General features: G+C 40.1%; 6 protein-coding genes and 1 long non-coding RNA gene across 12 annotated transcripts; 4 read left to right on the top strand and 3 right to left on the bottom strand.

The window, feature by feature from the left end:
• The first annotated feature begins 10,562 nt into the window (after positions 1-10,562).
• On the top strand, positions 10,563-34,796 carry ppp1r9ala (protein phosphatase 1 regulatory subunit 9A-like A). 4 transcript variants are annotated; one of them, XM_049593641.1, is made up of 20 exons: positions 10,563-10,725; positions 11,243-13,348; positions 22,696-22,828; positions 23,153-23,273; positions 23,685-23,789; positions 24,112-24,247; positions 25,730-25,888; positions 26,033-26,086; positions 26,412-26,641; positions 26,802-26,898; positions 26,988-27,114; positions 27,283-27,434; positions 28,005-28,329; positions 28,409-28,466; positions 28,557-28,628; positions 28,960-29,161; positions 29,757-29,801; positions 31,471-31,587; positions 33,177-33,365; positions 33,546-34,796. In XM_049593641.1, the coding sequence occupies exons 2-20, from the start codon at positions 11,411-11,413 to the stop codon at positions 33,702-33,704; spliced, it is 4,419 nt and encodes a 1,472-aa protein (XP_049449598.1). In that variant the 5' UTR covers positions 10,563-10,725; positions 11,243-11,410; the 3' UTR covers positions 33,705-34,796. The 4 variants fall into 4 exon arrangements, with proteins under 4 accessions (XP_049449598.1, XP_049449600.1, XP_049449601.1 ...); XM_049593642.1 differs by having other exon boundaries at positions 10,568-10,718; XM_049593643.1 differs by lacking the exon at positions 29,757-29,801.
• A 1,102-nt stretch (positions 34,797-35,898) lies between these two features.
• Positions 35,899-47,117, bottom strand: pdk1 (pyruvate dehydrogenase kinase, isozyme 1). Of its 2 annotated transcripts, XM_049593646.1 has the most exons (11): positions 46,738-47,117; positions 44,794-44,935; positions 44,630-44,701; positions 44,353-44,537; positions 42,084-42,179; positions 41,898-41,975; positions 40,834-40,898; positions 40,649-40,747; positions 40,424-40,534; positions 38,587-38,700; positions 35,899-38,497 (listed from the first exon to the last, which is right to left on the bottom strand). In XM_049593646.1, the coding sequence occupies exons 1-11, from the start codon at positions 46,844-46,846 to the stop codon at positions 38,357-38,359; spliced, it is 1,212 nt and encodes a 403-aa protein (XP_049449603.1). In that variant the 5' UTR covers positions 46,847-47,117; the 3' UTR covers positions 35,899-38,356. The 2 variants fall into 2 exon arrangements, with proteins under 2 accessions (XP_049449603.1, XP_049449602.1); XM_049593645.1 differs by having other exon boundaries at positions 35,899-38,700.
• A 595-nt stretch (positions 47,118-47,712) lies between these two features.
• On the top strand, positions 47,713-50,140 carry nup62l (nucleoporin 62 like). Its single transcript, XM_049593863.1, has 2 exons — positions 47,713-49,593; positions 49,702-50,140. The coding sequence occupies exons 1-2, from the start codon at positions 48,034-48,036 to the stop codon at positions 49,858-49,860; spliced, it is 1,719 nt and encodes a 572-aa protein (XP_049449820.1). The 5' UTR covers positions 47,713-48,033; the 3' UTR covers positions 49,861-50,140.
• A 1,779-nt stretch (positions 50,141-51,919) lies between these two features.
• Positions 51,920-79,363, bottom strand: itga6a (integrin, alpha 6a). 2 transcript variants are annotated; one of them, XM_049593862.1, is made up of 26 exons: positions 79,101-79,363; positions 68,081-68,205; positions 66,898-66,977; positions 66,532-66,793; positions 66,236-66,367; positions 63,790-64,003; positions 63,363-63,556; positions 63,186-63,280; positions 61,138-61,265; positions 60,970-61,059; positions 60,815-60,876; positions 60,561-60,730; positions 60,269-60,412; positions 60,054-60,169; positions 59,428-59,590; positions 58,131-58,217; positions 57,965-58,044; positions 57,793-57,870; positions 57,601-57,703; positions 57,319-57,495; positions 56,689-56,778; positions 55,793-55,900; positions 55,603-55,701; positions 55,386-55,511; positions 53,506-53,633; positions 52,636-52,772 (listed from the first exon to the last, which is right to left on the bottom strand). In XM_049593862.1, exons 1-25 carry the CDS (start codon positions 79,289-79,291, stop codon positions 53,526-53,528), a joined length of 3,222 nt encoding a protein of 1,073 aa, XP_049449819.1. In that variant the 5' UTR covers positions 79,292-79,363; the 3' UTR covers positions 52,636-52,772; positions 53,506-53,525. The 2 variants fall into 2 exon arrangements, with proteins under 2 accessions (XP_049449818.1, XP_049449819.1); XM_049593861.1 differs by lacking the exon at positions 53,506-53,633 and having other exon boundaries at positions 51,920-52,772.
• On the top strand, positions 58,692-110,479 carry LOC125899485 (uncharacterized). Its single transcript, XR_007450734.1, has 3 exons — positions 58,692-58,912; positions 100,841-100,926; positions 109,925-110,479. It is a non-coding gene; the product is annotated as an uncharacterized LOC125899485 (long non-coding RNA).
• On the top strand, positions 96,137-98,404 carry dlx2a (distal-less homeobox 2a). Its single transcript, XM_049593865.1, has 3 exons — positions 96,137-96,632; positions 97,050-97,234; positions 97,379-98,404. Exons 1-3 carry the CDS (start codon positions 96,314-96,316, stop codon positions 97,703-97,705), a joined length of 831 nt encoding a protein of 276 aa, XP_049449822.1. The 5' UTR covers positions 96,137-96,313; the 3' UTR covers positions 97,706-98,404.
• On the bottom strand, positions 103,670-105,910 carry dlx1a (distal-less homeobox 1a). The gene is made up of 3 exons (XM_049593866.1): positions 105,439-105,910; positions 104,950-105,149; positions 103,670-104,543 (listed from the first exon to the last, which is right to left on the bottom strand). The coding sequence occupies exons 1-3, from the start codon at positions 105,746-105,748 to the stop codon at positions 104,292-104,294; spliced, it is 762 nt and encodes a 253-aa protein (XP_049449823.1). The 5' UTR covers positions 105,749-105,910; the 3' UTR covers positions 103,670-104,291.
• Positions 110,480-117,976: the final 7,497 nt, after the last annotated feature.

The following is a 117,976-nucleotide window of genomic DNA, read 5'->3' as shown; positions in this document are numbered from 1 at the left end:
AGGATTTCCAGTTGTGATGTCACAACTATACCATATAGACCAAATCACAATGTTTATTTACAATAACTTCTGGGTAGAAAATCCTTGGGTCACGTAGGCTATATAAAATCAAATGGCACTGAGCAAACGCTGCCTCAGAATGTTAGTTTTTAGCCACCTAAAAAGACTCACCCAATATCAATATCACCCAATATCATATCATAAATTAATATCAGTTTTAGTGTAGCAATATTTAGAATATTTTCATTGCTTTTCCTTGCCGTCAGACAGCCTTTTCCGACGGGGCATTGATATATCATTAAATCGAAGCCACCAAACTTTAAAACAGTAATTTAAAGTCGGGGTAAAGTAAAATTTGACATTAACGTCTAAACACACTATGCATGTTAGAAAACACTTAGCAAAAACATGAAAAGACTGGGAACTATATGGCGCAAAATTTTGGAGTGAGACCATTAAACTGTGACCATATCTGTGTCCAGGGTTTTTTGGGCGGGGCTAAAAGCCTGCTCAAAGACGTAATGGAAAAACCTTTATGTTGTGTTCACACCAAACACGATGCAAATTTTTGCTTATGATATTCGCGCAAGTTTGAACACTAGAATATTTTGTGTTGAGGTGCTTCATATGCGCAAGTAACTTGTGTCATATGCATGTAAAATCGTGGAAATGAAGAATGAACCTCTGCCGGTACGTCCCGGAACGTATGGCGCGATTAATGCTGATTAATGCTGCTTGGCTATGGCAGATTGGCTATCGCTCTTGCAAATGAGCATATGACGCGAAAAATCACGCTACTCACTTCATTTGCGATGCTTAATTCGCATCATTTGCATTGCGTCCTTCACGCTGTCCAGTGGGAATACACATCTAATTGCATCTTTACATTGACTTTACATGTAATTCACTTGCGCAAATTGTTTTATTCGGCATTGTTTGAAAAAGTAAATAGATGACCGTTCTGTTGCAGATTGAGAAGAACTAGGTTGCATTTGAGGCAGGTCAGTGTCCTCTAGCTCCTAATTTGATTGTAGCTCAAACATGTGTGGCTGTACAAGTCCAACAAACCTGCTCGGTGGCACATCCATTGTAGTGCTACAATAAAAAGAGGCTGCAGCCTTGAACTTCATTACCAGCTGTTCCTGGTATTCTCTGTGCTGCATTTGGGTCCAAACACAACCGTCAGACTCTCAATAGCACCATTACGTTTTCACATTTGCCACCACAGGTCTCCTACAGGCTTGGAACCATAGAGTGTTCCAGGGATGACATTTTTCCACAGGCCAACGCAGAAGTAAGTGATGCCCTGGTTCCCTCATCAAAAAGCCTATGGGGTTTTTCCTTTGGATTACTGCAGAAAGTAAGCTCTGTGGCAAACAACCATTTATGGTGCATGTTTTGTTCAGCAAAATAATCTTCACAAATGAACACCATTTTATGATTTTTGAGCTAATGTTAGGCTAAAGCAAAGCTGTGTATGTTCTGTAGTCTCATTCATGATAAAAAAAAACTCTTGGGTGCTGGATCAAAAATACTGGTAAAATAAAAAGAAAACATATGTAAGATCAGCACACCAAGTAAAACTCTCATCAAAATGCAATTTATTATGGAAGTGACATTTCACTTCAGTGTAGTCTCATTCAACCACTTGTTAGCGATCACCTACCAAGACATAAAAGCATCAAAATTAGTTATTTGATGCTTTAAAAAGGGGGTTGGCATCATGAATGACAGCTTTGTGGGTCAATCGATGATCAGTGGAGCTGCTTGCAATTGGTTGGGCACATATATAGCAGGGAATTCGATACCATGGAGATGGATTCAAATGACGTCACCTGCGCAAGATGACTGTATCCGGGATATTTTGGCTTCATTTTTGTATAGTAGTTTGTCCATCTTCACAGGAGAAGTTTCAGTTCTGCAACCTCACCACAAGGTGGCACTAAATCCGTCACACTGGACCTTTAACACAATTATCTATCTATCTATCTATCTATCTATCTATCTATCTATCTATCTATCTATCTATCTATCTATCTATCTATGTGAGGTGTCTCTAATATTTTTAGCTAAGTACATTTAAGAACAATTTTGTCATATACCTGCTTGTACTTTATTTGAGTATTTCCATTCTATGCTACTTTACACATCTTCTCCTCCACATTTCAGATGGAAATATTGTATTTTTTTCTCCACCAGGCCTACGTTTATCGGACACTGGCAAACTACTTTTTACAGATTGATTTGATGCAGAACTTTATTAATCTACCCAGCAGTATATAAAGCGTCTAAAATTGACTCCACATTGATGAACTACTATCTTAAAATGCTCTTACATGTATTTGTCAGTGATAAAAAACAAAACAAAATATATATAATTCTCTAATAAAATATTATATTTATTAGATTATTACATTTCTGTAATATTACTCAAGTAATATTTCAAATACAGGACTTTTACTTGCAATGGTGTATTTTTAGACAATGGTATGTTTACTTTTACTTAAGGATCTGAGTACTTCCTCCATCACTGCACCCATCTTACCGAAATCAATGAGGCTGGACTAAATATTAAAAACACCTTTTAGTGTAATTCAGTACAATTCAACAACAACCTTCATGAAGTTAGCATTCATTACAGGACTGTTTTGTTAGATTGCATTAGTTTTAGCAAAGTTCACACAGTTGAGTGTGAATCCAATTGTTTCAAGAATATGTTTGAAAAGTGGTGTGATTATTAAATGTTATTTGTGAGTTAGGGCGCTCCATGGTGATGCAGAATCGTCTTGCTTGTTATCTAATACAGCATACGTTGTAAAATAATAATGATATTTTAACAGTTTTTAAAGGTGTGAAACGCAGTACACACTGAGTCGTTGTTCGTACCAGCTAATGTCTTTACTCTGCTCACTCCCACAGCTCACTAACGCGAAAACGTGACTGTGAAGTGATTTTCTCATTGAAGCAGCCTTGTGACTGTGGGAGGAATATCACGTTGCCACGTGCATGACATTGACCATAAAGCAACTGGCAGCTGTCTGCAGGTGAAGGACATGGGTACATGTGCCTTGAATAAAGTGGCGGGTCAGCACAATGAGGGACCTCTTTACTGCAAAGGGGTGACCTTAAGGGTCCTAGGCTGTAGAATAACATACACATTATCATCATGAGCATCCACATGAAAGCTCATCAGGAATATAGAGACACGTCCTCCTCCTTGCATAAATCTGATTATATATCTGACTTCTGCAGCACTTTCTATCAGGACCGACTGCCTTCTATCAAAGAGGGACATGTTCACAATGCCCCTGCGAAAATGATGCTTTGTAATAAGAGGCCACATAATAAAAGGGTCATTGGTCTCTCTCAGTTACCTTGGCAACAAACTGCCACCGAGACAGAAGTAACGAGACTCAGTGGTGCAGCTCCACAATGCCTTCTGTGCTGATGGAAGTGTGAAGAAAACTGTTTGTATGCTTCTTTTATTCTCATCATTTTAAACTGAGGGCTGAGATTAGGGTTACTATTAAGAGTTTTTAACTCATTTTCCATAATTATATATATCACCAAAACATTACAGATCAGAAGAATAAAACAAAACAAAAAATGCTGTACCATAAGCACAATGGATGACCAAAGTAAAAATGAAAAGATTGACTTTATAAAGACCCTATCAGCAGTTCTCTTGTTTTGTTTTGTTTTTTGACCATCTGAAGAACATTTAGATGTTCAAATGACACGTCCAACCCTAAATCACTTCTTTCCTGTGTAAAATGAACATTATTGATATGAACAAATCTTTAACTGCCATCATCTATAGCTGTGTAATGTCAGTACTTAAAGAACCAATACTCAACGTGGGAGTGAAAGCATGTGGTAAGGTAGTGTGCCTTTGTGTTGTACAGTAATCAAGTAAACTACCAATAGACTGATTACCAGTAAAGGTTTAGAGCGGAGATACTCATCTGGCTTTGCCCAGGCGCACTTTTGCAAAATGTCAGGAGGGCAGTAAATAAGCATATAATATATCAGGTAGCATTAATAAAAGAGATAAATCTAGTTGGAGCAGCCCCACACAGATCAGGTGTACGCAGTGGCATTTCTAGAATTTGAGGAGATTTGGGACTTGGCCTGGACCTCTGTTTGGAGGTGTCTGGGGAATCTTCCACTAGCACTTTATTTTTTATTTTGAAAAAAAGCTCTATTTTAATATTTTGTATGCACTCTGGCAGCTTAGTTACATTCAAAGTACAAAAAAGACAGTATGAATCGATTTATTTTCACAGTGGATCAGAAAATGAGTAAGATGAGCATCACTCATTTAGAGGCAGATGTTTTCGAACCATGAAAGAATCAACAAAGACATATAATATGCTTCAGGTTTTGTTTTTTTGTTTGTTTGGGTTTTTTTTGCAAAAACTGTTAAGCATTTTGTGTTTTTTCTATTGTTTGGATAAATCATGCATGACTCTTTTTTTCTGTCTTTTAAGGGTATGGGCATTAGGGTGCAGGTTATCACTGCATTTGATGTTAATCACATATTTTGGCCCAATATTTAAAATTCTGTACCTCTATCTGCCACTGGATGGCAGCATCCTCTCTGTAAAAGGCAAGAAGATGAACATACCAGGACAGAATGTGATTCAACTTCCCACTCAGAGTGAAAAAGAAGGATCACTCAGCCTTGACGTACATTAAAAGATTGTCTGGGAATGTAACCAAGGCCTCAGACTGACACTGAAATATTTGGGGGTCATTAGCATGAGCAAAAATGAGCACAACACTGTGTGGTTTACCACCTTATGCATCTTTTTTGAATAATGTTTCAAGCCACAGTGTTTCTCTAGCCACATTTTATACATATTTATTGTCCACATCAATATTCTGTCCTGTAGCTGAAGAGAAGTTTAATGGTTTTTGACAAAATGCTTTAACAACAGGTCTGTTCACTCACTCTTTATTTTTAGTAAACTGACCTTAATTTGAAATTGTTTTGTCTAATTACTGCTCCAAAAGAACACACCCACATTTTGAACGTGCACATCTTCCTCATCTTCCCTCAGCCAGCATTGGCCCGTCCTTTCACACTGTTAGTCCCTCTCTTGCTGAGATAAATAGTGAGGATGCAAGACTGCGCTCAGGCCGGGGCATGCACAACACAAAACACACATTCCTGTAACGCTGCATACCACCAAGTCACAGCAGCAACAGACCCACACATAACAATGTGTGAAGATGTCAATACACACTGCAGCACTCTGCCACTGCACCTTTGTTATTTAGTCACGTGAGCTATATCAGCTTACAAATCACTGCAACTTACTGTTCTCTCAGAGCCACATATCTGGATGGACTCTTAAAGGGTCAAATGGGTGATGGCTATTTTTATCCAAGTAAATGTGCAAACAATAAAACTTGTGGAAGCTACTTTTCTGTCTGTGATTAGCACGGTGACATATCGTCTATGCATGCAACCTCCTCCAGTTTACGTAGCTTTGATTCAGTATACCATGTATCTCTACATTTTATTTAGTCCCTGACTCATGACTGCATTCTTTATGATTTGGTGGGTTGGACGTCAATGACAACTTGCAGACAACAGCACTGGTATATTTTTATCTATAAAACAATACTGGGCAAACTTCCGGCCTAACTCTGCACCCTTTTGTGTGTCAGCTCTGGTAGTTACCAGCTACGCTCCTTCAGGTGGATCAGATCTGGGGAAAACTGCATTCTCCTACTCTGCACCTTGGACATGGAGCAATCTTCAAAAAGATAAAATATTAGAAACACTTAAATCCATCGATGGATTTAAGGGCATCATAGAGAATGTGGTGATAGAGACATGTGCTTGTTTTTCTCTCTATGTTTGAATAGTTGTTTTATTGTGGATTTTTGTATAATATGTTGTATTTGTTGCATTTTAAATGGGTTTTGATTGGCTCAGTGGGACTTCCTGGTTAAATAACGGTTAAATGAACAATAAAATAAACACATCCTGTATCTCTAAAAGGCTATAAAATCGTTCTTCATACCGAAAAGCACCCCATTGACAGTGGCAATCTTTAAACCTACCACCCTCTTCAGCTTGAGGGAACAATGCCAGGTGTGGAGACATCTTGGTTCTGTTAGCTGTGTTGGGCTGGACTGAGCCTGAGACACTGTCTCAGTGGTTCCACTGGCTCCTCTGACCTGCTCTTCACCTGCTCCTGTTTCCATTTGGTTTGACTTGTTCACTGGATGTTGTTTGAGGGGTTGCTATAGGGACCACTGGCTTGGCTGCAGCGTGCCATGTTACCCCTGGGAGAAAGCCCACTGCCTGTGTATATATGGCTTTTCAGACCCACAGTTGCTAGGAGATGATCCTGCAAGCTGGAAATGGTAAACAAACGGACACATGCAACCCGTATGTGCACACACAGCATAATTTTAGATGCTGATGAGCTTTTGGAAAGATATCTGCTGGTATGCAGAGCTCTTATAAGTAAGTAAGCCTATAAATGTTTAAGGTTTAGCATCAATTATTATTTGTTTCTTCTTGTCAGATGAATTATTTTAATGTAAGATCTGTTTTAGCAAAGAGCAAAGTTCAAATTCCACAGTCAAAAGCAATGTTTAAAACAGTTTGCTCCATAATTAACACTGTTCAGATTTTTCACTCCCCGTCTGAGAGCTCATGTCCAGACACAGAGCCAAATGTCAATGGATTTACATTACACAAATAAATACACAATGCATTAGAAAGCCATAATGTACAGTGTAAACACACAGACACTAACATAAATAATGTATATGTGAGCAGTTATATGGAGCTATATAAAACCTCGTATATCAGATAACCAAGTCTCAAATGGAATGTGAGGGCAGATAAGTCCAGAGGAAATGCCTGAGGACTGGACCTTATCCAGAGACGTCTCTTTGAGTGTTTTAAAACTCTCATTTACAGCTTTGATATGACGGGCTGCAGTGGCCAAAAATGAAGCACTATTATCATAAAATGCTTTCATGAGAATCCAATAATTGAGGGCAAAAGGTGACGCTCTCCGCAAGAGGAAACTCAGTGTTGAGGGTTCAATATTTTATGTTTTGTGGAATTAAAAATGTAAATGGGATTACACTTTAGGCAACTGAAAAAATGGTCATGCCGTCTAAATAGATCACCATCTGTTTAGGCCTCTTGCTGCAGTCTGGTTCATATTTATCAATTATTACACCCTCGTTGCATTTTGTTACGTAATTCTCCTCATATTTAGCTTCATACATGTTAACTAAAAAGTGTAGGTTCAAAATGTATAAAGTTTTGATCAAACATAACAATTAACACTTCTAAGATATGAAAAAAATAAGATGTGTTACCAAAATTGGATTTAAAATTATGCAAATGTATCATCTTCTAAAAAATATTCAAATATTCAGTTTACATCAAAGAACATCTTCTCCCACTTCATCTGGCTTTTATCTCCTAGGTCGGTTTGATTGGATGATATTTTTGCAATGTAGGTTCACAGCCCCCCAAGGAAATTTGACTTCATTTTCATTCAGTATCTTTGTGGCTGATCTCAATGAAAACAGCACCATTTTACTTTGTGAATCAAGCAGGCGCATACATATTGTGGGGAATGTCAGTTCTGCAAAATAAGAGCTAACTTGCAAAGTGTTGCTCTTTGGGGAGGGGACCTGATTTTAAATACGACTGGCAAGTAAAATCTAAATGCATTGTGCTGTGAGAGTTTTCAGCCATCTTTACTCCTGCTCTGTGAAATTGCTTCAATGGATATTTTCAGCATAGTGAATTAAAATAACAGATATATAATTAGAAAATGTCCCAAAACACTTTGCACAGCCAGAGCAAATGTATGCAGGATATAGGCTCTCTGCTGGTGACCTACTTTGATTGAGGCCAATTTTAGAGTTAATAGACAGAAACCAGACCGACTGTATGTAATATGAAGGAATACTGACACACTTGACACATTATCTGAGAGTCCAGAGGTGAGTCTCACATCATTACCTGGATTAATACTAGTAAGCTGTTCATAGTGTGAAAAGAATTCAGCTTGCACAACAGAGCTGGGACAAACAGAGGGTATGATACTATAGATTAAGGTAGACAAAGTCTACCTAAGTCTGCATTTGAACAGGCTTTGAGCACTCATCATTATCTGTCTTGCACTTCCATGTCTTTAATTTCTTCTGTAAATCTTTTTTAATCTTTATTTTGTGTCCCCATTTTACTGATTTTGATATATTATAATAAGCACTTTGACACACTTTTGTGTATGAAATGCACTGATAAGATCTGCCTTGTTCTGTCACATTGAAGTACTCCTACAGATTTCTTCTGACTCTTTCCAAATGTTTGCTTTTTCATGTGAAATATTCTTTATCCCTCCAGTGCCCCTAAACAAAATTCAAATGAGACAATCTAAGAAGGAAAAATCAATCTTTGTTTGAGCTGTACGCGTCCACACTGAGGCCAAAACCTATGAGAGATCACAGGTAGATGTTGTATTTCAGCTCAAAGGGTTCCACTCCTTGAAGTATGGAGCCTCATAATCAGCCTTAGTGTGCCAGATAATGGCTAAATTTACCAGTCAGGGGTCCCGGGGGCTAACATTTGCTGTTGGGCTCCAGTGGACCCCCTACTGCCACCATCTTTGTGCATTTTAAATATACCCTGTTGCCTACAAATTCCCATTGGGTACAGGTCACACAGAAGACATGTGGCAGTTTCATTATGTGCCCAAAGACAAATGCGATTCCTAATTTTATTCAGTAGTATGTAAACATGATACAAACCAACAGCTGAATTTCCCCAATAAGTGATTAATAAAATACTTATTAAAAACAACAGAGTTACAACTAGATTTGACAGGGTGCCTCTGTACAGAAAAAAAGATAATAATAGTAAGATCCTGGTACATTCTTGGTAAGGCTGAGGTCAAGACTGAAGCAGTTAAATGAATGAAATTCAGTCATCACTTATTAAATCATTTCCCCACTATGAGTGTATCATGTTAAAATGACTTCTGTAAAAAAAAAAAAAGCCCATTAATCTGATGACCAAAACCCATTGACCTGGAGCTTTGGGGCCCCTGGGGGTTTGGGACATTGAGGCAGAGGCCTGCTTTGTCCAGCTGGTAATCCAGCTTTGGCCAAGTCAACTTCCCATACACAGTATAGACACATTTACACCATTAGAAAATTATTGTTTTGGCTAAGTATCCTGAAGGTGTATCCCACTCTAATGAAATTGGGGGACTCAAAAAGTATATATTTTGTAAAGAATGGCGAAAAACAAAACAGCAATAGCCCAGATATAATGATACAAGCTACAAAAACAGTGGATTTCATATTTTCCATAGTGCAAAACAATCTTTTATTGTCAGTCCCTCTTGGATTCTGCGAATGTTGTTTGCAATTTTTGAAATGTCTGATTTCACAGCAGCTTTCCTAAATAATTGAATGAATGACTGAATGAATTAATGAATTATTTTGAGCGAAAACATACAAATAAAACATCAACAGACATGCTCAAAAAGGAGAAGAAAGAAGTGTACATATATGTAATCCTACCCCTTGTCAGTATTCATGTGTCATTTAAAAAGGAAATTGTCAACAACTATCCCAAACTTATTAACAACCATTAATATAGATAAATAAACAACAGTCTCAGATATTTAATATACAAACCCCATCTCAACCAAGCCCAGATAAATGAATAAACCAACCCATCATTATCACCCCTTTTTGTCTGCATACCTCCTAAAAAATCCCCACACACTGAAATACACATACTTTTCACGGTTGTACAAACACAATGGGTTGTTTTTTAGATTTAATTTTCCTCTTGAATTATATCCCCCCTCCCTGTCACAAAACATTTGCTGAATATTACCCGGAAGTACATCATTTCTTGCTTTGTACCTTATTTGCACTGTTTAAAATTTAACCAAGTCCCCTATAAATTACAATGCATGCTCTCCTTCTAAACCCCACCTCCAGTTTACAATGTAGATTTTCTGATCAAGTCTGAGCCAAGATAACCATGATGACATCACCAGGACTCCCTCAAGAGCCAAAGAAAACGTTGTACAACTTTTAGAGTTGTACAATGAGAGTAGCCTATTGCTTGTGGCAGGTAAAGTGAACTTCATATTTAAAAATCGGAGGAGTGCCCCTTTAATGCTGATATATTATTGAGGCAATGTGAATGAAAACAGTGCATAGACCAGGGTAAAAGTTTCCCCTTTCCATGTCTACAGTTCACCTTTAACAGCCTTGGTTGTAGAACATGTGCGGTATAAATGAACTTTAGTGAGTTGTTTTTGTAGTCCAGGTGTGGACTGTGGCCCGTGCAGAGGTCTAGGTGAGTTATAAAATATACCCAGCTCTTTCCCACGCCTTTCTCCTACAACTCCTCGTGTCTGCGTGCGGTGGAGAAAGAGGGGAGCGCAGGGTGGAGCGGAGTGGTGGGTTACAGTCCTGGAATGTGCGCGCGCTCCCGATTCCCTCTGTTCTCGTCGGCCGCGGCGCGCGGCACAGACTAGACTCGGGTGCGCGCGCAGCCCCGCGACAGGTCTGGAAGTGCAAGGAAGAGGCAGGGAAACGCTGCTGGAGAGGGGAATGATGGCGGTGAGCAAGAAGAAGGGACAAGTTTGATACTGTAAAACCGGGACGTTGTGGGCCATCTGTCGGCGCCTAACACGATGAAGCAAGTAAGAGGTGAGAGCGTTGTGAAGTTGTGTACCTTTGTGCGGTGTTGTGTGCGGAGCCGGAGTTAACATTTTCAACGGCTCGTACTTGAAATGCCACAATGAATTGTTCAGACTGAGGCAGTAACGTTGGGGCTGAGTTGAACTGTTGGCCCGGTAAGTTAACTTTGTTTTGCCTTTGTAATCTCTAATGTGGCGTTAGTATCAATGCTAACAATGTTTAGCTGTTGGAACGCCGTACAATTAAAGTTTATAGTTGGTTAAAGTTACTTTCAGTTGACCAAAATGTTGGTTCAACGTTAGCTAACGTCTGTAACGTTAGTCAGACAACCACCGAAACGCATACATGCTAACGTTAACTTTCTGACTAACAGTCAACGTTAACCCTCATGTTATAACTTTCACACTGTTTTGGTTTGCTTAGCTCACTGAAAGAGGTAATTATGGAGTAGATAACTTTCGCTAGGCTCAGTGACTTAATGGTATCCGGTGTCTATTAACAGCTTGTACTCTGTTTCTCTCTATAGATGACTTCGCTGTGAGTGTTTAGTTAAGACAACTGTACTCCAAAGAAGCACCGCCGGACCCATGGCACCGCTCGCGTGAAGTTAAAGGATAATAGTTAACCCATCAAACAGCATCAGTGTCTCCAAATCCGGATTTTCCAATTGGGCTGTAATCGCAAACAAACAAAAATGATCAAAGCCGAGAGCAAAGGAGGTGAGAGGACCCTGAGGAGCGCATCCCCTCACAGAAATGCATACAAGTCTGATTTCCACGCCATTAAGTGCTCCTTTGACGGGCCAAAGTCCGAGGGTGACACCAGATCATATGCAAATGGATCCAGTGACACCCGGGAGGACACAAGGGGGAGGCCTTTTGGGAACAGAGTGAACAAGATTAAGAACATATTCCTACAGATGGATGGTCAGCAGCAAGAGTGCCAAGAGGGGAAAGTGACTGTAAAGCCCGATGTGTCCCAGGTGTCCCCACCCAAGGTGCAATTTCCAGGCAACAGTCACAGAGGTAACCTCAACAATGCCACAAGCCCAGAATCACACAATTTAGATAAAACGCCCAAGGGGGAAGATGTTGAGATTGACAAAGTGGCTTTGGCGGAGAAGTTTTCTGTGACCAGAAAACTCTTTGAAAGGGGCATCAAAGAGCAGCCTGCAGCTGAAAAACAGTCTCCAAACAGAGTAGTAAATCGTTTGTCCTTTGGAAGTGCCTCTGAGGAAGGGAAAAGCTCAAGGAGAGTATCGGGATCCTCAGAGACTGCTATAAAATCAGAGAAAACTCCTACATCAACAGTAAAATGTCAACCGGATGAGAAGGCTGATAGTGAGAAAAAACATGTGTCTAGAGTGCCATTGAATGCAGGACCCATGTCCAAAAGGTTAGGGAATTACATGGCACAGAGTGACTCAGAAGACAACAACACAGCTGCTACAAAGGGAGGCATGGCGTCTGCTAAACAACATAGTACCACTGAACACATACTGCCTTCCTCTCCAACAAGGGACAGCTTACACAAATCTACTTCTCCTGTTAAAGAAGCCACTAACTCCACCCCTGTGTCTGATGCCACTAACAAAAACACATCCCAGACGACGTCTGTCAGTAACAAACCAACGTCTCCTGGGTCAAGTGTTAAAACAACATTCCCGGTCACGAATGCAGCTTACAAATCTAACTCCTCAACAACTGATGCCACTCACAGACCCCTCTCACCAGAGCAAACAATCCCAGTTAGCCATGGCTACAAACACTCTTCATCATCCAATGATGGATTTAGTAGGACATCTGTTGGTGGGGATGAAGGCAAGCCACATAGTCCGCCTCCAAGGGATGTGAAGCAGCCTCTACCATCATCTGGTGGGTTTCAGAATACCAACAGGGCCAAATACCCCGAAAAAAACAGGAGTAATGACAGTGTGGTAAATAGTTCTAACAGGGACAAGCCATCCAGCCAGACCTCATCACTGGACTCCAGGGGGGTGGGCATGGTACGGGCAGAACTGGTTGTGGTTCAGAATGAATCCTCAGAGAGTGACGAGAATGAGGATGAGAATGTTGAAGATAATGTGTTTAAGGATGAGAAGGTGCAAAGCCCCAAAGATGACCTACCAACAGATGTGAAAAGAACCTGTACACAGGAAAAAAAGAACTATACACCTGCTCAGCATGTCTTAGTGAGAGATGTCTCAAAAGAGACACAGAGGATAGCAGAGCCTGTGGGTGAAGGTAGAATCTTGGACGACAACGAGCGATTTGGGTTGAAGAAGGAGAGACAGGAACATAGTTCAGTTGTGAATCAAGATGGTGACGATAATTGTGAGGAAGATGATGAGGTAGCAGAGGAGGAGAGTGAGGTGGAGGAGCAGGTGGACCAGAGCATCCTGGATCGAGCCTCACCAGTCGTGTACGGCATTGAGAATGCAGCATTTGTGGATGACAGAGATGTAGACCAGGTCCTCAGGGAAGAAGAAGAAGAAGAGGAGGAGGAGGAGGAGGAAGAGGACGGAGATCAAATGTATAGGGATTATTATGACTGCTACGAGACTGCTGGTTTGTCGGATGAGGAGGAGCCTCCACCAAAGAGGAAAATCAAGTTCTCTACAGACCCCATTCAGGTTAGTACTCCTTGTGTCATGTTGTTTACATTTGAGCTGTTGCTGCTCAACTCAAGCACCTAAGAACATATTGCACAGCACCGTCATTATAAACCAAACCACCATCTCACTGATTCAGCAACGGTCTGACCTAGGTGTTTCCCTGCAGACACAAGACAAATTAGCGGGGGTTGAGAATGAATGCTTTTGTGGGGCATGTTGACGTCACAGCTGCTGTACCGTATCATCATCACAGTTTAAAAAAATGTAAACTATGGTTTATTTAATCTCAGAGACCACGGAGGCAGGTAGTTTGACAGCCTCGTCACATGGTGCATTAACCCTGTAAGAGATCAGGAGAGAGCGGGGGAGAAGTTAGCTGGCTACATTGTTCATGGTATTTTTGGATATATTGTTGACATTGCATAAGAGCTTGTGAAAGCAGGGCCACAGCTGAACGAGGGCAGCAGTGAGTTGGGAGACATGTGAAACTTTAGACTGTACAGTAAAGAATCATGGCCTGAGTCACTGCACTGCATGGATATTTTTGCTCATTTAGAGGGGTTCCCCTCTGGTAGTGAATCATGTGTTACACTCATGAGGGACTTTTCTCTTCTCTCCAACATGGATAGAAAGAATTCAGGGATTTTTATTCATCCATACAATTTCTTTTATGGACCATGGATAAGTTATCTTATTACAGCTGGGGAATTCCTGATTTTTTTGTGGTATCATTTTATAAGGATATTAGCCTTTTTGAAAAGCCGAAAAGGACATTGTGTTTGTATCTTTTCTCAGATTGCCCACATGTCGCAAATGTTTATTGGTGAGAGAAATCCATCATCTCTTCACTGATGATAGAAGTCCTTCAGTTGGGTTTGTAGAGTTTGGCGATTGATAGAATAACTATCATTACAATATTTTTGACTTTGATGGTTTTAGATTACTGTTGGTGCTTCTGTATGCTATCTAATCTCAGCTGGGGATGTACCAAATGCTCCTGTACAATTAGCTTTACCAATATAAATGCTGATATCCCTCCTTGAACAAATACGTTTGAAGAAACAGACTGCATCATGCTGTAATATGGCAATAACAAAATCCTTGTAGTCTTATATCATTATATCTATAGTACATATTTAATATATCCTAATATAACTGATTTTCCAGTCGGTGTAGCCTGATTTGTTTGGGTATTGCCACACATCATGTGTTGCAAACATGACCTGTGTGTGTTTGAGGGGTGTGTTAGAAGTGGAGATTATATCCTCCACCATCGATATTCCACAATCATCATATTTAAACAACATTTTGCTAAAGCAGGGAAAAACAAATCACCCCAGTGCATTCCGCATAGCTTGTGAACAGCTCAGTGTTTATCCAGGCCTTAAAATGCACTGTTATCTCAGGGTGTGGACCCCCCCCCCCTTCATCCCAGTCATCCCGGCAGGGGGTCCTGGGAGAGGGGACCAGAAGCTGACCTGGAGTGGACACAAACAACAGTGTTCCTCCTCCACCCAAAGTAGAGCTATGATTGAGATGAACACCGCTTTGTAGTTCACAACAATATGCTAGACTGTGTCATCTCTGTGTAGCAGGTCAAATACTGCTCGTGACAACTATGAGAGAGAAACTTACATGCAAAACAGAAATAGCTGGCACAAAGTTACAGTCGTTGGTTTGCGAGGGCTGATATGAAAGACACTAGTTGTGTACAAACTTTTCATACCGTGTCCAAATAATATGTGCAGTGCTAGTGTGGCAAGTCAGTATGTGAAAGGCGTGAGTGTGCATACAGCACTGACCACATGTAAAACTGATGCTCCTGAAATGTAGGGCTGCAGCCAACATCACTATTTTCAGAATTTGATTATTATCAGTTTAATAATCCTCAGGGGAAACTGAAGGAGATATGCAACAACAAATGAACAAATGTAAGGTGAAGATTATCTAAGTAGCAAGTTAAAAAAAATGTCCAAGCATGTTTCCAATTAGCTATTTATAAAATTGCATGAAAGAGTGCATGCAGAGGACGGGCTGGAAACAACACAAAGAGATTTGTCCAAACAATGACGTGTGCTTGGATTAAAACCATGGGTTCAGGGTTACGTGGTATGTGTGTTAGCCAATTAAGTCACACAAATGTCCCTCAGCCAACCTTTTTACCTGTGGCCTGGCTAACAAAGGCCTCCCGCTAGCACTGCATCATGCTCCACAGTCTGCTAGTCAGAGCTGGCACTGGGATAGAGCACATTTGAGTCGCAGCTAACTAGGAGAGAGGAAGTGCTTTGTGCGTCTGGCTCACAACGGAATTGGGTCCCTACGTAACCCGAGTCTTCTTGACAGAGGAGGTGTCCTGTGTGGAAGAAAGGTTCTCTTTGTCGAGTAAAAGAGATGTCCAGTTTCAACATGTATCAGCCTTATCAGAGTTGAAAAACAGACTTGGATGAAAAAGGCTTTCTAAAGCAGTCAGGATTAGTGCAGAGTTTCAATCATTCCTAAAAGTGAGAATCTTGAACTAGTGGATGTTTATGGTTGCTGCAAGTATGTAGTATCTTGTAATGAAAATACTTAAAATGTGCAATGTTAGAAAGGAAAAATAGCAGCGATAACTGCATGGTGTTGATGAGAAAGCACTGCAGTAATTTCCTACATTATGTTTTTTCAGAAGATTCTTCTGCATATATGGAAACACAGACACACTTTAGTAGGGCATTGAAATGCTGCAATCCCATTGCTGCTGTGTCAGTATTTAAGTTTGCTATACCCTCTGGCTGTATGAGCAGTATAAATATTGCACCACTGCATATAGGTATGTTATCTTCTGTGTTAGTGAGGAGACTGTTTCCTCTAAAACTGCAAATAAAAATCAGGCCTGTAATATTCGTGTGTCTAGGCATGTCTTTATTCGGAGAAACCTCAGATCGCTTTTTAGCAGTTTACAGGTTTGCATCTACAGGAATTCACTTTCACTCTGAAAGTGAAAGTGAATTCTGTAGTTTAGGGAGAAAGCCAGGAGTTATTAAATGATTAACGCACCCTGCTGCTGGCATGCTGTCTGTTGGGGACAAAGACTGCACAGTCATTTCAGGGTAGTTATGTGGAATTTCTAAAAAGGTTGTCCATGGTTTTGTGCGTCATGTTGCATATGAGTACATTTGGAACCGCAGTCAAAAACCAGTTCACTGTAACGGACAAGAAAATATCTGAAACCAGGATCTGCACCTGCCGCTTAGCCCCGCCCTCGCAGAGTCACAGGACGTACCACCAGCAGTTATTGGTCAAGTGAATATATTGTGTCTGTTTGAACACACAAGGTGTGGTAGAGGATTGTAGAGTTTGTTGTAACAGAAAGAATTCAACATTTTTTTCTTTGTTTGCACTGTAGATAATTACTGTCCACATTGGTCACTGTCCAACAACCTTTTGTCAGTTTGGCTTCCTGTATACCCACAGTAAAACTTTATTTAGTATCTGGAAACATGAAGGGCATTTCACTTGTGTCAGGTAGAGTATAGTTTGTAGACATTGACATGGAGCCAGATAACAAGAGTTTCATGCCCTGTGGTGTCTGCAAAAGTCTTGAACAGGGGGAGGGCGAGCAACGCTCTGCTATGTTGTTATTAACATCATAGGAGAGAGCAACCTCTCTGATGCAATGGTAGCATGGGGGAAAGCCATTGTTGTCTAAAATGCTGTAGAGGGGCAGGCCTTTTGTAGTGAAGCAGGCTGTGGATGGAGTTATTTTCTTCACCCACTCAGAGTTGGCTGAAAGTTTAGTGAAGTCCCTGCAGTGTCAGTTTGTCAGTGCTCCACTAACATTAGCTTGTCTTTGATAGATGAGGTACAAAGTATCCAAAAAATACTTAACTTTCATTGTGCAAAACTAAGTATTAAACTATTAAATCCAGAATACACCCAGAAATTTTTAAAGATTACTTTAAGATTAACTACAGTATAACTTAATCCATGTGTGTTTGCACTGTACATTGTTCAAGCGCTGTACTGTAATCTTGCAGTTGAGTTCTGCTCTTTTTCTGTCAACATAACTTGATCAACAGCATACAAAAATCAATATTTTGCTTGGTGAATTCACATAAGAATTGTTATTCTTATGTGAATTTATCTTTTTCTCCACCCCTATTCTTCATATGTGTTGGGATTTTAAGCCTGAATTACAGCAGGACAGAATCCTTTGCCCTTCTGTCTGTGTTTCCTGTGATTAGTAGAAAGCAGAGGACTCTGGCATCTGCAGCCAACCCATCCCATAGTGTTTTGCTTTCCATTTCCTATCTGAGATGGGTCTTCTGCTGGCCAAAGGAATGTGTCTAACAAGACTCCACCCTCATCCCACCAGCTGACAGGCCCTCCCCTTCTAGGATCTGAGATCCCCCCCTCAGCCACCTGGGCAAGTGGTTGACTATCCGACAAAATGGGGCGGAATACTAATGCAGTCGGCTCAATGCTGTTCATTAAACAACTTGGCATGGGATGAGTCTTGGGCTGATTGTGATTGCCTTAAACGCTTTCATTATGCGATTACAGACAAACACATTAGCAGATGCTGTGTGTTTTCACTGAAAGTTAGCGGTAATTGTGTGTTAAAGTTTTCAGCAAACCCTACAGGACAAAAGTAGCTTTTGTGGGCCATTTATATACAAACCTGTTCAACCTGTTTGCATTTGCTCTCCTTTGGAAATGTGATTCCATTATGACACTCTGCTCCTGTCACACTCCACCTCTTCCTGCCTTAGGTCATACATTGTCACTTAAAATATAAATATTGTTGTTTCAGTCGCAGACAGTCATTGTGAACTTAACAAAGTGTTAATCATTCCAGGGGTGTGCATACAGGAAGCACTAGATATATCACTAGATATATTTTTTTTGTTCATTTTCTGGTGTGTTTACACAGGATCTAAAACCTGGGCCCCATGCCTTCTTCCCTAATTACTCTATGATCAGCGCCAGGCCGCCACCCCTACCCCAGCTCGCTCTCACAGCATGTTTTGATTTGTTGTCTTTTTGTAGGCCCGCTTACATTACCAGCTCCCCAGTCCAGTGGTCAGCCCTCATTTTGCACTGGCAAGAGATTTCTCTGGTTTGCTTTTCCTCGCAGCTGCTGACTCATTTCCCACATTGGTATTCTGTTGTGGGAAGGGGTTTAAGTTTGGGTGTGGGCATGTGTTCATCTGTGCATGTGAGCACATGTAAAGAGGACAGACCACTGCATGTGTTGAAGATGGATGAAAAGCCCACACATACTGCTGGGAGTTTAAAGTGTTGAAAGGAATGGAAATATAAAGTCAGCTGACCCACATCACAACCTCAGTGATCACAGTGATACTTTAGAGGGAGAAATTGGCATCAAAAGAACGTGTTGAATATTTTTTTCTGTTTAAACTTGAAGAGAAATAGTTCTTCTTTGGTCAGTCTGCCTGATCAACAGTTGAGTGTTTTGGTTTTAGCAGATGGTGGACTGAGCATGTGCATAACAATAAAGGAAAATGGCCATTTAGTATGACAACCGGAGACAGTGGTAACAGTGAGCTGTGTGTAAGGCTTGTTTGTGAGGGAGAGGCTAATAAAGAGGTTGATTTCTGTCTTTCTTGCTGAGAAAACAGTGGTTGAGTGATTAAGTTTCAGCAAAGAGCAGAACATTGTTCGAACAAGGCCTGGGAGCCCATGGCAACAGGAAAGTCAGATTTTGGAGTCATGGGGAGGCAGAGGGGACAAGCCAATCTGAACGGCTGCGGCTCAGCTAATGCTGGGGCCAAGGATGCCGTGATTTTCGCTATAATCTATTACCCTACATTTTCAACAATAATTACTAAACTCTCCATTTTTATCTGTCTAAACTAAAAGTTGATAAGCTCAGTGTCATTTATAGAAGAACTTTCAAGTTTTTTTTTCCAGACATGAAATAAGTTTCAAGAAAAGCAGGACAAAAATAATCTTGAGCAGCTTGTTGGTTATTTTAAAAGGTTTTCAGTGCTCTTCAGTACTATGTGCACTGGCCTTGCCTTTGTGTGATAAAGATAACACCTTTCTACCACAATATATGGGTCACAGACTATAGACCTATGGTAACAAGCTTGCTCAAGTATAAAAGTAAGGAGGAGGATTTAGACGGAGGAGGACTCACTTGGGTTGATGGAGGGTCGAGGCCCCATGAATAGCATTCCTTACTGCACCACAGAGCTGCAGTAGTGTGCATAATCCTCAAGTTTCTAATCTTCTTTCATTTGGTTAGGGAGGCTTCATAAGAGAGGTACGTGCAAGTGTACCAAAATCAGGACATGTAGCTACATCTTGTTTCCAAGATAGCACAGTACAATTCCACTTGGATCAATGCGTGTGAAAATGAGCAGGATGTTGTAAAACAGAAATAGCTGTAGTATTTCACTGTAACAAATTGAACAGAGAGATCAGTGAGGTATTCTGGAAATTTACTATCTTGCACTGTTTTAGGCCGATGTCCAAAGGCTACATAGAGAGGAGACAGAAAGACAGAGGGGAAAAGGAGATTGCTTGTGGTTAATTCCTCAAGTCCTGACATGCTGTAGGCCCTCAGACTCTGTTGCCCACAGTGGAAATGTTTACTTGATTACATCATACATCCTCATGGCAAATGTCTCAATCAATCCTGTAATCCTATAGCAAACTGCCACCCCTTGTTGTTAGATTTGTTTTTATTGTGTTAACCACAATCTTGGTTGCACTCTCTATATCATGGGAGCACACCTCAAAGATTTGTCACAGGGAATAGTGTCTCTCAGATATCTAAGGTTGCTCAATAGAATACAACACACCACCTGACAGATCAGTGTTTGTGAGTAAGCCCTTATCTATGTGTTTTGGTGTTTACTGAGACCGTATACAGCTGTACATGTGGCCCTTTGTTGTAGAGTTTATTAGGCTCTAAATAGCATGCATAGTGAATCATTTGATCAGTCAAACTCATCACATATGACATACAAGATGGAATCACAGATTTGTGTGGTTGTTGAGTTAAAATAAAGGGTACAGTTGTATTGAGAATTAATCCAGGCAGATTCTCAGAAAAGAAGTCTTAGAAAGTTCTTAAACCACCGCCTTACTTAATGGTCATATTTCTTTCAAAATATGACTGAAATAGACTCAGTGCCCACAGATGATCTTGTCGACCTTACAGGCTTTCGCATGCCTTAGTTGACTTACTTGATAACTTCATGACCAGGAAATACATTAAAATAAATCAAAGCGGGTGACAGGAACCTAATATTTTGTTCCTAGAAATGATCAAAACAAAAAATATAAGCTGAGAAAAAATAAACTGCTCAGGGAGAGCACACAGACTACTTGAGGCATCAGGGTTCAGGATGCTTCTGTGCCTGTATGGGGTGATTAATGGGAAAACCTTTGCAGTGATGCCACTTGAGGCTTGTGCTTCAAGACCAGTATAAAATGCGAAATTTAATCCCAAATTGAAACACGTGTTTTATGCCTTGTATTTGTTGCCACTGTGAGGTACAAATCTTTTATACAGTATATATATATATTCTTTTATATATTTCTCTCTTATACCATTCATACAAAATATTTAATGGAATGCAATTAAACTCAGCAAAAGTTAAATATGACGACTGCTTGGTGTTTCCCTTTATTCATATTCTACTTGCGTCTTATATCCTTTCCTTTGTTTTTCCACTTTCCTGTTTAATTTACAAAAGGCTACTCTTCAATTTTGCTCCATCCAATTAGTAAACCTGCTATTAAGAAAAACTACAACTCCCCTTTCATACACACAGTGCAGTTAGATCATCCTTGTTTTTAAGTCAGTCCGCGGCACCTGGACAGTGATGCCAGCGTCCTTCTGCCACCATCACCATTAAAATCATGACTCCACCCAGATTAAGACTAATGATGACCAAGCAGGGGGTTTATGTTACAGACCCACTGTTGTGTTCATCCCCATAATCAGGCATTAGCCCCTGATGGAGTCTGCCAAACTCTAATCTAACAATGCTTTATATCTAACTAGTAACTCACTCTGGTGTTTCTCTCATAAGTGAATGAAAATAAACCGTCATGATTTCAGTCATTTTTAGGCAAAAATTCACTGCACTGACTTTTTCAAATGCCTTTTTATCTTGTTAAGTTAAAAAATTTTGGGTTTTGCCACCTTAGCCTCCAGGGAACTGTGCTGGACAACTTTTTCACTATTGTCTGCATTTTTAAGATTAATCGAGAAAAAATGGCCAGATTAATCAGTAATGAGAATAAGAATTTGTTGTATCCCTGGTGCTATTCTTGTCTTAACACTGAATGAACTGTGTACTCTTATTACACGGTAGTTACTGAGTCACAACAGATGTTCATGCACAGTCCATTTTATGCCGTAGTGCTCACTTTAGCTCGACCTCGGGAGTGTTTTTCAGAGTGGATTAGGAATACCATTTCTGCCTGGTAGCATCAGTAGTATAAAAGGTAAATAGCACGTAGTGTTGTTGTATGTAATAACCCTTAAGGCCGGGGTTGAGTGCTGGGCGCTGCCCTTTGACTGGAGCTTAAGGGATTACTTCTTTTCTTTGTATTGCTCATTATTATATATTTTTCACTGTGCCGCTGACAACACTTGTTGCCTCCGAGCATTGATCTTTGCTACATCCACTGCTCAGCTCTCCCCAGCTGTGCCCTACTTTCCACGCTGCTCATGTTCTGCCGTACTGTGTGTATGTGCTTTATAATTCCAACCAGAAAACGGCCTCTGGGACACATCCAGTGCTTTGTGAGGCCTGCCTGCGAAGTTCACAACTTCTTAAAACTCTGATGAAAGTCAACCAGAGTATGTCCTGGGAATGCATCTTCTTCTTCCAGTGCCGTTGATACTTGATTTACATCTTTTTTCAAACATGTGATTGATAAGTCTTTCATTAAAGATGCAAAAGACCACCAATAAAAGTTGCCGATGCAGTCTGTACAGTTAGATAACTAAAGGCCGTTCAGCTTTTAATCTCTGCTAGACACAGTGTTAAGAAAAATGACAACAATGTCAGTGGTTCAAATTATCAAAGGGCTATGCTTTCCTTCAGCAGCTGTTAAAGTGTGCTTCAGTAGTGCGCTGGCACTTTAATTTCCCTACAAGCGGTACATGCTGAACGGTCCAAAGAATGAGTGCAATTCTCCCTCCTTGTGCAATTTCTCTCAAATAAAAAATGTGTCCTTGCTCAGCCTGCCAAGATAAAAAGAAGTGAAAATGATACGCCTGTGTCTGCGTAGATCCCGTAGATTCCCCTCAACATAAATCTGTCTGATGAATAACTACTTGGAAAGGACACAGAAGGTGGTAAACTGAAGCTCTGCCCTTGATATTTTGACCCACACAGGTTTTCACTACCTTCTCCAACGAGGAGTATGATCGGCGCAATGATGATGTGGATCCAGTCGCAGCGTCTGCAGAGTATGAACTGGAGAAGAGAGTGGAGAAAATGGACGTGTTCCCTGTGGAGATCGAGAAAGGTGAGTTTCATGACACTGAGGGCAAATTCCTACATGCCATAAGCAACTGTTGAGAAACATTTCATAAGGGGGGAGAACCTGTTTTCACCCAGCTACACGTAAAGCACAGTTGTATGAAGGCAAATAGTAGTGACTTTGATGTGTGTACTGTAACAATTGCTATTAAACTGTGTAGCCTAAACAGTTACTGATCTTAATCCTTAAACACAACCTTTAACATATCTTTATGTATCAGTGTCAAGAGCATGAACATGGAATTGAGCCTATTTGTATGCAGTTCTTTCCACCGACCCCATAAAATCTTCATAATTTCTCTGCATTCAGGAGACAATGGACTTGGCATCAGTATCATAGGAATGGGAGTGGGAGCTGACCAGGGTCTGGAGAAGCTGGGCATTTTTGTGAAAACCATAACAGAGCGAGGAGCAGCTGAGAACGATGGACGGTAAGTTAAAGCACTAAAGTCTCCTTTTTGTACAACCCCACGTTTTGGTCTCGTTGAAAAACAGTCACTCGTGATGTTTTGTATACAACAGGAAACATGGTACACATTCACTGTACGCTGCTCCTCCACAACAGTTTTTTATGTTACACTCTAGGAATTGCGCATTCCCCCGGTCCCCAGTGACACACAAGACAAAAACAACCAGATTTATTTATAGTTGCATGAGGAAGCTAAAGAAAATAGTTGCTACTTCTATTTCCCAGGCATTTTTAGATTTGAATTATTGCCAGCTGCATTAAGGCTACTGATGTTTTGTTTTAATCTTTACAACTATGCTGAAGACATTGCATAACTCCTCTGTGAAAATGCTTTAAAAACCTCTCCTTATGATTACTGTCTTTGTGTCTCTAGCATACAGGTGAATGACCAGATAGTGGAGGTGGATGGCATCAGTCTGGTGGGTGTCACACAACTGTTTGCTGCGACAGTCCTGAAGAACACCAAAGGCACAGTGAGGTCAGCGCAAACCCATCTCTTCAATCCCCAAAATCAGCCTTACTGAAAAGATCTTGTTGGTCACAATACTGAGCTCCTGAAAGTCCAGAGGCCATGAATGAATAGTGAAAATGCAAAGTGAAATAGGCCACAAAGTGTTGTGGCATGTTCATGATTTCAAATGAAACACCCACACACGACAGAGTCAAGTCTAAACTGCATCTCAGAATTAGCATTTCCCTGTAGAAAGTAAGACAGAACAGACAGAAACTGCACCAAGTTTTTTTCACATGTACAATCTTCCATTTTATGGTGCACTAATGCATTACATTCTAAAACACAGGTTCCTGATTGGTCGGGAGAAGCCAGGGACACAAAGCGAGGTAGCCCGCCTCATAAGCGAGACACTAGAGCAGGAGAAGAACCAGCAGCAACAGCAACAACACCTGGATGACCCCTATGAGCACTCTACAGAGGAGGTGAGTAAGCTGGTCAGGACCTCAGTGGGAAAGCCCAGTCACTGCTTAGCCATATGTCATGCTAATGTCATATGAGATGGGTGACTTTCAAGCACTCAGATCATTAAGACGGTTTTATGATTACAGAGCTAATCATGTGAGGATTAAGATTCTGTGCACTGGCAGTAAAAAACACATCCATTAGGGTTGGCTTTAACGGGGCTTGACAGTAACTGTTGCCAGGTCACCACTGCTAGGCAGGTTGTCCACCAATAGGAAGATCATCAGTTCGATCCCCGGCTCCTCCGGTCGGCATGTTTAAGTGTCCACAAGCAAGTTACTCAACTCCAAATGGCTCCTGGTGGCTGTTCCATTGATGTGTGAGTGCGTATGTGACAACACTGCACGTGCATTGTTGGTTTGCTCGTGTGTGCTGAGGCATCTGTTTTAGAAACAAGGTGACGCAAATAAAGTTATTTGAGTGAGCAAATACAGATAAATTATATAATCACATAAAACACATACAAAGAACTTTGTTCAGTTACTGCAATAATGCTTTAAACATTATTTTATGTCACATTTTCACATTAAGCTGATATAAAACTGCATAGCATCTTAATTACTCAAAATATGAGGTGAGTTAAAATGGCCACCTTAATTTTAGTTTCACCAGGCATCAGCCTGGCTGCAACCCTGCAACTACTTTTAAAGTTAGAGTGGAACCCTTTATAACTGGCTAATGTAAGGTGTCCATATTTGTCTGTTATTTTTGTCTCCCATAGTTTTCAGGTATTTCTGTAGGATTAAGTGCCCAGTTAAAAAGTCAGACTTTCCCAGTTTTAATTGTGACTTGGATGTCAGCGTGAATGCTATTTACAAGTCGGACACTCATAATCAAGATGACTCTGACATGACATGAACAAGGCATTAGCCCCTTTGCCACGCCCAGTCCAATCCCACTCAGCTCAACCAGGAAATGAGCAGCTGGCTGTGTGAGTAAGCAATGTGTCACCATTCTGCTGTGTTGGAAGGTGTTCAGTCAACCGCCTCCTGTCTGCTGCAGTTGTGAAATGTTTACTTTCTGAAGTTCAAGCAGCCACAGGCCCCTGTTTTACGACAGAAAGACTGGGTAGATAATACATGAGGGATTTACTGGGGTAGACAAAGACTTAAAAGGCATGTTGCATAACTTTCAGTGAGGAAGTGGACACCATTTCGAGTGGCTCTGTTTTTATGCAAATTGTATGTAGGTGTGTTGGCAGTCTTGTTGTCCACTTAGAATATTGTTCATGTTAATGTGTTCATGGTAGCCATGAACATGCAGTGCCTCCCTGTGAACCAGCCCACCAGTGTTTGGTTATGATGTTTTGATTAATGTAGCCTCCAGACTGTGGTGACATGTGCCACTGGGAGTGTTGTTGACACACGCCGAGCATATCCCAGGGTATGTAGGGTGTGTCAGTGTTTGCAATATGTGATGCCATGTGTGATGTCATACTTCAGGAGGAGCGCTATGAGGAGGAGGACGGAGTAGACGAGAGGATCCTGTGCTCCAATTTCTCCCCAGGACAGAACGCAGAGCTGTTTGAGCTGCCTGATTCAGAGGCTTTGTTTATGCCGACCAACATGGACAGCTCTCAGATGGTCTTCAAGTTCAAAGAGGTATCACCTGCACCATGACCACGTCTCATGGGATTTAAAATACATATCAAAGATTCAGTATTATGTGAAGAAAACCAAATATTATGAATGACCTACAGTTATGGGTGTAACCAAATCTTTTATTTTCCTATTTTTGTTCCTTAGCTGCAGCTCAAACACAGCATTGCCACAGCTGAAATTAATCAACTGAAGGAAAAGGTATGACGAAAATGAAATCAACATTTTCCTTTTTTTATTGTTTAAGATATTCAAGATATTCATGTAACATACAAGAGAAGTAAATATATGACACAGTAAATACAAATGAAAAATGTTATTATAGTATAGTACACCGTTTTATTATAGTACGCATTTACAGTAGATTGAAGAAACCGGGTCAGACAATAATCAGACAAAATGTGTGACCCAGTTCTTTTAAATTACTATTTAACACCTCAAATAACACAGAGACTGTCCCAGGCTAGCGGCCCACCTGCAAATTCAATTTAGCTCAACAAAATAACATGTCACCATCTCTGTACAGCTAAGGGCATCTGAAGAGGACAGATCGTTGTGGGAAGCCAGAGAGTCTGCACTGGAGCAAAAGATAGACGATAGCAACGACAAAATTCTGAAGTTGGAGAGTTACTGGCTGGAAGCCCAGGAGCTGTGCAAGACTGTGAATGAACAATTAGCTGAGACTCAGGCCCAACATGAGACCCTGGACAAGAAGTACAACAAGGCCAAGAAGCTGCTCAAGGACTACCAGCAGAAGTAAGTTTGTCTTGAGTCGCACAATTCAATGCTGTTACATTCAAATATTGTCGAACTGTGGTGTGTGGAATTAAGTGGTTTAGTGATAATCACACAAAATGGAACGTGTTTACAAGCTAAAGGTCTGATGGGAAAACACATTTCCTCATTTCCTCCCCAGAGAGATAGACTTTGTGAAGAAAGAGGAGGAGCTGAAAAAACTTCTAGATGAAAAAGACAAGTGGTACAAGGAGCAGCTGGAGAGCTTGCAGAGCAGGGTAAGACCCTAGAGTGGGAAAAAAAATGCTTATACTCCACAACAGACTTGCTGAAGACACCGAAATGAGCCTGAGCGTTACGTCCACAGATATCTGTCCTGGAGTCCAGAGGTGCCTCAGGTGTGGAGTGTCAGAGCGGTCAGGACTCAGCAGCAGACGAGAAATTAATCAGCCAAGACCCAGTCACCAACACGCAATCTGTTGACTCACTACTAGGTACAAGGGTTTACTAGAAATACAATTTAACACGGAAAAACACACGTCATACTTTCATTGTGTGGACTGTTAATCATTCACAAGCACACATCATAAACTCCTGTGACCTTGGTAAATAATTTAAACTATGCCAAGTGTCTTATGAGCTTTTTTCTTTCTCCTGTGTAGAGGAGGACTGGAGTGAGCTGGTCCCTGAGACTGAGCGCTTGGACACCAGCGCACACAGGGCAAAAGGCCTGCTGGCTCAGAAGGCCAAACGTCAGCCTCCATCTCGGAGCAAACTGAAGGAGAGCCTCGCAGTGGCCTCATGTCACTCTCAGGTCAGCCAGGAACAGCTCAAAGTGATACATTACTGTGTTGTATGAGCATGTAATTGGATTGAGCAGTCAGCCACCTGAGGCCATATGTAAGGTATGACATGAAACCTGAAACCCCACCAAGGCAGGTCATGCTCAAAATGCCATCTTGGAGGTTAAAATTGATGTTGACAAAACACCCTGTGGAGCCTTCTGTAGAACAGCGCTTATTAACTTGAGTAATATTTAACTTTGTGCATATTTTCTGCAGTGATAGTGGCTGACAGTTTTACTGCCACATATTGTGTGGTTAATATGTCTTGTTGCTAAATTTAGAAAAAACTCCCCCTGTGCTGTTGAGGCATCACTTTTTCTAAACAACGAAAATGCCCTGAGATACTCACATCTGTTCTCCATTACAAAAGGGAACATCCTTGAATGTCTTTTAGCTTTTACACAACAATAATGCACCTTTTATAATGTGTGTGACAGCAAAAAAAGGACTGCGAAGAGCATAGCTTTTTGTTACATAAGCAAGCTTTTATCCCCTCTTCCTTGCGTTGTGCTTGTAAATAATTAGTTTTGTCTCCACAGGAAACTGAAGAAGAGGAGGATCAGGAGGAGCAGGAATCTCCCAGGAGGAGGAGGTCTATCCAGGAGAGCCTCGCCCTTCCAGTGCCTGTCTGCTACCCTGGGAATGCACAGAAGGATGATTCAGGAGAGGCTAAAGATGGATCCAGGAGTAAGGTCGAGCTCTCGAGCAGCCCATCTTTGTCGCCGTCGCAGGGAGACAGTATTGAAAGCAGCGGAAGTCCGTCTTTGTCCCCTCCAAAAGACACCTCGTCACCACATTCCCCCTCTGGGTTGATGCGCAATGCCAAGAAGAGGGAGCCGAAAGGAAAGAGCAAAGAGCTCAAAGGTATGTAAGATCGAACTGTAATGGCTGCAGTCGTGGTGTGTTCTGTTGCTTTGATACTGAGCCTGCTGTGTCATTTCAGAGGAGCTAAATGAGGCCTCATCAGGAGGAAAAACTAAAAGACGATTTCCTGACTTTGGGTAAGTCTCCATGGTGATCACAGTCATTTAAGTCTATCATTTTACCATCATTTTCCCACTAATGAATATAATATTACTGGTCATCAACAGAGGCCTCAGGAAGTCAGGTGGCAAAGGGAAAAAACATGACAAGGAGGCAATGAGAGCGTCTTTGGACAGCAGGTACGCTTTTGCTCAAACTTTATTTGCTCAAGTTTATAACAATTTAAAGGAAGGAAATATTGCAAATATCTGTAGTCTTTGTGGTTCCATTTTTTTGTATCATTTGTTGATGCTATCCATTGCTAATTCTGTTGGATGAAGACCTTGCCTGCAGTTTTACTTGGTGTAAATTTGAGCTACACAAGACCAACTTCCTACTTTCTTGTTGCCAAATCTTAATATGGATAGTTTTACCTCCTATATCTGCTGGTTATTACTTCTTGAGTCTTCATGTATTAAGCTGTCGCATATGTAAGGTGAGTGTTGATAACTGTATTTCTCCAATGCCCAGGGGATCGGCAGAGTTACTGGAGGAGTCTGGAGGGAACCTGTCTCCTGCAGATTCGATGACCTCCATCCCCACCTGTATGCCCTTCTCCTGGTTTGGAGACAAAGACAAGGACAGAGACAGAGAGCCGTCATCGTCCAGCAGCAGTCTGCCTTACGCTGCGACTGAAACCAGCAGTGAGCAAAGCCAAGATCGCAAAAATAAGGTATGAAACTCTATATGAACATAATAAGCATTTGCATTCAGTACAAAGTCAATTAGATATTAGCTATACAGTATTTAATGTGAAATTAATTAGATTAATCTATAACATAAGTGGGGTTACATGATGACTTGGCCAGCTGTAAAACTTCGTCTGTACCCCATCATCATGATAGATTTGTATCTATTGAAAGAGCAAAACCAGTAGAAACATAACAGGAAGCTGTTTCCAGACATATGTATTGTTATTTACTAGTTCCCTAAACAAGCTACACCATGCAAAGGCTACAGCAACTGGATCCAGATGTTAGCCAGAGAGCTAGTAGGGAAGGATTGGGTGGCTTTTCAATGAGTTTGCAAATAGTGACACTTCAAATGCATCCAGCGAAACGCGTGGCAAACTGTCACACAGGCTGCGGTCGGGCTGGCGTTCCCACGATGCTCCTTAATGAGTTCAAGACATGGGCTGAACCAAGCAGAAAATGATTACTGAGGGAGAAAAGTTTTGGTTTTTGTTTCTGTGTGCATCATGGTAGTTTTTTGTCAGTGCTTTGTTGCCTGGAATTTCTGTCTCACTGAATCGTGTTTCCTTTAAACAGACAAATCTCTCCTGGTCCTCTTTATTCAGTCGCTCATTAGATTTGGTACAGTATACGCATCTTTGTTTTACCTTTTGATCTTAGATGCCACGGTAGAGCATTACTAACAAGTAGAGTTCTGCGATTTGTGATTTCTTACCTCAGCACATCCTCTGAATAATTCACAGCTTCTTCTGAACTGGGTATGTGGTAGTGTTAAAGGAAACTATTATTCTCTATCATATTCCTTTTATCCACATTCAGACAGCCGCGTGGCTTGTTGTAGAGGAAACAGATGAAGCCAAATGTAGTTTCTGGGGCTTTTTGCACCAGCTAATGGAAAGTTTGATCAGAGATTTGTGTGTATCATCGACACTAACTGCTACATATTCTGACATTACATTAAAATTAAACTGCATATGAACTTGCACACAGCTGGTGCAATAGCCTGCAGGTCTGAATATTATTTCCCTGATTGCAAATTCAACCCACATTTGTGTCTAAAAAACAAGCCACAGTTTAACTTTTAGACCACGTAAGAAAAATTACTTGATGAATCCATTAGTTTTGAAGCCGAAAACAACCGTGCTTTGTTTGTTTGTTTGTTTTTTATACTGTTATCTCAAGATTACAGGTTAATTATTTTGTTGTCTTTGGATGAACTAAATTGTTTATCAGAGATCAGGAGTTCTATGCCAGCACCTATAGGTGTCTTGACAACTGTAGCAACTGATTTAAACTGAAAATGTCAGATTGAGGAATACCCATTAACACAGCAGACTGTAACACTACACTCATTTTCGATGTCTCAACAGCTCCTGTGATCTTGAGAGTTATTGTCTCAGGATCTCGAGAAATCTGCCTTTTGCTTTGTCAAAAGTAATGACAAAAATTCACGAGAAAATTAACTTTGTTTTCTCAAGACAACCAGATATTTAACTTTGGGTCAAATGTTGTCATGATACTAGAATTTCTAACTTAGTAACTAAATTTTTTTTACCTTGAAAATTTTCGATATTTGATGCCACAGGAAAAAAATTGCCATTGAGGGTATAAAATTTGAATTTTTATTAAAACATGGCTACAACAAGGCTTTAACATGAAAGTGACAACTTTTTTTTTTTCTTGGTTAGTAAAAGAGAACAGCAGATTACTCTAATTAACCTTAATAATAAAAGAGAGCAAGAAAGAGCAGCTTGTGCAGGTGTAATGAAACAGTTTCAAATATTCATGATCCATATGCACCAATACAAGGGTATTTCTGACAACACTATTGTGATCTCGAGATAACGGCATAAAAAAAAATTGCAAGCATGGACGTTCTGGGCTTCTGTTAATGTCATAGCATCTACTCAACTCAATGAAAAAACATTACCCCATACCTGAATGTGTGTGTGTCTTTTTCATTAGAAGTAGTTTAGTTTGTTGTTGTTGTTGTAGTTTAGAAGTTTGTTGGTGTAGTACTGGTGGTGGATTAGTTTTAATCACCTTGAATATTTGTGCTTTATTTTGTGTTGGAGATCACAGTCACTCACTGCTCAAATCAATGACCTGGATTGCTGCCACTGAAATTAGTTTAAATCATTTGTCATATTAATGTCAGTCCTTATGAAAGCAGCACTGCACTCACCCCTCACACCTGTAGTGTTGTTTTTGTTTGCTTGTCCTGGTAAAGAACTGATGTTTGGTGATGTGCTGCTTTAGTAAATGCGTTCCTTGTTTCCACTTGTTCCAGAGTTTTTCAGTCGTAGATGATTCTAACCCTGCCAGCCCCAGTTCAGACATCTCTGGGTTAGTCGCTGAACCCAATCTGTCTGGGCGCTCACACACTTTAATCTTCTCTTCCAGCGAGGTGAGTGCTCTCCTTGTTGCACAGTCACAAAAGCCGTGTGGGACGCCTTGATGCAGCTGAAAGGGGACATTCTCAAGCATGCTCTTTGAGCTTCCCCCCCTTTCATAGCTGAGATTAAATCATGAATGCAGACGGGATAGCAGAGAGCTGCATGTGTGTTAAAGCCATTTTGTTTTGTGTTAAAGCAAGTCTTGTGGCTTAGCTTCTCTTAAGTCAGCTGTGATGTTAATAGTTACTACTTTTGCCTCTGTTAAAGCGTCAACCAGTGCTTCGTGTTCTTTACAAGCTTTGGCAGACCACAGGATGATGTTGAATGCTCTGCTGCCTGCTCAGTGGTGTTTCAGCAGCTGTTTGCTCTGATATTAGAGTTGCCAGTGTCTCAGTCTCTCCGAAAAATATGAAATATGAAGACACACGTAGACCTGCATCTGAGAATGTTGCTGGTATTTTGCTGTCTTTGCACGCCTGTTTTCTGTGCTTTTTCGGTGGGAGCTTGGGAATGTGTACACTGCACACAGTTCTGTTCAACAGAACTTGCACTACATGTTCTTCTTTATGTTTGTTGTATACATGATGTATTATGTTGGCTGTAATTTTTTATTTTGGTCCCTCAGCCTCAACCCTCTCTAAGCTAAACTGCCTTTTTAGCAGTTCCTCCATCTATAGACTGAAGCACTGAGACAAACAACGGCAACTGGCAATTGATTTCAAATGCAGAAATACGGCAAACTTGTTTATTTCTATTGTCATTTTCAGATGTAACTGTAATGTTTAAAGATATATAGTTAAACACAGTTAGCTGACCTGTCTGATGTTTTTGCTGTGTTTATTTTATGTACTGTGTTGCTTTGATAAATCAAAATAACTGACACAGAAGCGAAGCAATGCACTGCTGTGGATGGTGGCCGCAGCAAAGTGTAATTTAGCCTCCTAAAAAAAATCAACATCAGTGTTAGTGTACACTGAATTTGGAATATTTTCACCATTAACCTTACACACTAACTGATCACAGCAGCGCTAGACCAGCAACTCCCATGTTCTGCAACGTAAAATTACTGTTTATGTAAATAGAGCCTAGTGACTTTGAGATAACAACTTCAGTCCCCCGTCAAAAAAGGGCTGTCTGACAGCAAGGTAAAGCAGTGAAAAAGTGGGCCTTGTTTTAAACAGCTTAAAACTATGGCATTTATTCAATTGATACAGTGAAAAAACATGATTACTGCCATCACTAAACTGTACTTAAGGAACATTGATCCAAACTATCCAACATACAGTACAGTCCATGACATAGAACGGCTGTTGCACACTGTTGGCAGGCATCATCTACATACTTTTGGTGTAAGCCCATATAACAATTTTCCATTTACTAGACATGAGTAATCTTTTCCCCTTAGAGTACAGCAACATATGACACATAACAGTCGGACAGTAAAAACTACAAGGACCTCAAGGAACTCACTTAAACTCTCAGAATCCTGCACAGAAGTTTCCCCAAAAAATGTATTTTAACAAAAAGTATGAAACAGTGATGTTCTTACTAAAGCAAGAGTGTTTTTCTGATACGTTTGTATCATCTGTGTCTTGTGCAGACTTTGGATGATGAGCCAGTAGCTCCAGGGAAAGAGTATCAGTGGCAGAACCGGCCTGTCTCTGAGTGGACCAATCAACAGGTCTGTCACTGGTTGATGGGCATGAATATGGACCAATACACACCTGAATTCACGGCGAAGGGAGTGGACGGACAGCAGCTCTTGTACTTGGACAGTGACAAGTTGAAGGTAAAGAAAACAACAGCATGATTAACTTTAAATTACCTATAATGGAATGAATCATACAAAGTCTTTTTCACTGCAAAAGAAGTCATTATTTAGTTGAGCCTTATTTGCCTTGACTGCCACCTGGTGGTCAGAATATGGTAGCATTATTTTGCCCTAAAACTGTGCATCTGTCTTCTTCAGGCACTCGGTGTGTCGAGTCAGAGTGACCGTTCAACCATCAAGAAGAAACTGAAGGACATGCGTAAGGCCCAGGAGAAGCTGGAGAAGCAGAGAGAGAAAAAAGAGAAGGAGGTTCGACGCAGTGGGAAACTGCCGGCCAGTACTGACTCTGTCTGCTGAGGTAGCGGCTCTGTTCTCTGAATCCATGCAGCTCATAAAGTTCATCACTAGCAGAACCCTGAGCAGCTCCTTTTTTATATATATATATTTTTGGTGCCATGATGTTCATGTCACACGGTGTGAACGCCAACAACCACAGACTGACTGTCAGGAGTGTAACCTGTGCCGACTGAGGTGCCAGTAATGATTTATGTTCATGCTGCAGCTCTCGATTGATGTTTTAACAAACGTCAGAACAAACGATTTTAACTGAAACATGGGCAATGTCAAAAAACAAAGTGGGGTATGTGACCAAAAAGGAATCCTAACATTTGTACCACTAAAAGCTAGAAGCTATAATTATGAAAAAAAGGGTCTCTTGTCAGATTAAATGTAGTTGTTGCAGATCATGCACACATTTACCTATGAAAGTCAAATATATATATACAGCTTTTTCAGCATTTTATATTTTTGCTAGTATAACATGCCTGTTGCCACATACAACTCTTCTGCAGGAACAGTTATTGTACAGTTCAGATAAAAGCACTATATTTGTCTTTTAAGCTTCAATGGGCGACAAGGTTTTAAATGTATAAATGAGTTTTATACATGTGCTTATTAACTGCATATCTTTTTCTTTTTTTTTTTTTTTACCTAAATATCATTGTTCATTTTATACTATCTAAATTTTTCTACTAAGTAGAATAGCTAGGCTGTCGTTTTTTGCTGAATGAAAAGCAACAAACAAATCAAATAGGGATGAGGTGAATGCTGCTTCTGCTGTCTCTGACTCTGGCTGTGTGTGGCTGAGATGGTACCACAGTGCTCCATGTAAATACACACAGCACACAGGTCTGCTACACGCACACCTCGCCAGTCCGTTAGACGGTAAGATGTGCCTATGACAAGGACTTGAGTGAGTCGGGAGCACGGCATCATGTATGAATGTGAGGCTGAACGTCGAGTCGTTCACAGCCAAACCCAAGTGCTTCCTTTCTTCTTCTCGCGCATGACTCCATGTTCTGTATACAATACAACATGTTGGACTGCAAGAAAATCATGTTTTCAACATTTCTTGGTACATGCAGCATCAATAAACTAATTTTCACTTTATGTGGTGTGTTTGATTTGTGTTCTAGGCTCTTCCTCCCTGTGTCAGTCGATTTGCATTTCCAGTGAGCGCCAGATAACTATGATTTTATATATTAATGCACAAGAAAAATGCATCAGGGAAATCAAAGTATTCCAGTTATAAATACTACGCTTATCAAACTACTTTTAAATTGTTGACACTTTTATTTTTGAGGCTGTAGCTTGTTGTGGTTTAGACTACATTTGCTTCTCCACACACAGATGTAGAATCCAGAGGCTGATGGTTTCAACAGAAAATGACTGTTTAAGTGAGGTTGTATTGATCGCAGGGCTGATCTTATGTTTTGTTAATATTGTATGATGCATGTTACTGGTCACTGTAATCAAGAATATATGATGTGAGGCCATTTACTTTGTGTGCACTCACTTATCTGCCATCAGATAAGCAGTCAAACTATCATGTTTTACATAAATTCTGTCTCTTAAGGATGACCCACAGTGGAATCTAATGATGCAGCGCCCTGGATACATACTGTAACATCCCTACAGTAACTATGATTTAATCTTAATGTCCTCAGATAAATGGTTTAGCATTATCTTTAACATCGGTTAAAAATATGAGTACACAGCAAAAAAGTGTGTGTATTTAGGGCTGACTAAACAACCCAGCACCAAGCACTATCAAAACCTCTCCAGCCTCTCCAGCCTCCTCTGCTTGCAGCCACTGATCATAATCAGGGACTGAAATATTTGCTGCTGTTTTTAATCACTTCCTTTTTTTTTGTTTTTGCACTTTGAGCACCCTTCTTTTTGTACACGATGTTCTGAATAAAGTGACATTTCTGGTAAACGTTTGATTTAATGCAACGTGTGATTGACCCACTATTGCAGCAGCTACAACCCACACAGTGCAGTGTATTTGACAGAGTTGTTTGTACAGTTATTAAGTAAATATTCTGATATTTCCTGAACTTTCAAAATGTATTTGTGCGAAAATGATTTGAATGGGGAGGAACAATGGCGGCATTTTATGCAACTGAACGCTCCCATGAAACCCAGTGACAGTTTACTTCCATCCACCTTCAATGTCACAGAGATTATTGACACAAATAAGACTCACCTGTCTGTTTGAAATATTTATTTTACACTGAGCATGATCCATACAGTGTAACTGCTTGAGTGTAACATGGAAAATATTGTACATAGCTTATTTAATGGGGTGAGTCTCGATAATACAACCACAGCAACCCAAATGTATTTTACTCTCTTATACTGAAGGTGGTGCAACCCGTGAGAATGCACCTTGTTTGCAGATTAAGTGAGAATTTAAGAAGAAACTTAATATGTTGCCAACCTAATAAAACAAAGTGGCTTACATATTTTTCCTTTAGCAATGTTGTGTTTCAATTATTCAGTTTCCTCATGTTACATAAAGTAAAAAAAGGTGCAAAATGTCCCTTTACAGATGGCAAAACAACACGTTTTTGATCACACTGTATGCTTGTATGTGTCAAACTGAAAAAGAAATGCCCTCAATGAAAACATTTTAACCAGTAAGACTCACCAGCAGAAACTCCCAACAGCAAAAACAAGCAGCGACTAATGACTGTGTAACAAGTTTTCCTTTTCAAGCAAAGTATCCAACTTCACACGGAGTGGAGGAAACTCTGCACACTGACGGACTGTAACACTTAAACTTTCAGCAAAATAAAAGCAGCAAGGCGTTTAAGGAAAAGCTGTAAACCCGTAAAGCAAACCATCAACGCTAACAATACAAACACAGTTCATACTCTAACCATAAAGTGTCTCAGGTTTTGAGATGCTAAGACGTTACATGGAATACTCAACAACAGAAGACATGACATTACACCTGATTTCATCAGCTGGTTTCAGTTTCGGATATATTGTTATTGTTTTTTATATGTTGGTTGATTATAATAAACTGCACAACAGAAATGCCAAAATATATTTGAGGCCATTTAGGAAGTGATTACATACTGTAGTTTGTCCATCAGACGCTCAGGACGTTGTCACAGTTCTTTGATAACCATCCTTAATGACATGATTTAGGTTTTGTTATATGACCTAACATCAATAGTAGTATCAGCTTCAAAAGTGCGACATAGGTTGTGCATTACTTTCAAGAGCAATGTGGCTTTCCAGAGAACTGGTCCTGGTTACTCCCAGCCACTTCCATTAATCGTACCAGTAGGAGTAAGAAGAAAATGTCTTTTTAAAGCAGCTACAAGGAGTTTTTAACTGGTTTTATTACACAGCTTTGTTGAATACTCAACTCTGATTGATTACAGTATTTCACGGACTTATTTCTGAAGAGCAGAGCACGGCTATAGATAACAGACCGTCCTTTTGGAAGCATGTAAATAATAATAATAATAATAATAATAATAACAACAATATAAATAAAAATGCGTTTAAAAAAATGTTTAAAATGAATATTTTTGAACATTATTGATTTTTTTGCTGTGTAAGCAGCATAATTTGTGGGCTCGTCTGGGTCCTTTTCCCAAAAATGACCTGCTCACTGTACATTATCCTGTACATGAAACAGTCTCTAATATGCTTGGGTGGTATCAATGTGTTACATTACAGAAAGTATGTTTTAATAAAGTCAAAAACACAGTTGCTCCTCTTTTTATTAAATTGATACGGAGATGCTGTATTGAGACAATGTAGTGCAAAGTACACACCACCAGAGGTCAGTGTCTACTGGTGGAACAGACAGCTGAGCTGAGAAAGACGGTGACTGCGAGTGGTGGGGATAAGGTTAAAGGAGGAGTAAAAAAATAAATAGAAAGTTTTACAAATATGAAACCTCCATGGATCCAAAACTCGTAACAGAGAGATTCATAAGTGACCTTGTTTGCCACTGGAGGCGTCCTGTCAACAGTTTTATAATGGTGGTCCATGGAGAATATGCGTTTCAGACTGCAGGGGATTGTTTTGCTGCAATACCGAGAGTGGCCACTCGGAAAACTGGACGCAAGGCTGAGTTGCATTCCTGGATGCCTGGTTTACATTTTTACGGGAAAGTTTCATAGTGAGCAGTTTGTTAGCCAGTTAAAAGTAAGCTAGAGGAGACTTTTCTTTACAGAATTTTAGTTTTGATGTTAAATTTTGTGCTTGTGGCTGATACTGCAGCAGCCATTCATCTTAAATAGTCACACACACCTCATTGCAATGCATACTGCAAACAGCTGTGTTTAAAAAAGAAAAACAGTATTCAAGTAAGTTGCGTCTTTCTTTCATTTGCTTCCTAAACAAATGCACGCGTTAGCCCAATCTAGATCTTTCCAAACATTGAAGCTCTACTGCTTTTGCCCACAGGGGGTGCCAAACTCCTTGTAGCTGCTTTAACTGAGGGCCGCTGCACTCCAAAATCTTAACAAGCTACTGACCTATATGAAGCATATGGCACTAAATCTTTGTTCTGTTATTATTTTAACTTTCTGTACAAAGACACCTGGACTGTTTAACTGCCATCACACACACACACACACACACACACTCTTTCACAACCACCTCTCTTGCACACGTTGCTACAGGACGGCATCCATTTGGACCTAGAAACTGCGAAATGTCGTCATGTCCTTTGGCTCTTTGCTGGGGACGCACCAGTCGTCGGCCTCGTGGATTGTCTTGTAGTGTTTCCAGGCGGACTTGTTGTACACAGGAAGCCTCTCAATGGACTCAGTGGAGAGAGCCTGACAGGAAGATTGAGAGAATCAAGTTTAAACACAGTGTAGAAAAAGCAAGCACACACACGCATAATGTTAATGTTAAACTCAGTCACCCGGATGTAGATGACAGCATCAGTTCCATAACCCTCCAGCGAGTACAGCTTCAGGTCCCCTTGAAAGTAGCGGGCGTACAGTCGCGAGATGGGCAGGCCGTACCCGTAACCAGCCTGGGGGAAAATAAAAAACAGTTTTATAGCGAAGAACAAATAATTTGAGAGTCGTGTATGTCAGAGTTTAGACTGTGAAGTTAGTCTGGCACTGAATGAAACTAATAATACATACACACTGATTTTTGGCTGTGTACGTATACCATGAACACGAGGGAAAATTACAGACATGCTTTCATATATTTTTCTCTCTCTTTGAAGCAGTGTTACAATAAGAAGACCATGTGATACAACTGAAAGCTCTGGAAAAAGCCAGCAAGTTTGTCAGTTGTGATTGTTTTTCTGTCACCTGCTCAACATTTAGGTTAAACTTGGAAGTGAAGTCCTTTAAGTGCTGTGGATTAACATCTCAATGACAATGACATGAAGCCTGTCTGATGTGGTCAAAAGCTCTGGAAAAAGCCAGTGTATGGACGCTGAGTTGGGGCTGTTTTACTGTGTAATTGTACATTCAGTTCAGCGAAGCAAGATTTTGACCATAGACTGTATAAAAGAAGGGGAAGCAGCCACCGCAATGTCACCCACTGGTTTGTGGACGACCGCTTTGAAGCCTAGAGTATGGTAGTTTGGCCGACGCCATGTTGTTTTTTTTGGAGCCAAAAGTGACCATATTGGGAGGATACACGCTGCTACACCTCCAATTTGACTGAGAGGCTGCTGTGGTAGTGATTTGTTGTCAATCACAAGGTAGCCAAACCCTAAAGCATATCCTGCTTTATTGTCTATTTTACCCTAAATAGGATCATAATTACAAAATGAACATCATGATGTGCTGAGGAAGACTTGAATCTAATGGTTGAGATCATAAACTCATTAGGAAAATGTTTATTGAGTTAATAAATCAAGTGAGAAGTCGGGTCATTTTCTTTTACCCCTCTATATAATCAAACTTCTTGCAACCAGTGGAGACGCCCCCTGCTGGCCATTAGAAAGAATGCAGTTTAAGGCACCTTCACATAAGTTTCACTTTTAAGACCCAGAGGCTACGTCCACTTCTTTATATAACCTATGATTTTGACTGACTGGAGCTGGGTGAGACGACTGAAATAAACATTACAGTAATGAGAGGCTTGTCTATTATTGACACAGATAGGACGATGTGTCTCCACTTCAGTGAAACTAAAATATACGGCCGCTGCCATCTTGCACTGGTGACCTCATTTGGAGCAAGAGTCAGGCAGTACCAATCTATCCAGTACTGAGTTCCTGCCCATACGCCTGTCCAACCAAGCAGCGCCATTCATAATGAGCAAACTGATTGGCGCGCACAGCTGTCAATCATGACGTCAATCCCCTTTTTATAGCATCAAATAACTACTTAAAACCAAACTCATCAGAATAGCAAACACTTGAACAAACATCAGTGTGACAAGAACAACCTAAAATGACAGACACCATCTCTGGGAAAAAATTATTTGACCTGTATTCTAATTTTTTGGAGGAGAGTGGCAAGGCTTATGACTTTACCTGCAGTCAGCCACCAGGGGGCGAATGCAATGTTTTGGCATCACGTTTGGACTGTCATGTCGTCGCTCTTTATGTTAAGTTTGTGACATATCATTGTGTAGAGGCTGTATGAAAAATTTGAGTGGAGAATTTAAGGGGAAGTTTTCTGATGGTATCATGTACAACCTGGAGAAGTTAAAACCAAACTCAGAAGAGTGAGCTCACGTCCATCCACATGAATTCACACACTAACTTATCACACATCAGAGTCACTGACCAGAGGAGCAGCGCGGGCCCCGTCGAGGCTGGGTCGAGGAGCTGTGGAGTACGTGTAGGTGAACAACCTTTCGATCTTGCGCAGCGGCACGCCTCCTCCACGATCGCAGACCTGGAGAAGAACAAATGGTCTGAACAGTATCCTCATCCAATGACTCAATTTTCAATTTGCACAGGAGTTTACACTGGTGAGAAAAAAAGACTCGTGAATGCAGCACAGATTTACCTTAACTGTCAGATCTTCAGTTCCCAGAGCGATCTGTGCGTGGATAGGAGGATAATCCATTGCATCGCCATATAACTCCATGGTGGCCCGCATGGCGTTCTGCAACAATGACAGCACATATGACAGTTAAATAAAAGAGAAAGGCAACCAGCTGTCCAATTATGAGCTCGAAAAGCAAATCCTACCTTAAAAAGTTCAAACACCATGTGATACAGATGAGACGGGACATAGACCACAGTGATGGGTTTGACTGTCGGGACAAAGAAATGATCAAAGATTTAGAATTGATTTCATCAGATATGTTTGAATCAAGCAATTAAGGCCATTTAAAGTGCTTAAAGGGATAGTTCTGATTTTTTAAAGTGGGGTTGTGTGAGGTATTTATCTGTAGTTAGTATATTAACTACAGTAGATGGTGATTGGCACTCCCCCAGTTTGGAGAAGCAGGCAGAAGTATCACCATGGAAGCTTAGCAATGTACCGCTGTGGATGGGGCAGCAGCAAAATGTATTGTAGCCACCTAAAAAAATCAGTATCAGTTTAAGTGTATGCTATATGTAGAATATTTTCACCACTTTACCCTGCTGTCAGACAGCGATTTACAACAGGAAACTTAGGCCATTATATCGCTCTCTTCAGGGCCAGACTCCATTGACAAAAACAGAAATTTTACTTCACAGAACACAGGAGCTGCTGGTCTACTCCTGCCTCAGTCAGTGAGTTTGTTTGTGTCATTGTGTGAATTTGATGAACCCAAACTAACTGTTTAAAAATACAAATTCTCACAATAACAACAGCAAACTAACCAATCGAGGCAGCAGGAGACCAGCAGCTCTCATGTTCTGCAAAGTAAAATTACCGCTTTTATCAAAGGAGTTTGGTTGCTTTGAAGAGAGAAATATAACGGCTTCAGTTCCCCAGCAGAGAGGGCTGTCTGACTGCAAGTTAAAGTGGTGAAAATGTACTAAATATAGTCTACACTTAAACTGAAATGGATTTTTTTAGGTTGCTAAAATCCATTTTGCTGCTGTCCCCATCCACAGCAGTACATTGCTGAGCTTCCATGGTGGTAGTCCTGTCTGCTTCTCCAAACTGGAGGCATGCTGACTGACATCTTCTGTAGGTAATACACTGACTATGCATAAGTACCCTATACAACCCCACTTCAAAAAATCCAAACTATTTATTAAACATAGTCAAGGCACAAAGTGCGACCTAAAAATAAATGTGTAATGTACAAACTAATTACCGCAGAACTCCTCCAGCACCAGCTCAGGAGAATTCATGTAGTACCGGTCACAAAGGTTTCGTGCATTTTCGTAGGCGTCTACATTCAGAGATTTGTTTTCAGGAAGAACACAAATGACATTTGAGTACTTGAATGACGACATGTCTGAGCACAGCATTTCCCTAGTAAACATGTTTGCAGTCCCACCTCTGATAACGTCACTGACACGACAGTTGGGATCAATACTGCCGATCTGTTTGGGATGAGCTGGGTTCACCTTCACCTTCCCACCAAAGAGAAGAGCTGGAATAACACACACAGGGATGAAACCATGCATTACATTATAAAGTGTTAATTATTTACATGATAATACACTAGAAACAGACATGTGGACGAATATTTTTCTCTTGATTCTTAATTAATTTATCAGTTATTTTAAAAGGTATCCTGATCTCTATGAGGCTTTTTCTGGTTTAATATCTTTTAAATGAAATATATAAAATTATGTTGTACCTGAAATAAATTTTTTTCCAGTGATTTTTTTTTGTTTTGTAGATCGTTTTGATTTTTCTTAACTGGAAACCCAAAATTCTAACACACAACAAACTTTTTTTCTCCGAGACCTGCCACTAGAAAATGAGAAAAATATTGGGAAAAATAAAAATCTTATTTGACTTTGAAGTGATCTTTTATTTATATGTTAATTTTGTCTGGTGATTTTTGTTTTATTCCCCTCAGTATTAGGACATACAGAATGGACAATAGCTTATAGCTGAGTGAAAGATTTCTCCCTCCTTTAAAAGACCCTGGTTTTCCATTATTCAGAGTCAAGGATCATAACGACCCTCGTGATCACAAAGGACAATCACGGACATAAAGGACCCATGATCTGTGATACTACAATGTAACCTTGCTTCTTTTCATTGTCTGTTTTACAAGATGTTAAGAATTCCACCTTAACCTATAATGTCCCTGTCTGTTGTCCCTGGTTTGTCTGCTTTTTCTTTTTGTAAAAGATAATAAAAACAAAGTATTAACCAAGGTATACTATGCAGGATCGTTGATTACTGTTTGTTAACATGCCAAAGAAAGTGAAAGTAAAAACCGACCCCAGAGTCACTCTTGTTTTGCACTTCGTCTCGCTATATTTGCATTTTTACAGCACTGTGTTTGTTGGACGTCTGCTGCTTACGGTCTGGCACCTGATTGCTACCTTTTGATAAAGCCCTGACCTCACCTGAGCGCTGTGGGTGTACACATCCATAAACGACCAGAACACAGAAAATAAGAAAACACAGTTACAGGGCAGAGTCTCTGCAGATAAATACACCGCCACACACTTCTAAAGGGTCATATGTGATGATTTAGAGATAACTTCTATACATTCTATACAGAATATACATTATACATTAATGATAATATCTTTTTTTTTTTTTTTAGGAAAATCCTGCACAGTATATCTTTAATGCTGTTTTGTAAATATTGGATCAAAGTTGAGATTATGAGCATTTTTTATCTACATGATGTTTAAGGTTTAATTTTTATATAACAGTCCTGTGTCAGACTTTTCATTATGACCGAGCACACTCACTTTTTCTTTATTTTATTCTCTCTTTCTCCTAATCTAATCATAATTATATTATATTCATATACCATAATAATAATATCATAATATCAAAATATTTTTGTGCCAATATATATTTTATTTTTAATATCAGTGACAATATATATTTTATTTTTAATATTTTTTATATATTTTTTTTTTATAAGTACTAGTGTTAAACACTGTAGCAAAATGCACATTCTATTTTTTATTTTAATGTAGATTTTCATTTTTATAATTCAATAATTATATTATTAATTATTAATAATATAATTATTAATTTAATTTAAGTTATTTAATTTAATTTAATTTATTGCTTTATTTTTACATACTTCTATTTCATACTCTTATATTCTTACTTCTTATAACACTATTCTTTACATCGGAGCCAATGTTATGAATCATAATTTCCCCTCGGGCATCAATAAAGTATTTCTGATTCTGACTCTGACAATGTTTTGTTTCCTTTTATCACTATGCTCTTACATTGATCCTTTGTCCTCAATGTGTTTTCTGCTAGGCACACATCAGGAACTGTGTCTCTTTTAAACATAACTTTATTTTAATAACAATAATATTAATAATAACATTCAGGTCTTGGCAGGTTGACTATCACTTTGCCCTCTAATGTCTCACACTTGTATAAACAATTGACTCATTCAAAGATGTAGATACGGGGCAAGTCTGGGTCTGGTGATTCCTGCTTCACTGTGGCAATGACTGTTAATGGAGCAACTTCACTCTCTGTAACACATCTACACTGTAGTCGAGGGCATTCATTTCCAAACAAGTACAACTATTGTTTACACGTTCTATTACACATGACTGACAAAAGGAGATCATCTTGTGTTACACAGAACAGAATCTACTCACTGTGCTGGTTGAGCAACATCCTGATGGATATCCTGCTCATGTAGAAACGATCGAGGAAATACTGAACATTTTGGCTGACGACTGGGTCGGTGCCGTACGCCTCCTTGTACTCCACAACTCCCTGAGCCATGGTGGGGATGACATCATTGTGCCGATTTCTGATCTTTATTACCGCATCTGTGAAACTAGGAAAAGACATTACAGTTATGTTAATGTATGAAAAATAAACCACAGGACTACATCATCATGAACAGAAGTGTTTGTTTAATTTACTTACTCATATGTGACTTTCTCATCATCTGCATTTTTGTCTCTGAATTCGAGAATGTCCTGAAAACTCTGCATGTACCTGCACATGGAAATAAATCATTACTATCTATTTATATTCACTACAAATCACATCAGTATCATTTCAAGGCGATAAATACATAAGCTGTGTACCAGCTCTGGACCAGCCGCACTGATGGAGTCCTCAGTAAGTTGTCTGGCAACAAGTTGATCTCCTTCATGATGTTCGCCAACCGTACAGGTAACTCCTGTCTGAGGAAGGCGAAGGATGTTTTCTCACATGCATTTTCTGAGCCTGAAGAGTGTAAAAAAAAAAAATGTCAGAATTCTCATGTTAGTATTTTAAAAAATTGTATGGGAGGCAAAATTTGTCACAAGAATGATTTTTCATTGATGCTCCATTGATTGAAGCTGAAAACTGCCATTCTTCCATTTTTTTTATTGCAATTATATCAAGATCAAGAGTTCATTATTTTGTTATCTTGAGAAAATGAGCTGTGTTATCTTGTGATAACAAGTTTATTATTCAGTTATATCTAGAGAACAAGCTTTGTTATCTTGTAATAAAGAGATAGTTATTTTGTTATATCAAGAAAATGAGATTCATTGTCTCGTATAAAATTCACCTGTTATAACAAAAAAAAAACCAAAGGGTTGTTTTAATTCATTATCTCGCCATAAGAAAGCTCATTTTTTGAGATAATGAAATATTTCATGTGTGACCTTGACATAATGCACTGAAAAAATAATTGGAAGCGCAACCCTTCTTGGCTCCCGTAGATATGACAATGTACAGTACAAATCTATCTGACATAATTTTACTACACAGTTCATACTGTCACAGCTATCATTTGGTCATTGAGAGCAATGCTGCACATTAATGAGCCAGACTTCTTTTTGCCAATACTGCATTTTTAAAAATGATTTTAGCATTCATGTTACTTTATTTGTCGGGTACCTAATTTGCTGGATTAGTCAAAAACAGACGTTCCAATTAGGTTATTTTATCCATAAAAAGTGTCTAAATCACGTTTTCCAGTAAGTTTATTCCATCATGACATGCAATCTTAGGTGCTATATCGTAGGCAACTGGACTTGCTTGAGTTTCTTGAGGACGTTTCACCTCTCATCCAAGAGGCTTCTTCAGTTCAAAGTCTAAGCCTCTTGGATGAGAGGTGAAACATCTTCAAGAAACTCAAATATTCCAGTGGCCTACGATGTAGCACTTAAGATTACCATGACCTGGATGACTGAGAATCATCACCAGAACCATGACATGCAATATATCAGTCTTCTGATATAAAACACATGTATCTTAAGAAAAGACTTTATCCACATCCTCCACCCATAGCTGCCACCAAGGCTACATTACAACTGCCTAAAATGCACAACGGCCCCCTGACCCTCAGGCCTATGTGTTTCGCTGTAGTAACCGGTCTGTGGTCCTCTGATAAATTGCAAATTTGTTAAGTACAATGCACCACTACATACAACATAAACAGATATGACAAGGGCCTTGAGTGGCTCCTGTTTTTTTACCTGCTTTTGACTGCCTGTCTTGCTGATATGCTCTCATGTGTGTGCACACTCCTTGGTGCAATTTGTGCTCCGCAAAACTAACAAACCACAGCAAACATGGGGTGCGTGTTTTTCCAGTTTAATGAATGGGAGCACACAGCTCATTTTACACCCAGTAAACACTGGTGGTTTGACTCATCCCTGGTTTCCACAGCTAGGATGCTCTTTATCCTTTTCTTATTAGGAGAAAAAGTGCCATTTTCAAATGGCAAGTTAAACCTTGATACCTGTTTGACACTTATTATCTTATCTGACAGACAAGACATTTGGTTTCAAACAACCTTGGGAGTCTGGATTCCTCCAGGGGTCACTGGGTGAATATATGGGGTTGCCAGATGATTATCAGGGTAGAGGCGTAAACTATGAATTAAACAATGTCAAAAAGGAAACTGATTATTTAACTTAAGTGCTCACAACTTATTGACATGCAACCTGAGAAGAGCAAGCAGTCACAAGCCTTAAATGCTCCATATGTAGGCACAGAGACATTAAGTGTTTGTAGTGTATGTGCTCTCTTACCAAAATCCAGAAACTGTTTCATTGACAGAGGAGAGGGAGAAAACTTGGAGTAGTAGTCGATGTCCTTTGTTATGGACACGCTGCTCCTCAGAACCCTTAAAATCCTCATTGTGGCACGCAGTAAGTTATTATCCTTAGCTAATCTATGTTGACATTAGCTTCCAAGCTAACTTCAGTAGCCCGCAGACACACTGGTGAAATTAACGTCCTCTTGTTGAATTATTTAGTGAAATGTCAGCATCCATAGTCCCCGCTACAATATTTCTAAATCGCCATTTACTTTAATTGATACAAGCTGACTGGCAAAAGTATCAACATGGCAAGGAGGCTATGCGGGTACGGCGGGTACTCAGTGTACGACCAGTGGACAGCTAGCTAACCCAAAGAGTCATAACTAAGTCAAGAGAATAACCGTAGTACCTTTAGACCTGATGTTTTAAAACTTCATTGAGCAGATATGCTATTTAAAAAAAGGACTGTGTACAATCTTTAAGGAAAACAGTAAGCATGAAAATTGTTTCAGGGAAACTAAGAACGAAAAATTTGTAAGTACCTCGTTTTTAACATTTCTAGTCATTTGTTTTACGTTTGTCTGTAACTTTTCTAACATGTCACGGTTATCGACATTTTATTTGGCATCAGTGGTGAGTCACTTTATTCGATAGCTATGTTAAACAACGTTATTTTATGGGCGCCTGTGAAAAGAGTCTCTTATTTCTTCTTTTGAGTCGGCACACAGCTTGTATCGTATTCTACACAGTTACTATCTTGTACACTCAGTACTCTTTGGAAAAGTGTGCGTTCCCGGAGGATTGTTTTTCAGGCAGCAATCCTGACCAATCATATTTCAGCTTGGGTCTGATCAGGATTCTGATTGGGTATTATGTCTGTCAATCTTACCAAGAGAGGCGGGATTGGTGCGCTGGCAGACAAAACTCGGGGTAGACGTCACTTATGTTTGGGTCCTAACTGTCGTCATTTCCTTTAGTTAACTACAGAAATGCCTGCTGGAAGAAATGCGAGGCAGCGGGCCACGTTTTTATGACGATGTTTTGTTAATTTTGAGTCGCTGACTGGATCAAAGTGACGTTAACAAACCTGTGATTGACTTTACTAACCGCTAACGTTTAGAAAGTCAAAGCGGAGGAGTAACGGTTTCCTGGGTTTACGTTACGACGGTTGAAGTAGCTCGTGTTTGTGACCCGCCAAAAGCGACAGTTCAGCGAGGAAGTGACCATTTTGTGAGTTAGCTGGTTTTTATAACGTCATATTTAAGTTAACCTGCTACAAACGAAAATGAGTGGCGGATTTAACTTCGGGCAAGCCTCCACGGGTTTCGCTTTTGGAGCTCAGAAGCCTCCAACCGCTGCCCCCGGTACAGGCTTCGGGATGACAAGCTCCACACCGGCAGCTCCCGGAGGCGGTTTCTCTTTCGGCACTTCCACTCAGCCCACCGCCAACCCCACCAACTCTTTCAGCTTTGGCACCCAAGCAAAGACGACAGCAGCAGGTGGAGGCTTCTCCTTTGGGGCCCCCACCGCCTCATTTGGCCTGAGTGCTCCTCAAACCACAGCAACAACAGCAGCAGTAGCACCAGCAGGGTTGACTTTAGGCTCTGCATCAGCTCCAGCTGCGGGGTCAGGGTTCACCCTAGGCACGGGTTTGGCTGCACAGACCACAACTTCCGCCCCAGCAGGCGGGGGTTTCACCTTTGGGACTCCTCAAGCTCAAGCCCAACCCCAACCTGCATCTCAACCCCAACCTGCAGCACCATCCACAGCCGCGGTAACAGCAACTACAGGAGCAGGTGGCCTCTCATTCGGGGGGTTCAGCTTTGGAGCAACCAAGGTCCAGGCGACCACCGCTTCAGCCCCTGCTGCAGCCACCACTGCTGCCCCAGGTGGAGGCTTCAGCTTTGGCACCAGTGCTCCATCCAACCTCACCTTGGGCACCCAGCCCCAGCCAACCTCCACTGCTGCAGCCACAACAGGTGCAGGTGGGGGGTTTACCTTTGGGATTAAACCCTCATCAACCCCAGCACCTCCTGCATCGACCCAGGCAGCCGCAGCTCCAGGGCCGTCTCTCTTTGCTTCACCCATCACTACAGCTGCTGCCCCTGCTGCTGCAGCTGCCCCTGCTACTACTGCAGCAGCAGCTACAGGTTTTATTTTGGGTGCAGCTCCAACTTTAGCAGCAAGCACTGCCGCTGCAACAACCGCAGCAGCTGGTGGAGGTCTGGCTTTTATGCTCAAACCTCTGGGGGCAGCTACCATCACCTCCACCTCTGCCCCTGCCTCTACTGCCACTGCAGCTACCACAACGGGTGCCGGTACAGCCTTTACACTGGGGCTCAAACCTTCATCTGGCGCAAGTGCAACAATAGCTACCACAGCCACAACGCTCACTACAACCACGGCTCCTCCAGTGATGACCTACGCCCAGCTAGAGGGACTCATTAACAAGTGGAGTCTTGAGCTTGAAGACCAAGAGAGACATTTCTTACAGCAGGCTACACAGGTGAACGCATGGGATCGCATGCTGGTGGAGAACGGTGAGAAGATCACAGCCCTGCATAAAGAGATGGAGAAGGTGAAGCTGGACCAGAGAAGGCTAAACCAGGAGCTGGACTTCATCTTGTCCCAGCAGAAGGAGCTGGAGGACTTACTCTGCCCGCTCGAGGAGTCTGTGAAGGAGCAAAGTGGAACCATCTACATGCAGAACGCAGACGAGGAACGTGAAAGAACATACAAGCTTGCAGAGAACGTGGACGCGCAGCTGAAGAGGATGTCACAGGACCTGAAGGAGATCATCGAGCACCTGAACACATCCAGTGGCCCAGCAGATACCAGTGACCCAGTAAGATGAGACCTAATTCAAGTGAAACCTTTTTAACAGTATTTTACCGCTGTGGCATTTATTGTTGCAAATTAAATTAACTTGTACTTCTATTTTTCTCTTCCTCAGCTTCAGCAGATCTGTAAAATTCTCAACACCCACATGGATTCACTTCAGTGGATCGATCAGAACTCGGTTCTTCTGCAGAGGAGAGTGGAGGAAGTGTCCAAACTGTGCGACAACCAGCGCAAGGAGCAGGAGAAAACCTTTCGTTTAACATTTGACTGATCTGGAATTAAAATGTTGACGTCTATATTTGCATAATGATATTTTTTTCGGTAGTCCTAAAGAGGGAAGTCTTTTTAGGGGTGGAGAGGCAACCAAAATGTTCATTAACTCCTCTTTACTTTCTTTTTTCCCGCCAGCTGTTTTGAACTGTTTGGTTGCATAAAGAGTGATATTTTCATTGTAATAGCTTTTTATATAGAGAAGTGAAAATGATCATCTGTTTCCATGTAAATGCAATGCTTGTTCTAAATAGTAAGATTGAATAAATATCTGGATTAAGGCTCTGGTTATAATTTATCGCCATTTATTACTGTGGCAGTGTTTTTGTTGAAGAGGTGCCTTTGTGCACATGTCCAGTGTCACGGTAATATTGAATTATGTCAAAGATATGATATATCTTTAAAAGAAGTCCAGATGGAATTGTGTTTTGCTTAGACCTGAAACAATTGCTTAGTCGACTGACTAATTGTTTAAAGGTATACTATGCAGGATTGTTGGTTACTGTTTGTGAACACGCTCGCCAGTTAAAGTGAAAACTAACAAAAGATTAATTCTTGGTTAGTTTTTCGCCTTGCTATATTTGTTTTTGGTTTTTGGTGCTTTGGGATGTCTGCTGCTTACAGTCTGGCAACTGGTTGCTACCTTTTTATAAAGCCTCGACCTCGTCCTGAACACAGAAAATAAGAGCAAAAGAAGAAAATACAGGCAGAGGGCAGAGTCTCCAAATAATTACACCACCACACACTTGTGGTGGGTCATAAGTGATCACTGAGAGGGATTACTTCTGTATCAATCTAGACATCGATTTTCTGGAAAATCCTGCATAGTGTATCTTCAAGTCTTTTTTTTCTTTCTAGCAAAACAGCCAAACATTTCTGCGTTCCAGCTTCTCAGTTATGAGGATTTGATTTTCTTTGATAGCAAACTGAACATCTTTGGGTTGTGACTATTAGTCAAACAAAAAAAATCAACATATCAAATTGGGATTTAGGCAGTTATATTGGGGACTTTGTCCATCTTGTAAAGCTTATGGACCCAACACTATTGATTGTAAACCTAATCGGCACTTAAAAGCAGAACACTACCTGAATTAAGAAATCCAGTGTGTTATGTCCACGGCCTATGAATGTTCATTTCAGATTTGTGAACGTGAGGTACTCTCTCTCAAAGCCAGGAAGTCTCAAACTTGGTATATCATCAAATTTAAAGTCTGGAGCCACCCCATAGACAATGAATGTGAGGCTGCTTTTGTTGGTCGTCTTTTTTCATACCTAAACTAGTTTTATTCTATTGTAGCACGGTCAGTTCTGAAACAGAAAATGTTCCCATGATCCTCAGCACATTCCCCTGGCTGCTGTCTGTGTCATCTAGAACAGTGGTTTTCAAACTTTTAAACATGTTATCACTCTTATCATGACATATATGTTTGTTTTTATTTACTAATATCAAACAACAACTGACAAGCAACTATTGCTAATGAGATATTTGTTAACAAAATGATTCAAGAATTCATTTTAAACTATTGACAATTACATCAAAGTACTAATAGCACATCTATTTAAATGGAAATGTAAGATAATGTGATGTGTCTCACGCTTACTATTCCCACACATAAATGGTGACACACAGGTTCTTTGTAAAGGTTTATTTTAATTAAACTAAATTTTTTAAGGTAAAGTTTGCCTCTTTATTTGGGAATGCATGTGCATAACATACTGATACAGTTAATTAAAAATGAATTCATAACTTCTTCTGTAGGCCCAGTTTAAAATTGCAAAATTATGTTATAGGTTATCACAAAATCCCACAGCACACCATTTGAGAAACACTGATCTATATTTGATGATATCACAAATATGACTTTAATCACTCTAGATTTTGGATTTGGGAGAGGGTTGAAATTAACTCATCGAATTTCCATGCTAAGTTAGATCACAGGAATTACGTATGAAATTTGAAAATGGGCGGAGTTCCCCTCCAATGGAGAATAATCATTAGTTTCAGCCCTACTTTTATGTTGGATTATACTTTGAATGGTAATGAAATTTCACAGTAGCAGTCACTTCTTAAGCATTTTATTATACTTCACACCAAGCAAGACATTCACTTTGATTTAAATCTATAAAACACGTTGGATCTTCCCTTTGGATTCCTCACATGTAACAAAAAGTCTGACTTCAGTGATGACCTACAGTACAGTGGATGCTACCTGAATGCCACAGCAGTGAGAAGACATGAAGAAAGAAGTGGTCGTATGTACACCTTAAATTACTGTGAAATGATACTGTGACTAAATGTCATTCCACAAAATACAAAAGCATTTTTGTCATTGAAACTAGACATAAAACATCCAAAAATAAAGGTATACAGATTCACATTCATGTGACACTGAGCTACTGTACCTTCTTTGCATAGACTTTCAGCTTTAGGTGAGACAGTACAAAACCATAGTAAACTTTGCCCTTTGTCAATCAGCTCCAGGACACACATGACAGAGAAAAACCTCTTTGGCTGCATGAAATTATTTTTATCAAAAAATAAATATACAGTGTGCAGAAGTATTTAAATATATACAAAACTTACAAGAAACATTTCATCATCTATACAGTGTACAAATTCAAATACATGAAGCGAGCTAATTCCTGAAAAGGAGAATTACTGATGATGAAGACAAAATAAAATTCAGTGTGATTGTGGAGACTGTTTTTAAAAAATCAAGTTAAACCTGTTCACAAAAATCATTTGAGTCATGAGTAATTTTCATCATCGATCCAAGTCGTCATCCACTGCTTCTTTTCAAAAGGATCAAGTTTGACTTTTCCATCTTTATAATCAGGAGTTTCCTTTCGTATCCGCACGGCGTGGTAACGAGGGACGCTGTCGTCTTGTTTGGTGCGTTTGAAGAATCCACACTGGGGAGGGAGATTTCAGAAACATAATGCATTATTAAAAAATGATGAATATTAGAAATATGCATGAATGCACACTGTGAACAAGAGGAGAGATGTGCAAGGATGTTAAGCATGCTTTGTAGTTTTAAAGGTCCAGTGTGCAGGATTTGGTGACATCTAGTGGTGAGGTTGCAGAACTGAAACTTATTCTGTTAGCCAAGTGTGTAGGAGGACAAAAGTGGCCAGTGCAAAAACATGACTGGCACTATCTAGAGTCAGTATTTGGTTTGTTCGTTCTGGGCTACCGTAGTAACAACATGGCGGACAGCATGGAAGAGGACCCACATGTGGATAAGGTAATAAAACATATCAGTTCCTTTCAGGTGATTATACACTAATGAAAACTTAGTTATATTCCATTTCTGTCCATAGATGTCCTTAAATCTTACACACTGAACCTTTAACTGGACATGTCAAACAGCCAAGCAGTAAAAGTGATGTCAGCCAAAAGCACCTGCAAAGCAGAACAATTAAAAAGGAAAAGATTAAGCCTGTTGGTACGAAGATGCGTTAATTTCTTGGCAAAATTCAGAGACACATAATGTACATCAGAAACCTTGTGTTAATTCAGTATTAACATTAATATGTACATTATGTGTCTGAATTTTTCTGCATGAAGTCAGCTGGTGCAGCTGGAAAGTGAGCTCATTAGTGGCGGCAGTAGTCACACTCCATGCCGGCTGCTTGTTTTTACCCCTGTTCAGAGAGTATAAATCAGGCCTCAGCAGAGAGTTTGTCTTTGTCAGAGGGCTGAACATGGATCTCTGCCTTGTGATACGCAGCATCGTACTGGTCTTTTGTTGGCCTCTTGAAGAAACCACACTGAGGGGGAGGCAAGGTTGATGAAGTGTTAAAGAGTGACAAACTGAATCAGATTTCCTCCATCAAAACACCAGAGAAAACACATTTTATGAACCCCAAACTTTATCTTGAGAGTCATGTGTTGATGCTCAAATGTCACCTGACAAAAAGTCTTACTTGTTTATTTGCAGAACATCTACAGAATATTGTAACCCCTAAGATAACCTGCTGAATGAATTAAATCATTTGTAGACCACAGACCTTACATATCAGGAACAAAGCATCAGTTCAGTTACTCTACCTTTTTAGTTTGTTCTGACTGTATATCGTATTACAGAGAATATAATGTAAAATCACAAATACAACTGCAATTGTTCACATTAAAGCTGGGGTAGGCAGTTTCATTTTGGTGTCAGTGTGCAAAAATCTGACAATTAACTTTGAGCATATTGTAATTCAAGTGGCCTGAGAGAAAACTAGACCTCTGTAACTCCGCTTGGCTCTGGCTTCAGAAAAATCTAGCTCATGACAGGAGAAATTGGCCAATCACAGATCATTTCAGAGAGGGGGGTGTTCTAATTGGCTGTTCTACAAATGCAGTTGCATGCACACATCCTTTAGATGAAACCCTGATTCAATGGTGGAGAATCCTGCGGACAAAGTTGCTATTTCAACATTGGCAACAACAACTGCCTACAATGCAAAGCAACCCAAAAAGGAAGACAGACTTATCATGAAGAGAGTCTGACAATAAACCAAATAAAACATGTGTCAGTATCTGCAAAGTGTTTCGGAGACGGAGACAAAATGTTCCTAATAGTTTATCCTTCTGAGAACTGGAGCCACAGGTTCACAACTGCAGCTTTAAGTTCATGTTTATGTAGCTAACATTAGCTAGAGCCTAGAATAACAGTGTGTCCTCCGCCTCACTCTACGCCGCTATACACCATCTCACTGTAAGGAGAGCAGGCAGTTGCTGAATGGGGGTCCATCCCCCAGCTGAATCCAGCCAGCACAAATCCAGCTCTGGGAGACCAGACAACTCCAACTCCCCGCCATATCAGCTAACAGGTTAGACCTGCCGCTGACCACCAGCCTGCTGTAACACCCGGCACTGGGAGATTTGCGCTGGCCAAATTTGAGCTGCTACAGCCTCCGACTGAGGGTCTGTCTCTTGAGTTGCTGCCCGCTCTCCTCCCAGGTAAGCAGTCCACAGTGGTGGGGAGCGAGCTGAAGGGACCTGGGGGTCACTAGCTAGCTCATTCCTGTCTCACTTCAAATGAGCTGTGTGCTGTTTTACAATTGAATACAGTAAGATTAAATAATTCGATGTATGGGAAACACTGGGTTACTACATGAAGCGTGTGCAAATGCCGTGGTCCTCTGATGGGAGAGGCTTAGGACAAAGAGAATAGAGCTGCAAGAGAACTCTGACTCTTTTTTTTCCACTTCCAGATTTCTGCCTACCCCAGCTTTAATGACTGACTCATCTTTTCTTGGATTTCTAATTAATCATATGAGACTTTAGTCTAGAAATGTAAAAAAAAAAAAAGGGTTACCACAGCCCAAAGTGAGGCTATCAAAATGCATATTTTGACAGCCTAAAATATATAAATGTATTCACAATAATATAAAACCTGAGACTACACACGGACTGCACCTTTTCTGACCTGATTTCCCTTAAGGGTTTAATTACACTTTTGTTTTATTCCTATTTTCATCCTAAATTATCAATCATGGGTGACATGACAGTGTAACGTTCTTGTATCTCACCTTCCAGAGCAGATACACCAATAAAGCCAAAATCAAGATGCCTGCAAGAACAGCGATCAGTATGATCCACCAGGGAACTCCACTGTGCTGCGATACTGCACCTTCAGGAGACACAGCCACTATCACCTGCGATATAACACCACAAAGAGGAAAACCAAGAGATCAGGTGAGCTGGGATCAAAATATAAAGTTAATTATTCTTTTATGAGCTGCTTACATCAGTGTGAGGAGTCGTCAGGATCATGTTTTTAGCCTGAGTGTGGAGGACGAGCGAGGCCTTCACAACAATATGCGTGTTTAAAATAGAGGCGTAGTCCTGGGGGAAAACACAAACAGCAGCTCAGAGGAGACAGTGGTACCACATCACAGATGACACACGTGGAAACAATGTAAATACAATGTGTTACCTCAATAAAGGTCGAGTTCCAGAGACGAGACCTCAGCTCAACTGTTGTACCGTCCAGGCCCTGTAGGGGGCACTTGAACACCACACATTTGAGCTCACGCTCACATGTCTGGGAAGGAGAGTTATTACATCAGTCAGTACCTTTATACACACATCCTTTACTGAAGTTAAAGTACTAATGACACACTGTAAAAAAACTCAGCCCAAACCTCAAAATTATTTGAAATAAATTGAAATAATTAAAAGGAAAAGCAGCAAAAGCTCACATTTGAGAAGTTTGAACTACAGCTGCATGATATACAAAAAATAATAATTATACTGCAATTATTTTCACAGATATTGTGATTGCAATATGAACCATGATGTTAGTGGTAACATTTATTTCAGTATTTTATTTTCATTGACAAAATAAGAAAATGATGAGGATGATTTTTGCTGTGGTTTGTACCAAACAAGCATGCTCGCTTACATCTGAAATATTATTTTCTTAGGCTGGGGCATCTTTGTAGCACCACAGTGCTTCATGTGTGACATATTTTATCTCTCTTCTAAAAAAAATTACAGCTCCTGAAATTTGAATATTGCATGATTGATAGTGGTTAATTATGCAGCCCTAGCTGGAACAAGGAAATATTTTTTAAAAAATCTAAAAAGATGTCAATAAAAATTTTTGTCCATTGACCTATTTTGCGAGTGTGCTTGTGTATATTTTGTAAGATCTTCATCTTTTTTGTGAATTTTTAAAGTAACTTGAAGAAGTAGACAGTGGCATGAAAAAAATGTAAAAAGTACAAGTACCTCAAATTTGTACATAAGTACAATATGTAAATGACTGTACTTAGTTACATTACACAACTGTTTATATAAAAGAATGTGAAAACATCTGTACAAACTCACCAGAACTTTTCTTTTGTCTGAGAGCGAAGACATTTTGCCAACAGCTTTTCTTTCTCCAATTTCCCGTTTTGTCCTGGATGCAGAGGACTCCTGAAAGTACATTTGTCTTCATTAATTAAAAGTGGAATCAAGACTTCTGGACAGTGATGATTTTAAAGTAAAGGAGCTATATATAACATTCAGAGCATTAATATAGCAGCAAACCACTATTTGATATGTAAAGATGTAGTGGAGTAATGGCATCCTAAGCAGAGAAGAAGATATACTTCATTAATCCCCGAGGGGAAATTCAATTTCTCAATCTGTTGTCACATACACACACACACGCACAAACAGGACCTTTACATGCATTAAATGGAGGGATGTCAGAGTGAGGGGGCTGCCTATGGATGGGCTCCCCATGCAGTTGGAGGTTTGATGCCTTGCTCAAGGGCACCTTGACGGAGCCAAAGAGGTGAACTGACACCTCTCCAGCTATCAGTCCACACTCCATATTTGGTCCAGACATGGACTTGAACCCGTTACCCTCTGGTTCATAACCCAAGTCCCTATTGACTGAGCTACTGCTGCTCTAAATGTTGCACACAGCTCCCTTAAGTACATGAAAATACAGGTTAAAAAAGACACTACCTGGATGTGTTTGAGAGAGCTGACTTCAGACTCAGGAGAACACACAACGTCCTCTGGTCCTGTGGAGGTGATCCTCACCAGGTACAGAAGCCATTTACCATTTTTGTTGAATTTGGGCCACTGAATGTGAAGAGAGGCTTTGACAGAAGGCTTCAAAGACTTCCACAAGTTGTTTATCTGAAGGAGAAATCAATATGTCACGATTTTATAAACAAAACTGACAAACTATATGAAAGCAGTGTTTTAAAAATCATATATAGCGGATTAGATGAATAAACTTACTCTGAAAGAATACATAATCAAACTTCCAATCTCTTCTTCTGTCTTCATGGCACTTTCACCTTTCACAACACCTCCAAAAGTAACCTGATTGGGGCTGGCTTCCCTGATGAACACAAGTAAATACTTGATTTCACACACTGCTGGAGGCACTGTATATTCATCTGTAGTCAAACAATAGTTTAACACACTTACCCACTGACCGACAACGGCAGCTCAATGATGACTTTCACCTTCACTTTAACAGGGACAATATTTTCTTGCACACTTGTTCTGAAAGAAATAAAATACACCAATATGGTACAGTGGTTTTATTTATATTAACAGCAGCTTATCTGAAAAAGCAGGAAAAAGCAGCAGTGCTTACGTTTGGAGCTGCAAGTCGATGTCCAGCTCGGTGGTGTCCTGGGTGATACCATCAGTGCTCAGGATGATGTAAAATGTAGCCTGGGGCAAGAAAGAAATAAAAGCATTTTTCATATTTGAGGTACAAGAACTAAGTGGCAGGATGAATGTGTGAAACTAGTCTGTACCTTTGAGTCTCTCTTAAAAGGATTGCCCAGCTCACAGTCCGCTTGAGAGCCGTTCTGATTGGCTGTGCAGATGATCGGCTTCTCCATCTGGAAATAAAACATTGTAAAATTTCAAAAGCTGAATGGTAATAAACTACAAATAAAACAGGAATTAGTAAGTAAAAAAGTGATTAGACTGTACAGTAGTTTTTGCAGTTTTAGAAAACAGTCATGTGTAAGCACAATTAAACCTACATGAGGTCACTGTGGTCCTGTAGCCTACATTAGTGTAGTCAAATTACATTTACTCTTCTTACTTTAACAAAGTCATTTTTTGTGTAATTTTAAAAATCACTTCTTATATTATCTGAGTCATCTTTATCTAAAGTATTGTTCTTCTCCACAGTTCAAGTCGCATTCATACCAGAGTAAAAACTGAATCAATGCACCACCCGGCAGGCACGCTAAGTGACCCAAATCAAACACACCTAGATGTTCCTTCACCACCAGGTGCATTCTGGGTGTGGCTAACATGCTAATATGCTAATGTGCTCAAGGAACTTCTCCCTTCAGTGAGGTGTGTGAGGCCTTTCTACTGTTTTGGACTGTAAAGCCTCTTTCTGCTCAACATGTTTGAAAACTTTGAGGAGTTCAGTGAGACAGAGTGGCTGAATGGACTGGTTATACTGGGACAGAGTGGCTGAGTGGACTGGTTATATCAATCTCTGAGAGTGAACAAGCAGAGAAGATGAATCTAAAGCAGACTGTGGAGGACTGTGGATGCACAGGACACAGAATGACAGGTGAGTATAACAACAAACACTTGATAGACAACTTCGTTTTTGGGCATGTGTGTGCACTTTGCATCTCTCTTTTTGCTTTAATGTGTGTGTCTGTGGCTGCAGCTGTTGTTTGCATTGTCTTTACATCTCCGTGTTGTCTGGCTTGGTGATTTTTTTTATTTTGCATTGCACCTGCAGTACCCATTTTTGTTTCTGGTTGATTCTAGTGAGGCTAGCAATAATCAGGTGTACACACAGGCTGCAAAGTGAACTCTTCTACAGAAAAGGACTATTTTTTTGGTTTGGACATAAGGGCTGTGATGTGATGGCATCACATAACTGTCTTCTTTACCCTCCTTTCAGCCCAGCTTTCTCTCTTATAAATGTAACACGGTAACATTAATTCAGAGTACTATTTAACTGAGCTACTTTTTTACTTTTATCAAACTTCATTTTTACACAACTTATTTTACTTGTACTTGAGTAAAACATCTTTACAGTAACAGTACTCTCTTTCCATATCTGGTCTTGCTTACCGTTGTCGGAGTTGAGCGGACTCCAGAATATGACAGTGTATCTGGGAAAGTCCCCACCAGCTTTGCCTCGTAAGCATCATCTTCATGCATGTTGTCGACTGTCACACGCAGAGCCAAGTCCTTCCTCTCGTAGTTCAGATGAAACTCAGGGACGTTGTTCGTGCTGCAGATACACAAACATAACCACTCACTTAAGGTTGAGTTTTATGGAAAAAAAAACACACAAACATTTTATCCAGCCATTGCCCACTTGCACATCCAGGTAGATAGGTAGAGCCGCATTAGAGTCATGTTTCTGGTGAATGTAAGTAATATATTTTAGCTCAGGTTTGTAAACTCGGCTTTTAAGATGTTATGTGCTGGGCAGGTATCACGACCTGTCTGAGCTTGTTTTCTGGCTATTCTTGAATTTCAGCGGGTTGTTGGAGCAGTGAGACTCCACCATGCAGCCTACAGTATGTGTGGTCCAAAAATCTAAAACAAAGAGCTCATTGTAGCAGAGCTGGAGCTGGAAATAAAAGTAGTTCTTTAAAATTACACAAAGACAATTAATTGAATGGTAATATTAAATTAACTCAGATTAAATGAATGAATGTAAGACAGTTTTAAGATCCCATTTTACTCACATGGGTAGGGGGGGGTACTCGTCTAGGTTGCTCTTTTTGTAGCATAACTTGTACTTCATCTTCAGGTTACTCCGGCAAACATGATCACTCCCACATCCTTCTTTTATAAAGTTGATCTGCAGCAGCAACAAATAACAAAACCACATTCAAACTTTTCTCCACTGTAAACATTTGGTCATTAACTTAATAATAAATGTCATAGTCTGGATGTTTACCTCGATGACGTCTTTGCTCGATTGAGAGGACTCTAATATGGGCATGAGCTGAGGAAGGCTGTTCTTTGTCTTCTTTTGTTTAGTACCCACAATTTCTGCAGACACCTCAAAGGGAAGGCTGCGCATCTTGTCCTTAATGTTGTCCTGTGAAAATCACAAACAGACACCGGAGTAACCGGGTCATGATTTCTAGATAGAGACATTGCCATTGAGTGTTTTTAAATATATTTTTTTGCCGCTTGAGCACCACAAGCTGATACAATATGTGTTTCTGATGCTGTAAAATGTTTACCTTTACTTTGGCTAATATCTTGACGCATGTTTTCTGGTTTTGGCCGCGGAGGTCCAAGGTGCTGTTAAACTGGTAGTCAGTTTCAGTATGGGTTTTGTTGAGCATTATCACTCTGGAAGGCAGCCCCTGCTTCCTGCGATCTCCGTCAGCCTCGACAGAATAGCTGATAGCTGCAGTGAAGAGGGAAGCACGTGTAAGAACAACTGAGCGCATCTTGGATTTGTAAAATAAGTTGTTTTTACCATTTGACTTACTCAGTTTCGGGTTGTAAGATGTAGGTTTTGCTGTGTAGCTGAAGCATGCTTCCACAGTTAAGCTGAGAATAGGACATGGGTTTTTTAAATGATTATAACAGAGGAAGTTTTGATTATGAGTTCGGCTGAAATGTAAGAATATTAAAATAACTTACCAAATGCTGTTACCACAGTTTTTGATTGTAAGGTCAATTTCCCGTGGAGATATTTTGACATCTCTCCTGATTCTGATTACTGGCCGTGCCCTGAAAGAAAGGTTGTTAACTGAAGGTACTGATACACATCAGTAAGGGTTAAATGGACCCTAAATGTGTAATAATTACCTGTAGATAAAAGCTGTGTCCGACAGAGAGCCGACAGCCAGGTCTGGATAAGAGTTACCATCCAGGTCCATGTTCCCAGCCAGAGAATAACCAAAGAGTCGCATGTTGTGCTCTCTTCCTGAAAGGACCTGTAATGACGGAGGAATCATTTCAGTAAAAACTACTTTTTAAAAAAAGCATTAAAAACTAGCAAATTTATAAATAAAATAATATTAAAATATTGCTTTCTGAGTATCAGGAGCCAAAATGAGTTGGAAGACTTTGACAGCGAGTGCTTCAATAAGCCTCGGTTCCAGAGTAAGACTGTATTTGTTTTATTGAAATGCTTTATTGATCATCGTAAAGAAATGCTTTTTGGAAGCCCCTGTGCACAGGAAGCTTGAGACAAACCAATGTCTTTAACAAGTGAAAAGTTTTCATTTTTATTTTTTGGCCACTTGGGGCAGCGAAAATAAGCTGTAAACACAACACATGTATACATATTTTCAGCTTTCAAAGGAGTGATTTGCATTTCATCTGCCACATCTTTTAAACTCCAAACGCTCCAAATGTTCTGTTCTGCTTTTATCAAGTCCATTTTTTCTTTTAACATTGTCTGTTGGTTTGATAATCTGAGCCTTAAAAACAAGAACAAGAACTAGAAACAGGAATTAGTAAATCAAAAATTCCAGCATCTGTATGAAGAGAGGGTCACTTCTACAGCTCAGTCTGCTGTCACAAGACTTTCAATATCAATGTGCTAAGTTTCAGATGCTTCCATCAAGGCAGAGGTTTTGCCTCCCTAAATGCAGCACTAAGCGTTACAGATTGTCCTCTGTCCTGACTGCTATTGTGTATTTTAACCAGCAGTGACCATTAATGTCCATGATTTACCGCTGACAGTGTGTGATACCAAATACTGTGTACAATACTATGTATTGAACTGTCTGTTTTGCAGTACTCATGACTACTGTCTGTATCTCAGACTGCCCCTAGGGGACATGAAAGTTTACCTGACCTTTTCTTATCTTACGGACAAGTTGCAATACAAACTCTCTGTTAAAATCTCTAAGCCCAGGCCGAGATGACCCTGATCACTGCAATTTATTTTTTTACAGATTTGACAAAGCTCCTACAGAGCCACAGAAATCTGTTTTCCAGGCTGATTAGTTATCCCTGTTACTAGTAAACTGACCATCCTCAAAACTGGAGCCCCTTTAAGTTGAAACAGCAAACGTGTTAACAGTTGCTGTTACTATTCACGATACACATCCAGCAGTCACAGGCCAACATAACTGGTGAATTATGTGGTGTGGTGAATGTGAGCGCAGTATTCACTCTACTTTTAGCTGTTTTTGGTCTCTACCAACTCCTGAGGTAAATATCTGCCTCTTTAGCTGCTAAAAGCTTCACCAGCTAGTTGCTCACTGAGTCTGTCATTTGGTGCTGGAAGGTAGTGAATGGTGGGTTTTTAGGGCTTTTCGCTGAAATAGCTGCCTGCTGCTGCCAAAAACAGCACTGATGAGTATCTTAAACTCAATATATGCTCTCAAAGACATGGGCAAGGGTCCATTATCTTGGTTGCCAAAAGACCTGGTCTCCCATGTGATGTTTTAAAACAAATTTACGTGACCTTCATTCATCCAGTGTTGCCAGCTCAGTTTGGGATGGAGAGGGCACAAAAAAGGTACTGCTGGCCACCCTGTGCACCCTCGACAACATTATCAAGGACAGTTCGTTATCACTGCACGGTTTTCTTGCCTGCAGCCTCACCATCCGCTTCATAGGCACAGGGCATTTGTAGTACTCACAAGTAGCACCAAGAGACATAAACTTTCCTTTATTTCCCATGCTCTTAAATTGTTTTTTATTGCTTTATAAACAACCTGAGATTTAGGATTTATGCTCTTAACTACATGCTTTGCTTAAGATTACTGATTGATTAATTTGATTACTGTTAGCTTTGACGCAATTTAGGATTCATTTTGTTTTTATGCTGCGGCCGGAAAACCAATCAGTCAAACCAAGACAATCAGTTAAACTTTTACTGCAAAGTTTCTATAGCTGACCTGTGCAGGGCTGGTTTTGATTCCTTGTGCAGAGCCATGATAAATGTACACTTTTCCTGCACCGCCATCATCATAAGGCGCTCCAACGGCAATGTCTGCATGAGAAAGAAACCAGTTTATGTGACAGAGACTGAGAGAGAAAACAAAAATAAAGCTACAAAATGACAGCTAAATTACCTCTATATGAGTCTTGATTGATGTCGCCGATGTTCTCCACGGCCAGTCCAAACATGGAGTCTTTGGTCCCGTTTAGACGGACAGGAGTGACTTTTTCCCACCTTCCTGCCTGGTTGATGTACACGTAAACAGCTCCTCCAATGTCTCCCTCCTTCATGTAGAAATGAGGGGCTCCTACAACTACGTCTTCCCATCTAAGTCATAGAAGGGAGGTAAATATAATAAGAATACGACCTTCTAAATGAAGTCTACTGATAGGAGAACACTGAATTCTACAATAGAAACAGATAAGATACCCTTATAATAGAGTGACCTTAAAGGATGTCAGGTCCTTCCTTCAAATCACAAAGCTTTACAGATGTTTCTCTTACAAGAATTAATTATCCAAACACTAAAAGCAGAATAAAGGTGATCAAAATGTTCCTACCCATCACCATTTAGGTCAACCACAGCCACATCGTATCCAAATGAGGATGCGAGTCCCAGCCCGTGCAGAGTGTGCTCCACCAGAAGTCTTCCGGAGGTTTGGTTTTCTTTCTTCAACAGGACCACAGCTCCACTGTGATTGGCTCTGGGCGCTCCAGCAACCACCGTCAGGGTGCCTTTACCGGTGATGCTGTGTCCCGAATCGAGGGAGAATCCTAAAGTGTGAGAGATGTTGCTGGACATAAATATCTTATTTTACACTGAAGATCAGATTTATTTTTACCCCCTTTTCTCCCTAATTTGAAACAGTGCTGACACTCATTGTTGGCCAGACAACCACATCTCTGCACATCCCTTTATTTTCCCCTGCCAGTGAGTGGATTCAGTGAGGCGGCTGACCACCTGCACATATTTACAGTATCCTTACATTTGGATGCAGTTGCCCTGACCAACCAGTAAGAGTCGCTAGTGCAGCAACATAGACAAGCTCGCCTCCAGTTTCTACAACACACTGAAAATTATGTTTGCTGCAGCGCTTCCGAAACTTTATCTGTTAAGCCAGAAATTTAATCAGATGGAAAAAATACTGGTGAGACAGAACAAAGGAGAGTGAAGATGAATTTCTTAATCAAAAACCTGACCTGGATGCTTCCTTTCAAGCATTTTTCTCATTAGCTTCAGACGTGCAGATGAAATTGCCACAGTTATCACACAGAGGACACAAAGCTCTCCTGCTTTACCAACAGTGGAGACAACAATTTTGATTTCTTTTTCTTCCCTGTCAAAAATATGTCCATCTTGTACTTTTACATGGAATTAGCCTAAGAAAAAATGCTATTCTGAATCTTGATTGCCTCGTTAGCTTCCAAGCACTCTGGTTCCTTTCTATAATTACACTCTGTGGCCATTTTATTAGGTACACATGGCCATTTTATTAGGTACACATTCACCTCATCTCATTCACATTCATCTAATGTAATCCAATACATATGTTCAGCCATAAAGTCTGCTTTTATGATGCCTGTAATGTTTTTGACACGGTCATTGAAGTGTTAATTCAACTGTATGTTTTTACACTGAGGTCATAGTTAGTGGTGGTGTTCTGTTACTTCGTTCCCCTCACGTATGTAAATATGGTGAACAGAAAAAGAGAAACGCCTATGAATATATTGTCCAACACCGCCTCTAACTATGACCTCACCAATAAACATATAGTTGGACTCAGCCCCACCCACAAAAAACAATAAATGCAATGTTTATTTTTGATGTTTTAATAAGCTATGGTGAATATTTCAGTTGAAAATAAAATTTGGTTATCATTGCTTAGATTTAGGATGAACATGATAATTGTTGAGGAGTGACTGGGCCCAAGAAACTAGGCCCCAAGTTGGCGTTCCCCTTTTTCTCCCGATGGGCGAATATACGCCTTTTCGACAAAGTCAGCAAAAAAAAAAACGAAAATCACAAACTTTGTAAAGCTGAAATTTATGGCAACTAAGGCATCAGATTGTTCAGGTGAGCCTGATAAAGTGACCACTAAGTATATTCTTGTGTGCATCTTGTGTCTTCTTTGGACGGATAGTAGAGAGATGACTTCAAACGAGGGTAGAACAGGAGAAATGACACACAATGAAGGTCCCCACCTGGACCCAAACCAGAGACGTTGCCCCATCCTTGTAACCTTATCTTTCCCAAGTCAGCAAAAATTGTCGAGGTCACGTCCATGTATTGTACCATACTGCCCTTGTGTTTATGCGTTCACTGAGTGTGTCACCGACATTCTAGCCAACATGATGCCAGAATAAACAGCAGGGTTTTCCCGACCATTACAAGACTTGGAAGTCACGCCTAAGCTTTTTATTTTCACAGCGCCTATGCTGAATGAACAGAAAACGTTTATGCTTAGACATGTTTTGCTGTCATCTGTGGCTGCGCTGCTTCTGTCCTCTCATCTGCTCTCTGTCTGAGTTTCACTGTGGGTGGGGCTCAGCTCCTCCAAGCATAGGAACACTTATTTCTGTTTTATTTATTAAGGATATTCAATTTTTTCCCTGAAGTTCAAATTCAGGAAGTCTGAATATTCTTAATTCATTGCTTTTTGCAAATGTGTACTTGCATTATCATGCTATTATATTATCATTTTATTGGCATAAAATGGTTTTAAAATGACATTATCATCTTTTGTGGCAATTATATATGGAACAGTATATCGTCCAACAAACGCACTTATTGTGACGGGCCTGGTTCCAGCAAGATTTTCACACAATAATTAACACTGATCTCAAGGCAAAACTAGACAATAGATCAACCACTGCCCATGCTACATTTGTTTGCAGTGCTATTGGAGGCTATCAGATGAAGTAACCTCAGAGCAGTTCATCTCTAAACACACAAGATATAAGTAACCCACACATATAGCTACATCGGTTTCGGTGGTAAACGCTCACCGAGGTAGCTGTTGGCAGGTACGGGCACAAGCTCAGGGTTCAAGAGATGCTCATCTCCAACTTCATATGGGCCGTCATCAAACACTCCCATCTCCAGCAGAGTGTTGTTCTTTTGCTCCACTCGTACAATGCCTACAGAAATGTTTATTGTAGCATAAAAAATACAAACATTATTACTTAGTTACTATGTTACTTAGTTTAACAGAATGGGAAACTTGGTTCTGTCAGTAAATACTGTAGAGCACTGTGTGTGTGTGTGTGTGTGTGTGTGTGTGTGTGTGTATGTTGTTAATGACCTTTCCAGTTGTAAGCCCCCGGTGCTCCAAACACCACGTAATGGTAGTCCTTGGTGAAGGTGGCAGCCAAACCCTGCTGACAAGATCCGAACATCTCGTGCCCTCTGGTTCTGCCCTCACAGAAGTTCCAGTTACCTCCGTCCTCATCAGAGGACGAGTCGATAGACAGGTCCTGACTCAGGACATAACAGCGCCCAGTGATGTCCCTGGACTCCTGAGTGGTGTCCACAAACATGCGCCTCTGATAGCGATGAGCACAGGTCTGAAATGACAAAACACAGCTGAGTTTAAGTTCACACAACACTAGCCGATAAGACCTGAAGGTTACTGGGAACTGAGATGGTTCAGACGCTCAGTTTGACTCACCACAATCTTTCCCCCAGGCCCCTGGCTCTGAACCGTCACCCCCATCCACTGATTCTCCTTGTTCTCAACAAGTACGTTCTCTTTCAAAATATAGCAACACAAAGATGTGAGCATTTATATTCATTTTTGACTTTTAGAAACAGTACAGTATGTGGCAGAGTAGGGCAAAGTAGGACACGTCCCTGGACCAACATTGTGATCAACATATTGGCATGCTTAATTGTTAGCATAGCGTACCTACTTAGCATGCTAACTGGCTAACCCTGCAGTACTTTACAGGATTTTTGTTCAATGTTACTGACGATTTTGTTCATTGTACTCACTTCAATTTGGGAAACTAGCTTAGCTCTGAAGAAGCACAAAGGAATTTTGAAAAAGTACAGGATAAGCACAGTGATGATCTCAGAGGGCTGTGATTGGTTGATTGCGATGTTGGTCCAGTAACGTGATGTGAGATGTTGATCCAGGAGCATGTCATGCTTGGCAAAATCACTTTGTACACAGAGCGACTGACAGACAGACAGACCACAAAACAGACAGACAGATCAGACAGATCAGACGGATGGACGGACCAAAAGACAGACAGACGGACCGAAAGACAGACAGATGGACCAAAAGCCAGACAGACGGACCAAAAGTCAGACAGACGGACCGAAAGACAGACAGACGGCCCAAAAGACAGACAGACAGACGGCCCAAAAGACAGACAGACAGACGGACCAAAAGACAGACAGATGGACCAAAAGACAAACAGACAGACCAAAAGACAGACAGACAGACCAAACAACCAAGAGACAGACGGACCAGAAAACAGACAGACAGACAGACAGAGGGACCAAAATACAGACAGACAGACAGACAGACAGACAGACAGAACAAAAGACAGACAGACAGACCAAAAGACAGACAGACAGATAGACAGACGGACCAAAAGACAGATGGACGGACGGACCAAAAGACAGATGGACGGACGGACCAAAAGACAGATGGACGGACGGACCAAAAGACAGACAGACGGACGGACCAAAAGACAGACAGACAGACGGACAGACGGACGGACCAAAAGATGGACAGACCAAAAGACAGACAGACAGATGGATCAAAAGACAAGCAGACAGACAGACAGACAGACAGACTGACTAAAAGACAGACAGACTGACAAACAGACAGACAGGCAGCTCACCTTCACTATCAAATTCAACACGCTCACAGTCATTGGTCTGAGTGACTTCACATTTATAAAGGCCTCCTGTGATGTTGGCTGTCTGTTTTCCCAGAGCTTCGGCTCTGGGCGCTCCGATCAACAGCCTGAAGAGAAAACAAATAAACAACAGCTATATAATCAAAACTATTATTTCCTAAAGCATTACAGGATTTACTGATTAGTACTGAGAATTACTTTTTTTGCTCCCTGACATCACTGTCACCAGTTACACCTTCAGTAAGTCATGTCCTACATTTCTAAGCTGCAGAGCGGCAGGTTCTTGAATTTAGTGCACTTTTGTGAGCAGATCAGCTGTGAATGTGACAGTGAAAGCATTTCCTGTCTAGAAAAAGGATGTGACATAACAACAACTGTTGTCTGGCAAAGCTGATATTATGACTACTGTTGGCAGGTCGACTGGTTTCACTTCTGCATTTCTCTGTCTCACAGTCAAAGTCCAGAAAACTGCCCACTGACAGTAAAGGCTGGAAATGAAATTACATGTAGCTGTGCTTCAAATATCACATATAACATAACTTTACCTGTCAATTGTAGTATAATTATCAACTAGAATTAAGAACAGAACGACCTCGCGATTAAAGATAGGCCATACGACCATACCCGTCTCTTTATCCCTGTTTCCTGTCTGTGTCTTCACTGTCATGGCCAAATAAGGGCAAAAAACAACAACAACAACAACAGCAAAAAAACAGAACTATACGCTGCATGTTGCATGCACTGCATCATTTCCAGTCTGTATAAAATATGTTAATTTTTTGTACTTACTGCAAATACAGTATACTATGACCGTATATAGTCTGTAGAATAAATTTGGAATACAGCGAAAGAGTCTCCTGCCACACTTGTATCTCTGTGCAGCTAAATGCTAATGTCAGCATCAAGATCTGCATCAGCATCTGGGCCCTATTTCAGAAAGCAGATTAGTGAAACCTCCGAGTATGTTCAGCCTAAGATGCAGGAAACACTGAGTTTTCAGTTTCACAAAGCCAGTTCCTGCTGGCTGGCAGGTTTGCTTCATCTAAGCCTGAGGCTGGTCGCCCGCTGAGCGTGTAGCAGGAAGCAGAAACATGGTGTGTCCTTTCGTGAATAAAGTCGTGGACGTTGAGGCACAGTTTATTCAGAGGCTGATGTCTTATCGTTCCCAGAGGAGTGTCTATATGCAAGATACCGTTTCACCTCACAGTCTATCATTTATCTAATAATCTGTTACACCCAGATATATCAGATATTACACGTCGTGGATTTACATTATCATCGGAGAAAATTTTATGCATTGCCCTTCGATTCTTTAGGAACTGCAGTTTTCTTTACAACGTCAGAGACACTGAACACATCAAACAAGTGACTTGCTTGTTTTTGTGGTTTTCCCTGGGCATAAATCAGAAAAGATTATCAAAGATGAATTCTGTAGAACTGCAGATTTGTCAGAGTTAATCACAAATTAATCTATGTGGATACATTATGCAATGATTTATGAATACTTTTCATTTATGTAAAGATTCCATGGTGTAACTGGCTCATGTATGGGACTCAACATCCCATCACATCTCCATCTGGGCATAAAGGCGATTACGTGGATAGGAAGTCATTTCACAGCAATTCAATTAACCCCAGCCTCATATTGACAGAATGAAAAAAGTATAAGCAAAATTTTTACCATTCTGTACAATATCTTTGTGTTTGATTTTGAGTTGCTGGATAAAATGTTTCTACTAAAATGTTTCTACTTTCTGTATATTAAACACGCATTGACGCATCACATTACATAACATCACTTCACATTACCTACGAACAGGCTCAGCAATCTTTTCCCATCACACCTCATGCTGTTTAGCTGCAGCTGCCGTAATAGATTTTTTTTTTTTTGAAGACATGTTTGTCTTCCTCATACGCGGTCATTAAAATGAATGAATGAGTTAATGCAGCTGGATCTTTCAAATCAGTTATTGGCGAAGCATTTCATGTACACAAGTCAACTGTGCTGGGTTTCAAATGCCCTCACCCGTCTGCTGAACATCGTGGTGAAGTTCCTGTCACAGCAAGAGAAGGACGAGGTAGCAATAACAGGGGGGCTATCACAAGTGCAAGCACAAGAAAACACATGGTCTCCATGGAAACAGTAGAATATTACTGCTGTACAATCTCTTTCAGTGGAGTAAATGCCTTAACGTCTCCCCTCAGCTAAGGAAAAACAAAACCTTAAGTGTCATACTTAAAAACAAACTTAAGGTGCTTTCTGCAACCAGCCACGGGGTAGCACTCACCCCTCACTCCGCCCCTGTATAATATTATGTCTTTGGGAGAAAGCCTGAGTACCCAGAGAAAACCCATGCTGACTGTAAAGGCTCTGTCCCCTCTGGTAGGACTACTAAATAATTACAAATATTAACATGAAACACATAAAGCTGTTCCTCTGCGTCTGCACATGCTGCATATTTCACAAGAAGGATGATTTCACAGGTTCAGCCTGTGGGAAATGTGGTTGTACACAAAGAGCTGTTGTATTTTGTGATAAGAAGCAAAACTTCAGAGCATAACAGTGGACTATTGTGCTGTCATTCTGCAGAGGGCGGTGAGGCAGACAATTTGGAGCATGTTCAGTCCAGTCATAGTTCAATGACCACAGCATCTCCACACAACCCACATTCTCACAGAGCCTCAACGAGCATAGAGACAATGTGTTTCAAGGGTAACAGCAGCCACTTGGATGATATCACCAGAGACACTTATCTGATGAATTAGATCTATCAACTTTTTGGTTAAATTGTTATTTATGAACTTGCACTAGATACAGACAAATCAAAGAAATCACAGAATATAATTAGGACATGTACCAACAGTTTTGTAACCTTTACAAATATGCATTGCGTGGGCAGATCTCTACACCTTTGAAGTATGTTGACTACCTGCTGATAGCATTTGTAACCTTTTACACACAGTCAGAATGTTGCAAACTGCAGGACTACAGTATGTTGCACAAATGCGAGATGGAAAGAGAAAACCAAAAGTGGTCAGACTTCCTGTCAGTGGAAGCCTGAGCTCATTCTGCACAGGAAAGTCATACTGAGAAATCAAAGAAGGAAATTACCCTGAAGTAATGAAGGTTCTCTAATCTTGGTGATAAAATCATCCTATATGAGACTATATTTCTGTTTTTTGTTCACAACTTAGTTCATAATCTTGTAGTTAACTTTTGAATTCTTACATGTTGTCAGATAATAGACTGTTCACTGATCGCTGATATAGAAACAGTTGCTACGTGTCAAACCTTCTGTTCTTGAACGGCACATGCGCAGTTTACAGTGATAATGGGGATATGTTTATCACCCAAATTTCTCAGTCTTTCATTTCAGACAGAAACAAGCAAAAGTAGGCGTCCCATTTCTAGCTGGCTGCTGCCATTTTGTCAGCTGAAAAGTCTTGGCGGCAGATTTATCAGCTGCAGCTAATTTAGCAGGTTTATCTCCATCTCCATACGACTTTTTAATTTTTTCAGCTGGGTTAGCTGACTTGTTCAGGGTTCCCACAGATCCTGAAAATCCTAAAAGGCATTGAATTCATTAACTTCACATCCATTATTTTATGCAGTCTCTTTTATAGTTGATTGACCAGCAGTCTCTTTGGGTGTTGCTGCAGGTTTCACTGCTTGCTAGTTAGCTGTCACTGGGTCCTGGACAAGATGGTGAAGTGCAAATTTAATGGAAATGGCCATTTAAGATTTTGCAGCGGGGCACCGGTGGCTTGGTGGTGGAGCAGGCGCCCCATGTACAAGGCTGTTGCCACAGCGGCCCGGGTTCTACTCTGACCTGTGGCCCTTTGCTGTGTGTCACTCCCTTAAATAAATAAAACAATGGCAGACAGAACTTGCATAGCTGTACATCATAAATATTATTATATTTCACATGAATTAAGAGACTTGGTGTCATGGCTATTTTACGACTCAACTATGTCTAAACTATCAACACACAGTTGTAAAATATGACATTTATGGTGAGCACCCAGAGAGCATAGAAAGACTTGAACTCGCAGTGTACTTATGAAGAATTGAGACTTGGGCTTTATTTGGACTTGCGCGAAAAGACTTTAAACTGTTTTGCCATCTCCAAAACTTCTACTTTAACCCTGAAAATGTCGTCAGACTAATGGATCCATCTGTTACTTCAGCCCAAATCAATTTTTCAACCCAGAAAAAGAAACTGACAGATAAGGCTACGTAAGATTTTCACAATAAAGAGTTTAATTTATATGATTGCCAAAACTACTCAAATAAGACTTTTCATCTTTTACATGAAATTGTCTTTAATGTGATCACAATCACACATGTCACAATGGTAAGCTGCTCTACCATGTGTGAGCTGACCTGCCTACTCTCTGTATAGGAATTTTCTCAAAGGACGGAGAGGAAATCCTCTCCACCCTTTTCTCCTCCCTGTGACTCTGCAGTAACACATTGATCTGTGGGATGGCCCCTTGGCTCTTCATTTGTTTAACAAGGACTCTCCTGAGGAGGTCTGATGTCAGACTGAGGACCAAACAGCAAACTCAAACAAAGCAGTGAATGACAAACAAGAGCCTTTACAAAGTTAGCTTCAGCTTCTGACCTACAGCAGTTTAGTGCTACATAATCTGCAGAACATTGGACACATTGATGTGATGATTGTATGTTATGCATATGGAGGCTGCAAGTCCCACAGCATCCCTGAATATTAGAGTAGGTGTTGTATTTTTCGTTTTTCCGAGGCCAAAACACAAGAGGAGAGATGTCGGATATGAATTAAACAGTGTGTACAATCTCACTCACGGCTGAGTCTATCGAAGAGCAACAAAAACTCCTTGTTTTGCTCCAAAGTAAGACACTGACTAAAGTTAGCTAGCTCAGCACATTAGTAAACAAAGATGGTTGAATATGAAATTCTAACTTTACCTTACTTTACTGGTATTTGAGGCTGTTTTCGTGTTAAACTGGACTGTACTCAAGCAGTGTTCATACGTTTTCCTACAAAAAGTATTACACTAAAATTCTTATATAGCCCATGTAATGATGAGCCTATTATTCCTGCATAACCAACGTATTTTGTCAGGCTGCGATCACTTGACCAATACACTGAGAGGAATAAAGGGGGAAGCGGTTCAGTTAGGAGGCAGGTTGGGGAGGTGGATGGGTCACAAAACACAGGACTTGACCCCTGGAGTTTCCCCCAGGAGACCGGTGTTCAGAACTTTGAGTGAACTTTTTAAGGTATATCCTAAGCACGTTCCTTTTCCTAAACCTAACAACAGTAACTTTACATCCATTACAGAACTTTACATTAAGGATGTAACTTCATGCTAATTTGTAGGATATCACACGAACTATTGTATGAGGACACTTAGTTTAAACAAATAAAAAAAGCGTGATAATTCTGTTTTGCTAGCAATGGGCTTAAACATATATTATATGATCAACACTATAAAGAGTCAGAACTAAACATAAGGCTGGGAAATATATTGATATTATATCTTGGTATGAGACTAGACATCATCTTAGATACTGGATATTGTGTTGTGTTACATAACTGATTGTTATTTAGCAAAAATCTCAGTGTGTAGTATTTTGTGAAAGCATCAGTAGTCAACCCTACAGTATTGTTGCAATATCTATATCTTGATTTTTGGTCAAAAATATTGTGATATTTGATTTTCTCCATATCACCCAGCCCTATTTAAACTCAAAATAAACAAGATATTGACATACCCCACTGAGCAAGAGCATTATTGTTCCTGTATGTCTGTACTTTAAAGTCAGTTGTCAAGATGTAGGTGCATGACGCTTGCATTGGGACCAACTTTTTCCTCTTGCTCTTCATTCAAAACACTCCATCAACAAACTTTATTGTGAATGTCGCTCTTGAATGCATATCGTAGCGCTTTCTCTGTACTACCATTAAAAACACAATTTGGTATGACAGGTTTGGCAGCAGTAACTAAGAGGGGCAGGACTTAGCCAATGGTCAATTGTTAGTTGCAGCCCTATTTAAATTTCACAGGTGAGGGAAAACACCTTCAACTTAAAAGCACAGCTCCTCTGGAAAGTGACAGTTGTAGAATTTAGCACGTAACTGAGGGGTAACATTGGCATTTACATGCAACACGACCGTCTACCAGAAACTATTTGGAAAATGGCTAAATTCCAGTGTTTTATCTTGCTTTCTGCAGCAGAAATTGATGCAGTGTTTGCTTGAGATCCTAATAGAGACTCATAGGATGTGGCTACAGATTAACGTCAGAAAAATCGTACTTGGAAGATCGAGCTGTCATGACAAGAGCGGGATGCAACTAAAGCTGCAGGCCATATTCTTTACAGTCAAGGCACACTGCAACTGCTAGAAATGTCCCATCATGCAGCGTGTCTTTCAGTGCAGTGTAAATGGGAACACACAGGGACTGGTATGGGTTTACACAGTAATCTCACTGGTCTTTGTTAACAGATGTGGTCCAGCGCTCTCACAGCTGTGCACTCAAAACCACAAGAACTCTCGCAGCTGTTCTAACTGTTTCAATTTACACACACACACTCACATACACACACACTTTGATTGGTGCTGACCTGTGATTGGCTGGGTACACATCACAAAAGAAATCATGAATATTCACTACAGATACAGATCAACTTCAAGTAAAGGATAAAATTTAAAACAAATAATAAGTCACCCATTTTAAACGTGATCATTAACCCTTTTCTAAGCTGCACCATCTCTTTCAAACTTCACTGTGAAGTTTAACTGGAATGTCTCGACTGATGACTCGCTCATGCATTTAATCTATCAGGTTACATATGCACAGATGGCCCCGCATGTCCAGTCAAATGTCCTTTTTCTCTGGTTTCATTCAGAGGATGTTATGTCCATGTCATTAACCAACACATTATTCATGAAAGAGGCATCCAGTCGCCTCTTTGCAAGACGCCACATTATATTCAATCCCATGTTGCATCTCCTTGTTTCTTCCGCTCATCATAAAACCAATGTGAGATGGAAGGCGTAATAACACCCGTAACACTATAGGAAGCAAAGTTGTGCTTTCAGTGAACCCATTAGAGGAGAAACATGGGGATAGTTTCATAAATGGTTGTAAACAATATGACTAACAAATCACTTTAATTTTTTGTTTTAATTGCAGCAGTGGGGAAGATTTGGCTTTTAGCTTTAAAAGGATGAAAGGCCAGTTGGGGTTTGACATTACAAGAATTCAATCTATCTGGTCACACGTGTTGCAAACATACTCAGTTTTTAGGAAGTTCAGTGCTCTGCTTTTCACACATGATCTATTACGGTCACATTAATGTATGTAGTGACAGCCAAGAGAGTTTTACAGCTGCTAGTGATCATCAGAAACATGTTCATTTAAGAACAAAAGAGACAGATGCAGTTAGAGTGCGTGACACATTGTTGGCTTCAATGTGCTTCACAGCTTTAAGTTAAGCAGGGCTGTTCATTACCTACTTTTGTGTGCTCTACTGAGCTTTCACTTGACCCGTCTGACTGAAAAACTCAGGGTCACATGAGGATTTGGAGCTGAGATCATGGCCGAGCGTGGAGGGAAAGCTGTTGTCAGTTACATTCACGTGCAACGTTTCTATACTACGTCGACCCAATGTGGTTTCAACCAGGATGTTAGAGGGAAACCATGTAGACAATCACTAACTAGGGTTTCAACTGAACGATTAACTTTATCATCTATAGATTTTGTTGTTAAAAAGTTACTTTCTTTTTCAACCAGGCCCCTAGTTTCCCATGTTCTTGTGTCTAAGTGACTTGTTGGAACAACAGCTTTTGAAATTGGTCCAGTATTGAACAAGACTATTACAGCCACAGCCGCAAAACAGGCTGCAATATAGTGCCCCAGTAACGTGTCCTTAAAAAAACAGAGATGATTTAGCATTTTAGCACTCCTGGTTCCCTTGTCTCCAAGTCAAGGGTTTTTTTTGAATGTGTTTTTGGTTTGATGCCTGAAAATGAGGTCTGTCATCAGCACAAGCTTAAGAGATTTTCACATTTTGCTCTGTGACATAAAATACGCCAGTAAATACCCCACTTCTGAATTCTGAAGCTTTTATGTGTCTTTAAAAAAGACAGTTGCTAACAAGTGGCTAAATTAGAATACAGAGGGTCATCACACCAAACATGGCTTTACAGTCTCATGGTGGTGATGTTAAGTCATGCAACCGTGGTGTAGTCTGTATATAACCTGATGTTAGCTTTTAAGGAATCATAAAAGTGGTGGTCATTTGTGAAGATTTTCTTGCTGAACTAAATGTACAAATATAATTTTTGATGAGGGAACCAGGGGGATGCTGACTTCCATGACATCCTACAGAAAAACGTCACCCCTGGAGCACTATATGTTCTCACTGTACTTCTACTGAAAGTGAATGTTTGTGCCAGTGACAGATTATAGCAACATCATAGAGTCTGGTGGGTATGGTGATAATGATTTTTTGGGATCTCACTCTTTAACAAAAAGGTCTATCTCTGTAAGGATGCTTTCACGAAAAAGCACTTTTAGTGGACATACATTGAGGGTGCATATGCCCCAAGTGGTTACACTGCAGGCCGTTTCTCTCTCAGTACTGGACCATTTTAAGAAATTGTTTTTCCCATCAGTCACTTAGACTCAAAAACATGGAAAAATAGGGTCCAGTTTGGAAAATACCAATGTAACCATGTTAACTTAAGCAATTAGTTGTCAGAAACAGGAGATAAATAGGAAACTATTTTTGATTAATAGTTTGAGCCACTTTTAAATCAAAAATGCCAAACATTCTCTAATACAAGTGTACAAATCATGACGATTTGTCACTTTTTGTTGTCTAGTGTGATCATAAACTGAATATATCTCAGTTTCGGACTGTTGGTCAGCTTGTACCATTTGATAGTATCACCTTGGGCTTTGTTACAGTCTTTTTTCAGTATTTTGCGATTCAACAATTTATTGGATAACAAAAATCATTGTTAGATTAAGCTATGGTTGTTAAGCCTTTAAAATGTCATATAGTTAAAGGATGCTAATTTAAATTTCCCTGAGCCCAAGATGACTCCTAAATATTTCTTGTTTTGTCCAAACAAAAGTTCAAAACTACAGAATATTCGGTTCACTATCATCTAGATTTAAAAAACAGTAAATCTTCATGTTTGAAAGGTCGGAATTTTTTTTTTAGCATTTTCCTAGAAAAACTATCATCAAAATTGTCACACATGTCTTTCAATCAAATAATCAATGGCACTTTTAATCACTTTTAAATCTTAAGCCTAAGTTAAGAAAATGCTGAATATAACAACCCTATGCACTCATGCTGATTGCCTCTGTTGTTGAGAGGCAGCTTTTGCACACATGGGCAGATTTTAGTGTGATATGTTTGCTAAAACTGGGGCAGCTTCCTCACAGATGAGCTTGTAAGGACGGTGAATCTTCACTCCCCTCTTACTTTTACTGGCTGAAAATCAACTATCAGGCCAGTGTCACATTTCGACCCTCTGTTTGCCCAACAAATATGGCTTTCACTCTCTTTACACTCATCAGCTCTGACATATGTTAAAGTGCCTCTTTCTGAGATGCAAGCTTCTTTGTGCACAAAAAACCCTGCATTTTTAAGACAGCTTTGCATGACTGGTACCTTCACTGCACCACTAGCTGCTTTTGCACAATAGTCAAAACACTACTTAGATAAAATTCCACAAGTTAAGCCTAATCTATGTGATCTTTGGGAAATCTGTTATCAGGGTGTGTTATCCATGGCTCTGTAGCCTCCACATGCTGCTGCAGGTTCCTGCGCCTGCTAACCAGGGGATAACACAGTAGATCCTGCATGCAGTCTCACGCTGGTCACAGGCTTTGACATGCCACCCCCTCCTCTCAGTTTACCCCCGTTACACTTTGTGTGACAGTTAAACCAGGCTCACTTACACTGGTGTGTTTTCTGCCCCCTCAAGGCTGGCCAAAGGACATTCTTTACTGTAGTGTTCACATGTTAGCATAACCAGGATTCCTTGAAATGCTGCAATTTTGTGTTTACTCTTATTTTGGCACAAGCTGCAGACCTTTCTGACCTGGTTCATTTGGGCTAAATGTGCAACAGCTGAGAACAGGAGGCATTAGTTAACTTGCTGTTAACACTCACAAAAGTCATCCCTCCTCATTACTGTTCATAAATCAAACTGTACAGGTAAAACTGTTGTGTGGAAATACACCTGCTTAGTCTGTACTCTTTAACGGTCTTACAGAGCACCCCACAAAACACCATTTATTAGTAAATTACTGATATTAGCAGAAAAAAATGGATGTTCTACTTGTGCTTAAAGTGTTAATATCAACTGTCTGTCTTTTTTTAGATAGTCAAATAGAAATTTATGAGCCCAAGGTTCAAATTAGTCTCATCAGCAGTTCAAAGATGTTCAATTTACACTGTTACCAAAAGTAAAGCAGCAAATCCTCACAAGATATCCACAGAATATGTTTGTGATTAATCGATTATCTGACTGATCGACCAACAGCTGAAGCATTACACCTCTCCTCTGAGCAGCTTCAGTTTGACCTTACAGGCACATTTGCATTACAGTTATACCATTGTGTATTCACTTGTTGTCCTTAGGCTTCTTACCATTTTATATTCAAAGCACCACAGGGAGACTCCTATTGACAGTCAGAACAAAAACACTACAAGAAACACTGTGGGCTTTGGTACATGTGTCCTACAGTAACTTTTATATGTTGCAGCAATGCCTGACATCACAAGCAGTGGATGGAAATCAGGTTTGTTGGTCTTGTAAAGGCAGAATACATAGTTAAAAAGGTGTTTGTTGCCCACACAGAAACAAATTAATGATCTCTTTAAAAGTTAAGATTGACTTCTGTCAGTAGTTAATTGAACCTGCCCTGACAGGTGCACTTTTAAACAACAATCACAGAGCAGCAGAGATGAACACTTAAAGCCATCACTCACATGCGTTTATCCGGGTTGAGCTGCCGGTGCATGGCGAGAGAGAACCCGAACAAACTCCCCGGCTCTCCGTCTTTCCTGATAACATGACTGGTGTCAAGGTTGAAGGCGACCACCACAGCTGGCTCCAGAAAGTAAAATAAAAGTGCAACATAAACAGCAGCGGGTCCTCCCTGCAGCAGTGGCAGCAGCATAGCAGCGCGAGCCAGATGTGTCCAGTAGTCCAAAGTTAAGAGCCGCTGACCCCGCAGGTCCTCTCAGCTCTGCCCGGTGCCGTTTGACTGAAGGCTGCAGCTGCTGGTGGTTCTCCCGCTGGGTTCTGTGCTCCACAGCGCCCCCTCTGGTCACCAGGGCGAACAGTAGTGCTGAGAGGGAGCCGCCTGGTAGAGTAAAGGGACAGTTGTTTTAATACTGATTTTAAATAGGCTGTTTTTACATGCCAAAAAGTTCCAGTGATATGTAGGCCTGGTTTTTATCTATATGTAAATTCTTAGCCTATATAAATGAATTAAAGACATATAACAAGTTCCAATTTTGCACTTTGACCATTGATAGTGGTCTACACTCATATTGTTTGACATATACTTTATTAAAAATACTCCATGTATGCTGTTGATAGTTCAAATGTGAAATTCATTTAATTTATTTATTCATTTATTTATCTAGTTATTTTTGGCTCACAAGTATACAGAAGAGGATTAGGGCCCCATATGAAAAATATATTTAGGTTCTAAGTTTAAAGGCAAAAATCCACAAATTCTGACTTTAAAATTGGAACTGAAATACATTTTTCACATATGGTCCTAATCCTCTTCTGTATACTTGTGAGCCAAAAAATAATCTTCCTGATCTCCAAATGGTGTCAGCAATGGCTGAAAAACACTAGAACAGCTTTTGACAAAATGAAAATTACCAAAATTCAAACTTTTCTACCTGTATGTCATATTGAATATGACAAATTTTAAATTTATGGGCCATTTTTATCCTGTTCTTTCTAAATGCCTCCTGCAAAGAGTCAAAAACACAATAATAATGCCATTAGAATCAAACTAGGACACATAAAATCTGCATTTTAACACTGAGTATCTTATGTTGTTCTACAAAAGAAAGGACTATGATCTGTCTTACAGTATCTATAGGTTTTACAAGGAATATGCAAGAAGACAAATGACAGAGCCGAGGACGCTAATTAAGTTTGTTTTGCTATTTCAGTTGGGTGGAAGCAGATAAACAGCAAGTGTTTGAGTCAGCTGGACAAATAAACCTCTCGAACTCAGCCAGACAAGCTGCTGTGGGTCACTGACAGGATGAACTATCCTTAAAATAGTTGGAATTTTAATCACTATAACAACTCTAATTTTACTGTGTGACTACTTGAACATGGGCAATATATTCTAGTTTGGGGGTTGATTGTCCATCCAAGAAAAAATGAATAAAATATTCATGTATGCCGTCATTAATAACAACTGGTATGAGAGCCATGTTCATAAATTAGTAATGACCAATACAGAAACTGCTTAGTTGCTCTGTGTTAGTGAAACACAATAAGCGGTTCCATGCAGGAACTATTTACTGTCTACCGAGCTACACTAATCAACTGTGTCATGGCGTGGAAGGAAGCGTGCATTTACTGCTAGCTCACTTAGCACCACTGAGCTGACATTACAGCTCAGCTAAGGAGGATGCCATTAATGTTTACATCTCGCAAGCGCAAGCATCTCATCCATGAGCAGATGCACACTTTAGTATGTGTTGTGATACCATGGATGTATAAAGAGAACTAGATACAGCATTGGCCTTGTTCATTCTTATGAAGGTTGCTCAGTGGCGTGTGAAGCCTAAAAAGATTGACTTCCTGGGTATAAAATTGCCCACATCTTCCGCACCCATGGGCTTATAAAAAAAAAGCACATCAAGGACTTCCACCGGCCAAGCCAGCTAACATAAGGTTTAGCTATCTGGCAACTTGAATAGAGATAAAATCTTTAATCATGCAGCTCTTCTAGACTTCGGAATGGTATTGGATCAAATCCCAGTCATTTCATAGGGTTTGTGATGCTCAAACAATGTATCCACTGACTATTTCACATTGTAAGTCTATGGAAAGAAGTCTTTTTGGGCCCAACAGTGTCACGTGATGGACCCCTGTAATTCCATGGTTTGGCCACTATGTCAAATTGGTGCTGTTCCTGGGGGCTTAGGTGAAACAGTTGGCAGGTGTAGTTTGGTAGAAAGAAAATGGTTCACACATGAAACTGCTCACAACAAGGTCTGTGGATTATCTTGAGTAACTGGGTCATGATTTCTGGAAAGAGACATTGCTGTTGAGTTGTCCAAATGTGGGGGTTTTTTGGCGCTTTGAGCTCCACAAGCGGAGTGCCATCTAGTTCCATTATATGTTAGAGAAGGCAGACATCTCTACGGCCGATATCTCCAACACTCAGCAACTCACACCAAAACAATCTAGACTGATATATAGCACTACAGGTAAGAGGTAAAATATGTATTTTTAATTTGAGTATGAACTGTCCCTTTAAGAAATTCTTTACCAAAGCAGCTCCCCAAACTCTCCTTGAGGATCATCTTCATAGTTCCTGTAGAGTTGTCATTTAGGGGGTTTGAGATTTCCACCCACCACCAGCAGTGATATGAGCCGTCAGCTTTGTTACCGTCTAAACCTGCAGGAAACATAAAACAGCTTCATTGTATCGCCCGCTCACTTTTATCAATGTATCTGCCTGTGTTTGATGCTGGTGTGAAGTTTGAACCAGCCTGGGCCACAATCCCTCAGCAGAGCACAACACAATGTGGGCATTGTGTGTGTGTGTGTGTGTGTGTGTGTGTGTGTGTGTGTGTGTGTGTGTGTGTGCTGGCAGGCAGTGGCTGGGAGGGGGGTGCGTCAGGGTCTTAACCACATTCCTAATTGCAGCAAATGACTTGGGAGTTTCTGGCATTAGATATGTGAATGGCATCTCTGTTGCTCTGGGTTTGGTGACAGATGCATCAGATCTTAACACATTACAAGCCTCTTCACTGATGTAATCAGTCCAATGACCTCTTCGACTTGCAATAATAACTCTTTCAGTGATGAAGACACGTCCCCTCATTCATGCTGTCCTGTCTCAGTCACAGAGAACAGTCTTAGCTTTAAGCACTATTGTTCACATCATTATTTCCTCTGGTCTGATCGCTGGTACTCATTTTATGTCATGTATTTGTGGTGATGACGAAATGATATGACCTTTTTAAAGAGAAAACTTAACGGAGACAGGGGTCAAATATATTATGTAATACATGAATAAACATACAAATTCTTCCGTTAGTGTTTTTAATTGATGTAAGATTTTTATGAATTCCTCCACCTGTTGTGCTCTATCCTTAAATCATCACATTTCACTTTGACACACTGTGCAGTGTCCTAGATCTATTTTTTTAATCCACTGTGATAACTGTATATAACAAACATGATGTAAAGTACAAGTCCACTACTATACTGTCAGGATCAGACACGTAAAAAGCTCCATATTAACCTAGTAGAATTAGCAATGCAATAATCATAAATGTTATGGCCTGTGGAAAATGATCTGACCTAATAAGATATTAATTACACACTGATTAACACTGATTGCATCATTATTCTTGATGGTTCGCTGTAATCTTAATGATCCAATCAAAACAAATTAAAAGCTTTTATATGGACAGATTAGGGGTGGAAGGAAAAATACATACAGCATGATATTGTGATATTTTGCGTGGCTATATTGTATTGATACACACACACACACCAAGTGCTGATTTTTTTAGCATATAAATAATAATATAGCAAACACAAATTATACTTTTGGTAGATGACTAAAATCAAAATCAGTTGTTTTTTAAGTCCAGTAGATTTGTTTTGCTGCAATAAATGTGATTGAAGTGAGATGAACGGACTGAAAACTTTATCTTAGATGAAACAGATGACAAAGTTTTCTTTCTGGGACATAATTTTCAGTTAAAGCAAGGTAATAGATCATAATAAATATCAATATATGTATTTGAAATACTCAGCAGATGTGCAAAACTATTAAGATTGCAATAATATTGTATCGTAACTGAACTATCTCGGGCTTCTGGTGATTCCCACCACCAGGACAGATACAGATCATGTAATGTATGTTACAGCATTAATAGCCTATGCCAATTTGCAATGTATTTATGTTTATTAATATAGGAACAGATGAGGTAAAGTATCGAGAAAAGACAGCTATAAACTGTAAATTCCTATTGGCACTATAATCTTCTATTGATAAATCCAAAGAACAAAAAAATCAGTTGCTTAAATTGCTTGCTGAGTGTGGTCTGTGTGTGTCCCTGTGAGCAAAAAGGTGTGTAGCTGCCTTTTACCTGGTTTCACCCAACCACACAGACAGCACTTTCATGTCCACTTTTGCCCTGGGTGGTTGTGTAACCTGAGCTGTGAGAGGAGGTGAAGTTGCCCGGCCTCGTATTGTCTCAGGTCAGTGGGAATAGAGAAACCGGAGAGATGTTGCAGGTCGAACAGGTGGACCCCTGCAGGTGACGAGGCCTTTCTTCACAGATTAGCTGCACTTTTGTACCAGCAAAATGAACACTGACTTGAGAAAGGCCCGTGTGGGCCCCCTGGTCAAATCACTTTGAAGATATTGAGTTTCGTTAATGGGCAGAGAATCAGAGCCCTTTTCTTATCCTCTTACATACATATATATATATATATATATATATATATATATCACAAGTTTGATTATTGGCAGAAGTTAGCAAGTCAATATTGGTCATGCTATCTATGTCTTGATTAGATAAACAAAAGTGACAAAAGTAACAAAAGTTAGTTTAGTTTTAGAAAACATTTTCCTTGGACATACAGTACTTTACTAAATTAATAATTAAAGGTTCAGTGTGGAGGATTTAGGTGGATATATTGACATAAATGAAATATATTACAATTACTATGTTTTCTTTTGTATATAATTACCTGAAAATAAGAATCATTATGTTTCCGTTACCTTAAAATGAGCCATATTGCACTGCTATGTTTCTACAGTAGCCCAGAATGGACAAACCAAAAACTGGCTCTAGACAGGGCCATTCACATTTTTGTATCAGCAATCACCTGCACAGTTTTGGAGAGGAAGAGACCTTTGTGGGTAACTTGGATTCCAGGGAAAAACTCTTTAACATCTGGATCTTAAATTAAGAAAATAGGTGAGCACATATTAGCAGGTGTTGGACTAGTGGCCAATCTGTGGCCTGCTGAACCGTGTCGGGAAAAGTAAAAGTTCTTATTCAGTGTTTCTACTGATTTAAATCAGCTGGTCTGTTTGTTTTGGGGAAAAGGAGATGCCTGTGGATAGTTTGGCTCCCTGTAAAAACCTCCTGAACAATGAACACTGTAGGAATTTTAACCGGGAAAAGTTTCGGCTGGTTGCGATCTGCAATCCTCACCACTAGATGCCACTAAATCCCCCTTAATCTTACACACTGCTCCTTTTAGTTTTTCACAGTAACAGCAAGTTGTAAACTGTCTTTCTAAAAAAAATAATAATAATAATTCAATACTTGTTAGTCATTAGCTACTGCGTTTCATCTGAAAACTGTTTTATAGCTGGACTGATCACTGTAATTACAACCAATATAATCTACAAACCACATTTCAGATCTTTTAATTTGTAACGTGTGACCATGGGTTTTGTCCAGATTTTGTTGACAAGTAAATGGTAAATTATAGCTGACAGATGGATTTCACCAATTTCCCCCATTCATGCTAAAATTATTAGACTTTAGAATCTCTTAAACTTGAAATGTGGTGAGACAGAAGGATCAGCTCCTTGAGTTTCACAGCGATGATGTCAACATAACAGAGACTGGTGGAGGAAACCAAACCCCAAAGTTATCAGAGAGGCACGGAAACATGCCCAAAATGCACAGTTGGCATGGGTATAAACTGCAGTGATGACTACAATGCAATGCAAACAGATGGATGCTGTTATTTTAAATGGAGGACATCTGTAATGCTTAAATTTAGGCCCCATCTTATTGATCATGACATTTATACGGCACACAGAGGCGTGTAAAATTGATCACATTTCATGCTCATTTAGCATCACTGTGAGGATTTTACATCTTTGATGCAATCTGGACGACTCACGCCATCCTTAGTGGGGCTGTTTAGAGTGGTACCAGTGTTAATGGTTGGATTTCACTGATCTGCCATTTTCATGCTGAAATGATTAAGTTTTAAAAGCTCTGAAACTCAAGCCCTGGTGAGACAGAAGGGCCAGCTCCTTCTGTTTCACAGTAATGAAGTCAACATAACAGAGACTGGTGGAGGAAACCAAACCCAAAAGTTACTGGAGAGACAAGGGAGCGTGGCCAAGATGCACAGTTGGGCTAGGCATTTATTTTTTGGCTGGTGTGCCAAGAAAACATACTAATGACCACAATGCTAAGTTAAAACAGATGGGTGTTGTTGCTTTAAATAAAGGAGTTCTGATAGACTTAAGTGAATGCCCAACCCTACTGATAATGGTATTTGTACAGCACCACAGAGGCATGCAAAACTGACTACATATCACACTGGATTGGTTCATCTTAGGTTCGAATATTGCTTATCTGGCTCTACACAAAAATCTGTGATGATGTAATGTAAACAGCCCGATCACCAGAATAAATCTTGGGATTATGAATTTCTGCAGACCACAGGTACAGGTTTGTTTGCCTGGAAATGTCACTGATGTCTCACTAAAAAAACACCCATTTTTGGTGACATAAACACAGCTGGATATGCTACGGATGTCTCTCTATAAAGAAATGGTTTTGTTGTTTGTTGGTGTCAAACAGTGGTCTAGAGCTTGGCAGGCGCCTCCCCTAGCTGTCATGTCATCCACCATCCCCTTCCACCTCCCAATGACAAAGTCAGCTCATAACATGTAAGCAAAACTGAACGTCACTTTAGAAATGTTGATAAGTATGAAATGTACAAATGTAACGTATTTGCAGAAATGTACAATGACAAAATTTTATTCTGGTGACTGAGCTGGGTCTAAAATTCGAGGGCATATAAATATGTAAAGGAAATATTGGACTTCTGGACCTACAGAGCAATAGTAAGACTGGAATTTATGCATTGTTAGCAAAAATAAGTAACTGCAAATGAAGTCATCGTAGTGGTGGCTGTATTCAGAAATAGAGAAGAGAGCCCTCTCCCCATTCTGCTGCTGAGGTGCATAGATTCTGAGTGACCGCAGAAGTTGTGTCTGCATCAGTGGCTGTGTGAAGCACAGCGTTAAATCATACTGTGTGAAAGAGGGAGCAGCTGATCCTGGTGCTGTTGTGACAGTGCCGTGGTCCTTTGTAGGGAGACCATCCGCAGTAAATCTGCTCCACTCCCCTCGCACAAAGGACTGCTTCCATTTATGGGTGCTGGGTGGGGGTGTGTGCCGCTGAAACAACAATGAAGGGAGCGGGACCTCGCAGACCTCTCTGAATTCTTTCTCAGGCAGGCCGCGCAGATGACACAGGGAATTCTGGGGATTCCTTTGTTATCCCTGCAAAGTGCAAATCCATTTTTGTGTTAGTGCGAAGGAATTCCCTCTTGGGTGTGTTTTCATTATGTCATGACAATCGTGTTATACAGCAGGCAGGGAAGTTACTTGAGATGTGACTTTCTTATTTTGTGAAAACTATCACCACCAATATTTCAAAATAATCTGATAATTATGAGGAACTAGGAAGTGTGTCCTCACATCAGGCACTGGTAGTGTTTGAACTATTTCAGTGGAGGATATGACATTTATACCACATGCCAAAGAGGCTGTGGACATGTTTCAACCTGCTGAGAACCATGCAATTATTCAAATAAATTTTCAAAAAAGCATAAAGATTAGGTTAAAGTAACAGTTCAACCCCTTCAACACACATTTTTATTTTTACCTGTAACGCTGTTTATCAGTCTAGATTGTTTGTTAGAGAGGTGCCAAGTGTTGGAGATATCACATGAAGAGATGTCTGTTTTCTCTAAAACATAAAGGAACTAGATGGCACTCAGCTTGTGGTGCTCAAAGTGCCAAGAAAACACATTTGGAAAACTCAACAGCAATGTCTCTTTCTGGAAATCCTGACCTGGTTACTCAAGATAATCCACAGACCTTGTTGTGAGCAGTTTCATGAAGTAACTATTTTCTTTCTACTGAACTACACCCGCCAACCGTATCACCACACAGAAGGAAGTGTGCATCTACTCATAGATTCATTGTGGGATGTAGTCATTGATGGTGTCCTCTTTGGCTGAGCTGTAATGTTAGCAAGCTTAGCAGTGAGCTAAGTGAGCTAGCAGTAGATGCACGCTTCCCTCTGCACAGTGATATGGTTGGGAGGTGTAGTTTGGTAGAAAGAAAATAGTTCCTGCATGAAACTGCTCACAAGGTCTGTGGATTACCTTGAGTAACCAGGTCATGATTTCTGAAAAGAGACATTGCCGTTGGGTTTAAAAAAAAATTAAAAAAATGTTGGCGCTTGGAACACCACAAGCCAAGTGCCATCTAGTTACATTATATTTTAAAAAAGGCAGACATCTCTATGGCCAATATCTCCAACAGTTGGCAACTCACACAAAAACAGTCTAGACTGATAAACAGCGCTACACGTAAAAGAAAAAAAATAAGTATTTTTATTTTGGGGTGAACTGTCCCTTTAAGGGTTTTAATACAACATCATCAGTGGATCAGTAATGTTCAGTCTTCCCTTTTCTTTAAATTTGTAGTGTGGTAAATACTTTGTTAGTGAACTGTAGCTAATTCAAACACAACAGACTGTCCCATTGTGGAGCATCAAACTTTAACCCTACATCTGTTACGGCCTCAAAAGGGAACACTTCCTTTCAATTGTTATCCTTCGCCCGTGCTCGTCATTAAAGCCTTTGTTGTTAAAAATAACTTCTCCTTAGAGGAAAAGCCGCCATGACTAATTCTAAGGAAACACATGCTCAATCATGAACACCATGCTGAGGGTTTCCAACTCCAACCCCACTCATGTCCGCAGCCATGTGGACATAAGTGTACAGGCTCAACCTTTCAGACGGAGAGGTCAAGAAACACTTGGTAAATCATTTCCATGTTTGCAAGAAGCACATGCGGTGGATGTATACACGCCTCACATTTGCTGACTCTGTGTCTTGGGCTAATGCTCTAAAGCATTTTGAAAACAATGGATAAACCTCCTATTGTGTTTTCTGGAGGCATTTCATGGAGGTATTTAAAGTTTTAAGCCAAAGCCGAAAAACTTGCAGTAATGTGATTTGACTAAAAGGGTGAGTTGCCAAGGTGATGAATGCTCCAATAGACCCAGCAGGAGATCAGCAAAGAGAATCCACCGACAGCCAAATCACTCTGCTGAGCTAGAAACCATTACTGCTCCTGTTGACCCCGAGTACAGTACATAATGAAAAACACCCACAGCCATTTACCATAGCCAAGTTTAAATTTATGTATATACTGTTATTATGTGTTATCATTTGTGTAGTCAAAATTACTATTCTTTAAGATGTGCTAAATTGAAACCACTGAAGCTGAACTGTGCTGTACTTAAGCAATCGTACTGCTTAAGCATAATGACATTGCATTTTTTATGTATTTTTGCATGTCTCAACTTACCAAAATGAATGCACATTTAAACGGTGAACTAGAGTATAGCTTAGGTTAAATGCTAATTAAATGATGCTCGCTGGAAACATGACATATTATACACTGTTGTGCGTTTACTTTAAAAAGCTAGTATTTTAATTAAGATTTACCTTTTGTAAAAATATCACTACTCTTTTAGGGAAAAATAGATAACATAAGCATAAGTATAAACACAAGTTTATATGCCAAAATAGTACATTTTTAATAGTATATTTAATAGTATAATAATAATTTAGATCCTACTGACAACTTTGTCTTATGAAAAAGTACTTAAACATGGTTTCAAGAAATTTACTGCAACTACATGCTGTTGGTGTAGGATGTATTACACTCAATAAAAAGAATCTACTGGCTCAATTAAAAAAAATTAAGTAACAAATTGCATGCATCTTTTTAAGTAATTCCAACTCTGGCATTATTAAGTCCAATACAAATTCAATGAGTCTTTTATAATCTAACAATTAGTGTAGTATAACCAACATGATTTGCTTTAACCTCAAAAAACTCAATTAAGTTGAACCAATTTAATATTTATCCAAAAGTTGCGGTGGTATTTAATAGTCAAATCATTTCATTTAAGATATCCTATTATTTTAACTCAATTCTACTGCAAAATGTCAAACAATGTCTGATTTTGACCAAGTTATTAAAATAACTGTCAAATGATTACAACACTTTAATATAACAAACATATTTTTTATGCTGGGGAAAAATATCTTATTTTAAGTATTATCCACTAACCCCATGAAATGTAGACTTCTTTTTACTTATACATTTGTTAAATGCAGAAAGCATAAGTCTAATGTCCGGTTCACTCGTTCTGACAAATTAACAAAAAAAAAAAAAAAAAAGTCAGTATCATAGGTTAAATTTGGGCCACCAAGCACCAAAAACAGCCATCCTCAGTCCGAACCTGTGCTTTGTTTTTGAGATGTGCTCATCACTAACAGTGAACAACATCTGTCCACCCACACATAGAGACTCCCACCATACAGAACAAGAGCAAACAAACTTACATACCAACAATCAAAAGCTGCAGGGCAATGTTTACAGTAAATCTTTGTGGGATTTGGAGTGTGTTCTCGGCAAAGACCATTCTGCACATAATGGAGAATGCAGAACATACTTAAATGAAAATATCTTCAGGTTTATTCATTTTAGATTTTCCACTGAAATCAACAGCAGTTTGTATCTAAATATATAAATAAATGGGTTTCATTGTAACATCCATTCCTCCGTTTCCCTCCCCCTTTGGCTCCTATATTGCCAATCGTACTGTCATTTTTGTACCGGGCATTGTCATTGCCATTGTAAACACACAGTAGGATCTATGTGGTCATGGAGTGCTATGTTGATTTCTGCTATCGAGCCCTGACTTCTTTTACTATTCATGTAACCTCAACTCATAGAGTGCAAATGGTGTGCCATTGAAAAGATCTCAGCTTTTGTTTGCCTTGTGAGCTTCTGCAACACCAAAAAAAAACAAAACAAGATAACAGATGCTCAAGATCAATAACTCCTCCGAATGTCAGGGTTGTTATCGCTCACAATGACTTCCTGTTTTGTGCACTTTGATTCCTCAAGACAAAATGTCAATATCAGCCAGTGTTGCCTTTTATGAGCACATGTTTGCTCTTCACAGCCTTTTTAATGGGAAAACAGATGCTGACATGATGTAAGGGCTGTAATCAGATGACTGAGACTGAGACAGACTACTTTAAATTATATGGATTCCACTATATACTGTGATCTATATAGCAAAATGTCTCCCATACTATGACATCTTTTCTTTGACTCAATAGATTGTTTGTTTGTTCTGTTCATGTTTATACTTAAGCACTACTAGGGATATGGCTTCAAGTCACGTCTTGGACTTGAGTCAGATACAAGTCACACATTTGATGACTTCAGACCTCACGTGACAAAATCAAAATTTGCAACTCAACTTGGACTTTAACACCAGTGACTCATGACTTCAGTTGGACCTGAGTCTACTGACATGAAAATACATGATTCGCTCCCCCAAGCCCATTTCCTTGTTAACGAACATTAACACTATACCTTCCCAGCAATTTGATCCCTAATTCCTCAGATCCACTTTGTCTGAACTAATCCGACAGCATCTAATCAAGTTCTAGGAGAGAAGTATGAAGAACAAATGTTAAGTTACTGAGCGCCAGATGGAAAAAATACCAAATATAATTTTGTGTGTGTATAAAAAGTATGCCAGTGGTCAACAAAAAATGTGAAAAAATTGTGAAAATACCTGGTGATCAGCTGCTTCTCACATCATATGTGCCATTAAAAGAAAAAATAAAATACATACAAATGAGACAAATGCAGCAGTTTCATCTTACAGTAAAGATTGCTTCTGAAAGCAGCTGTCCTCACTGTCAACTTCACACTTCTTTGTTGTGGCTGTGTCTGCTAACTAGCAGGAAATGTCTGCTGTGAGGCAACTGTTGGTTTGCCGTCTGTTTATGAAAACACATTTCCACCTGTGTGGTTACTACTTTGTGCATGTCTACAAACTATATAAGAGTCCTGCCATCGTAAGGTAAATGAAAAAATATAAAGTGATCTTGCTTGATTAACAAACATTGTGTGACTGTGTATTTTGAACAAGTCGTGGGCTGTTTAAAAATGGCCCCTGGGACAGTCTTTAGACATGCCTTGCCTAGGACTTGGGACTTGTCAGTCTTGACTGAGGACTTGAATGCAAAGATTTGAGTTGAGGGGCACAGGGGACACATCCTCCTGGGTATTTAGAACATGTGCATTTGTCCCTCCCAATAAAATTGTGGAAGTAGCAGAGAACTTTTACTTGAAAATATTAGACCTTTACACCATGAATTGATGTGGAAAAGGCAAACACTGATCATAGAAATTAACCAGAATATGGGAAATTAAGTGTTCAATGCTCAAGATTTTCTGACAGAGGACCCCCAAACCACGTGTTGCATATATGTCCCCCCAAGGCTGAAACAAAATGTACACTGTTGGCCCCACCTCAGCTGTATACTATATATATTATACTCATAATAGATGTATTAGAATCAACAAGTATTGTATCCATCAAGCAAGGTAAATGGAGTAATCAAAACCAAACTGACAAGAGGCAACAATAATTTTTAGGTCATCTCTACTGATGTGTGGCACATTGCCAACTGTCTCTAGCAGTCAAGAAATATTAAATAATAATAATGGGTTAAATTAGGTTAAATTATTGATAGCAGAGCTAAAGACAAAGAGAGGTGCTCCTATCGTGGATAGTGTAGTTTGGTCTTTTTTTAAAATCGTGAATAAACAAAGATGAGACTGTGAACTGGAAGAAGAGAAAAAGCTGAAAACGTATGTAAAGCGGTCTGACTGTAGTGCTAAAGGCCAAGTCAAGAGAAGCTCCTGCATAAATGGGAATTTGGAATGCATGATAAAAGCCGCTTACATCTGTGTCCTGTCATTTGGCATCATTTTCATGTCATTGAACACTGGGAAGATCCACTACGCCAGCTGCTCTGCAGCAGAGGATCCAAATTATAATCAACCAACTGGGCATGACCATCGAGAACTTAAGTAGCAACAATAACCATTTTTTTCATGAAGGGCTGAAAGGAAAGGTATGATAAGAACTATGCTGCCCAGTCAACACACTGTGCGGTAATGCATGTTTTGGCACATCCTGATGTTGACTGTGAACTCTGAGATTGTGGAACTATGTTGTGAAATCCTCCCTGACTGCTATCTGAAAATCTGATCACTTGTGCATTCCCTGGAGGAACCTCCTTATTTCAATCAAGTCTGAAGCTGTTTACATTTTCCTTGTGAAATATCTTAATATTTTGCATTCAAACACGCAGGTACTGCATGTGGCATGAGTTACATATGCTTTAGGAAAAACCTTTTGTTCCAGGGAGAGAAACTCACCTGTACGAACAATATTGAGGATTATGAAAAATTCTAATAGCAAAAATTATTTGTATTCTTTATCCAGAAAACCAGCTCATCAACTGAACCGTAATGAAAAGAATCCTGAACAGAGGAGATAATTGCTCACATGACTTCCATTGTTTGCTGTGAGAATACTTAATTAGAGAAACAGTCTTTTTCAGCTTCTACGTGACTCTCGCTGGAGGATTTTTTTTGCTCATTCTGGCTCTGATGCCGGGAAGCTGAATACAGAGACTGTGCTCTACTAATGAGCAGTGACATGCAGCCGCACTGTCCATGGTGGGAGAGGATTGCTCGCCTTTCAGGAAAACAATGGGCAGATAGAAGCCTCCCTGAACTGGATGTAGGGGTCTCATCATGCCCTCACTAACAAACGGGCAGAGTAAAGAAAAATAACAACAGCGTGCAATGAAATAGATCAAAATAAATAAGTATTAATTAAACTAGGACAGCAGCTGCATAAAGCTTTCTCAGGCTAAAGAAATTATAAGAGGCATCCCACCAGTTTTATGCGGTTTTAGTTAACCCATTATAGGAAGGCATACTTGTGTTTTCTGTGGCTCTGGATGACTTTTCTTAAATAAGTGCATCAGCACCAGGAAATTGTCTTTTCATAAAACTGTGCTTCGATGCAAAAGAAAGATGCAAATACTTTTGAAATTGGTGCTACATGCCCAGAGAAAACACAGAAAAGGGCTGTGCCATTTACTTTTGCCCAAGAGGTGGAAAACCTACAACTACCAGGATGCACTGCGCCACACCAGACCAATAAACCCTCCTGCTGGTGGGTGACTTTACTGCAAGCTTGTTATTTTTCACAAGAAACAATATGGCGATTCGATGACTGATTTCAGCATTTTCAGCCTTGGCTTTTACAATACAGTTAACAGATCTGTGCTTGCTTCTTGTTCACAAATTCTCTTATTACAGCCTAACAGTGCACAAAAATATGTTTCTGACAACATGCAAGGTGAGAAATAGGCAAGCACTGCCTAGTTTTACTGTCTGATCTGAGTTTGGTCTGAGTTTGAGAGACAGGTCTCATTCTCAATCCGCTTCTATACTCATTGGCTGCATCGATAATACTAAGTCCGGTGCCGGAGTACACCCTGGCACAAACTGGATCATTCGTACATTTGGAGGGCTGTTGGAATGTATCGTTTGGGTTATTTAAAACACCACATTCTCTGAGCAGCAGAGCATACTCTGGGCACTCTGTCTGTGGAGAAAGAGCAGCAAAGCACCAAGGGCAGTGAATGTGTGATTAACTTAATGGTTGGTTAATTCATGTAGAAGTAGAACTCTCTGTGTCTTCAAACAACAGTGCCCTCATTTTAGTGTAGAGTGTCTGAGTGGATTTACTACAATCTGTGATTTGAGCAACAGCCCCAGAGCTGGCTCTAGGGCTGTTGCTCGTGTTTGGCATCTCCAAATGGATCTGAGATGAAAGGTGAGCAGGGAGATCTGGGCGCTTATAAGATAGAGGGAGATTTACCACATTTCCATTTAAATCTGAGAAAATTACTAAAGAGACATCATCCAGGTATCTTGTTATTTATGACAGAAAGCCTATAATTACAAATTGGTGCACTGAGTTTAAAAGATGTGGCAGGTAACCATGCAGGGAGGGTCAAAGACACTATGGAATTGCATTATGGTAATTGTATCCAGCCTTTCTGAAGCTTGACCCATTCTATAGACTAAAAGTTGGGACATCTCAGCCTTGGCTGCTTTGATTAGGACTGTCTTATTAATCTGTCTCTTGCAAATGTCCCAACTTTATGGAAGTTCAACACTAAATCACTGGAGTGCCCCTTTAACCAAGATTTAATCAGTTGGTTATCTAAATGATTTTTAATGTAACATTTTGTAAAGTTAGAGGGTTTGTTTGTATATAAGTGATTTTCCATATACCATCAACATATCATCTTTAAGATTTAAGAAATGGTGTGAACTTTCCAACAGGGAAGGCAGGTCCATCAGAGTATGTCTAAGAGGTGGAACCATTATCAACCAAACCTGGACAATAGAATGTACTCCAGTAAAACAGCCATGCAACAAATCAGAACCAGACACGGGTTTGTTGCCAAGTAAACAGCAAAACCGATGTTAAAGATGTCATCTTTGTTGCTGTGATATGCTATTTTGTATTGGTGTTATCTTCAATATTGGGGACAGTATACAAACAAATTAAAAAGCTCATACATTGTTCAACAGAGAGATCTCCAACAGAGAGATAAGCTTCATAACGATTCCATTAGGCGTCGTTTTGACTTACATTAGATTATAAATGTGTTGCATAAACCCCATATATCTATGACACTGTCTGGGGTGCTGAAGTGATGCTCTGGCTGACAGAATTTGTCTTAGAGCAAGTTAAACATTTTCAGTTTAGCCTGATCAATACATGCAGTGGCATTACAGAAAACTAGCTCGATTAGTTGTGTTAATAAAAGGAACTATGCTGCCATCTTGTGGCGCGTAACACAGGCTACTCAACAACTCTGTCATAACATGAACTTCGCTATTGTAGGAGAACTAACACTTTGGAGTCAATGTGAGGTCGTATTGGTCAGCCATAGCTCTGTGAACCTATTGATACAGAATAAAGTTTATTCATAAGGCAGTTGATGTTTCTGTTTTGTTCTCTATGCAGACAGAAGGCCAAAGGAAAATGGCTGTAAGTCAGATTTCCAACACCTGGGTGCGCTGTTGCTATCCCCTTGAGTCACCTCCAGCATCATTCATAGGGTTTAAATTGGTATCAACACATTTGTTTCCCCCTTTGACCTACCCTCAGTGTCCTTCTCTTTCTCAAGACAAGTGTGAACCACACTCGGTTTGTACTTAGTCTGAGTTCTTCTTTTTTAGACCAAAATGCAATGATGTAGTGACACCCAAAAGCCCTGTGGTTCCACCGAAACGAACTCAGTGTGCTGAAAAACGAGCATAAATCTGTTATACTGACAAGCGTGAAATTCAAATGAAGAGGGCTGACCGCAAAGCCAGTGAAAACTAATTGAGGCACCAATTTAATGGGGTCTTTTTCTAGTGTGCAGTACATGTTATCCACATGTTGAAGTCACATTAAATGTTCTACATTAATGACCGGTTATGCACAGAAAATATATATTTAATCTGTAGGTTAAAACCCCTGTTGGGCCTGCAGGTTTAGTCATGGTACCTTTCAGTGGTTCTTTTGAGATGCTTTGATGGAGAACTCTCTGCAGACAACCAGGACAGACAGACCTGAACAAATAATGGAGGGTGGACGCGGTGGGGAGTAGTCAGTCGTGCAGCCCTTACTCATTGGTTGCCTCAGACACAGTAGCTCTCCCTCTCACTCTCTCATAAATGCGCTCCCACCACCGACCGTAGCAGATAATCACAGGCCACTGAGAGAGGGACACACCTTCCGCTGATTTTGCCACAGTTTACACGGGGATGCGTTTCGATTCACGAAAAGGTGTCATCAGTCCAAGATTTGAGTCGTGTTTTCAGCTCGCAGTTTCGCAGTTTTGCGATTTTTGCGCATAGGTTTACACGAGGCTGCTCCGCTCCAACTCGAAGATGACTGGGGTTTTTGAGAACTTAAATACTGATATGCATTCGAACCAGATTACCTCAAGCAATTACCACAGCTTGCACAAATCGCAGGAGTCCCCGACTCTGCCGGTGTCCACGGCGACGGACAGCAGCTATTACAACAGCCAACAGCCTGGCCACTGCGCAGGGTCTCCCTTTGGCCAACTCGGCTCTTACCAGTACCACGGCAACGCCACGAGTACTGTGCCATATAACGCAAAGTCATACGACCTTGGTTTCAACTCATCTTATGGTTCATACAGCTCTTACGGCTCCAACTCCTCTCCTACTCCAGCCGATACAGGTAAGGAAGCTCTTTTATTTTATTTATACGTGTAAATTAATTACATGCTTTTGTTTGAGACTGAACTTGCCTATTGCATGAAATGTTTGAGGAGCAAGTTGAATCATGCACAACACACAAGTGACAAGATAATTATTATGTGGCCAGAAATTATTAGACACATAGCCCATTTGTCTTGCACAGATCTGCATAAACACTGATAATGAATGAAGGTATTGTTAAATACAAATCTAACGCAAAACTTTGGCTACTTCTGATTTTCCCCTCGGCATTATGATCTAAAAATCTGATAAAACCAAATTAATTATCAGGTTACACAAACATGATGGCGGTGCAAAATGTGCAGAAGTTTTATGCAACTGAAAAACTGCAATATCCTTCATGCATAACGTGAATTGTTTTTGAATGTTCCCTCAGAGAAAGAAGAGAGCGAGCCAGAAATCCGGATGGTTAATGGAAAACCAAAGAAGGTCAGGAAACCTCGAACCATTTATTCCAGCTTCCAACTGGCTGCACTTCAACGGAGGTTTCAAAAGACGCAGTATTTGGCTCTACCAGAGCGGGCCGAGCTGGCAGCCTCGCTGGGCCTTACGCAAACACAGGTGGGTGCATCTAAGACATGGATTCATGCGCTGTCAAATATTCACTCTGTGTCTAATGTGAGATGATTTTTTTTTAAATATAGGGGGATTTAAGCTGGAAAATAATGTTAATCAATTTTCTGCTTGCATCCGTTTCTTTCTCAGGTCAAAATCTGGTTCCAAAACCGCCGCTCCAAGTTCAAGAAGTTGTGGAAAAGTGGAGAAATCCCCCCAGAGCAACATGTTGCTTCTAGTGAATCTCCCCCTTGCACGTCTCCGCCAACTACTGCCTGGGACTTTCCACAGACTCAAAGAATGAACAGTGTCAACTCCAGTTTACCTCAGAGCAGCAGCCCTCCCAACACGACTGCGCCTTCATCGTTTTTGGCAAACTACTCCTGGTACTCAACCACGAACTCTACGACGCATCTGCAGCCTCCTCTGATCCAGCACCACCACAACTCCGCCATAAGCGCTGGGACGATATTCTGAAACAAACAACAACAATAAAATCGGGTTTAAATCGGACTATACTGGTGAAAAAAAAGAAAAATGCCAATACCTTCATTTTACAGACCTCGTGTGTGCGCCATGCGAACCAAACACGCAGGCACCTAGGAGAAGTTAATGGAGCCAGACAGGCTCATGGACCTTGCCAGTCTTTGCACTGGTAAATGGTAGACACAGATTTCTACAGTTATTTTTGTATTATTTATTTTGTTTATGTCGAGGGATGAATGAACCACTATTACCCAAAGCAATCACAGCCTGGGCGCAAGCCTGCTTTTACGCGGACGTCACTTTTTTGCCATTTCTGCAAAAACAAAACATCCATCGCAGGACAACCTGTCACAAATCAAATGTAGCACAAGTTATTAACTGTATCGTGCCTTTTTCAATATGACCTCATTTTGTTGCGCGATAAAACAGCGTACCTTTATCCATTCCTTATGTCATTAGTTGATTTGAATATAGGCCTACAGGGGGGTAAGTGTCTGAATCCACGTTTGTAAATATTTTACCACAGCTTTTTGATAGCCCATGTCGCCTTGACTCTTTTTTTGTTTTAGGCTACTGGTGCAAATCCATTATCCACCGTAAGCTACTGATTGTCCTACCCTCTGATTTACTTGTATCACACTTAATTGTATTTTTTGTCTTATTTATTTTAGCAATGTTCCACATATATGGCCAGACGTTATTTAAATAAAAATGTTTTCTGTGAATATGCATCTCTCTTTTTTCTTTTAAAAAATGTTTTCTGCCTCTTTCATGTCTCTTTTTCCTTTCATAACAGGCATTTATTTATGGATGACTGGGGATATTTTGTGTAGCCTTATTGGTTTTGTAAAGAGCCAATGAACAATTTATTTTATTCTATCTATTTTTAATTTAGTCTAGCCTACTTTATTTTACAGAAATATACATCGGTTTTATTTAATTTTTAAAGCACAAATGCTGCATGATTTTCCCACATCAGATGACTTTATTTTAGAAACTGATAACGTTAGCTTTATATGGCTAATTTAATCTAATGTGGGAAACTCCCGATATCTTGAATCAAAGTAGGCTGCCACAAACATGTTAGCCTACATTTAAATTATATTTAACTGTATTTTTATTGTAATAGGGTGAAACTCGTTAAAAAATTACCTGATAAATGCACACCTGTAGCTAACAAATTAATAGCCTAGCTTATTAAGCTAACCTTTAGCTGCGTTGCCTGGCAACCGTGTTAATAGCTCCACCGAGAGCTAGCCGTTAGCTCTAAGTTCGTCATGGCCGTTGAACTTTAAGCTAGGTGGACGTTTGTACAGCTAACGTTATACTAATTTAAAGCTATTTCTTAAGTATTTTTTATGTTGTTTGTAATTACAAGAGGTCGACAAGCAAGCTGAGATAGGCTAATTCCTCAGCTGTCTGGGCTTATTTTACTCGGTTCCGTCGACAGACGATTAGCCGAACCGGGGCTCACTCACTCAGGCAGGCAGAGGCAGAGGCAGAGGCCGAGGCCCGGGGCGCAGGCTCAGCGGAGGGGGAGGCAACACAACAACACGCCTTGGCATGCGGAGAGGGGAAGATGAGGGTGGGTATGAATGAGCACAGGCTCCTCAGACTCTGTGGAGTCAGTGAGCCGCTTTCCAGACGTTTTATGAACTCAGCCTAACAAGAGAAAAAGGGGAGAGGAACTCGGTCCAAGACAGCCCGGAGCTACAACATCATGGAAACATTTCTCACGTCTCACAAGTAAAGCCTGTGATCTCCGAAGACGAGCAGATTGACCTACATTATTTATGTGGCTCATGTAGGGCCTGTGGGCTACATGGTAAACACAGGCACACGTCCAAAAAACTAGAAAGCCCATTTTATTTAAGCTATTTTATCAGAGCTATTTTGACTCTGATAGATAGATCGAGCGGGGGGGAGGGTGGGTTGGGGGGGTATTAATAATACACAGTCCCATCACTTAGTTCTCATTCATGATCATCACTGTCTATCCCACACGCTTCCCTTCAAACAACCACGGGCCATAAAGTGGGATCGTTTCCTTGTACATAATTAGGACTGTAGCTTGTCAGCGGTTGCTATATCTCCATGATGGAGCCTCCTCCCTGGAGCTGACAGGATCCGATCCCAGACATGCTGCAGGTCTGTGCTGTGCTCCAACACATCTGTATATATATATATATATATACATTGCCTGCCTTTGTGTGGGTGTTTGTGGATTTAATGTGCCTATACTGTTATAGTGCAGAGAATAAATGCATGCATCATGACAAGCCTGCACGATCACTTGCACCATGAACTGAAATAACACTGTGGCTGGTTTACTTTACTCCTAAATATTCACTCATGTGTGCTTTTCTTATAGGTACGCCAGCTGTGATGTAATCAGCACAGATTTAAGAACAATATGTATCGATTTCATTATAATAATAATATTAATATGAATAATAATAATGATAATAGATCTCTGGGTGTTTTCTAATGCTTGATTTCCACCAATGGATTAGAGCTGCTTTGGTTTACTTTTGCATTTCTCCGGGCAACTTGTAAATGCCATACCCCCTATCCTAATTTATACCCTCATCTGTAATTTCATCCACATTTGCTCTGGTTTGAGCATTCTGGCTTTCAGATCTGAAAGCCTGCAATTACTATATAATTCTTCGCAATTTCAGATGTCCTAATATGGGGTGTTATTTTTACACAAGACAATTTCCCGCTATTTCAAGCATCAACATTGTCAAAGTTGTATGTACATAATAAATGGGGAATATCAATGCATAGTTTTTAGCCTAACATCTTGACTCAACGATAATTATATCCGTGTGGAGCCTACGCAGAATTAGCCTGAATTGCATGGTAACTGCTGCTTTAAATTTTAAAAAATTACTCATAATTTCCCCCAAAGATTACCAAGATCTCGAGTGCACAATGTCATCAGCGTAATGAGGAGTAAACATTTATGCTAATAATCTACTTTTTTTTTTCCCATCAGCTATAAAGAGAGGGAAATAAAGCAGACATTTTCAGTCATATTCTGAACTCTGCTGCTATAGCTTAGACCAACACATGGGACACATTTTGGGGGATTTAAGCGCTTATCTTGTGTCTGTGCTGCAGGATGCTGCTGCTGCTGCTCGTCTGCCTCCATGCTGATTTCTGCAAAACCCTGGGAGGGAGCCTGCCTCTTTATTGCAAGCCGAAAGGTGTGTATTAAATGTTTATTTCTTAAATATTCACTGAAAGTAGCGAGACGGGTGATTGCATTTGAGATGAGCAAAAACAGGAAACAGACTAAGCATAATTTATCCCTTTTTGTCATGCATGCAGCATTTATTTATTTTAATTCTTAGTCATATCTATGAATCTTCTTTCATGATATAAAACTATTTCAAAGGCTGCTTCTTCCCCAGTATAATCTTAGGGTTATTTTAACTTAAAAATAAAGTCTCCGGTGTTTAATGTGTTGCTTTTGTGCAAAAAGTCCTATAGCAAAGAAAGCTGCTCACACCGAGAGGAAATGTAAGGAAGGGGAGACACACAAGTTGTTCTTTAATCTCGTCGCTGCTCTCATTACTCTTACATTGTGCTTTGCTAATTTTGAAGCCTCTTCGCATTGACAACTCCGTGATGTACACCTGCAAGCAATTTGCCAGCCTTACACATAGGCTAAGTCTAAGGGAACAGTGACGAAATGGCAGCTCACCTATTTCGCTATATTTTTTTTCTCTCTCCTCTATTGCAGCAGCACATTTCTTTCAGAGCACTGTCTCTTTTGTCAACGCAGAAAGCTCCTCCGTGCGAAAAAAATGCTCATAATTACCTTAGAGATAGGAAACTGCATTAGAATAAATAAGGGCGAAATTACTGTAATTATGCTGGGTTTGATGGGCTCAGCTCGTATAATCAAGGGGAGAATACAGCGAAATAACGCTGACCCTCTTGGATGTGCAGCTGCGCCTTTCTGGGGCTAGGTAGGCAGATTTATGTTCACTACAGCAGCAGCAGCAGCAGCACAATTCATATTCTTTCATAATGGTATCGAAATATACATAGCGTTGTTATACTTCTTGCACACAAAGGGCTGTGTATGTTCTGAACTTTGTATTAAAATATCAAAAGAGACAGGGTTGTTACAGGAATGTTACACAAGCAGCAGACAATAGATAAACTGGGCCAAAGCTTTTTTGTTTTTAGTCTCTCTGAAGCGGATTCGTTTAGTCTGATACTGCTGCTGTAAATAATAATAATAATGATGATGATGATGATGATGATGATAATAATAATAATAATAATACATTATTTTTTGCCCATTTTAACAACGAATACACATGAAATAAATTAGAAATGAATTCGGTTATGATGTGATGTATATGGGCTCGTGCTGGCCTCTTTAAGGGATGCTGCACACCGTACAAATGGCATCAAATTTGTCATTACAATTGCAAAACATGCATATATTCATGGAGCTATTGCAGCTGGAGGATAGGGCTACAAGTCGCGCATTTGCAATGAATTTCTTTCTTTCGTTCTTTGTTTCTTTGCAGGCACAGACATTAATATTTAAACCTATATTGTATTGTTTTCTGGAATATTTTCTATTTTGTTGTTTTTTTTTTTATTTTCTACATTCTTGTTATTTTTTAAATCTAGAGTAAATGCTGTTTGAATGGACAGGTAATTCCACCTGTGTCTAGTTTCAGTTAGCATTTTCTAAAAATCATAATAAATAAAATGCATGCCCATTTTTTATTTTATAGCATGTCAAATCAAACTAGTTGTATGTGAACACATTTTGCGATTTAAAATAACCTAAAGGGCCTCCTGCAAGATTGCATAACTAGAGCCAATGAATAAAGTGTGAAGCCCAAACAAGAAGGCCTTTGAACTTTCCACTTTCACTGATCTCCATCTGATCCGCCCTGTGTCCCCGCGTGCTCGTCCAGTCTCTTTGCAGCACCTGCCTCTTGCGCAATTATTCACTTAACACACACAATTGATCTCTCCCATTCACGGCAGAAAAATGGGGATTGTCGCAAGACAAATAGAAGATTATCTTCAAGAAAAGCTTGAAAAGAAATAAGCGGTGTTGTTGAATGAATCCAGGTCTCCCGCACCGCGACGGTTAGATGGCGATGATAGAAATGATGCAGCTTATATCGGCCGGGATTCACAGCCGATGTGTTTTCTATTTAATGTGATGCATGCAACCGTAAAGATGTTTTCGTGCAGATGCATGGGAAGTCATATTTTTTAGATGCAATGTCAGATTTCTAATTCTCCACTCCAGAGGTTTGGCAACATCTGCAACCAGTGAGCAGCAGCAGCAGCAGCAGCAGGAACCCATGTAGGCTAAATGCTAAACACGACCATAAATCTAAGCGACGAGCCTTTTGCAGCTCACACAAACGCTCTCACACGGTGTCTGCTACAATAACCAACATGATACCGTTTTGTGTCAGCTCGCATTAAACCTACACCATGCTGAAGCCTTTCTTTTCCAACATGAGAGGAGGGGTGGATGAGAGAGGAGTGGGGGTGGGGGTGTGTTGAATCAGACACCTTTCTTGACATAATTTAAATCATTATTTTACTGCTTTTGAAACTTTGCACATTATGTACATAAACTTCAGAAACAGATCAATAAATTAAAGTGATCAATACAAAACTAAATATTTTCTATGTTGACTAAACACATCTCGACGAATACAGAAAGCCTAAAACCCTGTTTCACAGCGTATCCAGTACAGCACAAAAACAAATCTGAAAATTATGTACAAAATACAGTGACAAATGAGCTGCTCATCCTCCGGGTATTTTTTTCTAAAGCAGCAAATTGTCAGGCCTTTTCCTTTTTTTTCACATAACATCGGGGCACGGCATAGAAAAGCTTTGCTTGCGTTAGTGCAGCATTAACAACACAGTGTTGTTATCTCAAAACACACTTACAAAATGAACACAGACTTACCTCAACAGAAAAACTAGTCTGAATAATTTAACTTAAATAACAAACACATATAAACAACATAGTAGCGATTTGAGGCTTTGCACAATATGTCCTGTGGTTGAATGTGCTGTAAGCATTATGGTGATGGTTTATTAATTGTAATTATTTGGTTAAAGAAACACCCCTTATGGCCTAGTAGACCTTTAACTGTTAATGAATGCAGATTGGTTTCAGGTCAGCATCACTTTGGGCCCAACATCTGGTGTAAACAAACACGTGTTTTCTTATAAACAGAATAACTCACACAAATATGATTAAAAAAATATAGAAACTGACACAAAAGTGATAAACAGCAGCCAAAAAAAGGATCTATTTGTCTTCCATTTCCGCTGACTGTCACAGACTTGTTGCCCTTGGGCGCAATGCGTGCCTTTTCAGTCTCTCAGCTCCCTCCCTTCTTCTTCTATGCTGCTTGCCGTCACGAGGAGGCCACTGCAACTGGCGGCGTGCGGCAGCAAACTCCGGGGTTGTTGTTGTTGTGTATTATCAGTGCTGGGCCGCGCAGAGGCCCCTTCACCATCCCGATACACGAGCCATGGCAGAGTCGAGGGCTGAGGTCTCTGTTCACATGAGCTGTGACTGTTGCATAGACTCTTGGTGTGTGGTTGGATACCATGAGGTGTAGCTGGGAATGTAAGATCCGGTTGTCCCCACCGAGGTCTTCACGGTGGTCGGCGAGCTCCAGACAGGTGCCACCGAGGGAGAGCCGCTCGACAGTCCGCGGCCGGTGGCTAAAGCGTTGGTGTCAATTGTGCCACCGCCTTGCTTCATCAGTTTCTTGAATTTAGAGCGTTTATTTTGAAACCAAATCTTCACCTGGGGAGACAAAGGAAATTATTTGGATGAGAAAACTGACTAAAGGAGCGTTAGAAAAGAATTGGACATCTTTTACGCACGCTTTACGCACGCAGTAGATTCCATTGTATAAAGTCAAGAGAGAAAAAAACATATTCATATCTTGCCCTTGATTATGGTATTACTGTATTAAGATGTCATTGATATTAACACATGAATGGCCGGTAAATTCAGGGGAAAAATCCTTAAATTGGTGTCAGACATTTCATATTATATTAATATGTGATGATCCATATTGATTGTAATAATGGAGCAATTATAATAATAAACATGCATACTGTAAAAAAAGAAATGAGGTTTAAAAGGCGTAAAAATGTCCAGTGCTGCTGCTGCAGTGTGAAGCTATTTGTGTTGTTCGTGGACTTGCCTGTGTCTGAGTGAGACCCAGCGACGCTGCGAGCTCAGCCCTCTCCGGTAACGCCAAATACTGAGTTTGTTGAAATCTCCTGTTCAGAGCTTGAAGTTGTAAACTGGAATAGATAGTCCTTGGTTTCCTAATCTTTTTCCCCTTCCCGTTGAATCGAACCTCTCCGCCTTCCACCACCGTGTTTTTCTCTGCTTCTGGCGCTGGGAGAGACAGAAAGGAGCAAAGAGAAGGTAAAAAATGAGGAGGCAGTTGTAGCCAACGGTGCTGCGCCGCTATGAATACTCCAGCGCAAGTTTTACAGGCTGTACTTTAGGTATAATTACCCTTAATTGCATACATTGTTTATAGCGTTACGCAATAAATAATTACCAAGCCTAATTCCAACATCTGGGTCGTCTTTTTCGCTGCAGCGAGGACTGTATACACATGAGAGCCGTGCCAACACAGAAAGTTCATATTTAAGATCCAAAGATGCTGTTGCACACTTACCTGTCTCCTCTAACCGCGTCTGTGTGAGTGTCGAGCTGTTTTGGTAAGTCTGTACTGTGCTGAGATATGGACTGGTGGAATGGCTGCCGACGGAGTTTACGTATGGATAACCCAAAGACCTAGGGAACGACGAGGCTGGACTGTAGCTGTCGTGCTGGGTATGACCTGCAGAATGTAAACAGTGCATTGGATAGTGTCCGTGAGACATGGAGGAAGGCGACATTTGTTGACTCGGGGGTCCAAACTCCATGAAAACGGTTTTTCCTGAGGCAGGGCTATTAAGACTTTCTGGAATTGTAGTCATTGTCATCTCTTCTGGCGGTTCCCCTTGTCTTGCTTTTGTTGTTTTCCTTCTATGATCTCAGTGAAGGATGAGTCCCAATTTAAGCCGAACTGATTTTTTCTCTTTCCATTCATAAGAAAATGTAGTTTGTGCCTGTGAAAAGTCCTAGGTATGATGCTGTGGACCAAGACAAACTCGCTCAAAGGTTTGAATCTCGGACTCATGAATATTCATCAAGACTGTCGCTGATTGGTCCACTCTCTCCAAGAGGGAAGCCGATTGGCGACGCTGGGGCTGGGTCCGAAGAACCTGATAAAGTCAAGGAAAACCACAAAAACCTATAAGATATCCTCATGACATGTCAAGATTCATTGTTATTATTATTTTAAAATTAATATTACTATTATTAGTCACAGTTCTTCAAATAACAACATCAATTTAAGCCACAAAATTTTAAAAAATAATCCATACCATAAGGTGATAACACCTTATCCACTTTTGTCCCAACCCTGTCCACATAATATTTAATATTTAATAAAATATTGTCATCTGTAGCGGCGCAGCGCTGCATTACACGGCACCACCAGGTTTGCCACATTGTATTAAAAGTCCAGGTTGTCACATAAGCGTCATTAATTAATGTTAAATTAATATTCCGGCCTCGTTAAAGGGTGCTCTTTACTGCTGGCCAGTTTGATTAAAGCTCTATCTGGGTGAAGGTGTATTAGCATAACACTAGTGTTCAATTTTCATAAGTAGGTCTGTAATTAGTCATGTATTTAACACTTACAGTGGCTTGAGGTCTCAGTTACACCTGGCAACATGTGGGACGGTAAAACAGTTGTGCTCTAATGTCAAATGAGGTTTGTTGGTTCAGGTATATATAGGCCCTGATGATGTTTTATAACACCTGAAATCATATAACATCACAGCATACAAAATAGCAAATAATATTTTTTAAATTAGCAGATCAATGTGTAATTGTAGTCTATTTTTTTTTTTAAAAAAGGTAATAATGAATTAATTAGGAATTATTACACAACTATATAATATATAATTGTGGGAAATTGTTGGTTATATTTTCTTGCTTCCCACCGAGCTATTCCCTGTTTCACAACACAGCCATGAACGCACGCAGGTCTATTGCCTTATCACATTTCATTGCTTTCCAAACGACTTTACGCACCTTCCATCGCAATCAATTAATGGTCACAGTTTTGTTAAACACTGGCACCTTTGATTAGCATGAATCTAAGTGAGGACGGGGGTGCGGCCAGCCTCCCATGCCTATAACAAGAATAATTATCCATGGACATTTGATTTAATTGAACTGACGACTGAGTTAACATAGGAGACTTTTTTTTCTCTTGAGCTGCAGGGTTAGACCTCCACAGCTCAATAGCTGTAACTGCTGCAGCTGCAAGCGGAGTTTAACCAGGATATATTAAAAAAAGATCTTGATTTCAATCAGCAGCTAAAAGCAACTTACTTTAAAAATCAAGTGATGGAAAAGAAGCAGATAAATCCGCGCCATCCGGGGGTCAGACAGCCTCTGCAGGACGCGCTTGGTGAAAGAAGAAAAAGCAGAAAGTATCCAGCAGGTCTTCATTTTTATTAGGATTCATTTGCAGGTTGCAGCTCGTGTTCTGGTGTCTGTGCAGAGCAGAAACACAGGCTGGCTGCTCCATCCGCAGTCCCTCCATCTCCACCTGAATAACAAATTAAAGGCAGTTAAATTCCGTCACTGTGATTATCAGTGTAATTGCATAATTGAACTCAAAACAGAACTAGCAAGTTGCAAAATGTGTTATCAAAATGCAGGCGCTGACATCACGGCACGTGTGCCACAGTGTGCCAGGCGGCTGCGGATGCCTGAATTTAAAGATTTCTGTGCAATATTAGGCTATAACGAAAGCTGGTCCCTTGTCCCCCTAAAATAGGCCAATTTGAAGTGATTTCTCTGGAATTACTTTCGAAAAATGCTTCAAGATTTCCTCTATCAACAACGACAATGATAATGGTAGTACAACCAATAATTATCATCTTCCAGAACAGAGGACAGATTTTTATGGGTACTTGGTGGGTGCGACTGATAACTGTCATTATTTTCCCACGATTATAGTATCTGCAAATTGACACGCGGCTGTGAGCAAAACCATTAACAGAATAGAGGCAGAATTTGAAGAAAAATGTAAAATAACACCACGAGTATACTACTAATAATAGCAATAATAATTACAGGCTTTTTATTGGAAGTAAATGTAATTTAGGGCTGAGCAGATATGCTGCATAAATCATTCATTTTTATTTGCAAAATCAATCTTTTACAAAGTGTTTATTTGCTTGCAACTTAAAGGATTAACTATTTATTGGAGTGTTTCTTTTTTGTCTCAAGCCATCGTCAGTGTCATTAAGGATGAGCAGGCGTGTGATAATATTACCACTTTAATTTATAATTTGACTCCTGCGCTCGCTGGCAGGAGGGCAGCGCAGGCCACCACGGCGGTGCGTCCTGCAGCATGGCACAAGGGCTCTAACTAGCCACACTAAAAATAAAGTCCTCCATGCATGGATGGAGCGCGGAGGCAGGACTCATTAGGAGTGAGTAGCTCTGTGGCTGAGGGTGTTTTAACACCTGCTGCTCTTCACCTGAGGGTTAGTGCAGAGGTGGAGAGACAGAAAGAGGAGGGGGGGTGGTGGAGGGGTAAACGGGCCAAGATGTCACAGACTTCATTTCAGGCCGGTGATAGAAAGCCCTCCTCAACTGCCATGCCAACCCACATTTTCACAGCCACCAAATATTATCCCGACCGCGGTGCGTTGGTAAACTGTGTATCCATGCTGCGTGAAGGCACAGCTCCATGTGCACCCTGCAGACTCTGCATGTGAGCTGTGATTAATTATTGTCATTGGAGTTGCAGGGATTTTTTATTCCCCTTCCTTATAGGGAAAACAAAATGCAGGTGTATATTTTTACATATTTTTTCCAGCTTTGGTTTAATCATTTCTACATTATTTGACCATTTCTTGGGATTTTCTGTGCGAATTAAAAGAAGAAAAGCCTTTTTGAAATTAATAATTCTGCTGTCTGTTTGATGCATGGCCTGAACATCATGCTGCATAAATATCCATCTCAAATATATAAATTCATAACAAAAGATAAATTGTTCTCTCACTCTATACTGCCTGTTTTTTTCATTAATACACCAGCTCATCATGTCTGACACTGCCCATCATGGACATTATTACCACACGACCTGAGCTCCAAATGCAAATATGATTCGGCGCGTGACTTCCTGCAGAAATGTCACACTATACGCAGGTTTATTTTACGTTTTTAAAAGCAGCGGATCAAACAAGTGAAATTGCCTTTTGTTCTGCTTCCTCTCTGGCTTGGCTGCTCGCTGCCATCCTGTAATTTGCAGCAGCGTCAATGAACGCAAACTAGAGGCACTACAATTAACTCGATTCAGTGTCTATTTTCATGTGCAATGTGGCATCAAAATGTGAATTGATTTTGTTTACTGAGTTAAACGTAAACAAAAAAATGATTCATAATATCTGAGAGACTGGATTGTCATATTGGTTAATTGATTGCATTATCAGGGTCAGGAGGGACACGGGGAAATGAAATCATGTTTTTATTGTTTTCAGAAAATACAAAAACCTATTTTTTTTTCCAGATTTACTGTCTCACAATAATTTAATGTAGCTACCTTACTTTTGTGTAAATACCTGATTTTAATACTTTATTTTATTCCCTGCCAGTAAGGTCACACTCTAGTTTATGAAATTAAATTATGCTAAGATTTCTTTTCTCTTCTGAAGGACCCAATAAGTTATTTATGTCCAGAAAAAAAACAGATTTACTCAGTTCAAATTAAAACATTTTGTGTTTTTCATCTGATAATAATTGAGTGTTTGTAAACACAAGGAAATATCAATAACTTGTTATACAGTAAATTAAAAAGATCTGTCAGTCAGTTTGAGTTATAGCAGGCTCAACTCCTGTTTCATATCTCGGTGTTCGGAGCTATTTATTTATATTTGGATCACATATTGTGCCTTTAATAGATGCTAAAAAGTAGAATAATTTCTTGTAATGACTGCCAAAATATTTTAAATGTTTTCTATAGCAAATAAATAATAAAGCAATGGGAAAATGGTGTTCAGTATAATAATGATTGTTCTGTTTGTTTTCAGGCGTTGATGACTGTGAGGAAACTGCATCACATCAGGTTCAGATGACCAGATGCTGCTGGGACTCAAACCTGGACTTGTTGCTCTGCAGATGACTCACACCACTGCTGAGCCTTGAAGCCTGGTGATAATGGAAATAAGGAGCCTATGATTGTGGCATTAGTATTTTTTTTATTTTTTCATATATCTTCATTTAGTAACTTCTCACAAAGAGAGGCAAATCAGAAACATTTTGAACTTAAGTGACTCTTTAATTTCCAGCAAATGAAATCTCTAACTGCAAAAACTTCTCCTGTAGATGAAAAGGAAGGACTCTGTAATCATCATGTGTGTGATAAGACTTAAAGCTGGTCATTGCAGTGCTGAGAAGTCACATTTCAACTCCTTTTCCCCCCCTTCAGTGTTCAGAGCAGCTCTCTCCTCAGAAAGCTGGGGGTCACGGTGTGGAAAAGCCCCCAGCGAACTGGTAGAAATGCTGTCCCCATTACAGCAGCAGCAGGGGTCAGGCCATGGCAGCAAGCATCCAACCTGCCCGAAATTGGCTGCAAAATGACCAATTACCTGAGTGAAGGCTGGGGAGAAAGGACTTGGAAAAATATGGCTTTTACTTAATTCAGCTAAACTGTAAAAGAAACCAGTGTCACAACTACGCTTCATACTTGCTACATGTCCCAGCATCCCCAACTGTTAAGTGAAGATCTGGGCATCAAATTGTCAACTGATCAGAAAATCAATTTTAAGGATAATCGAAATTTAATCAACTCATAGTCTGTGGTGATGTGGCAGAGCTGCATGGCAGGAGTAGAATCCATATAACACAGCTATAAGCTGGGGAATTATTTCACCAACACTAAAACAACGATTGATTAAACATCTTTACATGTAGGTCTTATTGAATTAATTTCCCTGCAAATGGAAAACATGCAAATTCGCCAATTAAGTCATTTGCCCATGGAGAGCTGGGCTGCTTGACGTTCAGCTGCCACTGCGCCTTTAGTCTGAAACCCCTTTTTAGTTTTTGTTAAGAGTTAAGTCTCCAACAAAGACAGGAAGGAGGTCAGCACTCAGCCAACACCTGAATGCGCCTCTCTTTTTTGTGCTCCCCTTGATCCCCACAGTCTGTGCCTGTCATTAGTCTTAATGATGGAAAATTGTCATGTTGATACAAGTCTTGCTCTCCCCCTCTCTTCTTTGTATAAGTAGAAGGTGGAAGCTCCATTCGTAACAAAACCGTGGACACTGCATTTGTGCCGGGGGAGAAAAAAGGCTGTAGATGCTCTTTCCATAGCTGGGATAATTATTCCTACTGTGACCTTAATGATTCGCTCTGTTCATCCTGCATCTCATCCACGCGCCAGGCCCTCAGCAGAGCCCTGTGTCAGGGAATATGAAAAACCCATATAATGAAACCATTTTGGCTGATGGAAAAAAAGGGCTACTGAAGCTGCACTTGCTACAAAGACGGCTCAATTATGTGAGTAATTGTGATAATTTTCCCTCCATTCACTGCTTTCTCTGAAAGGTAAAAAACACAGATGCTGAAAGGGAAATTACTTGGACAATATATAATCTGTGAAATGGTCACAACAGAAAAAAAGATGACTGTAAGAAAGTGTAGGACTATAAATAGGTATGTTAATGCAGGGCACATAAACACACCCTCAGAAGCTCACAGCACTACTCTGTGCAGGCTCATGTGAATAGAGGAAAAAAAAAAACATGCAACAAATGACCACTGAAAAAAGGCATGATAAAAGTAGATATGCAGCTGCCAGAAAATTAAACCTCCTTCTCCTTCCAATTGACAAATTTCAGCTCCTGAAAATGCACCCCCATAGTTGGCTATCATTTGTTGTTCTCTGACAGGAAAAGGATAATTACCTCTCTCAGAGGCAGGAGGACTGACATGCCCTTTAGACTTTGCCATGAATGCAGAAGCTTGATAGAAAGCTTGAGGAATAATTTTCTTCTTTGCCTTTCCTTTATGTTCAAGAGCATGTTTTGTTCCGGAGAACTTGGAGATGGCAGTATTGTAGAGTGCATTAAACCATGGGTGTTCATACTGTAAATATGACATCCCCGTGTCTATCAGCTTCTCCATTCGGGGGAAAAACTCTGAAATGCATTAAAATTTCAATTTCATCCCGCCGGGAGACAGGCGAGATAGTGAGATATGCATTACTTTTTCCTTTCACAGTGGGTATTGGATTAAACATTTCCTCTTCTTCGCTGGAAAAAAAAGAAGCTTCTGTCTGTCAGACAGGAGTGAGGCCGTAAATTCAAGTTTTGTGGATGCAGGAATACATTGTATTCTAGGAAGCGTGACACTTAGGTGCAACTTCCACCAGGGACAGTGTGCATGTGTGTCCCCCTACTTTAAAAAAACTTTTTGTCTTTTTTTTTAAACCACAAAAATCATGCTTAATTTGCCAGCGGTCAGATTTCGGCTGAGAATGTGAAATGAGCTGCTGATTTTGCTCTGATAAACTCCAAAAATGAAACGGAGGAGCAGCATATTTAGAACATTTACACTGGCAGGATTTAGCAGCATGACCAACTTAATTATTTCCCTGATTTTGTTTTGGTTACCATAGTCCCAAAATGTATGTAGATTCAAATTGCTATTTTTGTTTTTCTATGGGAGGATCCTTAGACCTCCCCTTTTATTGTGCCCCTACACTTCTCAAACCAAAGTTACGCCCTTGTGTGCAACATATGTATATCTTCATGAAAGCTAATGTTGAATTAGCTCCAAAGAGCTCTGTGTTTTGTTTCTGTGTTTGGGAAGACTATCGTTAAAGCATTCTGATCTGTAGATATGATTGTTAGATATATAGACTAATTGTTTTTCTCTAGCCTGTTGTTTCATTATGTCCACAACCTCTTCCCCCAAAAGTGCATTCTCCCCCCCCCCCAGAGAAACCTCCCACATGTACGGCCGCTGACCCCTCAGGCCCTGCAATCTGGAATAAATCTTTCCAGACAAGCCGAGCAACATTACAGCCTTGCAGCTCAAATACTTGTATCACACTCAAATGATGAGTCTCTGTCACACACCATGTCATCTGTTTCACCCCAACCCTCCAATAACTTCCATCCCATTGAGCAGCCTTGTGTGTTACGGGGGCAAAGACAGCCAGAGACCCCCTGGTCCTACCTGATTGTGCCTCCTGTAACACGGAGAAGCAGCTTGGTCCCAACACCAGCCTATACTAAGCGTCGCTTTTGTGTAGCACACAAATACACACACACACATACCCCACAAACCACCAATCTCAATTCAGTGCACCCCACTGTGCACTTCCTGACAGCCTCCAGAAATGTTTTCAAGTTGTCAAGTCCCTACAGTAATAGTCCGGGAGCGGAGAATACAATAAAACAATAATCATATGATCAGAAATTTAGGTTATGTAAAGACTGTGAGAATAAAACTGTTTGGGTTGCTTCTTACAGGCTCTTTCATTTTCACTTTGTTTCACATTGAAATCTGCCGTAATCTTTTTACAGTTCGGTGACTGTGACACTGAACCAAATTGGCTCCTTATATCAAATTCTCTGAGTTGCAGCAGCTGAGTATTAACTAATTTTTACAAGCAGATGTTTATTTACCGTGACAGTGGTAAGGGACCGAATGAAAATTATTAGGGAAAGGGGAAGGTTGTGTGTTTTGTCTTTTAGCTATTTTTTGGGAGAGTAGGAGAGGTTCTTTCAGCATTTTCTCATCCCAGGTTAATATTTGATTTATTTTTACACATATCAGGCTACAGTATCATCTGAAATAACTCTCAACAGCATAATTATGGTTCATTTAAAAGCTTTCAGTTTGGAAAAAAAGCTGTAATGTTTGTTAATAGGAGACATTATTTTACTTTGATTGCTGCAATATTGCTAATAGCTAATTGTACTTGATGGCTATGTGAAAGTTATTGCCCTATTGATATATTAAGTTTTGAATAGCAGTACACCATTTAAAGCATTTATGTACTTTTAGTTACTAATGGCAAACAAATAAAGTCAATAATGCTCAATTATTTTAAGCTATTGAAGAGGGGTTGTTAGAATCTTTAGTAACACTTTAATTGAATAGTCAGGCTACAGATAGTTTACTGAGTAGTTGTAGCATTTCAACAGCTTATTAGTTGAGATTCAACATTTCAACTGTTCAGTTTTGTCTGCAGATGTTTATCTATCGAGTATATGTTACAATTCACATTTTCTCAGAATAATTTAGTTAAACTTGAACTAGCCATGCAACCTATGCAGCACAGGATGAGTGAATGCTTCAAGTTCAACTAAATTATTCTGAGAATATCATGAATTTTCACATATACTTCATACATAATCTTTTAAACATCTATATAATAAACCCATACAGTTGAATGTCAACTAATAAGCTGCTGAAACATAACAAATACTCTATAAACTACAATGAAGTGTAACTGAATCTTTTTCTAAATTAAGATAGTGGCCCAAAAAATATAAGCAAATACCAGGGTGGGTTTTACTTTTTAAAAATCTGGCACATAAGTTTCAGCTCCCCTCATTGTCCCAAATAATATCTGTACAGTCCCTAATCATTGAAGCATGTGTTGCTGTTCATAATGCAAAAACACAGCTCTAAAATAAGGTGTATGATGTCCTGTGAAAACCTTAAAAGTCAAACTATAGCCATTTTCACATACTTTATAATTTAATCTTTCATCTCTCTCCTTCTCAGTAGGAGGAGACCAGGAGTCTAAAGATAGTGTATGGTACGTTATACAAATGGGAAAACATGCAATTTGTGATTTTATATAAAATCTTATTTTGACATTTGTTGAGAAAACTCTGAAAGCTCTGGTCTGATGAAACCTTCTAAAACCCTTCAATTAGACCTCAAATGCATATTTGTCAAGCCAATACTGAAGGAGGGCTGCTTTCCTTAGGGACTGTATGAAAATTATTAGGGTGGGGAGGCGAGGCTGAACCTTATAGCTCACTTCTATAGACCTTCTTCAGCATTATTAATAATTTCTTCGGATCCTGCTGTCCTTTGACCTCATATTCCCGCCATTCCTTATTTTGAACCAAGAGTTACCACTCTCATCTTATATTTGACACATTTACTGTAGGTCTGTTTTTGGTCAAGATGCAGAATTAAGTTAAAGTAGAAACAAAGATCTACATCTACTCTGCTTTTAATATATTCATCCTATTAGCTTCTAGCTAACGTTGATGAGGAGAATAAACCCCTAACGTTAGATGCGCGCTTTCTTAAGTCTACGGATATGCATGATAGAAGCAGTAGCACTGGCGATCGTTGGGGCAGTGTAGCATAATTCAAGCAAAATAAGGCCGTAAGAGACGACAAACGCATTTTTAAAAATGGCAAAACGGAACGTATCATTAATCTACTGAAAAGAATTCTCCGTCCACGTCACAGTGTATTTATTAGCCTTACGGACCACCACTATCTACAATGCTGCCTCCATTAAAAGGTACATGTCTGAAACTCTCGACTCTGTCCTCTAGTGCCACCTATTGGCTGTATTTATACCAACATAAAGGAAGCGTTGAAGTATGAGGCCAGTGACCTTTACAATGTTTGAAACAGATGTATCTGTTTTCATACCTACAGGGAGTATAAATGAGCCTTAATGCAGAGACACGATTGCTGTCCAGAATGACCTTTGACCTGTAGTGCACAAAAAATCCATATTTTTCATGCAAATATTTGAAGTCTTTACATTTTTTCTTAGAGTAAAACCAAATCTAACTAAAAAGAAATCAAAGGGTGCTCTCCCCTGAATTTTAGAGTTGGCCTACCATCCTTTCAGCAAACACACACACACACACACACACACACACACACACATGGTTCACAGATATAGGCATTAATGCAGGTTCTATACTGTTGCTCAGACGCTGACCCTTTAGACAAAGGTTGTCTGATTTCGTTCGTCATCACTAGCGCTCTGATATAAACCAGTCTGACCTACAGCTGTACCTCTCCGATATTACTAGCCAGGAACAGAGAGCCTCGTCTTCCAATTACACTGCTGCACCGCTGCCTGAAGCTCAGCCATCTATGGAGAAAGCTAAGACAAGGCTGTCAGAGATTTTAATAAATGTAGGGAACACTGCATGGGAAAAGTGTTGCTGTCTCAATAGAGTGACACAGACAGGCCAAGGCTGTCAATGGAGCCCCTAATGACAGAGTAAGATAATGACAGACCCCAGTTAGAATCAGCAGGAAGAGGAAGATCAATCTGCAGCCAGAGAGGGAGGGATGTGAGGAGGGGGACAAAACTGTGGGCTCTTTCTTTTCTATTTTCTCAGTTTTAGCTCATCTCATACATATATCTTTCTGCTGCAGCTGGCTTGCGTCGTGGCGGGGCAGCTCTGCATTAAGCGCACAGTGGATCAATAGCCATTACAACTCCCTCACAGCCTGACACATCGCAGGGCCACAGTTGACATTTCACTCAGGGCCGCATTGATCCCCAGTGCACAATATTCCAGCCCCCAGTTAGTGGCCGAGCCTGGGGTCTGGCTGGAATTGAAAAGCAAGGGAGGGGGGTGTAAAACGGCAGAGGGGTGGCTAACCAGCTGCCCGCGCTACAAGTAAACAGCACACCCCTTGATGCATTCCTCATTTTCAATCTACTGGTTTTCCTGCCACTACTGGCAATCTGAGAGGCTGTATCAGAGGATCAAAGCTTGACCTTATGTGAATTATTTATACATGCACCAGATCAGTGTATATGTGAAGCAGAAATAGCCACACTGACATCATTGTTGATAGCATCTACAGCATTTTGCAGACCAGTGGAAACTGGTCAAAAAAAGAGAAGTCTAAAATAAGCATTTGGTGTAATTAAAAAGTGGGAGTTTCCAAGAAACCTCAAAATAAACATGGAAAAATCGCAGACAACACAAACTTCGAGTTAATTTCTTTTTAATTGCCTTCTGAGACCTAAGATGCTATCTCTGTGGTCTGATTCACTCTGCAGAATGGCCACCATAGCTGATACAAAATGCTGAATTCATTCATTCATATTGTAGCTGAAAACGTATAAATCATTCTCCAAAGAAACTTAAACAATATTACAAATTCATACAATACTATTCCTGTAATACAAACCCAGGTATAACCTGCAGCTCTGTCATCCGTATTGTTTTTCACCATGACATAATCACCTTTTTGAAAAGAAAACATCATTTATATCATCGTGGCAACGTTTCAGGACTTATCTTGTGCACAAAAGGTTGTGTGTTCGCTGTGTGAGTTCTCATAACGTTCTAGTTAAATCGTGGAGAGGGGAGGAAAAAAAAGGATCTTCTCATAACTCCTCTGCCAGCAAATGTTGCTCCCGGGTTTGATTTCTAAATTGCACTTCATAATTGTAAGAGAGGGGAATCCCCCAGATAAAATGGGCTACAAGAGATTAAATACCTGTCAGGTGTAGTGTGACTGCATTGTTCGCTGTAAAGTCTGATGGAAGGAAATTTCTGCAGAGAAGACACAAGGAAAAAGTGTTTTTTTTTTCTGAACAGATTATGTTCATATCAGTCTTAATAAAAGATGCATGTTGTTTTCTACTTGTTGTCTCAGAGCGTATTTAATCTGTGTAGGATCAGAAAATATATATTATATTCAAATCATGCAACTTATATACATCTGATACTAAAAATGTCTCTCATGTGAAACCCTTTGCACCTCCTAACATCACATAAATAAGCTTAAATACAGGGATTGATACTATAAAGATACAGCTCACACAGCTCTGCATGTGAAGGCATGAATGCATCAGATTACAGGTCTAATGCTGTAATTGAATTCTTGCTCTGGGCAGAAATTTGATTTAATCAATTGTTACCACCTGGCTCTGTGTTTGCAGCAACACCGGAGACCACACACATATTCAGAATGTAAAAAATGATTTAATAAACATTAAACCAAACAACAGACGCATATATGTAAACATGTATACCTACACACCTTAAATATCGCTGGACTCAGTGACACCATACGGCACAAAAAAGACCTGCAGCTGCCTCTGAATCAGATCCTCA

This window comes from Epinephelus fuscoguttatus, linkage group LG13 (assembly GCF_011397635.1).
Source record: "Epinephelus fuscoguttatus linkage group LG13, E.fuscoguttatus.final_Chr_v1".
NCBI classification, from domain to species: Eukaryota; Metazoa; Chordata; class Actinopteri; order Perciformes; family Serranidae; genus Epinephelus; species Epinephelus fuscoguttatus.
The sequence above is the reverse complement of the archived record's forward strand: the minus strand, read 5'-3'. Positions and strand labels throughout refer to the sequence as shown.

Coding starts and splice junctions, on each gene's coding strand:
- ppp1r9ala (XM_049593641.1), top strand. CDS start 11,411: ATGATCAAAGCCGAGAGCAAAGGAGGTGAGAGGACCCTGAGGAGCGCA. Junction 22,829..23,152: donor CCCTGTGGAGATCGAGAAAG/GTGAGTTTCATG, acceptor CTCTGCATTCAG/GAGACAATGGACTTGGCATC. Junction 33,366..33,545: donor TGGACAGTGACAAGTTGAAG/GTAAAGAAAACA, acceptor TGTCTTCTTCAG/GCACTCGGTGTGTCGAGTCA.
- pdk1 (XM_049593645.1), bottom strand. CDS start 46,846: ATGAGGATTTTAAGGGTTCTGAGGAGCAGCGTGTCCATAACAAAGGAC. Junction 41,976..42,083: donor TGTCAGTGACGTTATCAGAG/GTGGGACTGCAA, acceptor CTCTGAATGTAG/ACGCCTACGAAAATGCACGA. Junction 40,535..40,648: donor CTGAAGATCTGACAGTTAAG/GTAAATCTGTGC, acceptor GTTCTTCTCCAG/GTCTGCGATCGTGGAGGAGG.
- nup62l (XM_049593863.1), top strand. CDS start 48,034: ATGAGTGGCGGATTTAACTTCGGGCAAGCCTCCACGGGTTTCGCTTTT. Junction 49,594..49,701: donor CAGCAGATACCAGTGACCCA/GTAAGATGAGAC, acceptor TCTCTTCCTCAG/CTTCAGCAGATCTGTAAAAT.
- itga6a (XM_049593861.1), bottom strand. CDS start 79,291: ATGCTGCTGCCACTGCTGCAGGGAGGACCCGCTGCTGTTTATGTTGCA. Junction 61,060..61,137: donor GACACAGCTTTTATCTACAG/GTAATTATTACA, acceptor CCTTTCTTTCAG/GGCACGGCCAGTAATCAGAA. Junction 55,702..55,792: donor GGAACTCGACCTTTATTGAG/GTAACACATTGT, acceptor GTTTTCCCCCAG/GACTACGCCTCTATTTTAAA.
- dlx2a (XM_049593865.1), top strand. CDS start 96,314: ATGACTGGGGTTTTTGAGAACTTAAATACTGATATGCATTCGAACCAG. Junction 96,633..97,049: donor TCCTACTCCAGCCGATACAG/GTAAGGAAGCTC, acceptor ATGTTCCCTCAG/AGAAAGAAGAGAGCGAGCCA. Junction 97,235..97,378: donor TGGGCCTTACGCAAACACAG/GTGGGTGCATCT, acceptor TTTCTTTCTCAG/GTCAAAATCTGGTTCCAAAA.
- dlx1a (XM_049593866.1), bottom strand. CDS start 105,748: ATGACAATGACTACAATTCCAGAAAGTCTTAATAGCCCTGCCTCAGGA. Junction 105,150..105,438: donor GACGCGGTTAGAGGAGACAG/GTAAGTGTGCAA, acceptor TGTCTCTCCCAG/CGCCAGAAGCAGAGAAAAAC. Junction 104,544..104,949: donor TGGGTCTCACTCAGACACAG/GCAAGTCCACGA, acceptor TTGTCTCCCCAG/GTGAAGATTTGGTTTCAAAA.